The sequence below is a fragment of the Salvelinus alpinus genome, chromosome 31, assembly GCF_045679555.1.
Source record: "Salvelinus alpinus chromosome 31, SLU_Salpinus.1, whole genome shotgun sequence".
Classification (NCBI taxonomy): Eukaryota; Metazoa; Chordata; class Actinopteri; order Salmoniformes; family Salmonidae; genus Salvelinus; species Salvelinus alpinus.
The window spans coordinates 5989200-6119230 of record NC_092116.1 but is presented as its reverse complement, the minus strand read 5'-3'; the positions used below and the strand labels follow the sequence as shown (position 1 = coordinate 6119230).

Genomic DNA, 130031 nt, shown 5'->3' with positions numbered 1-130031 from the left:
CCAAATCATGTCCAATCAATTTAATTTACCACAGGTGGACTCCAATCAAGTTGTAGAAACATCTCAAGGATGATCAATGAAAGCAGGATGCACCTGAGCTAAATTTCGAGTCTCATTGCAAAGGGTCTGAATACTTATGTAAATAAGATATGTTTTTTTAGTTTTTTTCCCATAATTTAAAAAAAACCTGTTTTCACTTTGTCATTATGGGGTATTGTCTGTAGATTGCTGAGGATTTTTTTTTAAATTGAATCCATTTTAGAATAAGTCTGCAACATAACAAAATGTGGAAAAAGTCAAGGGGTCTGAATACTTTACAAAGGCACTGTACATTCGCACAGATAGATGCATCCATACGTATACACTCAAGTATGCACACAAGCATGTACGTTTGCACACACACACACACACACACACACACACACACACTAGGCTACCAGGCCCCCTTTCCTCCCCTTGACTGACCCCTCTTTCCACTGACTGACCCCCTAACTTCCTGTTGTTTTTGAGGAGAATCAGACAGAGCGTGAGAATGGTTCGGGCCAGGAGTTACACACACACACACACACACACACACACACACACACACACACACACACACACAAACACACACACTGTATCTCAATGTGCCATGACCATGTCAGAAGACCTCTGGATGGAATCAATTTGTAGAGTGCCATCATCACCTGTCCACTATCCTAATCTTTATTTAATTCGTAGGTCAAAGACATTGGGAATTCTTGGGACAATGGACCGCATATGTTATGAGAACGAGCATTGGTTGCATTCCTGTGATGGCGTCTTAATGACCGGAAAAAGAACAGCTCCTCTCGAGGGATTCAATTTGTTATCCACCCCACCAGAGAAACCTGCATGTTTAAAACAAATACGTGATGGAACATGTAATGCCTGTCCATGCAGACATAATGAGATTGGAATATAATAACAGTCAAGTTCGTTAAAAAGAAGAAGAAAGGAAATGTGTTGAGTGTTTTTCCCCGGTCTGTGATTTTGACAAGAGAAAAAAAGCTGATTTTGTTCTCACAAATGACTTAGCTACATGAGTTAGGCTAATGGCTTCCGTGTGTGCAGGGAGAGAGCCAGAGATGGTGACATGATGCCTTATGCACACAGACAGGCATGCAGGGAAGCTCACCATGAGACACAACCAAAATGGCCCCCGTCATTACATCCTGTCAAAGAGCCACAGCTGTCCATCATCATGCCTGAAGAAATATGCCTCTCACAAACAGATTAAAAGTGGGTTCAAGTAAGGAAAGACTCCAGATTGAATGAATTAAAGTGAGGTTTAATGACCTGTTGGTCTGAGAATAAGCACTGTCGAGCTCCCTTGGGGGGTTTGTTAGGTAAACATCCATCTCCCACTCTGGTCCCACAGCCTGGCTGGCTGAACTCCAGGACTCCCACACCATAGCCTTGAATCTTACCCCAGAACCATCTTCCTGAGCTGGGTACGGCCTGGCCGGTTAACCCTTAGAAGCTCTGGAAGTCTCATATGCTATATCCTGTGAGTTGTAAGGGTTTCGGGGTTTGAGGCTGAGATTCTTGGTGGTGATTAGTGGTTGTCAGTATGATGGCTTGGCTAATTAGTGGTTGTGTTCTGTGGATGGCTGGAAGTGGTTGGGCAGAGCGATATGTCTCTCCACTCTGTAATCTGAGTTGTTTGTGGTTGCGCCGCACCAGACACACTCATCGAGCAATCTCCCCACCGTTTTGCGTCTTTGTATCAGACGGGATAATTCAAAATTAATTGGGAACAGCTATAATCTCCGCTAGGACACTTTCTCAACAACACAGTCAAATTAAAATGTTATAATGACAGTCAATATTTTATTTTGTAAATGGAAAATAAGTTGGGCATCATCTTACTATACTGAACAAAAATATAAACGCAACACATAAATTGTTTATCCCAGAAATGTTCCATACGCACAAAACGCTTATTTCTCTCAAATGTTTTGCACAAATTTGATTACATCCCTGTTACTGAGCATTTCTCCTTTGCCAAGATGATCCATTCACCTGAAAGGTGTGGCATATCAATAAGCTGATTTAACAGCATTATCATTACACATGTGCACCTTGTGCTGTGGACAATAAAAGGCCACTCTAAAATGTGCAGTTTTGTCACACAAAACAAAGCCAAGAGATGTCTCAAGTTTTGAGGGAGTGTGCAATTGAATGCTGACTGCAGGAATGTCCACCAGAGCTGTTGCCAGAGAATTGAATATTAAATTCTCTACCACAAGCCTCCTCCAATGTCTCTTTAGAGAATTTGGCTCTATGTCCAACCGGTCTCACAAACGCGGACTACGTGTAGCCACGCCAGCCTCGGACCTCCACATTAGAGGTTGACCGATTAATCGGAATGGCCGATTAATTAGGGCCGATTTCATGTTTTCATAACAATCGGGAATCAGTATTTTTGGACATAGATTTTTTTTTACACCTTTATTTAACTAGGCAAGTCAGTTAAGAACATGTTCTTATTTTCAACGACGGACTACGAACGGTGGGTTAACTGCCTTGTTCAGGGGCAGAACGACAGATTTTTACCATGTCAGCTCGGGGATTCAATCTTGCAACCTTACAGTTAACTAGTCCAACGCTCTAACCACCTGCCTCTCATTGCTCTCCACGAGGAGCCTGCCTGTTACGCGAATGCAGTAAGAAGCCAAGGTAAGTTGCTAGCTAGCATTAAACTTATCTTATAAAAAACGATCAATCAATCAATCAATCATAATCACTAGTTAACTACACATGGTTGATGATATTACTAGTTTATCTAGCGTGTCCTGCGTTGCATATAATCGATGCGGTGCGCATTTGCGAAAAAGGACTGTCGTTGCTCCAACGTGTACCTAACCATAAACATCAATGCCTTTCCTTAAAATCAATACACAAGTATATATTTTTAAACCTGCATATTTAGTTAATATTGCCTGCTAACATGAATTTCTTTTAACTAGGTAAATTGTGTCACTTCTCTTGCAACAGAGTCAGGGTATATGCAGCAGTTTGGGGCGCCTGGCTCGTTGTGAACTGTGTGAAGACTATTTCTTCCTTACAAAGACAGCCAACTTCGCCAAACGGGGGATGATATAACAAAAGCGTATTTGCGAAAAAAGCACAATTGTTGCACGACTGTACCTAACCATAAACATCAATGCCTTTCTTAAAATCAATACACAGAGGTATATATTTTTAAACGTGCATATTTAGCTAAAAGAAATCCAGGTTAGCAGGCAATATTAACCAGGTGAAATTGTGTCACTTCTCTTGCGTTCATTGCACGCAGAGTCAGGGTATATGCAACAGTTTGGGCCGCCTGGCTCGTTGCGAACTAATTTGCCAGAATTTTACGTAATTATAACATAATATTGAAGGTTGTACAATGTAACAGCAATATTTAGACTTAGGGATGCCACCCGTTAGATAAAATACGGAACGGCTCCGTATTTCACTGAAATAATAAACGTTTTGTGTTCGAAATGATAGTTTCCGGATTCGACCAAATTAATGACCAAAGGCTCGTATTTCCGTGTGTTATTATGTTATAATGAAGTCTATGATTTGATATTTAATAGAGCAGTCTGACTGAGCGGTGGTAGGCAGCAGCAGGCTCGTAAGCATTCATTCAAACAGCACTTTGCTGTGCTTCAAGCATTGAGCTGTTTATTACTTCAAGCCTATCAACTGCCGTACATACCTACACGTACGTTACGGTCACAAGACGCAGGCCTCCTAATTGTCCCTAGAATTTCTAAGCAAACAGCTGAAGGCAGGGCTTCTCCTATAGAGCTCCATTGTTATGGAATGGTCTGCCTACCCATGTGAGAGACGCAGACTCGGTCTCAACCTTTAAGTCTTTACTGAAGACTCATCTCTTCAGTGGTCATATGATTGAGTGTAGTCTGGCCCAGGAGTGTGAAGGTGAACGGAAAGGCTCTGGAGCAACGAACCGCCCTTGCTGTCTCTGCCTGGCCGGTTCCCCTCTCTCCACTGGGATTCTCTGCCTGTAACCCTATTAAAAGGGGCTGAGTCACTTGCTTACTGGTGCTCTTTCATTCCGTCCCTAGGAGGGGTGCGTCACTTGAGTGGGTTGAGTCACTGACGTGATCTTCCTGTCTGGGTTGGCGCCCCCCCTTGGGTTGTGCCGTGGCGGAGATCTTTGTGGGCTATACTCGGCCTTGTCTCAGGATGGTAAGTTGGTGGTTGAAGATATCCCTCTAGTGTTGTGGGGGCTGTGCTTTGGCAAAGTGGGTGGGGTTATATCCTTCCTGTTTGGCCCTGTCCGGGGGTATCATCGGATGGGGCCACAGTGTCTCCTGACCCCTCCTGTCTCAGCCTCCAGTATTTATGCTGCAGTAGTTTATGTGTCGGGGTCTAGAGTCAGTTTGTTATATCTGGAGTACTTCTCCTGTCTTATCCGGTGTCCTGTGTGAATTTGAGTATGCTCTCTCTAATTCTCTCTTTCTTTCTCTCTCTCGGAGGACCTGAGCCCTAGGACCATGCCTCAGGACTACCTGGCATGATGACTCTTTGCTGTCCCCAGTCCACCTGGCCGTGCTGCTGCTCCATTTTCAACTGTTCTGCATGCGGCTATGGAACCCTGACCTGTTCACCGGACGTGCTACCTGTTCCAGACCTGCTGTTTTCAACTCTCTAGAGAGCAGGAGCGGTAGAGATACTCTAAATGATCGGCTATGAAAAGCCAACTGACATTTACTCCTGAGGTGCTGACTTGTTGCACCCTCGACAACTACTGTGATTATTATTATTTGACCATGCTGGTCATTTATGAACATTTGAAGATCTTGGCCATGTTCTGTTATAATCTCCACCCAGCACAGCCAGAAGAGGACTGGCCACCCCTCATAGCCTGGTTCCTCTCTAGGTTTCTTCCTAGGTTTTGGCCTTTCTAGGGAGTTTTTCCTAGCCACCGTGCTTCTACACCTGCATTGCTTGCTGTTTGGGGTTTTAGGCTGGGTTTCTGTACAGCACTTAGAGATATCAGCTGATGTAAGAAGGGCTATATAAATACATTTGATTTGATTTGAACTCCCGAGATTAGGCTGGTGTAACCGATGTGAAATGCCTAGCTAGTTAGCGGGGTGCGAGCTAATGGCGTTTCAAACGCCACTCGCTCTGAGACTTGGAGTAGTTGTTCCCCTTGCTCTGCAAGGGCCGCGGATTTTGTGGAGCGATGGGTAATGATGCTTCGAGGGTGGCTGTTGTCGATGTGTTCCTGGTTCGAGCCCAGGTAGGGGCGAGGAGAGGGACGGAAGCTATACTGTTAAACTGGCAATGCTAAAGTGCCTAGAAGAACATCCAATAGTCAAAGGTATATGAAATACAAATATAAATAGTCCTATAACTACTATATTAACTACAACCTAAGACGTCTTACCTTGGTATATTGAAGTCTCATGTTAAAAGGAACCACCAGCTTTCATATGTTCTCATGTTCTGAGCAAGGAACTTAAACGTTAGCTTTTTTTACATGGCAAATATTGCACTTTTACTTTCTTCTCCAACACTTTGTTTTTGCATTATTTAAACCAAATTGAACATGTTTCATTATTTATTTCAGGCTAAATTGATTTTTATTTATGTATTATATTAAGTTAAAATAAGTGTTCATTCAGTATTGTTGTAATTGTCATTATTACAAATAAATAATAAAAATCGGCCGATTAATCGGTATCGGCTTTTTTTGGTCCTCCAATAACCGGAATCGGTATCAGCGTTGAAAAATCATAATCAGTTGACCTCTACTCCACATCCTGTTTCTTCACCTGCGGGATCGTCTGAGACCAGCCACCCAGACCGCTGATGAAACTGTGGATTTGCACATACAAAGAATTTCTGCACAAACTGTCAGAAACCGTCTCAGAGAAGCTCATCTGCGTGCTCGTCGTCCTCACCACGGTCTTGACTTGACTGCAGTGGGAAAATTCTCATCTTCGATGGTCACTGGCATGCTGGAGAAGTGTGCACTTCACATATGTTTCAACTGTCCCGGATAGATGGCGTCGTGTGGGCGAGCGGTTTGCTGATGTCAATGTTGTGTACAGAGCGCTCCATGGTGGCGGTGGGGTTATGGTATGGGCAGGCATAAGCTACGGACAATGAACCCAATTGCATTTTATCAATGGCAAATTGAATGCTCAGAGATACCGTGACGAGATCCTGAGGCCCATTGTTGTGTCATTCATCCACAGCCCTCATCACATGTTTCAGCATGAAAATGCACAGCCCCATGTCGCAAGGATCTGCCCACAATTCCATAGAAACTGAAAATGTCCCTGGTCTTCCATGGCCTGCGTACTCACCAGACATGTCACCCATTGAGCACGTTTGGGATGCTCTGTATCGACGTGTACGACAGCATGTTCAATTTCCCGCCAATATCCAGCAACTTTGCACAGCCATTGAAGAGGAGTGGGACAACATTCCACAGGCCACAATCAACAGCCTGATCAACTATATGCGAAGGAAATGTGTCGTGCTGCATGAGACAAATGACGCCCCTACTTTTTTTAAGGTATCTTACCAACAGATGCATTTCTGTATTCCCAGTCATGTGAAATTTGATTAATTTATTTCAATTTGATTAATTTATTTAAATTGACTGATTTCCTTATATGAACTGTAACTCAGTAAAATCTTTGAAATTGTTGCGTGCTGCGTTTATATTTTTGTTCAATGTAGATTCGTGAGATGTTTAATTTCACAAAAACTGTTGCATACACTCCTGCAGTCTGATACATATTTGAAAGGAGAACGAATGTACACTTCCTGTCCTTGCTCAGTTCAACAAAAATCAGTCAGATTTGGGTATTCCTGCAGAGTACAACACCCATGAGGTATTCATACATTCTAAATGAATTAAACACCCTGAAACTAGGGACCCACTTATGAATATGGATTTTGAATTCCTGTAGTGTGACATGGTGGAAATCTACCTGATTGTGATTCAGAGTTAGTTCTGGCAGAATTTCAATACCAATTGATTTATCCAGAGGTGCATGTCAGACAGTGATGACGGGGAGGCTGCTCTAGGTTGTTTACCTACGTTTATTTGTTGAGCATGTGCCCAAGGAGCATCTTACTCTCTCTGTGCATGTGTGCTCGTCTGCCAGGCCGAGGCTGGCCGTGCTCCGTGCAGCCTCCATTTCAAGATGACCGTTATGATAGAAGAGGACCTGGAAGCATATTTAGTTTCTATGAAGCAGCAACAGTTGAATCAGTAGCTCGGGTGCAACAATAGGTGGTATGTATTTACAGTGCAGGTGATGTAGAAGACTGGATCCAGAGTTGTATTTTGAAAAATGTGAGAAACTATAAAAAATGACGTTGTTGACAAAAAAGGTTGAGCGAAACAATAAACTTAGTTGACCAAAATAGCGATCCTCTTCTCTAGCACAAAGCCAAAACACCCAATAACGGACTAAGCGTCAATATCCAAACTCACACATCTGAGTCTATAAACTTGTCTATAAACTTGACAAACAGCTCTCCTGTGGCCTCGAATTAGCAGAACGGACAAGAGCTGCATGAACCTGGCATAAACCCATTCATAACTTTAAACGGGTAAATTCTCACCAAACAGTGATAATTCACTTTAAAGGCATTGCTATTGCACACTTCACATTACACTGGTCAATACTTAACACGTTTATCAAAACAAAGACATCATTTACATAAACGTTTCCGTTTTTGATGGACATTAAAAACAGCCCCAAAACGGGAGAAACCAAATAACGAAAGGCGTTCAACTTTTGCCAAAGCCTGGATTTTTATGGGGGGGTGCTCATCTACAGCCAGTCCACAGCAGTGGTGACTGGTGAGTAGAGACAGGTTGGCGTTTACCGAGAGAAAATAACAAATCTAAACATTTCCAAATAAATTATAGGTCTATGATTACCAGACTCTGCTGTTTGTAATGAAACACATTACAATACACGATAGAGTACCAAAGTATGAGTCATCATGGCAATAAAACCTAGCGGTCAAAGAGGGAAATGGTTTCAATCGTTTTTCTACTATTTTTCCCATAGGGGATTTGAGAAAACAAAGGGTCCATATTCCAGTGAACATTATAACGATTTTACACTTTTTCTCCGTACCAGCCAATTAATATCGTTGACGTAGTTGCATGTGATCAAATGCTACATGCTAGATGTTCCCATTAGAAAACCTATTACATTTAGCCCTGTGCTAACCTGCAGAGCTGGCCATGATTATATCCAGTAACCTTGTCAGCTCAGGGATTCAATCCAGCAACCTTTCGGTTAATGGCCCAATGCTCTAACCACTAGGCTAAACTCAGTCCAATTCTACAATTTCGGTTCTTAACATTTTATTTCAAACTTAACCCTAACCTGAACCACTCTACTAGCCTTATGCCTAACCTTAAATTAAGGCCAAAAAGCACATTTTGTTGGTCAATTTTGGCTTTGTGGCTGTGGAATTTGACTTTGTGGCTGTGCTATCTAGTGGAAACCCTTAACATATGTCCAACGGCAGGGCCTGATAATCAAACCAACTAGATCAGTGGTTCTCGATTGGTTTTACATGAGCCAGGTTGTCTCAGTTACGATCCAATATTGACATTGCTCATTTTTTGTTGTTGCCAAAATGCAGTCTGGATAACTGCTATAGTGAAAGTAAATGTACCAATTATATGACAAGGGAACAACAGTCCCACCTTTTTCATCGTAAATAATTCAATTTTGTCCATATTCATGGATGTTTATATTTTTTTTACTCAGACACTTGTGACTCATTTAGGAGAATCACTGAACTAGATCACGTTTGATCGACTGACTGTTCAAATAGCTCACAGTGTAGATCACCCATCTCCTCGTTGTTGTTGAAGATTGTGGCAAGGGTTTGAATCCCACATTTGTTTATTTCCCCCTTTGGAATTTAGAATGATATTTATTGTGTTAGCATGTTGAGGAGGGAAGTGCACCTAACATATTGAAAATGAAGATTAAGAATACATTTAATGAGGAGCTGCATCTTCCTTATGAAGAACATCAGATGCGTCTGGGCACACACCTTCCACGTTGTGCATTATTTTCCATAGGCTCTTGTTGATTATCCCTTACATATGTTGCATAGATGTGAAGGCCTACACTTACCTGTACGTGTAACCTTTTATATGCTTTTTAATGAACTGGGTTGTTTGGATACTGGATGCTCATTGGCTAAAACAGCATTCAGCCGTGTGTATGTGAGACTGTATACCATTACTATGACGTTTAACCTTTTCACCTTGATAAAATGGCAACATCAACAGCTTGACATGCCCATGTAGAAAATCAGTGTTTTGGATGAAATCTGTGGTATATCACACAAAACTACTTATTTACTGTTCTAATTACCTTGTTAACCTGTTTATAATAGCAATAAGTCACCTTGGGGGTTTGTGGTATATGGCCAATATACCACGGCTAAGGGCTGTATCCAGGCACTCCACATTGTGTTGTGCTTAAGAACAGCCCTTAAACGTGGTAAATTGGCAATACACCCTACCCAGCTAGCAGAGTGGATCTGGGCCGATTCCGGCTGAGTGTCGGGGCACTCAGTCATGTGGCCCGTGTCTGGGCTGCCTTCGGCAGTAATACTTATGGCTGATTCCGGTATGAGTTATCTGGCCCAAATGTATTACTTGGGGCTTGGGCCGATTCCGGTGAGAGTTATCTGGCCCAAATGTATTACTTGGGGCTCGGGCCGATTGAGGCTACTCTCTAGCAGATGATTACCCGGACTGCTTTATATAATTAACATTTCGTTATTTATTTTTCCATATCTTCTCATTGTTTCTGTCATCAAAAAATACAATTAACATTTAAATGAAATTATTTAAGAGTCCTGTGTAGTATTTTAGTATTTTTATACTTTGTGCAAGACAATTGATAAGCATTAAAAACTTTGCGGCTGGAGCCTCCCGAGTGGCGCAGCGGTCTAAGACACTGCGTCACAGTGCAAACTGCGTTGTTACCTACAGATGCTGGTTCGAGACCCGTGCCGGCCGCGTTCAGGAGACCCATGAGGCGACACACAATTGGCCCAGGTTCAGACGAGTTAGGGGAGGGTTTGGCCAGCCGGGATGTCCTTGTCCCATCGTGCTTTAGCGACTCATGTGGTCGGCCAGGTGCATGCACGCTGACACGGTCACCAGGTTTATAGGGTTTCCTCCGAAACAAAATGTTATTTTTTGTGGATGGGTATAATTTGTATGTATAAAATAGTCATATTTCAAATTAATAAATCGGGTAATTTTGTATACATTTACTTACATTTGCATGGGCCGCTTCAGGGGAGATTCTGGTAAGATGCCGGTGTACTTGGGCCGATTCTGGGCAATCATTCATTTAGATTCCGAGCCGAGTCCAATACCTGATTCCAATACCCGATTCTGGGCCAATTCCTCATTGCTAACTGGGTACACCCTCGGGCCTTATTATTAAATTATAATCATCCACTTCGTCACATATTGAGTCGAGCATCAAGGACCAGCAGTGAACAGTGTCTTCATTAACAAAAAGGCTTGATGCAAGGGGGGCTCAACCCAAGGTTAATGTGCGCTGTCATTTTAGAGTTAGCCGTTTTAGCGGTGTGCACCACCAGGAAGCAATTATGATCACGGTACATGACAGCTATTTAACAAGCCCATAAGGCTGTTGAACTTTTTTTTGATGATGTTTGATAAACTTAAAATAGACCTTTTTCTTTTTTCTGTAAAAAAGCACATGGATGTGTTTGAAATGGATGAACAAGAAACGTGTGATTTTGTCATACAGTATATGCGAAAATTTAATTTTGTCTAAAGTTAGTAGCTAGTAGTCTAGTCAAGAATGCATCATGCAGTATTGGCACTCTACACTTGAGACAGATCAAGTGGAACAAAAGTAAACCTTGAATGTGGAGGTTTAAAATATCCCTCTGGTGGCCGAGTTGACCTATTGTAAGAAATCAGTTGGTTGGTGCATATAAAGTCTAAGATCTTTGATAGGTTGATGCAGAATTTGCTACAGGAAATAATCACTGCCACCTGCTCAGGTTAGCGTAGTGCTAAATGTGCCAGGTTATGTAATGGGTACAGCTAACATGTAGCATATTATCATGTGCAACTACGTTGACGATTTTAATTGGCTGATGCGCATTTTGAGACAGAGGAAAAGTTTCGCAAGTATGGCCCCGAAATGTTCACGTGAGCGCCTCAATGGCCAACACACAATTGACAAACAAGGAACTGTTGAGGATGAATTTGATGTACATCCATTCATGGCAAAAGTAAGAATGGTTTAGATGTAGGCCTAACAAAATAACACATTAAAATGTTTTAGGGAAGACATATTTCACATTTTGTTATGTTACGGTCTGAATTCAAAATGGATTAAATAGATTTTTTCCCCTCGCCCATCTACCCACAATACCCCATAATGACAGTGAAAACATGATTTTAAAATGTTTGCTAATCTACTGAAATTGAAATACAGAAATATCTCATGTATAGCTTTTATAGTAAATTCAACACGTTTGAGACAAAGCTGACACAGCATGTCTATGAGAGCTGTCCTTAGGGACTGTTTACCTACGGCGATTTGTTGAGCTTGTACCTGAGGAGTTTGTTTGTGTGTGTATGTGTGTGTGTGTGTGTGTGTGTGTGTGTGTGTGTGTGTGTGTCTGTCTGTCTGTCTGTCTGTCTGTGTGTGGTGTTTGTGTGTGTATGTTTGTGGTGCGTGTGTGTGTGTTTACACGTGTATATGTGTGTGTGTGAATTTATATGTGGGCGCGTGTGTGCGGGTGTGTTTGACAGAGACAGAAATAGATTCCTGGAAAAAGGCTGATTGTCACCCTACAGTCAAGACTCCCCATTGTGAAGGTACATTGGCTGTATGGTTTACAAGGTTAACCTGTTATCCTACACTTTGCTGTGGTAAAAGAGATATGATGTTACATATGTTACCTCATGTACCTTCAGTCGTCCGTTTCCTGAAGAGGCAAGGCAATAATAAAGTTAGTGCTCACATCAACTACTACAGTATAGGATTAAACTAGATGGATGTCATGTCCTGTGTATTTGACTAGTATTTCACTGTGGTTGCACTATAGGCGCTCTGATCCATTGGCTAATGGTAAAGCATTCAGATGCATATGACTGGGCCTTGAAACATTGGACATATAGAGTGGGGATGAGGAGCAGTCTACCGTGACAGTTATAGCTGATTTCGGGGTCGTCTATCGATTTGCTCTCCTTAAATGAATGTCATCTGATTTATCTGTTTCAGTCTCTTAATTGTTTAATCAAACGTATTGCCGCCAGCGCCTGATATCAGGGCATAAAACTACAATCGGTCTCTAAAACTAGACGCACATGCGCACTAGGCCCAAGCTCGTTTTCCCCAGTTTCCCCTGGCTAAACTAGCTGGCTCGTTGAACTATGCTAGTTTTCGTCCTCATTGCCAAACGTCTTAAATACTCCACCCTCAACTTCAAAACTCCTTGCTAGTTATACAGTCATGTAACTAAGAAATTTGCTCATACTTGAATTGTCATGACTGGTACGAGATATCTGTCGTAAGATGACGTGGTGAAGAACATCATTGCTACTTAACGTGGATCCAAGTTCAGTTTTGAGATCCACCGGCGTTATTGGTGTAGGGTTAGCTGGACGTTTCTGACTGGTCTTGGAACTGTGACAATGGGCAGCTTCTCCCTGCTTGACTCGATGGGATATGTAGTGATATGTGACACCCAGATATGTACACAGTCTTGTACCCTTAACCTCTTTTCAACCGACTATCGTTTTTGCTGATTAAATCGTACTTTATATAATGAGGGTAGTTATATAATATAATGAATAATCCAGAAATGTCACAAGTTAATTGACATGAGAACATTTGAGAAAATAGCAACTCTACAGATCGCAATGGCTACAACGAATGGCTAATTACTTCCGGACGCTAAGGGTCCGCAGAGCTCCTCCTCCTCACCACTCTATAACCCCATTGGTCGTATAACGCTGTCGGCGGCTTGCCAACTGGCTGCTTGAAACTACATAGCATGCAGCACTTGTGCCCTATGTTGCCAATATTTGTAAATAGCCCCTGATAGGCTGGGGATGCGCTAGGGAAGTGCATCGTAATTGCAGGTGAATAATCCACTACTTTGGAAGCATTAATCATGCTCTCTTTATTCCAGAGGACTATAATTGCATGCTTAAACTACTTGAGTTTTCCAGCTCATTTCAATGTCTCACACAGATGATTGCACAATTCGGGGTAGATATGCTTTCACAATAATGGAAATAGAACACCAAAGCTCGATATGTCCACTGAAATCTGTTGACCTCAAGTCAAATCTAATTGTATTTGTCACATGCAGCGAATACAACAGGTGTAGACCTTACCGTGAAATGCTTACATACAAGCCATTAGCCAACACTGCAGTTCAAGAAACAGAGTTAAGAAAATATTTACTAGATAAACTAAAGTAAAAAAAATCGAATCAAAAAGTAACACAAGAAAATTACAGAACAATAACGAGGCTATATACTATTCACTACCGTTCTTCTGTTTTGATGACAAAGTGATTATCACCTGCATGTAAATGCTTACTGATTTTAAGATGGCATTATCATTTAAACGTAAGCACATACTCGATTTAGACATATTTGTTCATTCCAACTTGCTTACTAGACTCAGATTTAATTGCGATTCAAAGGAAGATGCCCTGGGGATGTGAATGTACAGTGATTATACAGAGTGAGTGCGCAGAGACAGAGGGACCCACATGGCTGGGAGCTGCTGTATCTACAGGTCTGTAATATTGCAGGGGCATAATTACACGCCTGATGCACTTTAATGCGTTTCTGCCCGACATGAATCAGCTGCTCATTACACAGTCCAAATGGAACACCCACATTAATCCGTGCAGGTGCCTCTTGAGCAGAGCCATAATGTCCTCCATAACGCACGTAATGTCCTCTTTATAGCAGGCGACTGGAACACCTACATGGGCATGGCAGCCATTGATACATCCGATTCTGGCCAGCCAAATGTATAAAAAACAAAGCAAAACTTCGCCGTTGTTTATGATTTCAAAGGCAGCACATATACTAAACGTAGATGTTGATTGAAATGCAGCTATAGGACTGTGAACGGTCCTGGCGCACCAATGTGTATGTATATTACTGTAAATATTGATCACCTTCCTTGTGTATGATCATATATTTTGATACATTGAATGTTAATATTGTGAAACTATGTTATACATTTTTTACCTCTGGTTTCAGGAAGTGATGTCACTTAGTACTGCCCCTGTACATAGGACCTTCCACCCCCACCTACTTGCATGTACACACACACACACACACACACACACACACACACACACACACACACACACACACACACACACACACACACACACACACACACACACACACACACACACACACACACACACACACACACACACACACACACACACACACACACACACATTGGACTGAACTGTTTTTGGTACCCTTTAGTTGTCACTGTATTAGAATAAGCATAGGTGATTAAATGATGTTAAAATGTTGAAGTTGAAATGGTTCTGGAATAGTGGAGGAAACTCCTGTCTTGTTTGTGACTTGCGGTAACTCTGTGGTTCTAAATCAGTAGTTGTTTAGTCGTCCGGAAATGTCGGAAACATTAATTTGCTTGACCATGCTATAGGTCATGCTATAGGTCATGCATGTCTGCTACATGCAATATGCTTTGTGGACTTCACCCGACAGAGGTAGCCCTGATCACCGACAATGATGAGACACCTTATAGGGAGGAGGTCAGAGACCTGGCAATGTGGTGCCAGGACAACAACCTCTCCCTCAATGTGAGCAAGACAAAGGAGCTGATCGTGGACTAGGGCTGAAGTGGAGCGGGTCGAGAGTTTCCAGTTCCTTGGTGTCCACATCACCAAGTCTAGGCATATGTATGTCTATGGTGGCCTGAATTGGTTCCCAATCAGAGGCAGCTGTTTATCGTTGTCTCTGATTGGGGATCATATTTAGGTTGCCATTTTCCCTTTTGGTTTTGTGGGTTCTTATTCTAGGTTTAGTTGCCTGTCTGCACTACATTTACATTTACATTTAAGTCATTTAGCAGACGCTCTTATCCAGAGCGACTTACAAATTGGTGCATTCACTAGCCATATTAGCTTCACGGTTCGTTTTGTTATTTTGTTTGTTTTGTTCAGTGTTCGTTCTATAAATAAAGAAGAATGTACGCTTATCACGCTGCGCCTTGGTCTCCTCCCTACGACGGGCGTGACAGTGCCATTGGAACACAGGAGTGATGGTTGCTGATAATGGGCCTCTGTACCCCTATGTAGATATTACATAAAAAATCTGCCGTTTTCAGCTACCATAGTCATTTACAGCATTAGCAATGTCTACACTGTATTTCTGATCAATTTGATTTGATTTTAATGGACAAAAAAAGTTGATTTTCTTTCAAAATCAAGGACATTTCTAAGTGACCCTAAACTTTTGAACGGCAGTGTAAATATTGACACATAAAAGCGTTTCCACCGACATTCTCGCAAAACACATTTTACAGACACAAAAAGATCCTACCTTGTCTAGCATATTTTGTTTTGTCGACATTTAGAAAGTTTACCGAAAAATGTTCTGTTTCCATCAGGCCTGTCATGGCATTTGTTTCTAACATGTACTTACCTTGCATAAAAAGGTTGGATGGAAACCTGGCTATCTAGAGCATATGAAAGATCCCTGATCTCTGGCCCACAATGATGAATAGAGGCTGAGCTGGCATCTCATCATCCAGTTTAGAGAGCAGACTGATTTTGCAGACACTGTATGCATCTAAGCTGTTTTATGTCTAGTCTGGGGAAGAAATGATTGATATAAAGGGTGGAAATTGTGCTTATTGCTTGTGTTCTGGGTCTGTTCTATCCGTATGGTTGTGCAGCTACATTATTATATTATAGTATGTATTGGTTGAAGCTCAATGTTAAATTAAAATCTCCCTACCATCATATCTAAGCCAATATGGCACCAATGTCGACGTTTAAAATATGTTTCATTTTCGGTTCTGAACGAATGTTGGAAATAGTTTCATTTTTTTTTTACTGTACTGTAACTCACTCTGCTGTGCTCTACTTCAGTATCTGTCAAACCTCTCCTTGGGGACTCCAAGACATAATTTATTTTTGCTGTAGCTCTAAACTAGCTTTGCAAGAGTTGGGGATTAGTTGACAAGTTGAACCAAGTGATTCTAGCTCTGGAATAGATAAATTAAATGGAACGGCCTTGTGTCCCCATGGAGTGGTTTGAGAACCAGTACGCTGCTGTACTGTGATGTCCAAATTTGTGAAACATAGATGTCTATGATTGGTTCAGATTTGGGTCGGACAAAATCTCTACCAATCATAGCATTCTATGTTTGGGACAAATCAAGATCGGTCCGAACCGGACCAACTCAGAACCAATCATAGATGTCTATGTTTGCAAAATGCATCATGTATTTCTGTATTTTAAAAGTGATATATCTTGAAAACGTTTGCTGACAAGCAAAACATTTTTGGTACTATATCAACAATGGACTAATGAAACAAATACCAAAAGATAGTTTTTGGGTGGAATTCTCCTTCACACTTATGAGTGTTTTAACTATGCATCGTTTCTATAATGGTCGAAGAACTCACATGTGTTTCCTAAAACACCACGTACTGTAGGCAGGACTTTCAATAAGTGCGTCGTTAGAGTCGTTAATCAAACGAAAGGCAGCGGTGCTCTCGGATCAGCGTTCTCCATTCAAATCTTACCTTAACATTAGATACTAACAACGGATCAGCTCCTAGAAAGAAATGATCACCCATGGCTGAAAATATTGTGGCGGCTTATTCTAATGCTTAGGCAAATCAAATATTTGGCACATCATTGCGCACATGTTGTTAGATCTACACATCATACAATTCTGGCTAAAATTACAGACAGTAGCCTGCAATTAGCAAAATAGAACTCAATTAAATAGATTTCAATATGATTCAAATATATAGGCCTATGTAGCCCACTGTATTTATCTTTTAATGCAGTCATCTCGGTTTTCACTTGAAGCATCTTTTTACCCTTTGCTTTCTCATAACAATTTCAAAGACACTGGCAACGTTTTATTGTAGTGAACTTCGCTCTGAAGTCATCGGCGGTCACCGAGAGACAGATAAACGTCTTGATTCTAGGTTTAGTGGAGATCTTCTGTGTCTAAAGCAATGCTTCCCAAACCCCCAAGCGGTGCACGTTTTGGTTTGTGCCCTAGCACCACACAGCTGATTCAAATGATTAAAGCTTGATGATTAGTTGATTAATTTTATCAGCTGTGTAGTGCTAGGGCACAAACCAAAACGTGCACCCCTTGTGGTCCAGAGGACCGAGTTCGGCAAACACTGGTATAGAGTGACGCAGAAAAGCATCTAACCACACAGTTAGCTGTTCTACGAGTGGTCTGAGGCAGTCGGTAAATAAGAAGTGTTTTCAAGTGCAACTTTAGTAACAATGGTTTTGGGAAACAGCTCTGAAATTTAACAATTGACAAAGGTTCTAACGATGACGTGAGTCTTAAGATACTTTTGGGAAACCGGGCCCTGGACAATAAATAACGTGAGGCAGCATTTTTTTTTTTTTCTCACAGAATTTGAAGCGCAAATTACATTTTCGAAAGACACTTTTTGGATGTGGAGATGTTGTATAATTGTGACTGACCGCCTCGATTCGGTCTTATGTAGCAACATTTAAAATTGTATTTTTTACATTGGATAAAAGTAGAGAGGAACAATGGGAAAGTAATTCTGTGTTTCGTAATCTAATCCCAGAAGCGAAGGGAGAAATGTTTAGTCACTGAACAAATCGCTCTTTACCTGACCAAGCTAAGGCAATTATGACAAAATTTACTCAAAATGCTGGCCATACAAAATACAGGTTTAGATTTAGTCTCTGAATGAATAGGTGACATTTGGCAATGGTTGTGGTTGGGGGACTGAATGTTCTAGGCTAGCCATGGTGACTCACACAGTACACAAGGAGACAGTGACAAGGATATCAAATAAAAGTGTATTGGTCGTGTACAAAGTTTAGCAGATGTTATAGTGGGTACAGCGAAATGCTTATGCTAGTCAGTAGCTCTTAACAATGCAGTAAAATGTCAAACAAGTACAAAAATAATTCAAATGTAAAAAACAAGTACAACAACAACAAAAAAGAGATCAAGAACATCGGAATGGATCCGATTAACAACCCAAATAGCACTGTAACATGAATCAAAACGCCATCTATATGTATGTACACCAGAATAATTTACACAAGATATACAGCAAACTTGATGATTGAGTTGGAGTCATGTGTGGCCACGCAGTCATGGGTGAACAGGGAATACAGGAGGGGGATGAGCAAACACCCCTGGGAGGCCCCGCGTGGTTAAGATGTTGTTGCCTACCCTTTGATATCCTTGCCACCTGGGGGTCAGCCAATCGGGAAGTATAGGACCCAGTTGCACAGGGAGGAGTTCAGACCCAAAGCCCTGAGCTTAGTGATGAGGTTGGAGGGAACGCTGGTGTTGAAAGCTGAACTATAGTTGATGAGCAGCATTGTCACATACAGTTGAAGTCTACACCGTGCTTCTACACCTGCATTGCTTGCTGTTTGGGGTTTTAGGCTGGGTGTCTGTACAGCACTTCGAGATATTAGCTGATGTACGAAGGGCTATATAAAATAAACTTGATTTGATTTGAAGTCGGAAGTTTACATACACTTAGATTGGAGTCATTAAAACCTGTTTTTTCAACCACTCCACACATTTCTTGTTAACATACTATAGTTTTGGCAAGTCGGTCAGGACATCTACTTTGTGCATGTGTAACGGATGTGAAATGGCTAGCTAGTTAGCGGGTACGCGCTACTAGCGTTTCAATCAGTTACGTCACTTGCTCTGAAACCTAGAAGTAGTGTTGCCCCTTGCTCTACAAGGGCCGTGGCCTTTGTGGAGCGATGGGTAACGGTGCTTCGTGGGCGACCATTGTTGATGTGTGCAGAGGGTCCCTGGTTCGCGCCCGTGTCGGGGCGAGGAGACGGTTTAAAGTTATACTGTTACATTGATGCTGTTGACCCGGATCACTGGTTGCTGCGGAAAAGGAGGAGGTTGAAAGGGGGGTGAGTGTAACGGATGTGAAATGGCTAGCTAGTTAGCGGGTACGCGCTACTAGCGTTTCAATCAGTTACGTCACTTGCTCTGAAACCTAGAAGTAGTGTTGCCGCGGCTTTTGTGGAGCGATGGGTAACGACGCTTCGTGGGCGACCGTTGTTGAATTGTGCAGAGGGACCCTGGTTCGCGCCCGAGGTCGGGGCGAGGGGACGTACTAAAGTTATACTGTTACACATGACATAAGTAATTTTTCCAACAGTTGTTTACAGACAGATTATTTCACTTATAATTCACTGTATCACAATTCCAGTGTGTCAGAAGTTTACATACACTAAGTTGACTGTGCCTTTAAACAGCTTGGAAAATTCCAGAAAATGATGTCATGGCTTTAGAAGCTTCTGATAGGCTAATTGACATGATTTGAGTCAATTGGAGGTGTACCTGTGGATGTATTTCAAGGCTTACCTTCAAACTCAGTGCCTCTTTGCTTGACATCATGGGAAAATCAAATGAAATCAGCCAAGACCTCAGAAAAAAATTGTAGACCTCCACAAGTCTGGTTTATCCTTGGGAACAATTCCCAAACGCCTGAAGGTACCACGTTCATCTGTACAAACAAAAGTACGCAAGTATAAACATCATGGGACCACGCAGCCGTCATACCGCTCATGAAGGAGACATGTTCTGTCTCCTAGAGATGAACGTACTTTGGTGCGAAAAGTGCAAATCAATCCCCGAACAACAGCAAAGGACCCTGTGAAGATGCTGGAGGAAACAGGTACAAAAGTATCTATATCCACAGTAAAATGAGGCCTATATCGACATAACCTGAAAGGCTGCTCAGCAAGGAAGAAGCCACTGCTCCAAAACTGCCATAAAAAAGCCAGACTACGGTTTGCAACTGCACATGGGGACAAGATTGTACTTTTTGGAGAATTGTCCTCTGGTCTGATGAAACAAAAATAGAACTGTTTGGCCATAATGACCAAACATAATGAGGGGGACGCTTGCAAGCCGAAGAACACAATCACAACCGTGAAGCACGGGGGTGGCAGTATCATGTTGTGGGGGTGCTTTGCTGCAGGAGAGACTGGTGCACTTCACAAAATAGATGGCATCATGAGGCAGGAAAATTATGTGGATATATTGAAGCAGCATCTCAAGACATCAGTCAGGAAGTTGAAGCTTGGTCGCAAATGGGTCTCCCAAATGGACAATGACCCCAAGCATACTTCCAAAGTTGTGGCAAAATGGCTTAAGGACAACAAAGTGAAGATATTGGAGTGGCCATCACAAAGCCCTGACGTCAACCCTATAGACAATTTGTGGGCAGAACTGAAAAAGCGTGTGCGAGCAAGGAGGCCTACAAACCTGACTCAGTTACACCAGCTCTGCCAGGAGGAATAGACCAAAATTCACCCAACTTATTGTGGGAAGCTTGTGGACGGCTACCCAAAATGTTTTACCCATGTTAAACAATTTAAAGGCAACGCTAACAAATACTAATTGAGTGTATGTAAATTTCTGACCCACTGGAAATTTAATGAAAGAAATAAAAGCTGAAATAAATAATTCTCTCTACTATTATTCTGACATTTCACATTCTTAAAATAAAGTTGTGATCCTAACTGACCTAAAACAGGGGAAGTTTACTGGGATTAAATTTCAGTAATTGTGAAAAACTGAGTTGAAATGTATTCGGCTAAGGTGTATGTACATTTCCGACTTCAACTGTAGGTATTACTTTTGTCTAGGTGAGATCGGGTGGTGTGTAGTGCAACAGCAAATGTGTCATCCATGAATATGTTGGGGCGGTATAAAAATTGAAGTGTATCAAGGGTGTCGGGTATGGTGGAGGTGATATGCCTTTCAAAGCACTTCATGATGACAGAAGTGAGTGCTTCTGGGCGATAGTCATTTAGTTCAGTTACCGTAGCTTGCTTTGGAACAATAGTAGCCATTTTGAAGCATGTGGGCATGACAGACTGGGATAGTGAGAGGTTGAAAATGTTAATAAACACTCCAGCACGATTTCAATTCATAAGCTGTCATTGTCTGAAGCCCCTGCCAAATGCATCTCGTGTCTGAGATGTTTAATTGGTCATCGGTAGTCTGTTTGTACTCCGCCATGTTTCCAGTCACCTTGCAGTTGTCAAATGTGACCCACCGGCTCGATTTGGTCTTATGTAGCAACATTTGAAATAGTTTTATTTTTTATTTTTACATTGGATAAAAGTAGACTCAGAGCTACAAAATAGTATATCATACATTGACGTTGAGGAAAAATGGTAAAGTAGTTATGCTTTGAAAGTTTGAAAGGCTGTTTGAGAAGGTTTGAATCCGAAGCAACCTGCATACACATTGTTTGAAGTACAATAGACCAACATAGCTGCTGTAGTATGTCAAAATCTTGGTAGGGCATGGGTGGAGTAGGCATTGTGGTCCTCGTGAAATTCCCTTCCTTTAAGACCAATGCCTACTTCTCACTTAAAACACTCACATCCCGTATTATCTTTGTAATTACTATTTTTCATCTGTAACGCAGCAACAAAACGTGTAAGGAACTCTGTGTGCTTCCATAACATTCCCTGCTGGCAGGATTGCTGCTCTCAGGATTCTGCAAAACCTGCTCCTTTCAAAGTGTTCACTCACCTTTGGCTAAAACTCCATTTACACTCTCTCTACCTTCTCCCCAGTGGAGGAATGAACCCAAGGCCAATAGAGAAGTGTGACATTTCACGTAGCCTACCAATCACAATCTAGAACACCTCTCTGGGGTCTGACGTGTGCCTCTCTACTATGTCATGTTTGAAATGTATTATATAGACCGTTGCGACAATAGCTGTCTGTTTACCTTCGCTCATATGTTATGCTCACTGTCTTGACTGCTGTCACTCATCGGCACTTGCTATCCTTTGTCTAGTAATTGACTTGATGTTGGTCAGATTGGAGAATACACAGTAGCTAAGGAAAACAGGCGGTTTACAAGCGGAGCTGTTTGTTTCACTTGGCCTATCCGGTCACTCTATGGACCCGGGAGTATCAACTTCAGGGAGGTTGCAGCTTATCGATCTTTGAAGGAGTTCCAGCTTGTTTTTATAGATGTTCGTTTTAATTTCGCCTTTTCCCAACTCAGTATGCCAGGGACCAGTATTTCAGCTTGGGTTTGTGTGATCAATACGAACCCTACTTTAACTCAGATTCAACCCCCACCAGCTCAATGTCTCAGTCTGCTTGCCAGAGACCCCCAGACCTGCAGTCATCCCTGAGAAGTGGGGACCCCTGTGGGCCCTCTGGGTGTTTTGGGCTCCTGTGTTTGTTGTGAGTCAGCTACAGGCCCCTCTGGTTCCCTTGTCATTACGATATCATTAATCCCACTCGGACCCCCTCAGCCTCTAGCCTGTCAGACTGCAACTGCCCACCTCAGACACGGACAGAATACTCAATTCCACCGCTGACACCAATTACACAACCAGCAGCTCAGAAAGCGTAACCCACAGCCCACCTCTTGCTCTGTCTGTCTGTCTGTCTGTCTGTCTGTCTGTCTGTCTGTCTGTCTGTCTGTCTGTGTCTGTCTCTCTCTGTCTCTCTCTCTCTCTCTCTCTCTCTCTCTCTCCTCCTCTCTCTCTCTTGTTTAATCAATCTCAGATCCCTCTCATATCTCTGCCTCTCTATCATACTCTATCAGCGCTCCTCTGTTCAAAGACTCCAGTGTCACTCCTATCTTCTCTAGATATGTAAAGCCTGGCAGAGGCTGTGTCATGGTGAAACAGGTTCCCCACAGCTGATCTGTTCCCCCTGTCTGACAGTAATGAGCAACGTTAGTCAGTCAGCGTTGACAGTCAGTGCACTATGCCAGCAGTGGGCCCTGCCAAGCCATGGCTGCGGTACTGGTTCCTAGCGGCAAGATGTTTTGAGTTCTTGCTATTCCCCATTTCCCTTTTATTTCTCTCTCTCCCCCTACCCCTCTCGTTCTTGCTTCACAAGGCATTCATATTTCTTTCTGAAGTGGGTCCCTGGCAGCAGGTTGAGACTAGTCTGCGACTAGATGATATGTGAGTTGGCAGGACATAGCTCTGTCCCGTTGGCGTGACCGTTAGTCTACAACAGATGTGTATGGTAAACGTTTTAATGAGATAAAACTGTTTGTTCTGAAATGTGGCATTGTTAAACATCCGTAATAGGAATATTTAATCTATTTAATTCACTGTGTACACTGATTAGGTACCATCCATTCGTGTTGGTTAGTTTAATTAATTTGTTAGGTCACAGGGTAGTTTGTTTACTTGTGCACTGTTTGTGCATCTGTTAATTTAATTACCGTATGTCAACTATAATGAAGGTGTACATGGGGGTTATTATTGCCTGGGGTTATTATGTGAGAGCTAAATTGCTACGGACATTACCGTTACAGAGCACACAACCAGTCCTCCTTCACAATCGCAATAAAAGGCTTGCACTCTGGTTTCAAAAACAAACTAACACGTCAAACTGGGGTTTTTCCACATTAAAGTCCCTGTATCGCGGGTCCTAAGGTCTGTAAAGAACTCCCTCAGTGGGTTGTGTGTGTGTGTGCATGCGTGTCAATGTGGAGTGGACCTCCCATACTGCTGGACGTCTGGCAGTGCTCCAACTCAGTCTGCTGAACGTCCCCTCGTGCAAGGCAAGAGGCAGCCACCTGAAGAAACGATGGAAGCGGATGAGGGAGTAAGTCTGGTGGAGAGGGATGGCGTGCACGGAATAAGACCCTCTGCCACATAGGTTGGCGGTTAGACATGAGAAAGTGAGGAGAGACAGAGAGAGAGAGGGGGAGTGGGGTTAGGGGAGAAGAGAGAGAAAGGGAGATAAGGAAAAAGAGAGAGAGAGAGAGGAACAACCACACAGACGGAGAGAAAGCAAAAAATTGAAATCTCCAGGGCCCTATCACCCCTCCCTGTCACTCTGAAGGATATTGTCCCCAGAAAGATCAAGCTTTCTCTGTGTTTGATATTACACTGATGTATGATTTATTTATCTGTCGTTTGTGGCCCCTTTTTTTTCATTTCTACACCTTCCAGATGCTGACATGCATCCATCACTCTCTCACATCACATTTGGGCTTGACACAATCTTATATACTTATTATTTTGTTTGTGGGAAGGGGAGAGGGTTGTTTAACATATAAAGCCTTGGAGCTGAAAAGCTGTTTCCATTATTTTTTTGAGTGTTTTGACATGTGTTGCTCTGTTGCTTGGTAATGACTATGGGGGAGACTAAGAATATGATTGACAGCTGATAGCCAGGGGAGGGCACTACCCGGGCAGACATCTAAAGTTGGTAAGAGATTGGGAAACAACGTGGCAACAACTTTATCCTACTTGCTTCCCTCGTCCGTCTCTGACACATTCCATCTGAATTTAAATGGGAAATGTTATGACTTATGTGTCAAACAAATCATACCGTGGTGCATCATGCCAGTGGATTGCAATGACGGAGCTGCTGAGAAGAGGGTGCGTTCAAGAGCTTCCACAGTTTTACCCTATTTACAATAAAAACATTTGTTTGCTTATCATACTGCCTCTCCAATAACCACCTGTTGAGCCTGTAAAAGCAGTAAATCTCTCTCTTTCAGCTTATACACATACCTACAGAACACCCTAAGCACATCTCCAGAGCGCCATAAAGAGACGATTGAGAGCAGAGGGAGTGGGAGGTGCAGGAAACCGAAGAAAACAAAGATACTTTGGTATTTTGACGGATGTCTTTCTCCCTAATTTGTTTGAATGCATGCATGAGAAACACATTGCATAAGGGGTTGACAGAGGGAGGCGTGTATATAGAGAGAGACAGACAGACAGACGGAGAGAGAGTAAGAGAAGGACAGAGTAAGAGAGAATTGTTTATTTCAAGAGGGAAAGACAAAGAGGAAAGAGAGAGGGAGAGAGGAAAGAGTGAGTGACGGATAGAAGAATAGATTTCAATAGAGAGAGAATGATACAGACTACGAGAGAGAGAATGGAATGGTGGAATGAGTGAATGTTAGGCCTATGGAGTGCTAGTTTCCGGCGGTTAGGGTTACACCTCTCAGCTTTAACAATAGAGCCATTCAACCCTGCGATGTGAGGCTCAGTAAGCTCATTGACTGTCTAATCCTAGACAGGTTTGAGCAGGCCTCCCCACGGTTCAACATAGGGGGCTCCAACCCTCAACACACACAGGAAGTCATCTGACAGTGAGATCCCGAGTTCTGGTCATGTGACTAAAGGACACCTTGTCTCCTGTCACCCCTTTCTTTCTTTCTTTCTTTCTTTCTTTCTTTCTTTCTTTCTTTCTCTCTTTCTCTCTTTCTCTCTGTCTCTCTGTCTGTCTGTCTGTCTGTCTGTCTGTCTGTCTGTCTGTCTGTCTGTCTGTCTGTCTGTCTGTCTGTCTGTCTGTCTGTCTGTCTGTCTCTCTTTCGCTTTCTCTCTCTCTCTCCTTCTCCCTCTCTCGCAAGATTCAGAGGAAGGGTGGGAAAATTCTTGGTGGGGAGAAGAGAAACAGAGGATAAGATTTAGGGGCACTATGGTTCCCAGGGAGGAGAAACTCCAACAAGCCCACAAGTTAAGTAGGAAATATCAAGTATACATACAGTCTAGACGTGGAGGGGCCTTCTACTGTACTCTGGGGTTTGCCTCAGTTTTGACAGATCAAATTCATTGTGTGGTATTCTTTTGACAAAGAACAATAATCCCCGATTTGGCCTACACGTATCATACTGATATCTCTTATAGAAACCAAACTTTTCAAAGTAAAAACATGAAGGACAGCGGGTCACAAGCGTACAGCGTCCGTATTATGAAGTCGTCAGTTGTCAGACAAAACTCCAATAGTGGTAAGACAAAACTCCCTCTGCTGACAACTTCTTCATATGAATGACGTACATGGTCCTAAACCCCCATGGCCATGCCTGTCCACAATTACCTCCATTCATTAGCTCCCACCATGTAGCCTGGCAAAGCTAAGTGTCCTGTGAATTGATTACGAATCATGCTCTGGCTTTTAACTCCTGTGTATGTGTTTGTGTGTACAATGTTGGGCAGTAACAGATTACATGTAATAGGGATCACATAATCAGATTACAAAAAATGAAGTAACTGCAATCAAACTGGATTACTTTAAAAAATGGTGTAATCAGATAACAGTACCATTCTGAAAACAGCTGATACATGTTTTGGATTACTTTATTTAATATCAAGATATGGGCTGCAAGTATTAGCCTTAAACTCACTGAAATTGACCATTTTTTTTGCATCTTTAAAAGCTGTGCTGAGCCACACAGCTCGGAAGTCAATGGAAGCTTTTCCCTTCTGTTGTCTTCCTTGGTGGCTTTCCACAGATGTTTTTTAAAACCAAAACCGTCTGACCCCTAATTACTGGGAGCTATACCATCCCACATGTCATCATGGTCTTTGTGTCAAAATAAAATGTTCTATTAGTCACAGCTCCACCCTGTTCACTTCCCAAGCACTGGGATGACATACTGTATAATCCGATTTCTCTTAGATCCGCTACATCTGTCTATTTAAGTCTTTATCATACCAGGCTGTTATGATAAGGGCAGGTCATTCAAATGACCATTTCCTCTTTTACTAGCTACAATCCGCTTGGTGGCTGGATATAGTAGGCCTATAATTTCACAATCCAAAAATGAGAGTTGGGAAAGCTTTCCCTGGAGCTTGACAGTGAAGCTGACCTTTTAGCAGTGCTGGAAGTCTAGTCTGGTGCCACCCACTATGCCACAAAGCTACAACCCAACCCTCTGTCTTTGCACGTCCTTTCTTAAAGGCTTCAGCATGCTTCAGTTCAGTTCGGCTGGCACATTCACTTGAAAAATGAGAAAAAAACGGGAAAATGGTACTGTTTGTCCATTGTGACACGCCGTAGTCAGAATACACTTCCTCGAGATAGTCAGAATGAATCTACGATAACGCAAGAAATCTGACGTTAATTTTGACGGTTTTGCCAAGGAGATCTTAGTCGCGTAATTTTACATCTAACTAAGATGTTTGGTGCAGTATTTCTAAGTAAAAAAATGTGCATGAAAACAAGGCGTCTATCTTTGAATGACAACAAAGACTTTACTGAAGAATCCCTACTGTTGACCAATCACCAACGAAGGGGCGTAGATTTCGGCTACCTACTTTGGCTTGCCTCAAGAAAAAAAATGGTGTCCCCGAACAACAACAAAAAAAACCCCACAGAAATCCAAAACTTACAAAAACATCACAAAATATCGTCATAATATATGCACAAACTCTTCCGAACTGTTTCGGCTGGGAAGCATGCGGACGCCTTTACTCACCACAACTCTCTCTCTCTCACACAGTTTACACTAGCCTCAGTGTAAGAAGGAGATAAGATGTGGTGCGGTATCTGGTGTGTACGGGTGAGAACTTCCAGACCAGAGGGTGTTATACTGCCGAGCCTAAGAGTGACAACAGACCAAGAGAATACGTAACCTCTCGGCAGGTTCTAGATTGAGCTGGGAGGAGTTTTAGGGTCTACTTGCCGTAGTTACAGCACTGTCAAAGAACAGCTAGCTTTTCCATGTTTTAATACGCTGTGAAAATACTAAATATGTTACAAACCCGGAAAATGTAAACATATGCAGTTGGAGCTACCTCATAATTTTCTAAGGCTTGAAGCAGCATTAGCAAGAGAGGAGCTGAAGCTTGCTTCGTGTAAACAAGGTCATTGTTTTGCCCAACAGAGTTGCTAAAGTTATGTATACTTAACTTCAGCTAGCAAGCTAGACACTGCTCCTTCTCCCTCTTGCTAACTACCGTAATGCTGCTTCACCCCTCTTAGAAATGACACAATGGCTCATTTTGTTCCTGTTTGTGACCTTACACATTCATAGGACATTGTGTTTGTCAATGGGACCCATAAGGTCAAGCTATATAGTGAATATAGACTGTTATTCAAAGTCAAGAACATTACCTGGATTCAGTGTTCCAAAGACAAGAACACACACAGTGGTGTCTGGTGATGTGGTTATACTCTAATTTTGCCAAACATTTTCCAAACGGGCGGCCAAGTGAAGGAAAGTTTATGTTTCCCTATAGTATTCAATGTTTTATATAGATTTTTCATGGTTTAATAGAAAAACAAAAACATGTAATGCTCTAAGTCCACAACAGCACTTTAGGAGAACATTTTTGAGGTGGGTGTAGTTGCCCTTTAAAACATTTGACTGTACATTATTTATAATGAGGGATACCTGGAGAAATTAGAATCTCTCTGAAAGGAAAATGGAGGCCGTCCCTTCAGTAAAATGTGTTTTGACCCGACCGTCCCTGAACGCTTGAAAGAAAACAAGTGACCCTGCCCTATACCCCAAATAATAATGAAAACATAAAGTGGATAGCAGAAAACATGACTACCATGTTTTCTGGGGGGGGGGGGGGTGAAAAGATATCCATTATATAAAGTTGTCTATCAACTCTAAAAATGTTGTGCAACATAACCAGTTACAACTGAAGTACCTGATCATCAATACATTTGAGAAAAATACGTTAATTGTTAAATACAGTAGCCACATATCATCAGATAGGCCTATATGCACTTAAACAAATATGTACAATTGGGAATATCTCATTTTCTAATTTATTCTGATTTATTCCATGATATTGATGTTACAAAATCAAATTCAAAACCAATCAAATTGTATTAGTCACATGCGCCGAATACAACCTTACAGTGAAATGCTTACTTAGAAGCCTCTAACCAACAATGCAGTTTACAAAATGTGAATAAGACTAACAAAAAATAACAAAAAATAAAGAGCTGCAGTAAAAAAACAATAGCGAGACTATATACAGGGGGTACCGGTACAGAGTCAATGCACCATTCAGTCAAGGTAATTGAGGTAATATGTACATGTAGGTAGAGATATTAAAGTGACTATGCATAGATAACAACAGAGAGTAGCAGCCATGTAAAAGGGGGGGCAATGCAAATAGTCTGGGTAGCCATTTGATTAGATGTTCAGAAGTCTTATGGCTTGGGGGTAGAAGCTGTTTAGAAGCCTCTTGGACCTAGACCTGGCGCTCTGGTACTGCTTGCCGTGCGGTAGCAGAGAGAATAGTCTATGACTAGGGTGGCTGGAGACTTTGACAATTTTTAGGGCCCTCCTCTGACACCACCTGGTATAGAGGTCCTGGATGGCAGGAAGCTTGGCCCCAGTGATGTACTGGGCTGTACACACTACCCTCTGTAGTGCCTTGCGGTCAGAGGCCCAACAGTTGCCATATCAGGCAGTGATGCAACCAGTCAGGATGCTCTCGATGGTGCAGCTGTAGAACCTTTTGAGGATCTGAGGACACATGCCAAATCTTTTCAGTCTCCTGAGGGGGAATAGGTTTTGTCGTGCCCTCTTCACAACTGTCTTGGTGTGCTTGGACCATATTAGTTTGTTGGTGATGTCGACACCACGAAACTTGAAGCTCTCAACCTGCTCCACTACAGCACAGTCGGGAATGTGGGTGTGCTCGGTCCTCCTTCTCCCGTAGTCCACAATCATCTCCTTTGTATTGGTCACGTTGAGGGAGAGGTTGTTGTCCTGGCACCACACGGCCAGGTCTCTGACCTCCTCCCTATAGGCTGTCTCGTCGTTGTCGGTGATCAGGCCTACCACTGCTTGTCATCGGCAAACTTAATGATGGTGTTGGAGTCGTGCCTGGCCATGCAGTCATGAGTGAACAGGGAGTACATGAGGGGACTGAGCACGCACCCCTGAGGGGCCCCCGTGTTGAAGATCAGCATGGCGGATGTGTTGTTACCTACCCTTATCACCTGGGGCGGCCCATCAGGAAGTCCAGGATCCAATAGCAGAGGGGGGTGCTTAGTCCCAGGGTCCTTGGCTTATTGATGAGCTTTGAGGGCACTATTAGGTCATGGGAATATAAGAGCATCTGCTAGGCTAAATTAACAAACTAGGCATGCATTGCTCACCACACAATCCTCAAACTAGCCAAACTCGTGTTTCTAAAAGTGAATTCGAAGGAATTGTAGAATGAATGTATAGCCTAATAAGGCATTTTTCATTTCATTATTATTTTTTTTCTTTCTATTGTACATAGCAGATCCAAATACAATAGCATAAGCTTACTGTAGCATAGCAGGCCTATAATATGTTACATCAAAAACACCTCCTCAGTCATTTCTTATCTGAAGCTGAATAGGCAAATATTTTCCTAATACGGCCAAAACTCAACAGTGCGCGTGCCGCAGGCGATGCTTTGATTTAAACAAAATAGGCCTATGAGAAATGCTAATAGTTTGTTAACATCATCTGCTTTAATTCACTCGCAAAACAATGATTTAAGAAGATCTAAATCCGTATTCCCATGAAACTGATTGATATATTTTTTTACCTTTATTTATCTAGGCAAGTCAGTTAAGAACAAATTCTTATTTTACAATGACGGCCTACCCCGGCAAAACCCTCCCTTAACCCAGAAGACACTGGTCCAATTGTCCACTGACCTATGGGACTCCCGATCACGGCCGGTTGTGATAGAGCCCGGGATCGAACCAGGGTCTGTAGTGACGGCTCTAGCACTGAGATGCAGTGCCTTAGATCACTGCGCCACTCGGGAGCCCAACTGCATGATTGGCATGTGGGGTCACGTCTTCCCCGGCATTTTACAGCTTGTTTCTAGGATAATGCATTGCTGACTAAAGCGTCATTATACTGTAGATGGTTGTATATCATCAGGTCCATTTTATTTGTATTAAAATCTATAATAGCAGTAGCAAGCTTTGGACCCCAGGAAGAGTAGCTGTTGCCTTGGCAGCAGCTAATGGGGATCTGGAATAAAATAAATAAATAAATAAATACCTCCGGTCCTCGTTCTCATCTTCATGCTCTCCCACCAGTAAAACATGAAGAATTATCATTCATGATTGACAGTGATAATGGCCTACTTTGAAATTAGGTATGCCTAACTTAGTGTTCGAGTGTATTAGAAATTGAGGACGGAGGATACATTTGAGGATGCATTTTATACACCTATCCTATAATGATATTCAATCTGTCGGTATTCGGGCACAAACTTTGATTAAGAAATGATGATGTCATTTAATCAAAAATGGTGCGCTCCCTCTCCTAAAATAGCACTACACCACTGTGCCTCCGCTATAGAATGTTCTATCGCAGCCTCTGAATGTCATAGAGACATAACAAAGATATCCCACATGCATCGGAGTCACGTCTTCCCCGGCATTTTACAGCTTGTTTCTAGCATAAAGCATTGCGGACTAAAGCGTCATTACACTGTAGATGGTTGTATATCATCAGGTCCATTTTATTTGTATTAAAATCTATATTAGCAGTAGCAAGCTTTGGACCCCAGGAAGAGTAGCTGTTGCCTTGGCAGCAGCTAATGGGGATCTGGAATAAAAGAAACAAATAAATACCTCCGGTCCTCCTTCTCACCCTCATCCTCACCCTCTCAAATGGAACAGGACATCACTAGGCATAGTCCACACACAGATATATGGCATTTTTTGAGGCCAAATTGACATTTTCCTCAGGGTAACTATTGTGTACATTTCGATCTCTCCTTAGCAACAGACCGTTTGGCTAGCAGTGTTTCTGTACTGTACAATGTCCTGCATATGATGGCAGAGTTTGCAAAACAAATTCTCTCCCGATTGATACAAATCATCATGATATCATTCTGCCAGGTAGGCCTACTTTGCAGTCAACATTTAATTGGGAAGGTTTTTGGGGAAAGACTTTAGACATTTTCATTCAAATAGGACATGGTGACTGAATTACGCATCGCAAAGTTTCAACTGGACCAAACCTTTTCAATACCTGGTTTGCATACCCACTGTTGCCTTACTGTTAGCATTTACTACCGGCTACCGATGTCATTCCTCTGTGAGCTGCTCCATGCATGAGACAACCAGTTGAGACCTGAGTGCTATTGCTGCCTGACAGATGATATTCCGCTGAAACCACAGTAGGCTTTGTGTGCTGCAAGCATGCGAATACATCTCACGCGCTTTGCTTGTGTACGCTATTTCCTGCATGATTCCTCTATTTTACTGTACCTGCACTACACTACTAAGCATCAGGGGGGATTAAGAAGTCAGTATATGCAATGTCCACTGGGGGAAAAAAGTGGGTGTAACAGTTGCCCAACAGCCTTTGTGTGTGGGAGGTTGACAACAAGTGTTTTGTCAACTAACAGCCATCCATATTGAAAGCTTAGATGCTTATGCTGTCCAATTAAATGATTTTGTACCGCCCACACAGAGGTGTTCTCAGGAGGAGAAACACATCATTATCAAGGCTGCTTTTAAACACACAAGCGGACAGAGTCTGAATCAAAGGTTAAGCTCCTATTAATTACAACTATTTTTACTCATGTAATCCTCAATTACCTGTCTCAGCTCAGCGGGAAATTAGGCGACAGTAGCAAATCGAAACGGAGAGACTGCCTGCCTGCCTTCCTATGTACTGTACATTAATGTGAAGTGTAGCCTGGAATTGTCAAGGTCTAGCGACAAATGGCCTCATCAGAGAATAGGCTAACCCAGCTTTCCTCCTTTCCCCCCCTCCATTTATCAGCTAATGAGGAATCTAGCAGTTGCATAGCTCCAGCACTCTTTTTGAAATAGGGCCCCTTATTGCCAAACAAGGCCTCGTCTCCAGGGCTGTGCCCCAACCCTCAACCCCCCTGTCCTTCACCCCTTGTCCCCCTCCAGTCCATGAGTCCCATTGCACCCAGAATCTCTTCTCCATCTTCAGAACTGCAGCTACTTCCTTCATGCATTCCACACTCGCAGTCCCAATGTAGGGTGGGCATCAAAGGGGAAAGTCGTCACTCGGCCCCTCAAACACCCTCCCCTCCAACTCCCTGCACCCCTCCCTGGTTTCAACCCTCTCTATCCCCTCCTTCCCCCTCCCTCCACCCTTTCTGCCCCTCCTTATTTCTCCATTCAGTTCAGGGTAATGCGGGGAGCATGAATTGTGCTGGAAGGCTATAGAAGGCTAGTCTAAACAGAACATACCCTACTAGTCTTCAGCCTGCCGGTGACTCGTGATAGATCGTCTAGCCGGCCCAACACACACTGCCTAGTTCCTGGTTCCCACGAGGAACAGGCACAGCCATGGTAGCTTTCAGAACAACATAATCACACTCAGGCATTCCCTTGCCGTTCAACTGTGAAAAGAAGCAATACACATTAATGGAGTCGGCTAGTTCTGCTCACTGTTTCAATGACTTGTATATACAGCTAGTGTCAGACATTTCTCACAGTCCATCTATGGTGTGTGTGGTCTGGTTTGCAGTGCTTTTGGGGTATTTTCCCTCCTCCGCTCCCTTTCTTAGCTGTAACGATAAATGAATGTAAATGACTCCAGCAGGACAGGGGTTACTGATAAAGGGGAAGGGGCGATAAAGAGGTTGGGGGATCAGCATGGATAACGTCCGTTGGTCTGTGGGAAACTGGAGGTGGCAGTTGATATCACGTATCTCCATTTCTTTATTATGACGGAGCATGACTCAGTCTGGACTGAACCGGCCAGGGCCGTAATTTATCACTGACTCTACATAAGCAAAATCCACAAAGCATATCTGGCCCCTTTTCACTATCCATACTCTGCTCTGTTAAGCCAGGAGAAGCCAAGAGTGCTATTCCAGGATTCATAGACAGTGACGCATCTTCCTCGAGTCCAGCAGAAGTCACAGGGATCAGTTGCCATCCCTCCTGAAGTGAAGAGACTGTTAATTGAAAAAGACCTATGACATATACAGTTCCAGTCAAAAGTTTGGACACACCTACTTATTCAAGGGTTTTTATTTTTATTTTGACTATTTTCTACATTGTAGAATAATAGTGAAGACATCAAAACTATGAAATAACACATGGAATCATGTAGTAACCAAAAAAAGTGTTTAACAAATCAGATATATTTTATATTTGAGATTCATCAAAGCAGCCACCCTTTGCCTTGATGACAGCTTTGGACACTCTTGGCATTCTCTCAACCAGATTCACGAGGTAGTCACCTGGATTGCATTTCAATTAACAGGTGTGCCTTGTTAAAAGTTAAATTGTGGAATTTCTTTCCTTCTTAATGCGTTTGAGACAATCATTTGTGTTGTGACAAGGTAGGGGTGGGTATGCAGAACATAGCCCTATTTGGTAAACCTTCTTAGGGCTAGGCCCCTTTTTTCTCCACTTCCTGCCTGAATGACATGCCCAAAGTCAACTGCCTGTAGCTCAGGTCCTGAAGCCATATGGATATGCATATAATTGGTACCATTGGAAAGAAAACACTTTGAAGTTTGTAGAAATGTTAAAATAATGTAGGAGAATATAACACAATATATATGGTAGGAGAAAATCCAAAGATTTTTGAGAGACCATCCTCTTAGTAAGGCAAGAGAAAGGTCATATTGAAAATTAGCTCCCTGGATGCAATTCCTATGGCTTCCATGGGGTGTCAGCAGTTTATGTTCAAGGTTTCAGGCTTGTAACTGCAGAAACTAATAAGAAATAACAGTTTTAGTAGAGGGACACAGTCTTGGAAATTCGCGTTTGCATGCGCCATGAAGACATTAGGCACCTGCTAAAATCGGTTTCCTATTGAACATACTTCTTTCCGAAAGAAATACTATAGTTTGATTACATTTTAGGGTATCTGAGGAGTAAATAGAAACGTATTTTGTCTTGTTGAAACAAAGTTTAGGGGTAGATTTTCGGATTCCTTTCTCTGCAAGTTGAATGAGTGGATTAGTCAAATCGATGGCGCCAACTCAACAGACTTTTTGGGATATAAAGAAGGATTTTATCTAACAAAATGACACTAAATGTTATAGCTGGAACCCTTTGATGACAAATCAGAGGAAGTTAAAAAAAAAAAGTAAGTGAATATTTTGTCGTTATATGTGAATGTTTCAAACCTATGCCAGTGCAAAAAAAATATTTTGAAATGGGGCGCCGTCCTCAAACAATCGCATGGCATGTTTTCGCTGTAATAGCTACTGTAAATCAGACAGTGCAGTTATATTAACAAGAATTTAACATTTCAGTCAATATGAGACACTTATGTGTACATAAATGTTTAAAATCCATAATAGTTCTGATTATTTATTTGAATTACGCGCCCTCCAGTTTCACCGGAAGTTGTCCCACTAGCGGGACACCAATCCTTAAGAAGTTGGTAAAAGACCAAGTCCATATTATGGCAAGAACAGCTCAAATAAGCAAAGAGAAACGAAAGCCCATCATTGCTTTAAGACATGAAGGTCAGTCAATATGGAAAACTTCAAGAACTTTGAAAGTTTCTTCAAGTGTAGTCGCAAAAACCATCAAGCGCTATGATGAAACTGGCTCTCATGAGGACCGCCACAGGAACGGAAGACCCAGAGTTACCTCTGCTGCAGAGGATAAGTTCATTAGAGTTACCAGCCTCAGAAATTGCAGCCCAAATAAATGCTTCACAGAGTTCAAGTAACAGACACATCTCAACATCAACTGTTCAGAGGAGACTGTGTGAATCAAGCCCTCATGGTCTAATTGCTACAAAGGAACCACTACTAAAGGACACCAATAATAAGAAGAGACTTGCTTGGGCCAAGAAGCACGAGCAATTGACATTAGATCGGTGGAAATCTGTCCTTTGGTCTGATGAGTACAAATTTTAGATTTTTGGTTACAACCGCTCTGTCTGTGAGACGCAGAGTTGGTGAACAGATGATCTCCGCTTATATGGTTCCCACCATGAAGCATGGAGGAGGAGGTGTGACAGTGTGGGGGTGCTTTGCTGGTGACACTGTCTGTGATTTATTTAGAATTCAAGGGACACTTAACCAGCATGGCTTCCATAGCATTCAGTAGCGGCACGCCATCCCATCTGATTTGCGACAAAAACACACCTCCAGGCTGTATTTGACCAAGGAGAGTGCTATTTGACCAAGGGCTATTTGACCAAGGAGAGTGATGGAGTGCTGCATCAGATGACCTGGCCTCCACAATCACCTGACCTCAACCCAATTGAGATGGTTTGGGATGAGTTGGACCGCAGAGTGAAGAAAAAACAGCCAACAAGTGCTCAGCATATGTGGAAACTCCTTCAAGACTGTTGGAAAAGTATTCCACAAGAAGCTGGTTGAGAGAATGCCAAGATTGTGCAAAGCTGTCATCAAGGCAAAGGGTGGCTAAAATATAAAATATAATTGTATTTGTTTAACGCATTTTTGGTTGCTACATGATTCCATATGTGTTAGTTCAGAATTATTTCTTGAATGAGTAGGTGTCTCCAAACTTTTGAATGGTACTGTAGTTTAGTATACCTTGAAACAAATTGAATTCAGATTGTGAGGAAGTCACTCCGATGCCACCAAATGAGAGCAAGACAAGCAGTGCCGTATCTCAATTCATAAAATAACATTTTTTTTTAACCTTAGATATGTTGCAGCAATGACCCGCGGTCTGCTTTTTGTTGTAATCGTATACTATAGCTTCCAAAGGGAGATACTCTAGCTTTTCTGTTTGAAGTGGAGGTTTTTAAACAGTCCTGTCCAATATGGTCATCCACTCAGTTGGAAACTGTACTCTTCCATTTCAGAAGATGTCAATATTGCCCACCCCCCCTTCCCTCCTCATCAGTGCTCCCACCACTCTCTTTGAGAAAGAGTAAAACTAAACCTGTGGTATGTGTGGTTAAGGGAACAGGGCCAGGTCTTTCTTTAAGCAATTGTTCTCCAGTGTGGAGATGTGGAGAAGTAATCTGTCGGTGTTGGGGAGGGGGGGGGGGGGGGGTCTGTAGGGAGAGAGCTGGAACACATGCTATCTCCATCAGTGTAGCAGATAGAAGAAGAAAAGACAGGGGGAATAGAGGTAAAGGCCACGGCCCTCCTCTTCTTCTCCTGTCCTGATGTCCTGGTTACCTCAGAGAAGGAGAGAAATAGGTTGACTGGTTCAGACCAGAGACCAGACCAGCAACCAGTAGACAGAGGAGGCAGCAGGCAGGTCCAGCTGATTGCAAAACCAGACACACTGCTATTGAGAGCTAGAGAGGGGGGGGGGGGGAGAAAGAGACGGAGAGACTGTCATCTGAGACACCGTACCTCCTCGCTCCTCCTGTCTGAAAGCTTATAGCTTGGGGAATCTGGATCTGGATCGTTGTGTGTGTATGCTAGCACGTGTGTGCGTTATCGTGTGCATTTATTTGTGCGTTAGTGTGTGCGTTTGGGCTTGTGCTAGCTGGTGCGTTTGTCAGTTTCTATGTGTGTGTACATTTCTTAGTAGTTGTCCCCTTTGTCGTCCATTGAGTGCCGGATAAAGGGAATGGATAGAGAAGTCCTCTGTGACCCAAACCTGTGTACACGTTCTCCAGTGTAACCAAAGCTTCGCACACAGACCATTCTAGTGAAGGAAAAGTAGCCAACAAGTGCTCAACATATGTGGGAACTCCTCTAAGATTGTTGGAAAAGCATTCCAGGTGAAGCTGGTTGAGAGAATGCCAAGAGTGTGCAAAGCTGTCTTCAAGGCAAAGGGTAGCTACTTTGAAGAATCTCAAATCTCAAATATATTTTGATTTGTTTAACACTTTTTTGGTAACTACATTATTCCATATGTGTTATTTAATCATTTAGATGTTTTCACTATTATTCTACAATGTAGAAAATAGTAAAATAAAGAAAAACCCTTGAATGAGTAGGTATGTCCAAACTTTTGATTGGTTTGGTAGATATTGCCAGTCATATATATAATGAAAAGTAAAAGGAACTGCTTATGAAGGTTGTGTCAGCCAAGCGACATGGGTGAGAAAGGCTATTGTTGTCTCCTAAATGGCATTCACTTTTTGATTGATCCACAAATGGATTCACAGAGGAGCAATGTCGGAATGCCAATGAGCAGCTATCACTGTCTAACTGATGAGGTTTTGGAGTTGTTTTGGCATCAAGGTGATCTATACAATTACAAGCCTTGCAGAGAGTACTTCGCTCCATCACCATAGATATCCCTCTTGACTGACTCAAATGAATTCATACATCAATTCAATTACAACCTGGTTTCCCGCCCCAGCCAGCAAAAATGTACTCTTGGCGCAGACATTGGTCGCAAATGAACTTCTCACAGAGATCAAGGGTATCGATGCAGCCTCATAGTTTGGCTGCATCTACGTACTTGAATAGAATTGGGCTCCTTTGGCCCACTATGGTTGTGTTTGTTCCCTTGTACCCAGCTCAGAGAAGCACATTTCTAATACACTTCAGTGTTATTACACAGAGAAGAAACACAGCACTCTTTCTTTCAAAATCAATTCCAAAATGTAATGGAATAGACAGACGCCTAAAAAAAAAAAGGAATTTTGGATGTTATTTTTCCCTGCTTCGATTTGCTAGAGTTACAATTTAATGTTATGTTGACATTCTGTATGATTAAAAAGTTATCTTCAAAGTTCCGTGCTGTTTGTTTTAAGGTTGGGAGACACATTTGAAAACGTTAAAGACATTTCTTTGTACGTGCCCTGTTGAACCATATTTGGTCTCTGTTCTTTCTCTCTGTCGCACTTTTTGTAGGATCTTAATTTGAGCCAGTTTGCTGTAGCAGGAAAAGAATCCCACAGCATCAGGAAATGTGAATTATTATGTTGATTATAATTGGTGGACATTTTATGTAGGGCAAATCAAGTCAAATTACGAACTTTAGAAGCCTTTTTAAACAACAAATACACTACAAAACTGCATTCCCTGCTGTGCAGGAAATTAAGATTCTACATCTGCACTACTTCTCTCCTCTTTGTCTGACTTTTTTAAACATTTTTTCCCCCCTCTTCCTTGCATTGAGAAAAGAGGTCGAAATGAACTGCAGCAAAGAAGTGTAAACTCTTCAGGGGAAATTCTAAATCCCACTTTTCTGTAGTGAGACTGATTCCTAAACTCTATAGGCTCACCATCCTAAGCTGCTATTAATCTATTCAGCTTCTTCCTCGTCTCAATGTCCACTTGTATTAAACAGTGCAGACTCTAGAGCTAGTTGGTGAGGCCTGGCCTTGGTAGCATATGTTGTGGAGCAACTCAGATGCAGTTGTCTGAGCAGACATGAACTCTGGGAACATGTTGGTTTGGAAAGCAGGTGGTTGGTCGGGTGAACTGAGAAATGTTCAACTTATTTTCTGTCTTTGACAGGTAATGTTCAACCATAAGAGAGGAAGTTGATCAACTCTCAAAAACCACTGACACTGCAAAAACTGGTAATGTTGTATATGATATGGTAAACATTGATTATGAGCATAGGCTAGAAGATAGTATGGTTCCTCACTGCACTCTCCTTATCTCATCTGTCCATATGGAATCTTAATAAATGATGTTTTTACTGTGAAATTGATACCACCATTGATAATTGAGCTGATGATTTTGAGTCTGTCGATATGGGCTTCTAGACAGTTTTTGGACATGGTTAATTGAATGTCCGGATATCCTAACAGACGTTATTATTCGATAACTTGAGTGAGTATTCATAAAAAAAAAAAAAGTAGGCCTATTTTAAATTATTAAATTATCCTTTTGACATTTTTACCTACAATGATATACCATAACATTTGAAATGCTTAATTTAATAAAACAACAACCTTTTGAATGTAGTTTTTATATAAAGGTGTGTTGAGCTACTGCTGTGTATTAAGCCCTTCAGGCTCCCCTGACATCGGTGTGCTGTTTTCCTCACTTCAAATAGCAATTGCAGGCACTCACCTAACAGAGTTTCCACAATAACTGACACAGATCAATGCAAAACACTTTTTTTGTAACAGAATCAGTTCTATCATGGCAAAAATCAGACTTCTCTTTCGCTGTTGCTGTTAGCCAAACTACCATACCTGAGAAAAGCAGCATATAACTGTTTACCTCTGCTGTGGGCATTTGCGTCATTCTGATTGGTCGAGAGTCAGGAGCATTTTTTATTATTATTTATTTATTTATTTTTTGAATTTCGACTATCTGGATATTAGAAAACAATGTAATGATATTATTCTAATAGTAAAATAATTTCAAATGCCCATCCTTAGTGGGTGAAGGCTCTAAAGAACACCTATGCCAGTCATTGCAGGGGAACTATGTAGCGTTGCAGGCACTTTTCTGCACTTGGTGTTCAAAGTAGAACAGAGAAGGGGTGAGGAGGCGGTGCTGGAGTGGTTAAAAGGGACTTAATGTCTCAACACAGAACATATATACGAACGTCCAGGAGCTGTCCTTGATCCTCATCTCTGATGTGAAGTGTGCAATATTTCTGTAAAAGGGAGAGACAGAAAGAAAAATACATGGAGTAAGATGGATGTATCGGCAAGGGAGGATTTTATGGGTCTTGGCACACCTCCAAAGTGGAGTAAATGAATGCTGCTTCCTCTCTTATAATGGTCAGGGCTGATGGAGATTAGACTACCATACTGGGAACCCTCCTACTTTATTAGTAATAACAATCTTTTCTCAGCACAATTTGTGACGGAGAGATTGGTAATTCGTGTCTTTAGGCATTCAGCGCGACATAAATCATGTTTATGTGTCTCGTTAAGGATTGTCATAAATTGGTTATAAATTGGCAGTTGCGGAGCAGGAAATTAATAAGGAGAAAGGAATGTCCCTTTAAACTGTCAATTTCATTTCAAAGAAAATAAATGACTTAAATCATTCAACTTATTTTTAATAATACAAATTTGGCACCAACCTCCACTCCTAAAAGCATTTTGGTAACATAGCTAATGCCCTCATTGAAAACCTGAAAGGACAGAGGACAATACCCTGTGGTGCCCCTAAAATTGGCCTCACTGCAGCTGGTCTGCCTTATCCTGTGATGCTCCCTACTTACTGTACAACACTGAGGAAGCAAGGGAAAACATAAACATTCCTCATTGACAAATGTCCAGGCCCAGGGCTAGTGCATGTGACCCTTCTTAACTGATACTGAGGTCACATCCCCCTCAGAAAACAGAGACCTAATGAGAGCCAAGTGGGTGTCTGCCTGATTCAGTGGGTGTCTGCCTGCTTACCACTTCTTTAACTAAGATATATGTCTACCATCGCCGGTACTGTCTGTGCATCCAAATCATCTGTCATCTGTTTTTATTGAAACGTTTCATTTTGCAACAAGTATAACATTAGACAAGATACATCATTCCAGGTTACTAAATAAATCCCATATAGTCTTGAGTTGCTTTTCGTGGATTGCATGACTTCACTGTTTAGTCCTGGCTTGTCTCCATTGCGGAGAAATCTGATTCCTACCGTTGAATGTCGTCTCCTATTTACAGTTTCATGATGTGTTTCATGATGTGATTGGTCTCATAGAATCTGTGTTAGCATCATGTCCTCCTAGATCAGCCTTTTGGCTACGTTCTTTTATAGCATGGTCATATATTGTGTATTTCAGGGCAGTAAAATAAGCTTTGAACGAGATTTGTGGAGCAGTGTCCAAGCAGCAGGCATAACTCTATAGACACACACACACACACACACACACACACACACACACACACACACACACACACACACACACACACACACACACACACACACACACACACACACACACACACACACACACACACACACACACACACCAAAAACCCACACACTGTCCTAAGCCTCACACCAAAGCCCTCCACACACTGTCCAAAGCCTTCCATCATACTCCAGACGTTGATCTGATGGTCTCATCCTGAGCAGGGGCAGACGTGACTCATTGTGTCTAAAGTTATGTATGAAATAGCAGACCTTAGCGTGGGACCCTGTAAATTCCCCAAAGGGTCCAGGAGGGGATCGGAAAGCCTCCTGCTGCTGGGAATGTCACAACTTCCGCCGAAGTCGGTCCCTCTCCTTGTTCGGGCGGCGTTCGGCGGTCGACGTCACCGGCCTTCGATCCACTTTTAATTTTCCATTTGTTTTGTCTTTGTTTTCCACACACCTGGTTTTTATTCCCCCCATTACATGTTCATTATTTAACCCTCTGGTTTCCCCCATGTTTGTGTGCATGTTTGTTTTATTGTAAGGCTGTATCTGACGGCTGGTATTATTGTTGCCGGGTTTTGTTGTTACGCCCGTTTATTCCGTGGTACCGGTATTTTTCCCAGCACCATAGTATTGTGTTTGCACTGGTGTTTTCTTGAATTAAATACCTTGTCCACGCATCTCAGCTCTCCTGCGCCTGACTCCTTTCACCAGTTACCCACAGCCTTGACAGGGAATGACTATTTCATCCCTCTGGGACTGGAAACGAATGTATTAAGGGACAAGTGTTTGTGATCCAGCTGTCTCAGCTAGCCTGTGTTTGAGTCATCCGTCATCGACAGTGTCGAGTAATCACGCACTTGTTATGTGGAGAACGGGAGGGCGAGAATTGCAATCTTTGAATGGCAGATCTTGAAAGTACCTTTGCAGATTGCAGGTTGACGGGAGGTTGATCTGGAAGGAGGATTTACTCCTTTCAGCAGCAGGAGTACTTTGGAGTGTTTCGTACCGGCAGCTATCTTCTTTCTCTACAGCTATCACCATCTATAATCATCCACTTGTTATAGAGAGTGGAGACTTCCTTGTTAAAGGTACACTGGCCGATCTCATTGGAGATCAATGTTCTGATACACTGATTCACTCCTTATAGGAGTGCTTAGTCTCATACAGCTATTACACGACTATATTATACAGTCCAAAATTATTGGCACCCTTGATAAAGATGAGCAAAATAGACTATGAAATATAGGTGTCAAGATTATTGGCGCCCCTGTTTTTAAATTGGCACAGGTGTTGTTAGGCCCAAGACCGTGCCAATATATCTTCCAAACACCGGCTTCGAGGGCATTGTCACTTAAGTGTTCTCCAATCTCATATTAAATTGTAGAAAAAGTCTTAGTGCTGGTTTCCTCGCAAGGGGATGGTGAACAAAGTATTAAAAACAGTGGTGCCAATAATCTTGACATCAATATTTTGTACTCTTTTTGCTCATCTTTATCAAGGGTGCTAATCATTTTTATACAATAGGCTACCAGCATATTCAAATCATTAGTGACATACTGTATTTTCATTAAAAACGTTATTTTTATGAATTTATTTATACTATTTCATCCTTCCACAACACATTTTTTTTTAAATTATTTAACCTTTATTTAACTATTTAATATAGTCCCGACAGAAATCTAGGGTTGCCGGCAGGTTGTTCGTAGCCACATTTGTTTAAGTTGTTTTCTAGTGACATTTATAATAACAATGAGCTAATGCGGTGCCTGGCATAGAAAATGTACTCACTCGTTTGGACACTGTTGTTCAGAGGAGCTAGCAAAGAACACAGCTAACACAATCACCTCAAATGGTAGCTGGAAAGACTGAAAATTAGCTGCACTTAATTTCATTTGACCTTTTTTCAATTGAAATTTATTTTAATATATCATAACAATTATGCCAGCTGATTCATGATTTCGACTGAGAAACGCTGCCTGCCTGCCTGTCTCGTTGCGACTCCCGACACATTCATTACTATGGGACATTTGAATATTGAAACAATGTTGCAATTGTCGGCTAGACAGACCGCAATGTCTGTTAGTCTAAAAGAAATGTGAGATAATGTCTATATGCTTTTTATAGGAGATCAAGTTTCTAAATTGCTCAGGGCTGATGAGACAGTGGGTTGCTCAGTGAAATGTATTTATTTTTAACTTTATTTAACCAGGTAAGCCAGTTGAGAACAAGTTCTCATTTACAACTGCGACCTGGCCAAGATAAAGAAAAGCAGTGCAACACAAACAACACAGAGTTACACATGGGATAAACAAACGTACAGTCAATAACACAATAGAAAAGGTCTATGTACAGTGTATGCAAATGTAGTAAGATTAGGGAGGTAAGGCAATAAAAAGGCCATAGAGGCAAAATCATTACAATTTAGCATTAACACTGAAGTGATAGATGTGCAGATGATGATGTGCAAGTAGAGATACTGGGGTGCAAAGGAGCAAAAATAAATAACAATATGGGGATGAGGTAGTTGGGTGTGCTATTTAAAATGGGCTGTGTACAGGTACAATGATCGGTAAGCTGCTCTGACAGCTGATGCTTAAAGTTAGAGAGGGAGATATAAGTCTCCAGCTTCAGTGATTTTTGCAATTTGTTCCAGTCATTGGCAGCAGAGAACTGGAAGGAAAGGCGGCGTTGGCATTGGCAAAGTAGGTGTTGGCATTGGGGATGACCAGTGAAATATACCTGCTGGAGCGCGTGCTACGGGTGGGCGTTGCTATGGTGACCAGTGAGCTGAAATAAGGCAGGTCTTTACCTAGCAAAGACTTATAGATGACCTGGAGCCAGTGGGTCTGGCAACGAATATGTAGCGAGGGCCAGCCAACGAGAGCATACAGGTCGCAGTGGTGGGTAGTATATGGGGCTTTGGTGATAAAACGGATGGCACTGTGATAGACTGCATCCAATTTGATGAGTAGAGTGTTGGAAGCTATTTTGTAAATGACATCGCTGAAGTCAAGGATCGGTAGGATAGTCAGTTTTATGACGGTATGTTTGGCAGCATGAGTGAAGGAGGCTTTCTTGCGAAATAAGACGCCGATTCTAGATTTAACTTTGGATTGGATGCTGAATGCTTAATGTGAGTCTGGAAGGAGAGTTTACAGTCTAACCAGACACCTAGGTATTTGTAGTTGTCCACATATTCTAAGTCAGAAGCGTCCAGAGTAGTGATGCTCGTCGGGCGGGCGGGTGCGGGCAGCAATTGGTTGAAGAGAATGCATTTAGTTTTACTTGCATTTAATAGCAGTTGGAGGCCACGGAAGGAGTGTTGTATGGCATTGAGGCTCGTTTGGAGGTTTGTTAACACAGTGTCCAAAGAAGGGTCAGATGTATACAGAATGGTGACGTCTGCCTAGAGTTGGATCAGAGAATTACCAACAGCAAGAGCAACATCATTGATATGTACAGAGAAAAGAGTCGGCCCGAGAATTGAACCCTGTGGCACCCCCATAGAGACTGCCAGAGCTCCAGACAACAGGCCCTCCGATTTGACACACTGAATTCTGTCTGAGAAGTAGTTGGTGAACCAGGCGAGGCAGTCATTTGAGAAACCAAGGCTATTGAGTCTGCCAATAAGAATGCGGTGATTGACAGAGTCGAAAGCCTTGGCCAGGTCGATGAAGATGGCTGCGCAGTACTGTCTTTTATTGATGCTGGTTATGATATCATTTAGGACCTTGAGCGTGGCTGAGGTGCACCCAAGACCAGCTCTAACCAAATTGCATAGTGGAGAAGGTACGGTGGGATTTGAAATGGTCGGTGATCTGTTTGTTAACTTGGCTTTCGAAGATTTTAGAAAGGCAGGGCAGGATGGATATAGGTCTATAACAGTTTGGGTCTAGAGTGTCTCCCCCTTTGAAATGGGGGATGACCGCGGCAGCGTTCCAATCTTTGGGGATCTCAGACGATACGAAAGAGAGGTTGAACAGGCTAGTAATAGGGGTTGCAACAATTTCGGCAGATCATTTTAGAAAGAGGGGGTCCCGATTGTCTAGCCCAGCTGATTTGTAGGGATCCAGACTTTTCAGCTTTTTCAGAAAATCAGCTGTCTGGATTTGGGTGAAGGAGAAGTGGGGGGGGACTAAGTTTTTGCAGGGGGTGCAGAGCTGTTGGCCGGGGTAGGGATAGCCAGGTGGAAAGCATGGCCAGCCGTAGAGAAATGCTTATTGAAATGATCAATTATCGTAGCTTTATCGGTGGTGACAGTGTTTCCTAGCCTCAGTGCAGTGGGCAGCTGGGAGGAGGTGCTCTTATTCTCCATGGACTTTACAGTGTCATAAAACCTTTTGGAATTAGTGCTACAGGATGCAAATTTCTGTTTGATTAAGCTAGCCTTAGCTTTTCTAACTGACTGTGTATATTGGTTCCTGACTTGTTGCATATCGCAGGGGCTATTCGATGCCAATGCAGTACGCCACAGGACGTTTTTTGTGCTGGTCAAGGACAGTCAAGTCTGTAGTGACCCAAGGGCTATATCTGTTCTTAGTTCTTCATTTTTGAATGGGGCATGCTTATTTAGGATGGTGAGGAAAGCACTTTTAAGAGCAACCAGGCATCCTCTACTGACGGGATTAGGTCAATATCCTTCCAGGATACCCGGGCCAGGTCGATTAGAAAGGCCTGCTCGCTGAAGTGTTTTAGGGAGCGTTTGACAGTGATGAGGGGTGGTCGTTTGACCGCGGACCAATTACGGACGCAGGCAATGAGGCAGTGATTGCTGAGATCCTGGTTGAAGACAGCAGAGGTGTATTTAGAGAGCAATTTGGTCAGGTTGATATCTATGAGGGTGCCCATGGTTACGGATTTAGGGTTGTACCTGGTAGGTTCCTTGATAATTTGTGTGAGATTGAGGGCATCTAGCTTAGATTGTAGGATGGCCGGGGTGTTAAGCATATCCCAGTTTAGGTCACCTAACAGTACAAACTCTGAAGATAGATGGGGGCAATCAATTCCCATATGTTGTCCAGGGCACAGCTGGGGGCTGAGGGGGGTCTATATAACAAGCGGCAACAGTGAGAGACTTGTTTCTGGAAAGGTGGATTTTTTAAAGTAGAAACTCAAATTGTTTGGGCACAGACCTGGATAGTATGACAGAACTCTGCAGGCTATCTCTGCAGTAGATTGCAACTCCGCCCCCTTCGGCAGTTCTATCTTGTCGGAAAATGTTATAGTTAGGGATGGACATTTCTGGATTTTTGGTGACCTTCCTAAGCCAGGATTCAGACACGGCTAGTACATCAGGGTTGGCGGTCGTGTCACTGTATGGCTCATACGTGCATAATTAACAATCTAAAGTCCTCTCCCAATGGAAAAAGGCATTCAATTCAAACTTGCCATCAGTTATTGCATGAGATCTATATGCTTGTTTCTGTCATGTAGTGAACGCGCTATCTGAAGCAACAGGGATTGCCTGGTTGCATGGGCTTACCATTAGTTATTTTAATAACAGTGAAATACATTCAAAACATTGATCAAATCCATGGATCATAAGTTAGAAAACAGAAGTTAGATCTGGATGGTAAGTTGGTGGTTGAAGATATCCCTCTAGTGGTGTGGGGGCTGTGCTTTGGCAAAGTGGGTGGGGTTATATCCTTCCTGTTTGGCCCTGTCCGGGGGTATCATCGGATGGAGCCACAGTGTCTCCTGACCCCTCCTGTCTCAGCCTCCAGTATTTATGCTGCAGTAGTTTATGTGTCGGGGGGCTAGGGTCAGTTTGTTATATCTGGAGTACTTCTCCTGTCTTATCCGGTGTCCTGTGTGAATTTAAGTATGCTCTCTCTAATTCTCTCTTTCTCTCTTTCTTTCTCTCTCTCGGAGGACCTGAGCCCTAGGACCATGCCTCAGGACTACCTGGCATGATGACTCCTTGCTGTCCCCAGTCCACCTGGCCGTGCTGCTGCTCCATTTTCGACTGTTCTGCCTGCGGCTGTGGAACCCTGACCTGTTCAGCGGACGTGCTACCTGTCCCAGGCCTGCTGTTTTCAACTCTCTAGAGAGCAGGAGCAGTAGAGATACTCTAAATGATCGGCTATGAAAAGCCAACTGACATTTACTCCTGAGGTGCTGACTTGCTGCACCCTCAACAACTACTGTGATTATTATTATTTGACCATGCTGGTCATTTATGAACATTTGAACATCCTGGCCATGTTCTGTTATAATCTCCACCCGGCACAGCCAGAAGGACTGGCCACCCCTCATAGCCCGGTTCCTCTCTAGGTTTCTTCCTAGGTTTTGGCCTTCCTAGTGAGTTTTTCCTAGCCACCTTGCTTCTACACCTGCATTGCTTGCTGTTTGGGGTTTTAGGCTGGATTTCTGTACAGCACTTTGAGATATCAGCTGATGTAAGAAGGGCTATATAAATAAATTTGATTTGGAGTAGTTTCAGTTGTCTCTTTCAATACATTTCTCTGGAAACCAAGAAGAAAATTGTGTGCCAAAGATTGGCATTGTATTCAGAAAAATACATTTAGAAGATAATTGTCAACTCGATCAGAAACACTACACTCACAATCTGTATCTCCTAAATGGTGTTGCTGGTGTATTTTGTTTAAATTTTTCAATATATTGCACGCTATGCTATAAGGTTTTTACCAGGCATGCGTCCATCCATTTATCCCTTTACGCGAATCACAACAACACACATGGAACTTTAATGCGCTTGAGAAATGTACATTATGCTACAAACTTTCACCCACTTTTAGATAAGAAAATATTGGCCTACCTTTCTTTTTTTGCCAACAATCAATCTAAATCAAATAATTCCATGAGTCAACTTTTTGTCCTTATAAACATTCACACAGGTATTCATGATAATCCAACATTGCAGTTGATTGCCAGCAATCATTCATCACATAGACAAATGCTATATATAATCAATACACGACTTTCAATGAGTAGAATATTTTTATGCAAACGTATAATTTTTCCATTGTATAATTTTTTTTTGCTTGGCATACTACTCTGAAGCAACAACCGGAACTAGCCACAACCGAACATGAGGAACAATGTTGATTGGCAGGTGGGTTGATGTCCAATGAGGTTACAAGGTTAAAGTGGGAGGTGGGATCGGATCGGCACAGCTTTGTCCATTAAGGTTGCGGAGTGAGCCCAACATGCACACCCAACAAGGACCCCACATGAACACCACAGATTAGATTTTTTACTGTCTTTGTGCACACGCTGAATGGGCACGAGCAATTACGTGATGACGTTATACACAATTGTGCACATTTTCGGGGACCCTTTTCAGCCAGAACTACTGGCTAAAAAGTATACACAACTTCTGGAAAACCTCTTTAAAAGGGTCCCAGGACCAGTGGACGCAAAACAGACCCATAACATCAAAGATCCACCAACATATTTGACAGTAGGTATGAGGTTATTTTCTGCATATGCATCCTCTTTTGAGTTCAAACCCACCAAAGAGCTCTATTTTTGTCTCATCTGACCATAGCACCCGGTTATAATCCAAGTGACAATGTTGTTTAGCAAACTCCAGGCATTTACATTTGTTAGTTGCTCTCAATAAAGTTATTTTTTTTTATGGCAACCCTACCAAATAGACTATTGACATGGAGGTGGTGTCTAATTGGAGAGTTGGAGACTTGGTGACCCCAAGAAGTTCTGTAATTCTCCAACTTTTACATTTTTTTGCCTTCCGAACCATCTTCCTCACTCAAGAAACAAACGTGTCCTCTACCAGGCAAGTTCACCACTGTTCCAGTGGTTTTAAAGGGGAAGTTCACCACTGTTCCAGTGGTTTTAAAGGGGAAGTTCACCACTGTTCCAGTGGTTTTAAAGGGGAAGTTCACTCAAAAACAGTTCTGGGCCCTTTATAACACTTGCCTGGATGTTTGTCAGTAGCCCAGACAATTTTTAGGTCCATTGCTTGAGTATTTAGATTTCTGTATTTTTATGTCAAAATTAAACATGACTAAAATCCATTAAAAACTATATGTATGTATCGTTACATAAACAACAATTGGTGTCTCTGCATTGACCTGCCAAATAAATGTGTTTTTCAAATCAAATCAAATGTTATGTGTCACATGCTTCGTAAAAAAGCAGGTGTAAACTAACAGTGAAATGCTTACTTGGGGTCCTTTTCCAACAATGCTGAGTTCAAGATGAAGATGAGAAATAAAATACAAAATAGTGACACTAGGAATATATACACAGTGAATAACTCATTTACAATAAATACGCTTCTTAGCTACATCTAAATACTCAAGCAACGCACCAAAATCTGTTTTAGGGAAAAAGTGTACATTTGACCTCCATCATCTAGGACGTGACAATGGTTAATAAAATCTCTCAATTTCTCCCCATTTTCTTGCACGGTCTTTTTGCAGGCCTTCTCATACAGCTGCAACTGTAAGTGCATTTGTAAATCAAGACCTTTTTTGAGTTGGGCTCTGGGATGGTGCAACTGTTGAGAATGTGAGCCCATGGTTGTGTGGGGGAAAGGGTTGAGTGTGTGTGAGTGTGTGGGTGTATGTGTGTATCCCACAACTGTTGCAAAGGGGTAAAAGATGTTAGTGACAATAGAGGATGATTCACAACAATTGTTTGCTAATATAATAATTGCTTGTAATAATGTAATTTTGATAATGGCGAGACTGGTGAGAGGTAAAATCCTTTTCATAAATTGCCTACATTACTACAAATATTAATAGCTAATTATGAAAAATAAGAAACAGGATTCTTAAAATATATATTTTTTGATGGCTATACATGAAACAAATCGAGGTGAGGGCGATGGAAATGCATTTGGCGGTTGATCTACTTCGGTTCTGTAAATGGCACTGTGTGCTCTTTTCGAAGGATGGATCCCAGTCTTTTCAGAGCTATGGGATACGGGGGGTCGGGGGTGGTCTGCTGGGCATTGGGATGACAACCCAACTCGGGATGAGGAGGGCTTTTAGAGGGTGGAATAGTGGGGACCAATTGGAGGTTTACTTAGTAGCAATGAAAATGTCATGGTACAGCTATATAGACACTTAATCATCATGTTACTTTTTAATGGTACGTTTACAAACATATATTTTGATAAATAGAATTGAAAGTTGTGTCTCATTATGGTAAGTGGTGAAATAAGTATAGCCAGTTACAATTGTAATGGCCTAGCAGATAATAAGAAAAGCTTATTTACCTGGCTAAAAGATAATTAATATAATATCTATTGTTTACAGGAAACCCATTCAACAATTTTAGATGAAGTTTTGTGGAAAAAGAACTGGAGGGGGTGAAATATATTTCTCCCATGGGCAAAGAAATTCAAAAGAGGTGATGGTTTTAATTAACAGTAATTTTGATCCAAATGTGCAAATTGTCCAAACAGATCATCAAGGTAGATGGATTATTTTAAATATGTTATTGGACAATAAACAGATATGGCTTATTAACCTATACGGTCCAAATAATGATGATCCAAGCTTCTTTGAAAATATATATAAGAATTGATCAACTCTACAAGCAACACTAGACTCTATTATGATGGTGGGAGATTTTAATACGGTCTTAAATACTTCTATGGACCAGAAAGGAAATCACACTACAAACTATCCCCCTCAGGCACTTAAGGAAATCATGAATGTCATGGATATATTGGAATTAGTGGATATATGGAGACTTAAATACCCTGACCTAGTGAGGTATTCATGGCGGAGGCTTAATCAAGCTAGTCGTCTTGACTACTTTCTTATGACATTCTCTCTGGCACCAAAAGTTTAAAAAGTGTTGATAGGGGACAGAATGCGGTCGGATCATCACATAATTGGCATATATATTACTCTTACAGAATTTCCACGTGGGCGAGGATATTGCAAATTCAATCAAAGCCTACTAGATGATAAATTGTTTAGAACTAGGACAGAATAATTTATAACTGACTTTTTCAGACATAACATAGGTACAGCAGATCCCCTTATTGTATGGGACACTTTTAAGAGTGCCTTTAGAGGCCATGCAATTCAGTACTCATCTATAAAACAAAAGCAATTTAGATCAAAAGAGTCCATATTAACAAAGGAAATTGAAGGACTAACAGTACAGTTAGATAGCAATAAAAACTGTACCATAGAGGCACAGAATAAGTTAGAGGAAAAACAAAAAGAAATGGAGGAACTTATTCAAGAAAGATCCAGTGTAATATATTATAAAAATATAGAGAACTGGATGGAATATGGGGAAAAATGCACCAAATTCTTTTTCAATCTTCAATATAGAAATGCTACCAATTTTTTTTTATTAAAACTTGTTACAAATGATGGAGTCACGCATGATTCACCAAATTATATTTTGAAAGAGGAAGTAAAGTACTTCAAGAATATGTTTTCGTTTCAGTCTCCTCCATCTCCACTAACTGAAACTAATTGTATGGATTTTTTTCCTAATAATAATGTAAAATTAACATCTGTACAGAAAGACTCATGTGAAGGCCAAATTACAGAGGAGGAATTTCTTGATGCAATTGGGGCATTTAAGGATGGGAAAACTCCAGGGATACCAGTGGAAGTATACAAAACTTTTTTTGATATACTCAGAGGACCATTATTAGCATGTTTTAACCGCTCCTAAATAAATGGTAGATTATCAGACACGCAAAAAGGTCTGATATCATTATTACTGAAACAGGAACCAAATGGTATATATAAAGATTCAGTCCATTTTAAAAATGTAACGCTCGTCGTTAGGTGGAAGAGAGGAGGACCAAAGCGTAGTGTGGTATGTTTCCATATTTATTGGAAACACTTAACAACACGAACAAAAACAATGAACAGAAAATGAAACTAACGACGCTACAGACCTGAACATGTGAACATACAGACAACGAAAAACGCAATGAACAGGAACAATCACCCACAAACAAACAGTGAGAACAGCCTACCTAAATATGGTTCCCAATCAGAGGAAACGTAAAACACCTGCCCCTGATTTAGAACCATATCAGGCTAGTTGACAACCCTAAACCAAACATACAAACACATAACATAGAATGCCCACCCAGCTCACGTCCTGACCAACTAAACAAGACTGAACAAAGGAAATAAGGTCAGGAACGTGACAAAAAATTGGAGACCTCTTACACTTCAGTGTTGTGATGCAAAAATCTTAGCAAAATGCTTGGCGCATAGAATTTAAAAAGTATTGTCAGATATTATTCATCCTAATCAGACAGGTTTTTTACATGGACGATACATTGGAGATAATATAAGACAAGTACTGGAAACAATAGAATACTATGAAATATCGGGGACACCAGGCCTGGTTTTCATAGCTGATTTTTAAAAGGCCTTTGATAAAGTACGACTGGAGTTTAGTTTATATATAAATGTCTAGGATATTTTAATTTTGGGGAATCTCTTATAAAATGAGTTAAAATGATGTATAGTAACCCTAGGTGTAAAATAGTAAATAATGGCTACATCTCAGAAAGTTTTAAAGTATCTAGAGGAGTAAAATAAGGTTGTCCACTATCGGCATATCTATTTATTATTGCCATCGAAATGTTAGCTGTTAAAATTAGATCCAATAATATTAAGGGATTAGAAATCCGTGGCTTAAAAACGAAGGTGTCATTGTACGCTGATGATTCATGTTTTCTTTTAAAATCACAATTAGAATCTTTCCACGGCCTCATAGAGGATCTAGATACTTTTGCTATCCTCTCTGGATTAAAACCAAATTATGATATTACGTATTGGATCACAAAAAAATGCTAATTTTACATTACCATGGAGTTTACCAATTAAATGGTCTGACGGAGATGTGGACATACTCAGTATACAAATCCCAAAAGAAATAAATTATCTGACTCCAATAAATGTTTATAGAAAGTTAGCAAAAATAGATAAGATCTTGCTACCATGGAAAGGAAAATACATGTCTATTTGTGGAAAAATCACCCTGATTAACTCTTTAGTCATATCACAGTTTACCTATTTGCTTATGGTTTTGCCTACACCTAATGACCTGCTTTTAAAATTATATGAACAAAAAATATTCAATTTTATTTGGAACGGCAAGCCAGACAAAATTAAAAAGGCCTATTTATATAACGAATGTGAATTCGGAGGGCAGCAATGATTAAATATTAAAGCATTAGACCTCTCACTAAAGGCATCAGTCATACAAAAGTTATACATAAATCCAAACTGGTTCTCTAGTAAATTGGTAAGAATGTCTCGTCCTATGTTCAAGAAGGACCTTTTTCCCTTTATTCAGATTACACCTGCTCCCTTTCGGTTGTTTGAAAAGGAAATAATCTCCAAAATATAATTTTATCCATTCACTCTCGACATGCTTCCTTGAAAGTTGGTATCTAGGTCAAGGACATTGAGAAAGTTCTGAAAGGGACCATTTTAATGGCAGTAGCTGTTCAAAGAAGCAGGGGTCTATAGAAGTCATAGAAGTCAGGAAGAGAACACTAGTTACCTCTGTGAGTGTGGCTGTGAACATGTGTCCTTGAGGGAAGAGAGATAGAGGGGATTTACAGACTGCCTGTGGATGGGGAATAGGAGATAACAATAGGAGATAGCAATACGTTCCAGTAGTTAAATAAATGATTGTAAGCAGCAGAGTAAGTGTCTTTCAAGCATATTTGCTAGACAACTTCATTACATTTTGGCTGACTCAACTCTCATATTGTTTGTATCAGACTCGGTTTAAGGCTTATAATTTTTGGATCTTGTGATACATTCCTTAACATTGTGAAAGGATAACAAGGCAACAGTGTGAATGATGCAGCGCAGATCGATCATTCGATGCCACAGGAGTAGCCTTTTTAAGTGTTTTTCACAACATTTAAAATGGTGGAAAATCCATCATGCAGACCTTATGAGTCCCCGAGGCAAATGTGTTCCTTGTGAGGAGAGGGACCTATGTACCAAATTTAATTACTTTAGGTCCAACAGGGTGTGGGGTGTGACCTTTAACAGTTTGCATTTTCAATCGCTTGTTATAGCGCCACCACTCAGTGTCATTTTGTAAATGCCGGATCTCTATGTCAAGGCGCATCATTCACTCAAGTTTCGTCAAAATCGGGCCAGTACTGTCTGAGGTATCGCGTGTGACGAACGTACTAACAGACAGAGACAGATCCACATCGTTGGGGGACAATTAGTCTGTATTCAAGCCCAGCAAGGGACTAGTTCTTAGATGCCTTTTTGCAGACACTCTATTTGGGAGTAGAGAAGAGCTAGCAAGGGGAGTAGTGATCATTAAACACCATTTAACTTCCAAACACTTTGCTGCCATAAATTAAGCTGTGCCTAGGTCCTCCGGCTTAACGGCTGTCACAAATGGACTTGGGTCACTTCTTGGCTAGAGTTTCACTGCACCGCAGCTCAATCTATTGGCACGTGTTGGAGGGGGGTTCGACACCCCTCTACCCCCTCCTATACCTCACTCCCAAAACCTTGTCCTTTGGCTCAGAGGAACCCAGACGTGTGTGTGTGTGTTCTTCTTCTGTTCCATCAGAGAAGTGTGCCTTTGAGCCTTTGAGTGCCCTTTCCCTGTAGAGAATCATTGTACCATATAAACTGCTGTGCAATATAATTTCCATAACCAAAATATTGTGTTTTCAGCTGTTTGAAGCTGGTGTACAAAACCGAAAGTGAAAGACGCAGAAACTTACTAACGGTTAGAACAGAAATAGCACACATAAAACATATCTACCGCTTCTTAGACTTGCTTTCAATGAGAGTGACAGATCTATAACACACATTTCTATGTGAATTTGGTCAGGTCGCCCAAAAAGTTACATATTGCAGCTTTAATTGGATTCCGTGAGTTGCGTTGGTAAAGGAGAATAATCGAGGGATAAGCGAGTAGGGCATGCATTATTTCTAAAATGTATTACAAGTTGTTGTGTGCACACACACAAACAGAAGAATGGACGCACATACAGGTATTTCTTAGATAAACAGACAGACCTGTTTATCTGACAGATAAACAGACAGATAACCATTCAAGCCTTTTGTGAACTTTCACTTAATAGACAATAGACATTAAAGATGGAACTGCGCTGCGCCACCGCTGTTATTGCTTTTGTTGACGAGCTGAGGAGCATGGCTCAGCATGGCAAAAAAAATGGCAGTACATATTCTCTTTTATCACACGTGCAATGATGTCTGAGGCAAAAAATCGGTGTTTGCTGTTTGCAGTAACGTCTTCGTTGTTGTAATATCGCAAATGGACATGGCTGTTTCACAATTAAAGGTCCAATACAGACATTTTTATCTCATTATCAAATCATTTCTGGGTAACAATTAAGTACCTTACTGTGATTGTTTTAAATTAAATTTGTCAAAAAGGAACAAAAATAGCTTCTGAGCAAAGAGCTATTTCTCAAGAAAGCATTTTGCTAGGAGTGTCTGGGAGTGGTCTGAGTGGGGAGGAGAAAACTGAAAACTAGCTGTTATTGTCAAAGATGTTTGAAACTATCTTTTTTATTAGTCTATTACCAAATTTAACCAGGCAGGCCAAAACTCCATCCCACCAAAACAGGCTGACATTTCAGGCGGTCTTTTCAAACATTTCTTACACTAAAATGGCATTATTATCATTTTCACAATTTCACAGTATTATTCCAACTTCATAGTGTGGAAATATATATATAAAACACAGGTAAATCAAGTTTTTGACTGCACTGGGGCCTTTAAGGATTCCAGCTTTAACCAAACAGTGTTCATGTTCTCTCGACAAACTCTCTCCATGTCAACAACTTAAGATGCCAATAACTTGAGGAAGTATTGAATCCATCTGTCAGGTTAAGCACACAAGAAAATAACAAATGTATAGAGAGAGGGAAGAAAGGTGGAACAAAGAAAAGATAGAAGAAAAAAAACTTTAGCGGTGGACTGAAAGGAGACCAAGGCCAGGGGAAGAGACAGATGGGTTCTTGGAACACAGAAAGGGCTTTGTCAGATAATCTCTTTCCTCCTGCTCACTGAATTATTGAAGAAACAAAACCATGTTTAATTGTCATAACTGGATTTGCCTTGAAGGCCTGGTGGGGATGGTGTGAGTGTTTGTGTGTGTATGTGCTTGTGCTTGTGTGTGTGCCTGTGTGTGTGGGGGGGAGGGATGGGGGGTAAATGGCTGGGTCCCAAGCCATTTCCATAAACGGACTTATGAAAACCATACGAGACACTCTGAGAAAAAAAAACACACACTGCACTTCCCCAAACCCCCCCCCCCCCAAGACTCTCAAAGGCATCACACACACACACGCACACACACACACACACACACACACACACACACACACACACACACACACACACACACACACACACACACACACACACACACACACACACACACACACACACACACACACACACACACACACCCTCTAGCAAAAACGTACAATTATTTTTTCAATTCCCTCCCTCACTCCTTCCCCTTTTGCCCACCCTCCCTCCCTCTCTCTCTCTCTCTTTCTGAAATCTGGGGACAATCTGCAAGCACTCAACTCCAGCATAGAAGAGTGAGAAGTCGGAGAGAGAAAGAAAGAGAGAGAGAGAGAAGTTTTGAGAGGTAAAGTGCAGATGAGGAGAGAAAAGTTGGTATATTAAGGAAAAAACAAGACGAAACCAATACAAAAAAAAATTAAGAGGAGAGAAAACAATCAGGCAAAGTATAGAGTGGGCAAAAAAGAGAGCAAGAGAGAGAGTTGGAGAAGTGAGCCGTGGAGAGTGAACAAACGATGGGTTCCCCAGTGCGGTGTGCTGCTGTTCTAGTCCTCTCACTACTGGGTCTGTTCTGTTATACTCCCCCTGTATGGGGCCAGGATCTACAAGAGAGGGACGCTCTGTGCAACAAGGATGGCTGCTTCGTGGTCTACTTCCAGCGCAAGACCTTCCTGGACTCCTGGAGGAGCTGCAAGGAGAAGGGAGGCAACCTGGTCACAGTCAAACTCCAGGAGGAAGCTGACACTATCGCTGCTCTCTTCTCTGGCGTGGAGCTACGTGGCCAGAGGACCAAGGTCCAGGTGTGGATTGGTCTCCAGAGACAGCCTCGCCAGTGTACCGCCTCTCGCCCTCTCCGTGGGTTCTCCTGGACTACAGGTGACCAAGATACCCGCTACACCAACTGGCTGCGGGACGACTCGCCCAGTACCTGTTCAGCCCCACGCTGTGTGGTTATGACCTATGGCACAGCAGCCCACGAGCAGCATGATAATTTTAAATGGCTGGACGGCTCGTGTTCGGTGCCAGTGGATGGCTACCTGTGCCGCTACACGTACAAGGGCATGTGCCCGGCGGTTTGGAGCGAGGGGGGCGGCAATGCCCTCTATAGTACCCCCTTCAGCCTCCTCAGTAGCCTCCTTACCCACGTCCCCTTTGGATCTGTAGCCACGGTGCCCTGCCCGGGGGGCTCCAAGGAGGAGCAGTCTGTTCTATGTGTGCTAAGGGAGGATGGCACTGTGGGGTGGTCCAGGGAGACACCCCTCTGTTCCGACACCGGAGAGAAGAGCTGGTGCGATCGGAACAACGGAGGGTGCGAGCATTTCTGCCAGGAGGCCGGGGAGCACTACTACTGTGAGTGCTCGGACGGCTTCCAGCTCGGCGATGACGGGCAAACATGCGTCGCTGCCGACCCATGCCACAGTGCCCCCTGTGAGTTTGAGTGCCTGCCCCTGTCGGACGGCTACCGCTGTGCCTGCCCCGAGGGCTACATGCTTTCCCCGGATGAGCGCGGCTGCCTGGACGTGGACGAGTGCCTGCAGAGCCCCTGCGAGCAGCTGTGCGTCAACGCCCCAGGGACCTTCGAGTGCCGCTGCCGCGAGGGCTACCGACCGGTTGAGGAGGGCGAATGTGAGGACGTGGACGAGTGTATGGAGGACCCGTGTGAACACGCCTGCGAGAATACACCCGGCTCTCACGTTTGCCACTGTCACCTAGGCTTTTCCCCTCCTACCGAGGAACCCTCCCAGTGCCAGGATACTGACGAATGTCAGATCCCTGGGACATGTCAGCAGATGTGCGTGAACTACGAGGGGGGCTTCGAGTGTTACTGCGAGGTGGGCTACGAGCTACTCTCTGACCACTTCTCCTGCAGGAAGATAGGGGAGGGAGAGGACTCATTCCCAGCAGCCACTCCCTCCTACCCTTGGGTCACCCACCACCCCGGCTCCATGTGGGACCCCCACGAACCCCTGTACCCCTGGACCCCTGCGCAGACCAACACTGACTGGCCTCTGGAGACGGAAGAGTCCCTGGACTGGCTCACAGACCCCCCCAGGGTGGAGAATGATGTCATCTGGGTCACCAGCGCACCCCAGGAGGAGCCAGTCCCAAACCACAACCCATTCAGGGTCCCCCCCATGGAAGAGCCCGAGGAGGAGGAAGAAGAAGAGGAGGAGTATACACCGGACTGGAGCACCATGATTTTGAATTCTCCAGCCCAGGTCCAGCCCGAGCTAGAGTCTACGCCCAGTCCCTCTCCCAGCCCCGAACCCACCTCTACCCCCACCCCAACTCCCACGTCCGACTGGTATGAGGAGGAGGATGACGAAACCACTACCAGTTCCCCAGTCCTCCCTACTTCCACTATCTCGGGAGGGGCGTGGAACTGGCTCTGGTTCAGCCCCGCCAGCCAGGATCAAGTACTCACCACGTCGCAGGAGCCAATCACTGACCAGCACGTCCCCGCGTCCAACTATGATGATACTGATGATAATGAGGAAGAGGGGGACATTGACAATGGGAAGGTGACTTCCCTTCCAGAGCAGGATCAGGGTCAAGGTGAGAACCAGGACCAGCACACCCCCTCCCTGCCTCCTTCTGTGGCTCCCAAAACCCCAATCACCCCCAACCTGGGCGTGGTGGAGGTGGTTGGAGTGAATGAGAGGGAGCCGGCCCAGGAGGACGAGAGCAGCCAGAAGCAAGGTGGTGGCAACTGGCTGCTGGTGGGCCTCCTGGTGCCCCTCTGCATCTTCATCCTTATTATGGTGGCACTGGGTATCGTCTACTGCACCCTCTGCGCCGTCACGCCGCGCAACAAGACCGCCACCAACTGCTACCATTGGATCTCCGGAGCGCACGACAAGCAGGGCGCGCCCAATCCCAGCAAGGGGATGCAGTCACATGTTTAAACAGATGAATGAGGAAAGACTTGTACATAAATAAACTGTTAAATAAATAAGAGATAGGAAGAAGGTAAGAGAGTGGTGGTTGTTGTACTGTATCTGCCTCCTCCCGTCCCATTGCCACTCTGTTGCCGTACTGGGACTCTTTGAACACTTGAATGTTTCTGTGGAATATCGGTTGAAAGAGAAGAACAGGGAAGCAATACAAAAAAAATCACTAATCCCTTTCATGGGCTCCTTTTACATGTGGTAGAAAAAAACGGCATAATTGTTGCTTACACTGATCTCAAAGCACAATATAAAGGCCTATGATTGCACTATAGGTACAATAGAAACCGTCCATTGGGATTGTTGTTGAATACATCTGGTTATATTTATGGAGGCTGTGGGAATGTACTTTCAATATATCACCAGTGCCATCTGAAAGCAAAGCCAAAGAACTGTACTGTAGCTTTTAGCATTTTGTTGTCGTCCATGAAATCTGGGTGTGGGTCTTTCAAAAAATGCTGAGGTTTTTAATCCTCAATTGAGCTCATTTCCAAGTATGGTGTCGCAAATGACTATTGATGTCAACTTTGTTAAAGAAGCATCACATGCAGCTTCGTATTTAGCTGTGCAAACTATGCAAGCATGACTGTCGTGACGCTGTTGAGGAAAAGCAATCACTCGGATATTACTTTTATGGCGTGTGCTTTTTAAAGTATCGCAACAAATCAACTCACAACACAGACCAAACAATGGTATATGCCTGTATATGTGTTTGTGTTACTATAATTGTGTACTGTATAATTTGTAGCAATGAAATTTTTTGAAAATGTGTTATGATTCCTGATTTAATGAAGTGTCTTTTGTTTTATTTAGACCACACAAAACTCTTGGTAATTCCATGGAATGTCTGTCTGAGGGGATGTTTCCTTTCATTCAACTCCAATTAAACACTCCTAGTCCTCTCACCCACATTCCTCATATGGGTTAGAGTGCAGATGTTAGATGTGTTCGTATTACACACTATAGGGACTGCAATGGGGGTCACAGGCTCCCGATTGACTTTAGCATTGACCTTGTTCACGGAGTAGTGATCTTTCAATCGTTCCCTAAACCCATGTCACTTAACTCTTTAGCACGCCTCCCTCCCCATTGTCACAGGCTTGCCCATAACATGACATGGACTTTAGCCACGGTGTAGCAGTACCAACCTTTAGGTGTTTGAAATCAATGCTCTCTTTAGCAACTCGGGAAGTAAGTGCAGTCCCCATTCAAGGGATGACGTGTACAATGTCAATGACAGACAATCAAATCAACTGAAGATCTGCCTTCTGATCAAAGGACTGTTAAATTATGCCTGAAGCCTTTTCATTTTTGTTACGTTTGAAGTAATTGCTAATTAAATGTTACGAGAAGGGTGCCGTCAATATTCATGTCTTGTGTTTTAAAGGTTCATGGTGCAGTCACTTCACGGTATAGGCCCTAGTGCAGTGTCTGCTTTATGTTTTGAAATCACAGTTTCAATGTGATTCCTTGTGCAGAGAGAGAAAATGGGAGTCTCAGTAAGTCTATGGGGTGTTAAATGGCAGTCCCAGTAAGTCCAAGAGGCCCTATGGGGTGTTAAATAAATTAACTTAATGTCATTGCGGGTGTAGCGAAATGCTTGTGTTCCTAGCTCCAGCAGTGCAGTTGTATCTAACAATGCACAACAATACGCACACATTTAGAAGTAAAATAATAGAATTTAGAAATATATAAATATTAGGACGAGTAATGTCGGCGTGGCATTGACTAAAATACAGTAGAATAGAATAAAGTATATACATATGAAATGAGTAAAGCAGTATGTAAACATTATTAAAGTGACAAGTGTTCCATTATTAAAGTGGCCAGTGATTACATGTCTATGTATATAGGGCAGCAGCCTCTAAGGTGCAGGGTTGAGTAACCGTGTTTTAGCCTGCTAGTGATTGCTATTTAACAGTCTGATGGCCTTGAGATAGAAGCTGTTTTTCAGTCTCTCGGTTCCAGCTTTGATGCTACTGTACTGACCTCGCCTTCTGGATGATAGCGGGATGAACAGGCCGTGGCTCGGGTGGTTGATGTCCTTGATGATCTTTTTGGCCTTCCTGTGACATCGGGTGCTGTAGGTGTCCTGGAGGCCAGACAGTGTGCCCCCGGTGATGCGTTGGGAAGACCTTACCACCCTCTGGAGAGCACTGCAGTTGTGGCTGGTGCAGTTGCCGTACCAGACGGCGATACAGCCCGACAGGATGCTCTCAATTGTGCATTTGTAAAAGTTCTTAAGGGCCAAACCAAATTTCTTCAGCCTCCTGAGGTTGAAGAGGCAGCGTTGCGCCTTCTTCTTCTTCAACTATCTGAAGTGGTCCACCCAGACAGACACTGTGGTGAAGAAGGCGCAACGCTGCCTCTTCACCACAGTGTCTGTCTGGGTGGACCACTTCAGATAGTTGGTGATGTTTACGCCAAGGAACTTGAAGCTTTCCACCTTCTCCACTGTGGTCCCGTTGATGTGGATAGGGGCGTGCTCCCCCTGCTGTTTTCTGAAGTCCACGATCAGCTCCTTAATTTTGTTGATGTTGAGGGAGAGGTTATTTTCCTGGCACCACTCCACCAGGGCCCAAACATCCTCCCCGTAGGCTGTCTCGTCACTGTTGGTAATCAGGCCTACTACTGTTGTGTCGTCTGCAAACTTGATGATTGAGTTGGAGGCGTGCGTGGCCACGCAGTCTTGGGTGAACAGGGAGTACAGGAGGGGGCTGAGCACGCACCCCTGTGTTGAGGATCAGCGAAGTGGAGGTGTTTTTTTCTACCTTCACATGAGGGCGGACTGTCAGGAAGTCCAGGACCCAGTTGCACAGGGCGGGGTTCAGACCCAGGGCCCCGAGCTTAATGATGAGCTTGGAGGGTACTATGGTGTTGAAGGCTGAGCTATAGTCAATGAACAGCATTCTTACGTAAGTAATCCTCTTGTCCAGATGGGATAGGGCAGTGCGATGGCGATTGCATCGTCTGTGGGTCTATTGGGGCGGTAAGCAAATTGAAGTGGGTCTAGGGTGTCAGGTAAGGTAGAGGTGATATGCTTCTTCCGCACTGGGAGGAGAGGCGGGAGGCCGTGTGAACGCAGGAATACCACAACTCTGCAACCAACACAACATTTGAAATCCGTCCATCAAAGGGTTGGGAAATTATTCATAAAAAGTCTCCCACAACAATCTTATTAGGCAACACCAGTCCATATCCAGGCATTGGGGGATCGAAGGACGCCAGATTAGCGCACATTCAACAAATCTGATCTAACAAAGTGGATATTTGTCAAATTCATCATCATTTATGTATCGTAACGGCCCACAATGTGGTTACTAAAGTCCAATTTGTATATATTTGTCTGTTTTCACTGTATTTAGAAGTAGTCCATTTTAGGTTTTAATGAATTGACTGCTAATTCTAGGAACATACAGAGTATGTATCTCTGTATGTTCCTAGTGATAAATGCTAACTCCTGTTCGTATAAGCTGGTAGCATAGCTAGCATAGATACATTGGTGGTGGTAGTCCAAGTCGTTTTTTAACTGTAATGCATTTGATTGGTGACGATGACATAAACATGTATTGGGGTTGACATAGAATCCAGCATTTTTTCTCCGATTTCTACCTCAACATAGTATGAAATACACATGTAAACAATAGTCTAAATGTTAGCAACCAGGAGATTTGGAATCTTTCCACCATGGCATCTTTCCCCCACACGTTTCCATGGCATTTCCATTGTTTTGGTCAAGTTCCATTGACCTCTTTACCGCATCTATAGGAGAACCCATTTTGATTCCAGGTAGAACTCTTTTGGGTTCCATGTAGAACCCTCTGTGGAAAGGGTTCTTCCTGGAACCAAAAAAGTGCAGCCAGCCAGAATGCAGCCAGCCAATGGCCTCCCTGTGAAGCTGTGAGGTGATCGCTTACAGCTGATAGATGAGTTGGTTTAGAGCCTCCTGTGTCCCTAACTACAGAGATATATTTTTGTTAGTGTCTTTATTCTGTTCTGTGCCACAGACAGACTGCAGCCAAAGGCCTCCCTATAAGGTGATCGCTCACGGGCCCTTCTGTGTGTTCAGGTTTATCCACTTAGACACAGTAGGGTTGTGTTGTGATATACTGCATTTTGCTATATGTCGTTAAGCGGCTCTTCCTTGATGAAGTCAGCCCAGTAGGGACGGTCTGGTCAGCCACTCTGCCTGCCTCCCGCCATGCTCTGGCGCGTCTGTCACGCTAACCAGCTGATTACGCAATAGAAGTGCCGCCTGATCACTTCATGGATTGACGCACAGGAATCATATACCGCCAAACAGTAATGTCAGCAACAGCTGGCTTCGCCATACGTACGCTCCTACTTAGCTGGGCAAGTCAGGTATCTCCGAAACACATGAGGGTATCAGTGGAATAACGTTGTGCTGGAGCTCTGTCAAGAAAGTTAAATATATAATAAATCACAGAAAGGGTTCTCATTCCTTGGAGTATAACAGTGAAGGGATGAGGAAAGTTTAGGCTGACAACTCCCATTCGATAGTCTGTAATGCTGATGGGTTTTGGGGCAAGCTCCTCAATCAGAATTATAATTGGTGTTAAAACTATGTGAATTATCACAATTATAGAATTCATCCCTCATTTGGAATCATCCAGAATTTGTTGTTGTTGTTGACAACAGCTTTAAAATCTGCCTCTAACTTGTCGTTGTGCCTGTCAAAATCTCTTAATGGCGTGGTCCGCTTCCAAAATGAAGTGAAATCCAGACACACGTGCAATCAATCAGCTTCAAAAAGTTTGTTTTTCATAGCCCTGACTTTTTGCAGGCGCAAAAAGAATAAGAGCTCTCATTCATGCTTTGACTGTTAATGCGCTGGCCTTGTGAAGCTCTTTTCTGAGATGAGAATCTGTACCATCCGTTTTACTCATTATACATTCCGAGGTGAAGTCAGAAAGGCACTGAACAGAGCACAAATAAGGATAGGTGCCAAATAGGTATGTGAGAGAGACCACGAGTCTGCGTCTGCGTCTGTTTTTTTCATACGCACAGTAATGTTACAAGTGAAAGCCATCAATTTGCAACCATCACCACCAGCAAATAATGCCAGACTCCTCCTGGAAAGGCCAACTCCTCATTTTCTTAAATGATATCAATAAACATAGGAAGTCGATTCAGAACTAATACGTGGCGTTTATATTAGAGTTAGAGAACAGACATTCTCCAGGTCAGGAACCAGATCCATTCTTTAACCCTTCACGGTCCTCCCCCGGTCGGTCCTCCCTCAGCCCCTGTGCTGAAGCCTGATCTTAGTCATTAAAGCAGGGTCCTTTCCATTTCCTCTCCGGCCGCGAGGATTACACCGCTGGCTGGCTCAGAGCAAAGAGTCCCTGATGGGCTGAACCCCCCCCTGCCCTCCTTCTCATCTATCCTGCGCCTCCCCCTCTCCTCCCCTCCAGACATCTGACAGAGGATCTCCCTGACTCACTCAGTACTTTTCAGAGCTGCCGTGGTGCTTCGTTTTCCATCATGGAAAGCACATTCGTTGCTGTTGTATTGAGCGAAGTAATTTGAACGTTTTTTGAATATCGATGGGACTGTCACTCTCAGTCTCACCCTGCTCAGATCAATGGTTTGTAATTACAAAATGTGCTCCTTTGCAGGGGACTGTGTTGAATCAAATGGATAGCGGACAGTGACGCAATTGACTCCAAGTGTACAGATGTAGGATCTTAATTTGATCACTCTGTTGAAGGATAACTTTCCTGCCATGCAGGAAATTTAAAACTTGTATTGTTTTTGAGGTTTAAAAAGGCTTCTGAAGTTTGTGATTTCCAGTTAGAAATTTCCATTTCCTGTTGCTGTAGGGTTATTTTCCTGCTGTAGCAAACTGGCTCAAATTAAGATCCACATCTGTAGTTGACTGACTGGATTTGTCTGCCTCTTTGCTTTGAGCAACCATTGGGTTTCTGGTCGAGTGCCAGATAGACCCTGAGGCATTTGGGCTGGGGCTGGACCACATGCGTTCCTCTATATAGACCTGCCAGTTCTCTCTGATCAACGCTCGCCTGTGGCCTCGGGGGCTAAGCAGGGTTTCTTTCTACCCCTGGTTTTTTTTACCCCTGGTTTTCTAATTAGAACCTTGTGGAATGGGTACTGATTCTAGGTTGGAAATGTTTTGCTGCAGAACACTGGTGATGGGAATATGTATCCCCTTCTCACTGCAAGGGATCTGTCTCTATCCACATCTGTTTGTTTTATATACAGAGCTATGTTTGTGTGTGTGTGTGTGTGTGTGTGTGTGTATGTGCGTGCCTGTGTGTACGTGCATTCCTGTGTGTGTCTGTGTTTGTATACATGTGTGAATATGCATGGGAATGGATTCAGAGCATATGCATTTTTGTGTGAACATTTATTTTCACTGTTTCTATGGCATGTTAGTAGTGCAAATGCACACAGAGATTTTTCTCAGGCTTGTCAATCAGCGCTGACTTTATAGTGCTGAGATTACAATACCCTTTAGCCGTTCAACAACATAATGCCCATTTGTTCTCTGTCTATAAATCTCCATATTGACTGAGCCTAGTATCATGATGGATTGTGTCAGGGATCACTGAATGTCTCTCAGTGAAAGCGTTGAATACAGGTCAGATTCGACCATAGATGTAATACAGGTCAGTGGCGTGTATTCATGGATGCCAAGGAGAGCCAGGCCTCCCCCCCAAAATACATACAGAATAATACATTTTTCATCGCTCTGTGTTTCATTCATGTCCTTCAACTCACAAGAGGCAGAATGTATCTAACCGGAGAACGCATTCAAGTGAACTAAACAGCGCCACCCCCCTGTCTCCGTATGTGTAGCCCATGTATGCTGTCTGGTCAAAAAGAGTATAATATTGTTGCCGCCAGTAGTATTGAATGCAAGGGAAGCCAGCATTTGGCCTCCCTGGATGAAAGAAAAATGTAATAATAGCCAATCAGGGTTGAGCTAAACTGGGTGAGCTCAGCTGTGACTGGTCCTGAAGCACCAAAATAAAGTGTCAAGGGAAGCCAGATGACCTAAAACTTGAAATGTTGCATCTCGTTGTGTTGTTGTCCTCTGGTGGCCCTTTCCTAAATTAGCCATGGATGGAGATAGGGATTTGGACTTGTGGTTTTACTTAATTCTCCATACTGGCCAATGATCATATTATTATATTATATTATGATCCAACCATAAATTCATACATTGTGCCCCTGGCCTGAGAGAATGGAAGTTCAACAGATGTAGTAACGTTAGGCTAATGTTAAATAGCTGTCCTGGTGCTTTGTTGCCCATAAAAGGAAGTTAGGCTAGCAAGCAAGCATTTTAGCCAGTTAACCTAAGACAACATGAACTAAAAGCGTGTTTGACAGAGTAATCGACCATTTAGGCAACATGAAAGACAAAGATGGCGTTGGCGTTTTTATACTTGGGCACAGGGACTATGGTGGTCTGCTTAAAACATGTTGGTATTACAGACTCGAACAGGGAGAGGTTGAAAATGTCAGTGAAGACACTTGCCAGTTGGTCAGCGCATGCTCGAAGTACACGTCCTGGTAATCCGTCTGGCCCTGCGGCCTTGTGAATGTTGACCTGTTTAAGATCCATGGAGCAATCAGCCAGAGAGGTGGTTAAGGCACTGGATTCAGAATCTGGACAGCCTATACACAGTAGCCATGCTGCACCCTCGACAACTACTGTGATTATTATTATTTGACCATGCTGGTCATTTATGAACATTTGAACATCTTGGCCGTGTTCTGTTATAATCTCCACCCGGCACAGCCAGAAGAGGACTGGCCACCCCTCATGGCCTGGTTCCTCTCTAGGTTTCTTCCTAGGTTTTGGCCTTTCTAGGGAGTTTTTCCTAGCCACCGTGCTTCTTCACCTGCATTGCTTGCTGTTTGGGGTTTTAGGCTGGGTTTCTGTACAGCACTTTGAGATATCAGCTGATGTACGAAGGGCTATATAAATACATTTGATTTGATTTAAAGGTCTTACTCACGTCAGCTCCTGAGAGCGTGATCACACAGTCAACCGGAACAGCTGGTGCTCTCAACCATGTTTTAGTGTTATTTGCCTCGAAGCGAGCAGAGAAGTAGTTTTGCTCGTCTGGTAGGCTCGTGTCACTGGGCAGCTGATGACTGTGCTTCCCTTTGTAGTCTGTAATGGTCTGCAAGCCCTGCCACATCCGATGAGTGTCGGAGCCGGTGTAGTACGATTCGATCTTAGTCCTGTATTGACACTTTGCCTGTTTGTCGGGGGGCATAGCGGGATTTCTTATAAGCTTCCGGCAGCTCTAGCCTTTAGCTCAGTGCGGATGTTGCCTGTAATCCATGGCTTCCGGTTGGGGTATGTACGTACGGTCACTGTGGGCGTCATCGATGACAACGTCATCGATGCACTTACTGATGAAGTCCATGACTGATATGGTGTACACCTTAATGCCATAGGAAGAATCCCAGAACATATTCCAGCCTGTGCCTGCAAAACAGTCCTGTAGCTTAGCATCTGCTTCATCGGACCACTTTTTTATTGACAGAGTCACTGGTGCTTCCTGCTTTAATTTTTGATTGTAAGCAGGAATCAGGAGGATAGAATTATGGTCAGATTTGCCAAATGGACGGCTTTGTAAGCGTCTCTGTGTATGGACTAAAGGTGGTCTAGAATGTTTTCCCCCTCTGGTTGCACATTTAACATGCTGATAGAAATTTGGTAAAACCGATTTAAGTTTCACAGCATTAAAGTCCCCGGCCACTAGGAGTGCCGCCTCTGGATGAGCGTTTTCCTGTTTGCTTATGGTGGTATACAGCTCATTAAGTGTGATCTTAGTGCCAGCATCGGTCTGTGGTGGAATGTAGACAGCTACGAAAAATACAGATGAAAACTCTCTAGGTAGATAGTGTGGTCTACAGCTTATCATGAGATACTCCACCTCAGGCAAGCAAAACCTCGAAACTTCCTTAGATATCGTGCATCAGCTGTTGTTTACATATATGCATAGTCGACCACCCCTTGTCTTACCAGATGCCGCTGTTCTATCCTGCCGATACAGCGTCTAACCAGCCAGCTGTAAGTTGATAATGTCGTCGTTCAGCCACGACTCCGTGAACCATAAGATATTACAGTTTTTAATGTCCTGTTGGTAGTTTAATCTTCCCCGTAGGTCGTCGGTTTTATTTTCCAATGGTCGCACGTTAGCTAGAAGAACGGAAGGCAGAGGGGGCTTATTTGATCGCCTACGAATTCTCAGAAGGCAGCCCGACTTCCGTCCTCTTTTTCTCCGTTGTCTCTTCACGCAAATGACAGGGATTTGGGCCTGTTCCCGTGCTCGTTAAAGGAAAAAAAGTTTGTGTTGAGTAATCGCTGTTCTGATGTCCAGAAGTTATTTTTGGTCATCAGAGACGGTAGCAGCAACATTATGTACAAAATATTTTCTTCTTGTTCCCGCGCTCAGATTGCTTCTTGAGCCTCTAACAAGAAGCACCGATGCAAATATGTCTTTATATTGGCTCTTTGTACCTCTTACGTCTCGCTTCACACTAATATGAATGCTTTCTGGAGGTGCTTTGATGCCAACTTCTTAGTTCTCTCAGAGCACGAAGAGCACCATACAAACCAGAGAAAGAAGAGATTGAGGTGACTGCAATTGTACTGCACCCAATGGCCTTCTACATCAGGAAGAAGTATATATCCTGCCTCTTAAAGCTGCTGCAGTACACCTCCTTGAGTTCAGTTTAAGACTTTCTTGCCATGATAGAAGGGTCATTTTTCTCTGACAAGCTGTCCTTGTATGGGGTTGGCGTTTCCTTATGCAAGCATGGAAAAATATCCACTAGCCACTTGTTATTCGTTGCTCGTTCCTAAGGCTTCGGGTGTCAGTTATCCAGGCCAGGGGCTTAATTAAAGACTGCATGCGAGTGTCCATAATTCTACATTTGTTGACACTGCAGCTGGGTCCCTTTTCAGTACTATCTCATCTTCGATAAAGCAAACAACTCTTAAACGTTACTATAAGAACCACTTTTATTTTCATAAGCTTCATTGTATTTTCATAAATGTATTCGATTCGGTAATACTTATTTGTTCTTATTATGGTGTATTCACAGTGTAATAAGTATTATATTGACTATTGTAGTCAGCTGCATTGCACTTTGTACAATACTTCGTTACCTTTGATTCAACTGAAGTGGTTCAACAGGAACAAGACTATTGTGGTATAACCAAACCATTTCCTTTGAGTGTAATCCATTGCATGACTGTAGTGAAGGATGGAGCCAAGCTGAATGGGTCACCCAAGGCTACTGTGTATAGGCTGTCCAGGTTCTGAATCCAGTGCCGTGACCACCTCTCTAGCTGATTGCTTCATGGATCTATGGATCCAACTCAATAAGCTAAGGGGTCAGAGAGCATAGAGTTTAGCTGTGATTCAGCCAACAGTTTTAACAAAAAGACATCCTCCTCGGCTTATCTAGATAATGCCTGTGTGTTTTCGTTCACCGCAAACTCATCCCTAATCCCAACAATCTCTGCTTCTACGTACGACACACACTACAAGAGGCTAGGATAAATGTTTTCCTAGAGAACCTCATCGCTGTGTCTAACACAATGCGTAGTCGACAGTGAGTCATATTATTTGTCATTTAAATGTCAGGAGACATTTAGGTGCAGCACGTATTGTATTATCGTCACGATGAATCCACACAAGAACATTGTTGTCTTTCTAAAGAAAAAAACTTGACATTTAGAAATTAGCCCCAATGAATTAGCCCCATGAATGATAATTATTTCTCGATCCAGTGTCTGATGATGATCAAGGTGATCCGATTGCGCTTCAGTCTACCATGAAAGAATGCCAAAGAAACTCTCTGGCTGTATACATTTGATATAAATCAGGAGACTTTCACAAGACTTTGTGAAGAAAAAAGCAGCAGCGTCTGACAGTGAGATAGAAAACCGGTGAAGGTCAGAGCTGAATCTCAGTCAGGTGTGGTCTGGCTGGCGTGCTTGGCAGACATACTCAGCTGGCTGGGATACTGAGAGGCCAGAGTGGAGCAGCAGTCGACCCACGGAGCACTGACAACAATGGCAAGGCTGACTGGGGGGATGGACCGGGGGGAGAAGGGAAAAGTGCACGAGGAGATATTAGAACCAGATGTCTGAAGAAACTCTGGGCCATGCAGCCAGGCAGACTGTCTCCCTCTGCCTCCCTCCCTCCACACACACACCAGCCCAATATCGCTTTGTTCCCCAAACAGGGAGGACAGGGGTAAGATAAAGTATCTTGGGAAAAAAGAGACCGAGCTCCTCAGCCATGTGCAGAGAGATACTGAAGCCCCCATCACTCCTTCTCTACATCTGTCTATTCGCTCCCATTCACCCTCTCTCTCACACTCTCTCTCTCTCTCCCTCTCTCCAGTCTAGTCCAGACTACTGTCCTGGGAGCTACCCGGGGGTAATGGGGAAATAAATAACTCTGAAATAATACGTATTCTCTTGCTTTGCATTTCGCCCCTCGATGCTCAAGTGATTCAAATTAGAACCATTTGTGCCTGGGCTCCTGTACTCCCCAAACTCTAGGAGGTGCTGACCTGAATGAGCATTGCCTCCACTTTACTATCTGTGAGACATTGCCTAGAGGAACCCCCATAGCGTGTTGTCTTTTCAGCTTCGACACTGAAAACTACAGAGCCTGCTGAATGCCAATTAACTGCTCTCCATTTCCTTTCCTTTCCACCCTAGAGTGTGATTTAACCTGCGAATTGAGCTGTAGTATGCAGATTGGAAATTAAGCAGCCATACATGCAAATGGAAAAGGGTCTTGAAACGGAATCAGAACTTCTGTGTTCTGTATATGTACAAGTACAAGGCTGTTCAGTGTCAGGCAGATGAGTGATGGCTCATTATGTGAGGTTCAGATCCACAGCAGACGGGTTGCATTCATCATTTTGCTAACTTAGCTAGCCAACATACATTTCGAGAAAACAAGTTATATTAAGTGGCTAGCTAGCTAGTGTTAGTCACTTTTGGTGGTCAATGAGACTGAGCACTAGCTAACCAGCTGAGCTAGCAAACAATTCAACAAAAGTATAATTTCGGATTTGAAAAATACTCCAACAACAGGCGTTGCATTTCAGGAATCAATGTAGCAAGTACTCCTCGTGCACTGTTCCGTTATTTAGCATTTTTGTTTTATAAATAAGAAAAGGCTCAGTTTATGCCATAGCCCTCATTGGCTTTCATCTGAATTTATCGAGGTGTCGGACTTGACGACAGTTGCTATCCATTGGAGAGCTGTGATTGGTTGAACTAAATTCTGAGTCAATTTCTTTATAGTATCGAGTACATGCCTAGAGGAGCTATATGGACAACATCATTGACTTTCTAACACTTTAGGCACACCTCAAGATATTATAAACAACAGGTCTATATGAGCCAGGCAAGAAATCAAATCAAATGTTATTGGTCACATACACATATTTAGCAGATGTTATTGGTCATATACACGTTTAGCAGATGTTATTGGTCACATACTTGGTCACATACACATATTTAGCAGATGTTATTGGTCATATACATGTTTAGCAGATGTTATTGGTCACATACTTGGTCACATATAAATATTTAGCAGATGTTATTGCGGGTGTAGCGAAATGCTTGTGTTCCTAGCTCCAACAGTGCAGTAATATCTAACAATTCACAACAATACACACAAATCTCAAAGTAAAATAATTAAGTTAAGAAATATATAAATATTAGGATGAGCAATGTCGGAGTGGCATTGAATAGAATACAGTAGAATAGAATACAGTATACACATATGCAATGAGTAAAACAGTATGTAAACATTATTAAAGTGACCAGTGTTACATTATTAAAGTGACCTGTGATTCCATGTCTATGTACATAGGGCAGCATCCTCTAAGGTGCACGGTTGAGTAACCGTGTGGTAGTCGGCTAGTGACAGTGACTAAGTTCAGGGCAGGTTACTGGGTGGAGACCAGCTTGTGATGGCTATTTAACAGTCTGATGGCCTTGAGATAGAAGCTGTTTTTCAGTCTCTCGGGCCCAACTTTGATGCACCTGTACTGACCTCGCCTTCTGGATGATAGTGAGGTGAACAGGCCGTGGCTCAGGTGGTTGATGTCCTTGATGATCTTTTTGGACTTCCTGTGACATCGGGTGCTGTAGGTGTCCTCAGTAATGATGGACGTATATGCACGCTCAATATTGATACAACACAGACTTATTGAAAGATAGGTATTGGATTTGCATACTACAGTAATTACATTGACTCATTGGGGCTATGATCATCCATTATTTTTTTCTCCACCTTACCAACTGTTTTTCAGTTCCTAGCCGGTTGCTGATTCATTCAATGAAATATTTTCTCTGGGTCTTTAGGGTCAAACATGTGCTCCTAAAACCTTATCTCTCAGTTTATTGTATTGAAACACAAAGAGCCAGTAAGAACGAGTAGGACGAGTCCCTGGATTATTAGAAAATGTAGACCAATCTCTCTCTCTCCTCCCTATTCATTTCAGTTCAGGCAGTTATTTGGACGGGCCGTGTATATAAGGCGGGGATCCGCGGTTTGTGTTGCTAAATCCTGCTAAATTACTTCCTGGATAAAAGACTGGAGAACAATGGCTGGTAGAACCAGATGTGGGGGCTAGCTGGCTAATAAATCCTCTTGGAAGAGAATTTCTGTAACTGGGCTCTGTTACCTCAAGCTCTGACACTATGTATCACTGCTACGACCGGACCTCGTTTCCCACGTAGGTGTGGCTACTGCCAGGCACTCTACTGGAGCGGTGGTCCGTTCTGTCTGCTTTTAGGGTGGTTCATACAAAATGCCTGTCTGACTTGATGGGGGTGTTTTTTCCCCCCCTTCTATACATTGGGATATTTGGCATCAGCCTTATACTTTTTTAGGGGCCAACCCAATGGGCACACACTGGTTGAATCAATGTTGTTTCCATGTCATTTCAATGAAATGATGTTGAACCAACATAGAATAGACTTTGAATTGTTGTCTGTATCCAGTGGGAAGGTCACCTCAAGTCAGAATGCTTGTCTTAGTCATGCACACCATAAAAAACAACAAGGCAACAGTAAACATGTCATCCCCCACAAATTATGCAGCCCCCCCCCCCAATTGAGATATCACGTGTGACTAACAAATTTGTGACCACAGATTATCCATTATATTGACCAGATACTTAAGTGGCCGCTGTAACAATGAAATAAATGTCTTCAAAAATGTCAGGCTGTTAGCCTGGGTACCAGTCTCTTTAGCTAATCCACTCCCTGTACTCCATGTCATGTGCCAAATACTCTTTGGCAATGACAAGGAGTGGCAAAGAGTGGAATGTTAGCTGGTACTGTTACTCAGGCTAGATTCTAGAAGGTATTCGGGAGGAGGCAAGATCAGGTGGGACCATTCTAGCCAATGAGAGGGCAGATACGCATGTGATCAACAGGCACAATAAAGTGTTTTTTCTCAAAGTCACGTGTCCAACTTATCAGTACACTCGTAACAACCTAAGTACTACGAAACTTCTATTTGATCAAATAAGCCACACGTAGCAGATAAGACATTTTTGTTGTCAACCAAATTCGACACTCTCTCATTGACCTCCATACAAAAACTCCTAGCTTAGAGAGCGAAAAAAATACTAACAAAATGGCACCTGCTGAAGTATACAGATTTTGGGTTATCCGGTTATCCTTCTCGCTTCGTCTCTTCCTCTCTGGTGTGACTCACAAATCATTCTTTTAGCTCCCGCCTTGCGCCGGGCAATCAGTGTAATTTTGTAAATGCCGGATCTCTATGGCAACACACATCATCCACTCACGTTTCGTCAAAATCGTGCCAGTGCTGTCTGAGAAAATGTACGAACGAAAGGACAGAGGAACAGACGGACGGAGACCGATCCAAAGTACCCTCCCCGATTTCATTGTGGGGGACAATTAAGTTGTCTTAACTATTATTAAGTAACTGGTTTCACAGCCTTTTTAAGTCAGTGTTACCCGAACTTAACATTTTTAGTTGGCCCAAACTTAGCTCCAACTTGAGAAAACTTCCCGTCAATTTAAAATGATGTGTTTGCTCAACTTGTTTCATGTTCATTCAACTATGAATAAAGTAATTCATATTCGACATGTCCTCACCTGGGTTTTCAACTCACAATCTCTTGGTTAACGGCATACCGATCTTCCTGCTACACCACGTCTGTGTCAACGAGTGATTTCACCTGTATTGCTTCACTTTGCACTTCAAAGTAAATCTAAGCTCTGTTAAAAGTACACTCAAGAAAAACTACTGAACGTATAATAGTGATAAGGAGTAACATTAAAAAAAATAGTATTATGCCCCACCAACATTAGACAACTAACTATACAGAAAACCCTAAAATTACTGAAATAAGTCAATCAAATCAATGATGGGAGAATAGCAGGAAGGTCAGAATGCAGTGAATCAAGAGGTTGTGAGTTCAAATCCCAGGTGAGGACATGTGCAGTCGTAATTACAGTATAAATGAACATACACAATGTAATCATGCATGTCAATGTGTTTCAAATATGTTGAAGACATTGAATGTTAAAAGTCATTGTTGTGTGTGTAACCAGTTGCACAGCCTTTCTTAGTTAAGATGGCCAAATAATAATGTATAGTTGAATGAACAGGTTGAGCAAACACATCAAGTTTTCTAATGTTTTGGGCAAACAACATTTTTTAAGGTCAGGTCACACTTGGAGCAAAAAGCTGAGTAAACAAAAAAAAAGCTGTGGAACCAGTAACTTAATAGCAATTAGTTGAAACAACTATATATTGTTTTAAAGTGCACATCAAAAAAATGATATTGTTGACTCTTTTACTCTACAGGGAAATCAAAAACAGTACCCCTACTTCAACTGTGTAGTAATAACAAGCAATTTTTTCCAGCAGTCTACCCCACAGTTACCTTAGGGGTTTGTTGTCCTATATTACACCAGAATATACAGGCGTAGCTGCTTGGGACTAACTTACCTTAACCTTTCAATAACCTAGAACCAATTTAGGATAGTGCTGGGTATAGACAGTACTTTCGGAATGTATTCAGACCCCTTGACTTTTCCACATTTTGTTAGGTTACTGCCTTATTCTAAAATTATTTAGAGTGTTTTTTCCCCTTCATCAATCTAAACACAACACCCCATAATGACAAAGCAAAAACAGGTTTTTAGATTATTTTGCAAATGTATTAAAAATAAAAAACTGAAATATAACATTTACATAAAAATTCAGACCCTTTACTTAGTACTTTGTTGAAACAACTTTGGCAGCGATTACAGCCTCGAGTCTTCTTGGGTATGACGCTACAAGCTTGGCACACCTGTATTTGGGGAATTTCTCCCATTCTTCTCTGCAGATCCTCTCAAGCTCTGTCAGATTGGATGGGGAGCGTCGCTGCACAGCTATTTTCAGATCTCTCCAAAGATGTTCGATCGAATTCAAGTCCGGGCTCTGGCTGGGCCACTCAAGGACATTCAGAGTCTTGTCCCGAAGCCACTCCTGCGTTGTCTTGGCTGTGTGCTTAGGGTTGTTGTCCTGTTGGAAGGTGAACCTTCGCCCCTGTCTGAGGTCCTGAGCGCTCTGGAGCATGTTTTCATCAAGGACCTGTCTGTACTTTGCTCTGTTCATCTGTCCCTCGATCCTGACTAGTCTCCCAGTCCTGCCGCTGAAAAACATCCCCACAGCATGATGCTGCCACCACCATGCTTCAGCGTAGGGATGGTGCTATGATTCCTCCAGATGTGACGCTTGGCATTCAGGACAAAGAGTTCAATCTTGGTTTCATCAGGACAGAGTATCTTGTTTCTCATAGTCAGAGTCCTTTAGGTGTCTTTTTGGTAAACTCTAAGTGGGCTGTCATGTACCTTTTACTGAGGAGTGGCTTCCGTCCGGCCACTCTACCATAAAGGCCTTATTGGTGGAGTTCTGCAGAGATGGTTGTCCTTCTGGAAGGTTCTCCCATCTCCGCAGAGGATCTCTGTCTGAGTGACCATTGGGTTCTTGGTCACCTCCCTGACCAAGGCCCTTCTCCCCCGATTGCTCAATTTGGCCAGGCGGCTAGCTGTAAGAAGAGTCTTGGTGGTTCCAAACTTCTTTCATTTAAGAATGATGGAGGCCACTGTGTGCTTGGGGACCTTCAATGATGCAGACATTGTTTAGTACCCTTCCCCAGATCTGTGCCTCGACACAATCCTGTCTTGGAGCTCTACCGACAATTCTTTCGACATCATGGCTTGGTTTTTGCTCTGACATGCACTGTCAACTGTGGGACCTTATATAGACAGGTGTGTGCCTTCCCAAATTATGTCCAATCAATTGAATTTACCACAGGTGGACTCCAATCAAGTCGTAGAAAACATCTCAAGGATAATCAAAGAAAACAGGATACACCTGAGCTCAATTTCGTGTCTCATAGCAGGGTCTGAAAGGGTCTGAATACTTATGTAAATAAAATAAGGTATCTGTATTTATTTTTAATAACTGTGGCAATTTTTAAAATTTAAATTCATTTAATCAATTTCCGAATAAGGCTGTAACATAACAAATTGTGGGAATAGGGAATGGGTCTGAATACTTTCCAAATGCACTGTAGTTGGCCATAACCCAGCACGGAAATGTTCTAAGATGGTTTGAGGTTATTGGGGGTAAGGAAGAAGTTTGTCACAAGCAGCCTCAAATTTGAAGGACTGTTAAGGTCTGCAAAGATCTCACATCTCTGGATGTAATCACTTTCTGGTCCAGGGGTCATTGTATGTCTGCCTTTCTAAAGGGCTGCTCTCTCTCTCTTGCTCACTCTCTCTCTCCTTCCACTGGGCATACACTGGTGAATCAACATTGTTTCAATGTCATTTTCCAAACTATTGTGATGTGGAACACATTTGGATTTGCTTAAAGTCATCAACCAGTACTGTTTTCATCTAATTTCAACCAGATTTGTAAACATTTAAATTAGGCTAAAACCTCAATTTAAAGGGGAATTTCGCCCTGGGGGAATCTGGGCTTGCTTTCATCATGTCTGAGACATTTCTAGGACAGTGAGATGTGTTTCACACATAATTGCCTAGGAGGAAGGCAGGTCTGGGCTTCGTGTGCTGAATGAAACACCCTATGACAGTTTGTTAGCAAATGTAAAACATCAGCAACTGTAAATAATTGTACTAGCTAGCTATGTAACATCATTGATGAGGGTTGACATTGGTTATGATCGTGACCTTGGATGCATTTAAAATCTCACAATATTATAGGCATAACGCAGGATTGGAATCCTAACAGATGTAAATAATAAGTATTGCATATCCAGCAAGCTAGCTAGCTAAGTTTACTAGCAAACAGTGATGAAAAACAATAATACAAATATTTACTATTGTAAATCTCTAAAACTGCAGCTGGTTCAACCATAAAAAAATATTTGCCTAAGCATACTTTCTGCCTACATGCCTACATACCTAAGTATATTTGTATGGTCTGGTCACTTTGCAAAGGTTGAGGGTGAGGGTGATGCCATATTTCATTCTATTAGTAGGCTAGATGTTGTTGTAAATGTAATGTATGTGCCTGTGCACATGTATGCATGTTCAACTAGTCTACCCTAATGTTGATGTTATGCTGGCACGGTTCATTCTTGAGTGGATTCTAGATACAGAAACAGAATTCATTTTTTTGTGTGTCATTGTAGCAGAGCTGTTTCCTGTGAACTGTATCCCTTTCAAGGGATTAGACATTATGCTGGATTTCAAGCAGATGACTCATGAGGAGCTGAATGGCAGTTTGATCATGACAACACTCCTCCCACAGCTTTACAGGTATTGCCTGAACATTACTGCACTGCTCATACTGTATTTTCTTACTGTATGTTTCTTTGTGAATGGCAATTTCATCATGACCACCAGTTCTCTTAGCTACAGATTGTTACACCAGATAATGAGATTTAACCAAATGTTTTTGGTATCCATTCCTGGGAGTTACAGGATAGGTTTGTTGTAGCACAGAGAATTTCCGCCTTGATTTGATATCTTTCAGTGTGCCTCGATAGTTTCTGTCCGACAATCTTGTTGTGCTCCATAACCGCAAGGTGTGTCCGCTCCCTCGTGCTCATGTAACAAAAACGCCGCCACTCTGGGGTATTTTTCAGTAGAGCACTGTGGAATGACTCCAGATAACATGAGTTTTAAAAAGAGACACAGGTAAAAAGAGAAGATGGGTAGACTAAATTGATTACATGGTCTGGAAGGTACTCTGTGGTCCTCAGGATACCTCTAACCACCAGTAACCCCATAACACAAACCATACAAACGCTACCCAATTCATGTTCATTCCATGCTTACTGTTAATTGGGCTATCTTAGTCGTCAGCTTGTGAATATTTCTGCCAACTTACTGTCACCTTGGGCAGAGCTAGAGGTTGGAAGCACATGCTGGTACCATCTACAACAAAACACACAACAATGCACAATTGAACCACCCCACTAATTGTATTGATCACTTTTAGACTGGCTAGCTTATCACACATAACATGGACATTTCAATATTGTCAGCTTGCTGTTATCTAACTAGCACAAGATTGCTAGCCACCGGAGACTGGCTGAGAACCAACTAACCAACTATAGACGATTTATACACATTCATTGCTACCAACACGCAGAGAGTGAGTTAGCTATATCGACAAGTCTATTTTTTAGTAACGGAGTGTTTTCCAAACAATAGATGGAATAGATGGCTACCAGATTGAGTTCCTCTTATTTGCTAACGTTTGCTAGCTTACGTTAGCTAGCGTCAGTCAAAGGTAGAACGAACAAACATGTTCACTCTGCTGCTGAAGGTAACTACCAGTCTAGCAATGACTACCATGGCATAGGCGAAATTGATTGACAGTGTGTATGCAAAAAATATACACTATATATACACAAAAGTATGTGGACACCCCTTCAAATTTGTGGATATGGCTATTTCACCCACACCCATGGCTGACAGGTGTATAAAATAGAGCACAAAAACATGCAATCTTCATAGACAAATATTGGCAGTAGAAGGCCCATACTGAAAAGCTCAGTGACTTTCAACATGGCACCTTCATAGGATGCCACCTTTCCAACAAGTCAGTCAGTCAAATTTCTGTCCTGCTAGAACTGCCCCAGTCAATTGTAAGTGCTGTTATTGTGAAGTGGAAACTTGTAGGAGCAACAAAGGCTCAGCCGCGAAGTGGTGGGCCACACAAGCTCACAGAACGGGAACGCAGACTGCTGAAGCGAGTAGCGCGTAAAAATCATCTGTCCTCAGTTGCAACACTCACTACCGAGTTCCAAACTGACTCTGGAAGCAACGTCAGCACAATAACTATTTGTCGGGAGCTTCATGAAATGGGTTTCCATGGCCGAGCAGCCGCACACAAGCCTAAGATCGCCATGTGCAATGCCAAGCATCGGCTGGAGTGGTGTAAAGCTCGGCGACCATCTATGGAGTGATGAATCACGCTTCACCATCTGGTAGTCCTATGTACAAATCTGGGTTTGGCAAATACCAGGAGAACACTACCTGCCCAAATGAAGTGCCAACTGTAAAGTTTGGTGGAGGAGGAATAACGGTCTGGAGCTGTTTTTCATGATTCGGGCAAGGGCCCTTCGTTCCAGTGAAGTGAAATCTTAACGCTACAGTATACAGTGACATTCTAGACGATTCTGTGCTTCCAACTTTGTGGCAACAGTTTGCGGAAGGCCCTTTCCTGTTTCAGCATGACAATGCACCCGTGTACAAAGCGAGGTCCATACAGAAATAGTTTGTCAAGTTTATCGGTGTGGAAGAACTTAACTGGCCTGCACAGAGCCCTGACTTCAACCCCATCAGACACCTTTGGGATAAATTGTTATGCTGACTGTGAGTCTGGCCTCATTGCCCAACATCAGTGCCCGATCTTACTAATTATCTTGTGGCTAAATGGAAGCAAGTCCTCGTAGCAATGTTCCAACATCTAGTAGAAAGCCTTCCCAGAAGAGTGGAGGCTGTTATAGCAGCAAAGAGGGACCAACTCCATATGCAAAAAATTGTCTGGGTAGCCATTTGATTAGCTGTTCAGGAGACTTATAACATGGGTGTAGAAGCTGTTTAGAAGCCTCTTGGACCTAGACTTGGCGCTCCGGTACCGCTTGTCGTGCAAATCTTTTCAGTCTCCTGAAGGGGAATAGGTTTTGTCGTGCCCTCTTGACGACTGTCTTGGTTTGCTTGGACCATGTTAGTTTGTTGGTGATGTGAACGCCAAGGAACTTGAAGCTCTCAACCTGCTCTACTACAGCCCCGTCGATGAGAATGGGGGCGTGCTTGGTCCTCCTTTTCCTGTAGTCCACAATCATCTCCTTTGTCTTGATCACATTGAGGGAGAGGTTGTTGTCCTTGCACCACATGGTCAGGTCTCTGACCGCCTCCCTATAGGCTCTCATCGTTGTCGGTGATCAGGCCTACCACTGTAGTGTCATCAGCAAACTTAATGATGGTGTTGGAGTCGTGCCTGGCCTTGCAGTCATGAGTGAACAGGGAGTACAGGAGGGGACTGAGCACGCACCACTGAGGGGCCCCTGTGGTGAGGATCAGCATGGCGTATGTGTTGTTACCTACCCTTACCACCTGGGGGCCGGCACATCAGGAAGTCCAGGATCCAGTTGCAGAGGGAGGTGTTAGGTTCCAGGAACCTTAGCTTAGTGATGAGCTTTGAGGGCACTATGGTGTTGAACGCTGAGCTGTAGTCAATGAATAGAATTTTCACATAGGTGTTCATTTTGTCCAGGTGTGAAAGGGCAGTGTGGAGTGCAATAGAGATTGCATCATCTGTGGATCTGTTTGGGCATTATGCAAATTAGGTGGGTCTAGGGTTTCTGGGATAACGGTGTTGATGTGAGCCATGGCCAGCCTTTCAAAGCACTTCATGGCTACAGACGTGAGTGCTACGGGTCGGTAGTCATTTAGGCAGGTTACCTTAGTGTTCTTAGGCACAGGGACAATGGTGGTCTGGTTGAAACATGTTGGTATTACAGACTCAGACAGGGAGAGGTTGAAAATGTCAGTGAAGACACTTGCCAGTTGGTCAGCGCATGCTTGGAATACATGTCCTGGTAATCCGTCTGAATGTTGACCTGCTTAAAGGTCTTACTCACATTGGCTGCGGAGAGCATGATCAAACAGTCGTCCGGAACAGCTGATGCTCTCATGCATGTTTCAGTGTTACTTGCCTCGAAGCGAGCATAGAAGTTATTTAGCTCGTCTGGTAGGCTCGTGTCACTGGGCAGCTCTGGGCTGTGCATCCCTTTGTAGTCTGTAATAGTTTGCAAACCTTGCCACATCTGACGAGCATCGGAGCTGGTGTAGTACGATTCGATCTTAGTCCTGTATTGACACTTTGCCTGTTTGATGGTTCGTCGGAGGACATAGTGGGATTTCTTATAAGCTTCCGGGTTAGAGTCCCGCTCCTTGAAAGCGGCAGCTCTACCCTTTAGCTTAGTGCAAATGTTGCCTGTAATCCATGGCTTCTGGTAGGGGTATGTACGTACAGTCACTGTGGGGACGACATCCTCGATGCACTTATTGATAAAGCCAGTGACTGATATGTACTCCTCAATGCCATCGGAGGAATCACAAAACATATTCCAGTCTGTGCTAGCAAAACAGTCCTGTAGCTTAGCATCTGCTTCATCTGACCACTTTTTTATTGATCTAGTCACTGGTGCTTCCTGCTTACATTTTTGCTTGGAGGATAGAATTATGGTCAGATTTGCCAACTGGAGGGCGAGGGAGAGCTTTGTACGCGTCTGTGTGAGTGGAGTAAAGGTGGTCTAGAATTGTTTTCCCTCTGGTTGCACATTTAACATGCTGATAGAAATGAGGTAAAACTGATTAAAGTTTCCCTGCATTAAAGTCCCCGGCCACTAGGAGCGCCACCTCTAGATGAGCGTTTTCCTGTTTGCTTATGGAGGTATAAAGCTCATTGAGTGCGGTCTTAGGGCCAGCATCGGTTTGTGGTGGTAAATAGACAGCTATGAAAAATACAGATGAAAACTCTCTAGGTGGATAGTGTGGTCTACAGCTTATCATGAGATACTCTACCTAAGGCGAGCAAAACCTTGAGACTTCCTTAGATATCGTGCACCAGCTGTTGTTTGTATATATATGCATAGGCCCCCGCCCTGTGTCTTACCAGAGGCTGCTGTTCTGTCCTGCCGATAGAGTGTATAACCCGCCAGCTGTATGTTCTTAATGTCGTCGTTCAGCCACGACTCGGTGAAACATAAGATATTACAGTTTTTAATGTCCCGTTAGTAGGATATACGTGCTTTCAGTTCTTCCCATTTATTTTCCAGCAATTGAACGTTAGCTAACAGGACGGAAGGCAAAGGCAGATTAGCCACTCGTCGCCTGATCCTCACAAGGCACCTTGATCTTTTTCTGAGAACTCTCAGTTTCTTTCTCCAGCGAATGCCGGGGATCTGGATCTGGTCGGGTGTCTGTGGTATCTCCCTCCCGTCCGACTCATTGAAGAAAAACTTGTTTAATCTGAGGTGCGTAATCGCAGTTCTGATGTCCAGAAGCTCTTTTCGGTCATAAGAGACGGTAGCAGCCACATTATGTACAAAACAAGTTATGAACAATGCGAAAAAACAAACCAAATAGCATGGTTGGTATATGACGGGTAATGCACCTCAGTGAGCGAGTCTACCATCTAGTTGGCCACCTCTACATACCCTGCTTAGCTTTGTAAGTGGTGTTCTTTTCACCTGAGCTATCATGTCAACACATTTAGACAGCTTCCATACTAATTTATGTGCCTACCTAAATAACATTGAATAGTTTAAAGTAGCCCCTTTAACTTTTCTTACACAAGCTGTATGTGAAAGTCCATTCAGAGTGAGGTTGCGTTTATGTCGGCCACATTGATGATTTGCCCAAAGGACACCATCATTACAATGTGTAGCTAGATATACTATCATTCATCTATGGTTGATTGGATCTTTGGAAGTTTGGAAGTACTTATCACTAGCCCTATAAATACGAGAGAAAAAATTGTATTTATTTTTTATGCTTCTATGTGGAATTGTCAATGCAATTTCCACGTATACAGAGTTCTGATAATTATGTTGAAATCAGACTGATGTAACAACCTGTTAGTCAGGTTAAGTAAATGTGTTTAAGATTAAGTTTTACCCTAATTTCAATGTTTACGACGCTGGTTGAAATTAGATTAAAATAGTACTGGTTGATGACTTTTTATAAATCCAAAAGGTGTTTCCCATGTGGATTCCATGTCACAATAGGTTGACAAATGAAAGCGTGCCCAGTGGACTTCCGTCTCTCTCTCCCTCCCTCCAATGGGCAGCAGCAAGGCTTAGTTGCAGTCGTGCAGCAGAATTTTTAATAAACAAGTTCCCAGCCACCAAAACAACATTATCATAAGACAAAAGGTGATTTAAAATGTTGTAATTAAAAAATGGGTGTTACAGCTGCTGCTCAGGAAGTTAAAAACAATTGTCTGGATCGTAATGGCTGCAGTCTTGGTTTAATTCCAACTCTGACACCTCAAGCGGTCAGGCCAGCGCTGATTATTTTTTGTCATCCGGAAGGCTCAGCTCTTTTTGAAGGTGGTATTTTGTAATTTCTATTGTGAAGAAGTTTAATTTGGATAGAAGGACATGCAAGCAAGAACGCACTTCCACACTATAAATCTCGATAAGTTCTGTGAACATTTTTTGTTAAGGAAATCAGTTACCTCAAAGATTTTACGTTAACAAACTTAAAAGTAAGGAACACCTAATCTTTTTGAATTACTTGTAGTTAACCTAATGGTTTTATGCAAACTCCATTTTTTCAACCTTCATTTCATCCATTTTTTATTGCTGCATATTGAATTGCTATGCTTTAACTGTACTCAACTTCATTGAGTAGTGCAATAGTCATAACTCAAAATATTTACTTCAATGAAACTTGTTGTGACGGCCGGCCGCCCAACAACCTGCCCGCTTGACCCTATCCCCTCCTCTCTTCTCCAGACCATTTCCGGAGACCTTCTCCCTTACCTCACCTCGCTCATCAACTCATCCTTGACCGCTGGCTACGTCCCTTCCGTCTTCAAGAGAGCGAGAGTTGCACCCCTTCTGAAAAAACCTACACTCGATCCCTCCGATGTCAACAACTACAGACCAGTATCCCTTCTTTCTTTTCTCTCCAAAACTCTTGAACGTGCCGTCCTTGGCCAGCTCTCCTGCTATCTCTCTCAGAATGACCTTCTTGATCCAAATCAGTCAGGTTTCAAGACTAGTCATTCAACTGAGACTGCTCTTCTCTGTGTCACGGAGGCGCTCCGCACTGCTAAAGCTAACTCTCTCTCCTCTGCTCTCATCCTTCTAGACCTATCGGCTGCCTTTGATACTGTGAACCATCAGATCCTCCTCTCCACCCTCTCCGAGCTGGGCATCTCCGGCGCGGCCCACGCTTGGATTGCGTCCTACCTGACAGGTCGCTCCTACCAGGTGGCGTGGCGAGAATCTGTCTCCGCACCACGTGCTCTCACCACTGGTGTCCCCCAGGGCTCTGTTCTAGGCCCTCTCCTATTCTCGCTATACACCAAGTCACTTGGCTCTGTCATATCCTCACATGGTCTCTCCTATCATTGCTATGCAGACGACACACAATTAATCTTCTCCTTTCCCCCCTCTGATAACCAGGTGGTGAATCGCATCTCTGCATGTCTGGCAGACATATCAGTGTGGATGACGGATCACCACCTCAAGCTGAACCTCGGCAAGACGGAGCTGCTCTTCCTCCCGGGGAAGGACTGCCCGTTCCATGATCTCGCCATCACGGTTGACAACTCCATTGTGTCCTCCTCCCAGAGTGCTAAGAACCTTGGCGTGATCCTGGACAACACCCTGTCGTTCTCAACTAACATCAAGGCGGTGACCCGTTCCTGTAGGTTCATGCTCTACAACATTCTCAGAGTACGACCCTGCCTCACGCAGGAAGCGGCGCAGGTCCTAATCCAGGCACTTGTCATCTCCCGTCTGGATTACTGCAACTCGCTGTTGGCTGGGCTCCCTGCCTGTGCCATTAAACCCCTACAACTCATCCAGAACGCCGCAGCCCGTCTGGTGTTCAACTTTCCCAAGTTCTCTCACGTCACCCCGCTCCTCCGCTCTCTCCACTGGCTTCCAGTTGAAGCTCGCATCCGCTACAAGACCATGGTGCTTGCCTACGGAGCTGTGAGGGGAACGGCACCTCCGTACCTTCAGGCTCTGATCAGGCCCTACACCCAAACAAGGGCACTGCGTTCATCCACCTCTGGCCTGCTCGCCTCCCTACCTCTGAGGAAGTACAGTTCCCGCTCAGCCCAGTCAAAACTGTTCGCTGCTCTGTCACCCCAATGGTGGAACAAACTCCCTCACGACGCCAGGTCAGCGGAGTCAATCACCACCTTCCGGAGACACCTGAAACCCCACCTCTTTAAGGAATACCTAGGATAGGATAAAGTAATCCTTCTAACCCCCCCCCCCTTAAAAGAGTTAGATGCACTATTGTAAAGTGGTTGTTCCACTGGATATCATAAGGTGAATGCACCAATTTGTAAGTCGCTCTGGATAAGAGCGTCTGCTAAATGACTTAAATGTAATGTAAATGAAACTCAAAAACGGATTACCTCGATTTAGTTAGGTACTATTGACTCAAAACGTACCAAACCATACTATATTCTTAGTACACACAACTCAGTCAGTCCATTTTCCGACATTCAAGGAATCTTTACTAAGGCTTGAATAATATAAAAACAATAATATAGATTACTATAAATCAAATATAGTGTACAGAATAAAAAAGTAAGTAAACAATTTAAAATGGTCTTGACAACTCAAACCCGACTTCAATATTCCTATGTTGTCACAATCGTCTTCGGGTGAAAGAGAGGACCAAGGCGCAGCGTGATATAAATACATGATGTATTTATTTAAGGAAGACGAAGAACACTAAAACAAAAGTAAAGCTATAATACGACAATAAGTACATACACTGGCAACTTACACATAGACAATCACCCACAACCTACCTAATGACTATGGCTGCCTAAATATGGCTCCCAATCAGAGACAACGATAGACAGCTGTCTCTAATTGAGAACCAATCTAGGCAACCATAGACTTACATAAACACCTACAATGAACACAACCCCATGAACTCTACAAACACCCCCTAGACAATACAAACACCCTAGACGAGACAAAAACACACAAACATCCCCCATGTCAAACCCTGACCTAACTAAAATAATAAAGAAAACAAAGATAACTAAGGCCAGGGCCTGACATATGTATTAAACTTTACAAAATGCCTGCCTCCATCACAATAAACGAATGTGACACTAACCAGGTGTGACACTAACCACCTTTTTATGCAGTAATGTTGACAAAACGAAATACACTAGATGACAAGGTGGGATCTTTTTGTGTCGGTAAAAAAAATGATGCAAGAATTGTCAGTGGAAACGCTTTTATGTGCAAATATTCATATAATAATCAACATCTACGTTAACCTGGAGTCACGCTGCAACGTATACGCAGGGAGTCAGGTGCCGAAGGTGTCATCATCATCAAAAACAGAAGCAGCATCCAGAACATAACCAAAAATCATACTGCCTGATGACTGGGGCTTACTGAGGGCTATATGATGGGAGAGTAATTAGGGTGATGATGAAGTCCCAGGTGTGCTTAACGATGGGGAGCACATGTGCGCAATATGGGTTGCCAGGACCCGTGGGCCGATCGAGCTCGAGTAGACGTGACAAATGCGATGATGTGTCGTGTGATCCTCCCAATACGACTCGTCGGGAAAACATGCAGTTTATTAGGCTACAGATTAAATAAATATTGACGAAATTCACAGGGTGGTGAAAGTGCAAGGTGATGAGCTTGATGATCCTTTCCAGTAAATACAGAGGGTCTTATTCTGGTGACGTGATCATCGATGCCTGGTTACCGTTTGACAAATAAAAATAATCTTGCTCTTTTGTGCATAATAATCTCATTATGTAGGCTATACGTGCAAGCACGTGCCAATACCGGCGTGGGCACTGTCTCTATACAACACATTTTTTTTGAAAACCATCAGTAAAGATGAAAATGCGTTGGAAACCCATTTAATATATATATATATATTTTTTTAAGGTATATTGGAATTGAACTGCAAAATGTATTTTTATGTGCACTACTTCATCACGCACAGCCTTTAATCTGAAACAGGTCAAGTTGATGGAAATCTCTGGTGTGTTTCCATCAAATGGTTTTCATGCAGATTTTATAATACTCACATGAAAATCTGTCCAGTTGGATGGAAACCTAGCTAGTGTCAATTATGGACAGCCGTGATAGGAAGAAAACAACTGTTATATTACATTCATGTCAGAACATACGTTCCAGCTTTATTTCAAGTGCATACCAAATCTCAACTCTCGCTTAACTCCACTAAGCATTCCACATCGTTTGCAGCTGACTGACAGCGGCAGTACAGAAAGAGCCATCTCTGTTTCTATTGAGTTCTACTGAAGAGCAGAACAGCTCTAAAAATGTGTGTGGTCAAAAATAACACCCACTGGACGTGGTTTAGGTCAGACATCAATAAAATGAAAGGAAAACATTTATAACTTCGAAAGAATGTAGGGTTTTCTATTGGAAACATTGTCTGTTTGAGGCTATACAGCGATTAACAAGACAATGATGGGACAATGTGGAGCCACACATTAACTCTTGTGTGGTGTTCGGGTCTGTGGGACCCATTTTCAATGTTTACTTAAATAAAAATGATACAAATAATTTTTTTCAACCTGAGACTCATTGGCCTTGGCTCATTTTCTGTGAAGAACATATAAAATAACACATTGAGTGCACACCGTGCATGCCCTACGCATTTATATTAAATATGTGGTGTTCGGGTCCAGTGGACCCGAAGGTAATAAGTGTGTATGTAAGTGAAAGCAAGTAAAAATGAAACAAAAAGGTTTGCTGTGTGCCTTCACTCGGTCTTCCTCCTCCCTGGGCCTGCTGTTTAAACATAGCACCAAGAACCTGTCTGTCTCCTGGTTTTCTCGCAGTCTTTACCCTTTGTAGTGTGTGAAACTACACAATGTCATGCGGGAACCTGCACAATGTTATTACAACACATTATTTCGATACATTATTGATAAAGGAATTTATATGTTTAAAGTAATGACTAAAGGATTCCACCCTGAAATCATTAAATTGTATGAAATGTGTTCGAGTCATAATTCCATAATGTGTGTGTGACTAGACCATTGTGTTACTATGTAGCAATGTGAGAGTTGAGACAAAGGTCAACTGAACTACAGATGACCTTGTTGTAACTCTGAAAACTGACAACAGGAAAGAGGGCCCTTCCAAGAGGAATGGCGAGAAACTGCCAAGGCTGGTAGAAAAGTGATAAAACTGTGTGTGTGTGTAAGTAGGTGGGGGTGGGAGTTATAAAATGACTGTTTTTGCATTTTTGACTTCAGAACGTTCTCTGAATAAAGAACTAACCTATTGCAGACTGGGGGCTTTGTCTAATTCTTCATTAACCAGGGTCTTACAAAACGTCTGGGAATTGGTCAAAGCTATGGTGATAGTTCAACCATTGGGTTCAACCATTGGGATCAAAATTCTTGTGACAATTTTTTTTTTTAAACAGCCAGGTGCAAATTGGGGGAGGGACACAACAAATAAACGAAGTGTTTTCATCCTTCTAGATTGCAGCCAGTAGCAACAAGAAGAAGCACTGCGATGTGTGTGGACCCAAGAAGGACAGGAAGACACAGTACACATGCATCATGTGCAAGAAATACATTTGCAGCACACACACACAGTAAAACTCTGTCCCTCATGTGGTGTGTAGACCAGCCTTAATTTGTGTTCAATGGGGCTCATTTATCATTTCCATAAAATACTGTATGTAAAATTTGTCCTTCCAATGTGTTCAGTTCAAATCAATAAACATCCAAGTGATGACAACCTTGTTTCATTTATATTCATTCAAGATAAAAACATGATTTATTTACACCCATGTCTTGATTACATAGATTTTTGTTTAAAGATAAATGTGATCTAGCAGAAGTAGATGGCAAATATTAACCATGTATGCTGTCTATATTGCTTGTAATTGATAAAAGTCAACATCTAAGCATTAAGTATTTTTACGTAAATTGTTCTGGCTGTTTTGTTTCAAAAACCCAATAATGTCGCGGGTCCATCAGACCCGCAAACATTGGGCGAATAGCAAAAACATGAACAGCCATCTAAGGACATGAGTTGGAGATAACGTCTACAACAGACCCATGCATCATGCTCTTGTTCCATTGGCATACAGGTGAACAAACTTGAGATGTTAACAGTTAAGAGTGTATGCAGGAAATACTTAACATTCCAGGTCTTGAGAAATCCTCACGAAGGTAGATGGGGAGACCACGAAGGGAAGCAGTACACCTGGTGTTCACATCAAGTTGCTCCTTTTAAGAGTCACACACACACACGGTTCAGAGCAATTTTAAAAAATATATAGCTTGTCTATAGTCATGCATTCTTATGGTGAATATGATCAAATTAATGTTTGAATGCTCAAATTGGTATTCCTTGTTAATAAGCTACATGGAGATCATAGATCCTTAAGATGCTCACCATAGCCTCTGTTTCATGGCCTAATCAGCTCTTCAGATTAAAAAGAAATATATATATTTCACCTTTATTTAACCAGGTAGGCCAGTTGAGAACAAGTTCTCATTTACAACTGCGACCTGGCCAAGATAAAGCAAACAGTGCGACACAAACAACAACACAAACAACAATAACACATGGAATAAACAAACATACAGTCAATAATACAATAGAAAAAGTCTATAGACAGTTTGTGCAAATGAGGTAGGATAAGGGAGGTAAGGCATAAATAGGCCGTAGTGGCGAAATAATTACAATATAGCAATTAAACACTCGAGTGATAGATGTGCAGAAGATGAGTGCAAGTAGAGATACTGGGGTGCAAAGGAGCAAAATAAAAAAAATAAAAAAAATGGATGTTTGTTATGCGGTGGGACTCTGCACACACCTGCACAAAAACACAACAAACCACAAATAAAAGCCACATTTAACACAATGTTGATTGAAACAAAGATCTTACAAAGGGAAAGAGGATTAAAGGGAGACAAAGAGACAAAGACAGAATAAGATAAAAATACATTGAAGGGCAAAAGTCATTTGCATCAGTTTGTCTGTTAATGACAGGTTTCTCTCCGTCTTTGAAACTTTGTTGATGATTTACTGCGTCAGCAAGCTTGAGACTCTGGGTCTTCCCCTCTCAGGAAACTCGGCAGGAAGTTTACCTATGCTCGTCTGGGTCTCTTGCCATTTGAGTGGGGTGAATCTCTCTGGGTTGTTTCTGCCCCTCTTCCCTGCATTCACAGAGACCTCAGGAACTCCAACTCTGCTCAACTTGGTCCGATAGTTGCCCATCTTGAACTTCAGACTAGTCATCCGTGCATACCATCCAGACTGACTCCCGGCTTTTTTGAGACATGGGTGCTTGGTAACAAGCGCTTCGGCAGTCTTGCCAATTTCTCCCCCACTTGGATGGACCTTGAAGCAGTAATTGCTTTGGCCATGTTCTCAAAAACATCCTTCCGGGCTCTTGTTAATTCATGAATCCTTCCAGTTCTCGCATAGCAAGTATTTCCCTCTCTAAGCAGGTGCTCAAGAAAAAAATGGCACAGGTAAAACATCAGGTCACTTCTCTAGGTGCTCTGGAGACTATGTGGGGCAGTATCTCTGTGTCTCCAGTTCAGGTTAAGCTGGCATCACTTTCGGATATGATTATAAGAAATGTCCAATCAATGTCCAATAGACGTCACAATTTCCCATTCAATTCAGGGTCTTCGTACTGAAGGGTGAAGTCATAGTCCAAATTGAATTTTTTTTGCGTCACGGTTTTCAGGTCAACCACCGATTTGGGACTGGAGGGGAGGTTTATCTTCCACACCATATCCGTTGCTATATGGACACGAAATAGGAAGGTCTGAATTGTAGGTTCTGTCATCTGATGGAGGATCCACATGTGTGCCACAGAATTTTTGTCATCAATTTTTCATAGCATCACATTCCTTTACGTATCAATTCCCTTTTCACGAGTAAGAAGGGAAAAGATCACTCACCTTTTCAGTGCAGTAGTATGAATCTCGAGTGTTAGTAGCAACCTGCCTCCTGTGTTGAATGCTGAGAGGGTGGATATATCGTTCAACTCGGATAGAGTGAACCAACAGGTTGCCTGAAGACAATTCATAGGACCGTAGATGTTCCACGTGGCAGGACTTGTACTTCCTAGAGAGAAAGGAAACATTATTCACAAAAGATCTGTTCAATTCTGCAGAGCTGAGAGAGTCCTCCATCCATAGACTCCAGTTTAGGCTACTTCTTTATACGTTATGGCACAACAGGAGATCTCCGTGGACATTCAAATGATACAGCCTTCCATTGAGACATATCTTTAAGTATTGCATTAATTAAGGACTGCCACTCACCGTTCTCAGTTGAAGCCTAAGGGAGCAAGAGTTCGGCTTTTGAAACTTCAACTAAGATATAACCAAGCGTCAGATACAGTTGTCAGGCCAGACATTTCAGATTGCGATCAAAATCCCTCACTGGAACTTAGCCCTATAACTACATTACAATTCAACCAAAATCTATTAACTGATTAACAACAACAACATTAGATGAAGCCACAGGTTGATTCAACAAATACATCCAAATCTGAAAACAGAGTACTCAATTGTAACTCAATCAACAGTAGTTTGCTTGTTGGATAATGTTAGCTAGCCCACATGCTATCATTGCTTTGCATGGTTCTATATAGCAAGCACGATGTACGATGGCGTAAAAAACTAGCTAGTGGGGTTACCTAGTCAAATATCGCGCAGATTTGTTAGAATACTTTTTACACAGCAATGAATTCAAATGTGCTGGTAATTTATAACTCAACAAATCAGCACGCTCAATACGCATATGACCACCGTGTTGTAGCAGAAGATGAGTGTTCTGTGACCAACAATGGCACCAACTAGTTGTTGCTCCGTATCTTCAACGCCTGCACCCTTGGCATAACGTTAATAAATCCATGCTGTCGCCATACTATGTCAAAACATGCACTTGTCAAGCAGCGCGCTAACATACCAAGACTAACGTTAGCTAAGGTGAATTTCACGATACTGTATGTCCGTAGAACTCACTAATAACAACAACTCAAATAAAACTCAATCAACATGTTAGTTGTCCAATGCTAATATGCTCACCTGTTTGCTAATCTTCCCTTCTGTTTAGCGTTGCCAATACTGGAGCTAACTGGTCTATTTAGTTCCAGTCACACGCTAAAACCTGTTTGAATATACAGTCGTTCACAAAACAGTTAATTAGCCCCTTACTTCAAAACTTTCCGCCAGAGATTTTTGTTCTTTTTTTTTGTTCTTCTTACTACGAAAATTCTTAAAGGGATATGAAATTCCCTCGCTTGAAGCGAACAGCCATCTTTGTCAAGACATTTTGAGATGCAGAACGTTGTTGACGCACAGTTAAAAATGTATGAGTACAATTGCACTAGAATTGTCATATGTATATATGTATTTTTTGTATGTATTTAGTATTTTCTTGTTTATACCTGTGTTTTTTTTAGACATGTTTGATGTAGGGATGTAAGTTGTTGAAAATGTTGTATCATGAAAAATAAATGCAAAATACAAATAAAAAATGAAACAAAAACAGTCCAGATAAGAAAAAAAAGAAGATAACAAAGTATGAATACAGTTACAGTATTCAGATAAAACAGTTGAGATTAGGAAAAGTAAATGCTACATAAGAGTTACGGTTTCCCAATACTTGAGAGTCAAGACAACGATTTTCTTACTTTATCGACTTTATTGTCCCACCAGGGGGAAATTCATTTGGTCATGTGCTTAAAAAGACGGTACATAAAATATGAAAACACAGAAACGACACAATAGAGTTCAGTCAAAGTGCTATAGCTACACATTTAAAGTGAAAGTACAAAATGCTATATACTCGAGGGACCAACAGACTATCTATTAAACATCCTAATGGCTGTTGGAATAAAAGAGTCCCCATATCTATCTGTTTAATTTTCTTTTGAAGAAGTCTCTTTCCCCTTGTCTGGCTGCTGCTGTGACTGAATTTTGAGGGGATGAGTACAGTCCTGTAAAATGCTTTTAGGAGGATACGTTTTGTGTACAGGTAGGTGGCTGATTCTTGTTCTTAATCTATACCAATTATTTTCCACATAATGTGTTTACATCACTCTTTTTTTTAAAACTGTATGACACTGTTAGGGTTTACAGTGCAGACACACAAACACCCACCCACCCACCCACCCACACACACACACACACACACACACACACACACACACACACACACACACACACACACACACACACACACACACACACACACACACACACACACACACACACACACACACAGATGTCTCTCCTTTTCTCTCTGTCTGAAATGATTCAGTCCGTGGAGATCACACATCCATGCTGCCATTCTATATGAGCTCTTAGCCGTGTGTATCCTTCCTTCAGAATACACGGTATCAGATAGAAATACAATATTTTGAATCGACCTGTCTTATTACAACCTTTCCCTATACAGAGCCTAGCTATATCCCTGTCCTTAGATAACCTTGGACCTGGGTATGTACATGTGAAAGAAATGGCACAAAGGTGAAAATGTGAAATATTCCTCTTTCAGCCTCTCTACCCTGGCCTTGTCATATTGTCATTCAGCATTCTATAAAGAGCACAATGGAACATAGAATGGGAATGAAGAAATGAATGACTAGAGAGAGAACATCTGCGTTACTGCGAACAGTGGCTTTCATCGCTGGATAATGTGCTCTGTCATGGGATGTCTTAGTTCTATTGATGCTGCATGTCAAATCAAATCAAAATCAAATTGTATTTGTCACACGCGCCAAGTACAACAAGTTTAGACTTTACCATGAAATGCTTACTCACGAGCCCTTTCCCAACAATGCAGTTAAAAAGTAAGAACATTTAATAATAGATCAAAATAAAATAGTAACACAATAAAATAACAATAACGAGGCTATGTACAGTGCCTTTGGAAAGTATTCATTCCCCTTGACTTTTTACAAATGTTGTTAGGTTGCAGCCTTATTCTAGAATTGATTAAATTGTTTTTTTTCCCCCTCATCAATCTTTTATTTTTATTTTACAAGGCAAGTCAGTTGAGAACAAATTCATATTTTCAATGACGGCCTAGGAACAGTGGGTTAACTGCCTTGTTCAGGGGCAGAACGACAGATTTTCACCTCGTCATCTCCGGGGACTCGATCTTGCAACTTTTCGGTTACTAGTCCAACGCTCTAACCACTAGGCTACCTGCCGCCCCAATCTACACACCATACCCCATAATAACAGAGCAAAAATAGTTTTTAAGACATGTTTGCAAATTTCTTTAAAAAAATATATATATATTACATTTACATAAGTATTCAGACCTTTACTCAGTACTTTCTTGAAACAACTTTGGCAGCGATTACAGCCTCGAGTCTTCTTGGGTATGACCCTGCAGGCTTGGCACACCTGTATTTGGGGAGTTTCTCCCATTTTTCTCTGCAAATCCTCTCAAGCTCTGTCAGGTTGGATAGTGAGCGTTGCTGCACAGCTATTTTCAGGTCTCTCCAAAGATGTTCGATCGGGTTCAAGTTCGGGCTCTGGCTGGGCCACTCAAGGATATTCAGAGACTTGTCCCGAAGTCACTCCTGCGTTGTCTTGGCTGTGTGCTTAGAGTCATTGTTGGAGGGTGAACCTTTGCCCCAGTCTGTGGCCCTGAGTGCTCTGGAGCAGGTTTTCACCAAGGATCTCTCTGTACTTTGCTCCGTTCATCTTTGCCTCGATCCTGACTAGTCTCCCAGTCCCTGCCACTGAAAAACAGCATGATGCTGCCACCACCATGCTTCACTGTAGGGATGGTGCCAAGATCTAGTCAGGTCATTACAATATTATACCAATAATAGTTTCACCAACAGTGGAAATGGCTTTTCTATTCACTGTACCTCAGTAAATTCATATTTTTTTATTTTATTTTATGTAACCTTTATTTAACCAGGAAAATACATTTTTTTGGAGGGGGACCTAGCAAGAGGTCAGCAGGAAGTAGTCAACATGAACACATAACACAATATTAATACAATATTAAAATCAATTACAATGGTAAATTAAATGTTCTTCTATCAGTGCTTTAAACTCAGGCAGCGACACACTCTCTTCCAGTTTTAAAGTATTTTGTCGTTTGCTTTCAAGACCAAAAAAGCATTATAGGAGAAGGATTGTTTCCCCATTGTAGTCCTTGCCCTAGGAACTGAGAATGAGAGCCCTGACTGAGAGTGGAAGCTGTAGGATTGTGATGTTGTTGTTAGTGAGCAGGAAAGATATGTAGGGAGTAGGCCAAGCACTGCCTTGTACACAAATACAGTATGTACCAGTGCTTACGCCTTCTGGTATGGAGGGAGGACCACTTCACCATGTTCTAATGTTCACAGCAGGTATTTCCCCCAGGGGTACGCTCAATGCCGTCAGGGGTACGCCAAATAAAAATGTGATTCACATTTTTTTTTAAATAAAAACGACCTATTATTATTATATCTTTTTTTTCTCACATTTTCAAACAGTCCATTTATATTTTCCAACGGGGCTATACATTTGGGTGAGGTTTTTTTCTCGCCTGAGTAGCCTCGTTTCACTGCCAAAAATAAATAGAAATAACAACGCAATGTCAAATACAGGAAGCCTAGTCAAATAATTAACATCCAATCACATTAACCGTTACTCTCTCGCGGGAATTCAACTGACGGTCCATATGTAGCCAAACGTTGCTGCTGCTCATTCCGTTTGCTCGGAAATGGATAAATCGTTAAAAAAAGTAAGGCCCGCGTCCATAGAGACACATACAAGCTCTACTGGTAGTACTACCAGCAGTATTACACCTGCACCTGTCGACGACAGAAGTTGTTCTGCTTCCACAAGCACATCCAATGCTAGCATCAGTAATTCTGCATTTGTTGTTAGCCCAGCTAGCATGGACACTGACAGTTGTGAATCTGATGCAGCCAAAGAGCTACTGCCCCGTTACCCGGTAAAGCACCGAACAACAGACAGGGACGTTGGACCATCGAAGAGGCGCAAATATGATGAGAATTACATCGATTTGGGACAACACACAGGTCTTTCCACCATTGTATGATTTTTTGTGTGCAAATGAGTTCAAGCTTACGGACAATGTCAAATGTGATATAGCGAAGCACCTGAGTGAGTTGGGTGCGCAATTAAGCAGGTACTTTCCTGAAACGGATGACACAAACAACTGGATTCGTTATCCCTTCCATGCCCTGTCTCCAGTCCACTTACCGATATCTGAACAAGAGAGCCTCGTCGAAATTGCAACAAGCGGTTCTGTGAAAAGTGAATTTAATCAGAAGCTACTGACAGATTTCTGGATTGGGCTGCGCTCAGAGTATCTGCCTTGGCAAATCGCGCTGTTAAAACACTGATGCCCTTTGCAACCACGTACCTATGTGAGAGTGGATTCTCGGCCCTCACCAGCATAAAAACTAAATACAGGCACAGACTATGAGTGGAAAAAGACTGAGACTCTCTCCAATACAACCCAACATTGCAGAGTTATGTGCATCCTTTCAAGAACACCCTTCTCATTAACCTGTGGTGATTTATTCAAAATTTTTGATGAAAAAATAAGGTTTCATATATAAGATGGCTAAATAAAGAGCAAAATTATTGATTACTATTATATTAATATTTGTGCCCTGGTCCTATAAGAGCTATTTGTCACTTCCCACGAACCGGGTTGTGACAAAAACTCACACTCATTCTTATGTTTACTAAATGTATCGTATAGTGTGTGGCAGGCTTACAATGATGGCAAAAAACAACATTCGAGAGTGCGCTGACCCTGGTGCTAGAGGGGATACGGAGCTGGAGGTTGAATGTCTGAAGGGGTACGGGACTCTAAAAAGTTTGGGAACCACTGGTTCACAGTGATGGGTGAGTGGTCTTGCATTAGTTACGAACCTAAGCATTCCATGATACACCACACCCAGCACCTTAAGGGCACTGGCATAGGCTCACATGTAAATAATGTCACCATAATCCAACGCAGATAAAAATGTCCCTTGCACAAGATCCTTCCTGACTGACCTAAAAAAAAATATATATATAAAAAAAATCAACTTCAGTTTCTTTGTCAAGTTTTCATCTCACCAGATGCTAAGGTACTTATCCTGAAAAGCCTTCTCAATTTTAGAGGCACAGACGTAGACAGTTGTGTCATCAGCATTTAGGTGGAGTTTTGCAGAGTTCATACTTTCATCAACATCATTAATATACAGTGTAAAAAGGACTGTCCCTAAAATGGGACTCCTTTCATGAGCTGTCGAAAGTGATTTCATGCCCTCCTGTACCACACACTGGGTTCTGTCAGAGAGGTAGTTTTGGAACCAATCCAACGCTCCAGCACCAAAACCATTTTTTTCTAATCTATGCAGTAACAGGGCACGGTCAACAGTGCTGAAAGCTTTCAATAAATCAGTCAAATTGGCCCTGGTGTGTTAGCCTGCAGCACTTAAAGTCAGTACAGGGAAGATTCTCACTGCCTCGCTTGCATTTAGGCCTTTTCTGCTGACTGTGTTTGTTGGACTAATTCTCACCACTAAAATGGCTGCCTTACAAACCACCAAAGAACATCACTGTTTCAGACTAAAGGCCGTGGTTAAAGTGGATGATGGTAAGACGGTTAGTCCATTGCGGTAGAACATGGCCCCCATACTGACTTTGCACCCCCTAACCTGTCTCTGTCTAACCCCCGCTCTGTCTGTGTGTACGTAATGGAGGCTTTATTCATCAGTAGCACCATGGTAAAGACAGGGACTTGTTTAAGTGCATCATACCGGCTGTATTTCTATATTTTGAAAGTTATATATCTTGAAAACTTGATTGCTGACATGCAATACATTTTGGGACTATATCAACAATGGACGGAATAAACAAATACAAAAAGAGTTGGGTGGAGTTTTCCTTTAATTCCCTCATAATTACACCACCTTCATGTGTGAGGAAACCATAAATAAGGTCTAGCGAACCTGACGTTTACAAGTGGAAAAAGCATCTACTTTCTTTTTTTCGAGAGAAATAACAGCATTCTCCATGCAATGTAATTTATAAATTGATGAGAGCTATTTTATTAAGCGCTAGGTAAATCAGTAATCCGTTGAGAAGCCTCTTGGACCTAGACTTGGTGCTCCGGTACCGCTTGCCGTGCGGTAGCAGAGAGAACAGTCTATGACTAGGGTGGCTGGAGTCTTTGACAATTTTTAGGGCCTTCCTCTGACACTGCCTGGTATAGAGGTCCTGGGTGGCAGGAAGTTTGGCCCCAGTGATTGTACTGGGCCGTACGCACTACCCTCTGTAGTGCCTTGCGGTCGGAGGCCGAGCAGTTGCCATACCAGGCAGTGATGCAACCAGTCAGGATGCTCTCGATGGTGCAGCTGTAGAACCTTTTGAGGATCTGAGGCCCTCTTCACGACTGTCTTGGTGTGCTTGGACCATGATAGTTTGTTGGTGATGTGGACACCAAGGAACTTATCGGGAGCCACCGTCAGTAATACCCATATCCATTTGTAAAACCGTCACTTTATTTTTGTATTTTTTATTTTTTATTTCACCTATATTTAACCAGGTAGGCCAGTTGAGAACAAGTTCTCATTTACAACTGCGACCTGGCCAAGATAAAGCAAAGCAGTGCGACACAAACAACAACACAGAGTTACACATGTAATAAACAAACGTACAGTCAATAACACAATAGAAAAAATCTATATACAGTGTGTGCGAATGAGGTAAGATTAGGGAGGTAAGGGAATAAATAGGCCGTAGTGGCGAAGTAATTACAATTTAGCAATTAAACACAGGAGTGATAGATGTGCAGAAGATGAATGTGCAAGTATAGATACTTGGGTGCAAAGGAGCAACAAACAAAAAATAACAATATTGGGATGAGGAAGTTGGATGGGCTATTTACAGATGGGCTATGTACAGATGGTGCAATGATCTGTGAGCTTCTCTGGTAGCTGATGATTAAAGTTAGTGAGGGAGATATGTGTCTCCAGCTTCAGTGATTTTTGCAGTTCATTCCAGTCATTGGCAGCAGAGAACTGGAAGGAAAGGTGGCCAAAAGAGGAATTGGCTTTGGGGGTGACCAGTGAAATATACCTGCTGGAACGTGTGCTATGGGTGGGTGCTGCTATGGTGACCAGTGAGCTGAGATAAGGTGGGGCTTTACCTAGCAACGACTTATAGATGACCTGGAGCCAGTGGGTTTGGCGACGAATATGAAGCGAGGGCCAGCCAACGAGAGCATACAGGCCGCAGTGGTGGGTAGTATATGGGGCTTTGGTGACAAAACGGATGGCACTGTGATAGACTGCATCAAATTTGCTGAGTATAGTGTTGGAGGCTATTTTGTAAATTACATCGCCGAAGTCAAGGATTGGTAGGATAGTCAGTTTTACGAGGGTATGTTTGGCAGCATGAGTGAAGGATGCTTTGTTGTGAAATAGGAAGCCGATTCTAGATCTAATTTTGGATTGGAGATTTTTTTTAAATGTTTTTATTTCACCTTTATTTAACCAGGTAGGCTAGTTGAGAACAAGTTCTCATTTGCAACTGTGACCTGGCCAAGATAAAGCATAGCAGTTCGACACATACAATAACACAGAGTTACACATGGAATAAACAAAACATACAGTCAATAATACAGTAGAAAAAATAAAACAAAAAGTCTATATACAGTGAGTGCAAATGAGGTAAGATAAGGGAGTTAAGGCAGTAAATCGGCCATGGTGGCGAAGTAATTACAATATAGCAATTAAACACTGGAATGGTAGATATGCAGAAGATGAATGTGCAAGTAGAGATACTGGGGTGCAAAGGAGCAAGATAAATAAATAAATACAGCATGGGGAAGAGGTAGATAGATGGGCTGTTTACAGATGGGCTATGTACAGGTGCAGTGATCTGCGAGATGCTCTGACAGCTGGTGCTTAAAGCTAGTGAGGGAGATATGAGTCTCATAGATGCCTAATGTGAGTCTGGAAGGAGAGTTTACAGTCTAACCAGACACCTAGGTATTTGTAGTTGTCCACATATTCTAAGTCAGAACCGTCCAGAGTAGTGATGTTGGACGGGCGGGCAGGTGCGGGCAGCGATCGGTTGAAGAGCATGCATTTAGTTTTACTTGCATTTAAGAGCAGTTGGAGGCCACGGAAGGAGAGTTGTATGGCATTGAAGCTCGTCTGGAGGTTAGTTAACACAGTGTCCAAAGAAGGGCCAGAAGTATACAGAATGGCGTCGTCTGCGTAGAGGTGGATCAGAGAATCACCAGCAGCAAGAGCGACATCATTGATGTATACAGAGAAAAGAGTCGGCCCGAGAATAGAGACTGCCAGAGCTCCAGACAACAGGCCCTCCGATTTGACACACTGAACTCTATCTGAGAAGTAGTTGGCAAACCAGGTAAGGCAGTCATTTGAGAAACCAAGGCTGTTGAGTCTGCCGATAAGAATGTGGTGACAGAGTCGAAAGCCTTGGCCAGGTCGATGAAGACGTATTCATATACGGCTGCACAGTATTGTCCTTGAGCGTGGCTGAGGTGCCCCCATGACCAGCTCGGAAACCAGATTGCATAGGGGAGAAGGTACGGTGGGATTCGAAATGGTCGGTGATCTGTTTGTTAACTTTGCTTTTGAAGACCTTAGAAAGGCAGGGTAGGATAGATATAGGTCTGTAACAGTTTGGGTCTAGGGTGTCTCCCTCTTTGAAGAGGGGGATGATCGCGGCAGCTTTCCAATCTTTGGGGATCTCAGACGATACGAAAGAGAGGTTGAACAGGCTAGTGATAGGGGTTGCAACAATTGCAGCAGATCATTTTAGAAAGAGAGGGTCCAGATTGTCTAGCCCAGCTGATTTGTAAATGTCCAGATTTTGCAACTCTTTCAGAACATCAGCTATCTAGATTTGGGTGAAATAGGTTTTGTAGCCCAAGGAGTGGCTGATGGACCTCTTCAGCTAGCCGGGAGATGGGCCTAGCACAAGGCTAGTGCCAGGCTAACTGGTGCTTGCTTTGGCACAGAGACGTTAGCCAGGAGTAGCCACTCGGATAGCAGCTAGCTAGCTGCGATGTTCCAGGTGAAAGGTTCAGAGCTTGCGGTAGGAATCAGGAGATGGAGATTTGGTGGAGATAAAGCAGTCCGATATGCTCTGGGTTGAATCACGCTGTGCAGACTGGCAGGAGTTAACCGCGCTAAGGTTAGCTGATGACCGCTAGCAGTGGCTAACTGAGTACTAGCTTGTAGCTAGTTAGCTGGCTAGCTTCTGTTGGGAGTTCCGGTTCGTGTTAATGGACAGTCCAGCAGGCATCGGCTGTGTAGCCAAGTGATCATAGGGTCCAATGAGCAGCACTAGATGAAACAGGGAACAGTTAGTCATTTACTACGTAGTCATTTACTACGTTGAGCGAGTGGGAGACACGGTGTTCAGGGAGATAGCAGGCCGGGCCTAGCAAATGGATCATCACCAAACATCCACGACGCGTAGGCCGGTTGAGAGCACATTGGCCGAGTTACGTCAGAAGACCAGCAGACCAGTGTTAGTTTCCTTCAATTTGCAGCCTACATTTTGCATCATTCCATTCAGTTTACCTTTCTTTCCTCTGTCACGTCCCTTTGTAGTTTTTCCTGACGGTCGCTAGAAGTAGTGGATCAACGTTGTGCAATAATTTGAGACATATAGCCTATTTGAATCATTATGGAACTCAGCCAACATGTAGCAGTTTAAACCTGTAGCCTAGCGCATGGTCATACAACTTGTCATACAGCCCCATGATTAGTGAGGATTAAGGTAGAGTTATAGAACTATTGTTCAACGCTATTGTACACTTTTTCCCACATTCCAATATTTAAAGGATTGAACTTAATTATGGTAACTTTCAGGATGAATCAAACCCCTTTATTTTCGATTCATCGATTTGTTTCGTGTATAAAAGGCTCTTATGATCCATACAAACTTTCCTGACACTAAAATGTACCTAAATAATATACAAGTGTATTTTTAACTCTGAAACGGAGACGAATATGCATATATTTAGATGGGTTTCTTTCATCGAGGCCTATATTCTGAATCGTTCTCTCCATACATTCCAGTCTTGAATCGGGGCCTTACTGTAGTTCAATAACCAAAATAGATTTTTTAAATTGTCTATGTGCCATTTCATAGCTGACACCCCATTCTTTCTGCAGACACCTTTGAATCTTAATTCAGAGCAGATATTTACAGTTCTTGGAAAACGTGGTCACATAAAACATTTAGGGAGATTTTACCGTAATTCCATTACCAAAGTTTACATCAGCACAGTTCTTCCACTGAATTCATTTTTGTAAATTATTCAGTGGAAATTGTAAAAAAACAAACAAGTTTTTTTTGTTTAACTTTGAAATCAATATTTTTTGTTTGAAGTGAAAAAAAACGGACTCAAAACGTATTTCCGTTTCCTTCCGTTACCGTTGAATTGCCCATATTTATTTTAAACCCATAGAGTTTTCTGAAAGACTCAAAATGACTCAAATTTGAAAAGAATTCACAAACAAAATCAAGGATGCTGATAATCCTAAAGTTGTTTTGATAAAAAGTATCTTCATTAAAAACAACCCTTTTCAATTGAATTGAGACACGCGGTTCTTATGTGGTCTACTTCACATTCTATTACACAGTGTGTCTCTCTTTCCATTGTCTACAACATGGAAACTGTAAGAGCAGCCAGAGAGCACTCCGAACATGACATGTGCATTTGATTCGTTTTTTTCCTGCAAGCGGCAATTTGTTACTCTGCTCGTTGTTATTCACTTTTATTGTAGACCAGTGTCTAACATATGGTACGCTGCCATAAAACTAGCACGTGGACCCTGCTTGGTCTCCCTCTCATACATGGCGACCTTCAGTAGACCTGAAGTAGTCGTTAACGATCATTACATGTAATAGCTCTAGGTCAAGTTATGACTTAACGACCAGAAGTTTTTCCTAGTCAGGTCACATGGCTTGGAAAAACTCCAAGCCCTAGTCATAATTCATCATGTGGATCCGTTTTTCCTGATCATTTGACCAGGAAAAACTCCTGGCCCTAGTCAAAACCCCTGTGTAATATTGTCAAAAACGTGACGCAGAGCATTTTGTAGGGTCTTATTATGACCGAACACACAGATGAAGAGTCGCTGCGGTGCTTGTCCAAAACACTGAGGCACTTTATTTACAGTCGTTCCAAATAAAGCTGCTCTCATTGAATCAAAGCTGCTCTCATTGAATTGAAAGTGTGTGTGTGTGCTCATTTTTATTTAACCTTTATTTAACTAGGCAAGTCAACATAAGAACTAAATCTTATTTAGAATGACGGCCTACCAAAATGCGTGAGGACGTGAGGACGAGGCTCTGCTCTGCTGTTATGGCTAAACTAGATTAGTTACAGTGATGTTACCTGTTGGAGCGAGGAGATAGCGTTAACGTGGAGTTTCTGATTGGTTTCTGACTGCTTCCTGATTGGCCAGGTCCACCTGTGGTCCGTACCTCGCAGGGTTAATAGCCAGACACAATCTCATTAATTCATTGTGCCATCTCCACGGCGATATCGTTCCATAAGCGATGTGAGGCCAATCGATTGGACAGATAATATGGAATCGTTTAAGCCACAAGCCTGTTATCCATTATAATCATAGAACGGTCTGTGACGACAGGCGTTGCATGCCTTCATTTGCCCCTGTAGCCAATTCAGTATTCACAATCACTGTATAATGTGGAACAGGTGTTTTTCACTTCTTTCTACCCCATACCTGTGTTGTGTCAGCAGGCATGTTATCTTGCTGCTGAGTTGTGGGCGACACCATCTGTGAGTGTCTGTCAGAGGCAGTGTGTGTGTGTGTGTGTGTGTGTGTGTGTGTGTGTGTGTGTGTGTGTGTGTGTGTGTGTGTGTGTGTGTGTGTGTGTCAGAGGAGCGTTCTGCCTCACGAAGCCCATGTGAAAAATGATCACAACTGCTTTCTAAGCTGACTGACTGCAGTTCCTTTCGAAAAAATGTGGAGAGTATTTTTTTTCTGTGCTACTGACAGAGTTTGAATGTCAAAACCATCAGTGGACCGTTCTTTTCCAAACATAATCACCACACTTCCAAATGAAACATTTATTTCAGCTCGGCTATTTACAGTTGTCCCTTTGGGCTGCTTGTATGAATGTGTTTGAGCAAGTGAAAGCAACAGAGAGAACACAGCAGGACTCAACAGAGACATTGGGCATTAATGCTTTACAACCCCTATGATTCAGACAATTATCCATTATTGCCCATGTACTTAAGCATAGGCAGTTTCGGCTGATCATCCAACCCCAAATAAATAAATACATAATTACATATATAGCATATACAGTACAATAAATAGGTTTACAGACAGAAGGACAAAGGTCAAACAAACACATGTGCTCTAAACTCCAGGTAAAAGACCAAGTCAAAATGATAAACTTGTCATAGCTGCACCACCTCAGTATGAGAAACATCACTTGACTTGGCTTGCAGTCAGTCATCCATCACACTGACATCTAACATCTCTATTTTGTGCATACATTCTCCTGTGCTACAGTTAAATAATGCTCTTCATCCAGTGGGAAAAACAAAGCCCATATAATTGTCACATTTCAGAGCAGCAGACAGTATGTGAACATCTACTTTATTTTCAAAAGACATGTGTCGTCCTAATCAACCACTGGCCTCACTCATTGTTCATGGGTGGTGTTATTCGTTGCCATACGTTGCTATCCTATCATTCACCGTGTGGCATTGTATTTTATCATCTACAACTATTGGTTCCAGTCACAGTGTAGTAGTGCGTGACGTGCATGTCCCATTCCGGAACACCATATCAGATGCCAGACATTCCTTAGGGAAGTCTTTTTGTCCATTGGTGGCCTGTCTCTTCAGAGCTACGGCACGGTAGTCCACCTGTTCTCCGTCCAGCCCAGACTCCAACCAACGGAAACACACAATCCTCTGGAACGACCGCCGGAAATTATCGGACACGAAGCCGTAGAGGATGGGGTTGGCGCCGCTGTTGGCGTAACTCAGGATGACAAAGAGCTGGGTGACCATGGCGTCCGGGGGGCGGTGGAACACGCTGACCAGCTGGACGATGTAGAAGGGCATCCAGCAGAGCACGAAGACCGCCACAATGCACAACACCATCCGCGTGATCTTTTTCTCTGAGCGCCTTCGCTGCAGCCAACCGGCTTTGAGCCCGACTGCACGCATGCGCGCCACCATCAGGCAGTAGCAGAGGCAGATAGCACCTACAGGAAGCAGGAAGCCGAGCAGGAAGGTGTACACCACGAACGCCACTGACCATGCAGCCTCAGGCCACAGGAAGTTGCAGTCCACGCCGCCGTCCTGCGCCGGGACAGTGTCAGCAAAGATGATGATGGGGAGGATGACGAGGAGCGAGAGGCCCCACACGCAGACGTTGACCACCTTTGCCACGGTGGGACGGCGATAGCGGGCAGCCTTGATAGGGTGAACCACGGCCACATATCGATCCACGCTCAACACCGTCAGACAGAAGATAGATGTAAACATGTTGATGCCGTCCACGCTCAACACCAGACGGCACATGAGCGAGCCAAACGGCCAATGACGTACAGCCGCTGATGTCGCCAAGAACGGAACACTCAACATAAACAGTTCATCTGCAATTGCCAGATTTAATATGTAAATATTGGTGGCGGTTTTCATCTTGGCGTATTTGAGGATGACATAGATGACCATGGCATTGCCTGTAAGACCCACACAGCAGACCAGTGCGTAGATGGAGGGGATGATGATCTTACTGGCATCAAGTTCCTGGTCGTAGTCCTCATAGTCTAGACTGGAGTTGTAGGGTAGGCCGGTGGGGTATTCTGGGTAGTCACCGGTCCGGTTGGTGGCCATGTTTTCCATTTTACCTCAGTTTTTGCCTCTCCTAGGCCCCTTGGAACTAAGTTTTTCCTATTCAGTCCAGTCTGCCATACCTACTGATGCGAGTCTCTCAGTCCCATTATAGAGTATAGTACTCTTCTCAATGCTCTTAGCTGGCTCTCTGTTAACACCAACGTTTAGTGTAATGTATCATGGATCTCTGTTAAACTCCTTTCATAATTGGTTCAAAAATAATGGATAGAGCAGAATTCTTCTCATGATGGAACCCTAAAGTTCACTTCTGCTTTTTGCTGATTTTCTGGTGTTAATCGCTAAAGTGTCGTTGACTTCCGTTACACTACTTTGACAAACGGGTCAAAAAAGGAGTGATGAAGGAGCAGTGGGAGCATCAGAGATCCTCCTTTTTGTAGAGGTGCAGCTCTGAAGAGACAGGAGAGAACGTAATGTCTGTAAAGTGTTGTTCTCCGAGCTCACGGTCCACATGCAACATAGAGGGGGTTAACCTAAACAAAACCAGAGTCCTTGAGTCTCTCAGTTCTCATGTTGCTCTGTTTCTCATGGATTTCTCATTATAAAGCCCAGCCTTGGTAGTTTTTACTCTCCACTGACTGAAGATATTGAAGCAATTTGTGTCCTCAGGCTGAAACGCCCTCATCCACGGATGAAGTCTTGGCAGCCAAATGTGTAACATTCCATATTCATTCACAAATAAACTCACATCTTATTACCCATCTGTTTGCAGGTGGTTCTTTTTATTCAATTTAAATCAGGGTGAGGTTTCTGGGTCTCATTCAAACACAAGGAACCTCGCCAAGGGAGAACATTCCTTTTTCTTGATTAGAACGTCCTATTGGAAGGAATTGGACCTGGAGTGGTTGGGAGTTGCCCTGTTCTGTCTGGCTTATCCCAGCTGGTCGAATGGCATACTCATCAGGAGTGGTCTTTGGTAAGAAGTGGTGTGGGGAATTCGACACTTTCACCATTCCATGTTTCTGTTTCCGTGGCGATAGAGGGGAGCGGGTTCTCACGGGCGGTCATTCAGTCGCTATACCCCGGCTGAACAAGTACATGACAATTCCTGGCTTTGATATGAGCTCTTCCCCGGGATACGTTACACTCCCATTTTCTTTGAGTTGGCTCCAGGATGCCTGTAAGAAAACACAAAAGAGCAATCACTTGTTTATTCTCTGAAGGAACTCCAAACAAAACATCAGAAGAGCTCTGGCTCTAAGAACTCTTTCCATAAGAGGCAGCTATCACATGTCAATAGCAATTAATGGCATTGTTTGTTCTTTTCATTCATGTTTCGCTTGCAGTTTGTGATTATTTTAAAGACAAGTCTATTCCTTCGATAGCGTATGATTAAATACGGAGGCGTTGCGGTCTCTCTGAACCTGAACGGAACTTAAATTAGGATTCCATTTCGCCTCCGTATTCCCCAGATGTCACGCCGACATGACATTCAAAAAATTCCCTGTTGTGTTTGTACAAAATGAAAAGTGAGGGGAAAATACATCTGTCACATGTATCGCCTGGCTTGTTAGTATGTGAGTGCGTGAGTGAGGTCACTGCTCTCCTCGTCCAATTACAGGCGAATGCGAGAGAACAGAGAGACACCTTTGACACTTGTTTACTTTCTTACAATGAGCAAACATCTAAGGAAAAAAGAAAGGAAAAAATAAAACAGTTGAGATGTTCACGGCTGTCTAAACAAGAAAAGAAGAAAAATATAGGAATATGGACTGAACAAACACCCTCTCCGCCTCCTTCCCTCTCCGTCCGCCTTTCCATCCCTCTCCTCCACTCTCCAACCAACAGAACATCAAAAACGGGCCCAGTCTATAGGAAGCAGGAAGCTAATTGCGTTCGTGGCTGGAATATGAAACGCTGTTTGAATGCCAGTTTTCCTCTATTACGGTAGTAAGGGGAGGGGGCAATCATGGTTCATCTAAAAGTCAACTTATTCTACTCACTGTGAGTAGAATAAATAATATAGTAGTAGAATAATAATAATAATAATATATAATAGTAGAATAAATAAATATAGATAAATATGCCATTTAGTAGACACAGAATACCACAGAATACCGAAAGTAAAGCGGTGAGATTGCACAACACTACGAAATGTGTAAACAATGTGTCTGATATGTCAAGGAGCGTGAACCGCATGGATATTGTGATTGTGTCACCTGTTGCGGCTTTAAAGCCGAAGCTAAACATCAAATCAAATCAAATCAAATTTTATTAGTCACATACACATGGTTAGCAGATGTTAATGCGAGTGTAGCGAAATGCTTGTGCTTCTAGTTCCGACAATGCAGTAATAACCAACAAGTAATCTAACCTAACAATTCCACAACTACTACCTTATACACACACAAGTGTAAAGGGATAAAGAATATGTACATAAAGATATATGAATGAGTGGTGGTACAGAACGGCATAGGCAAGATGCAGTAGATGGTATAGAGTACGGTATATACATATGAGATGAGTACTGTAGGGTATGTAAACATAAAGTGGCATAGTTTAAAGTGGCTAGTGGTACATGTATTACATAAAGATGGCAAGATGCAGTAGATGATATAGAGTACAGTATATACATATGAGATGGGTAATGTAGGGTATGTAAACATTATATTAAGTGGCATTGTTTAAAGTGGCTAGTGGTACATTTTTACATAATTTCCATCAATTCCCATTTTTAAAGTGGCTGGAGTTGAGTCAGTATGTTGGCAGCGGCCGCTAAATGTTAGTGGAGGCTGTTTAACAGTCTGATGGCCTTGAGATAGAAGCTGTTTTTCAGTCTCTCGGTCCCTGCTTTGATGCACCTGTACTGACCTCGCCTTCTGGATGATAGCGGGGTGAACAGGCAGTGGCTTGGGTGGTTGTTGTCCTTGATGATCTTTATGGCCTTCCTGTGACATCGGGTGGTGTAGGTGTCCTGGAGGGCAGGTAGTTTGCCCCCGGTGATGCGTTCTGCAGACCTCACTACCCTCTGGAGAGCCTTACGGTTGTGGGCGGAGCAGTTGCCGTACCAGGCGGTGATACAGCCCGACAGGATGCTCTCGATTGTGCATCTGTAGAAGTTTGTGAGTGCTTTTGGTGACAAGCCGAATTTCTTCAGCCTCCTGAGGTTGAAGAGGCGCTGCTGCGCCTTCTTCACGACGCTGTCTGTGTGGGTGGACCAATTCAGTTTGTCCGTGATGTGTACACCGAGGAACTTAAAACTTTCCACCTTCTCCACTACTGACCCGTCGATGTGGATAGGGGGGTGCTCCCTCTGCTGTTTCCTGAAGTCCACAATCATCTCCTTTGTTTTGTTGACGTTGAGTGTGAGGTTATTTTCCTGACACCACACTCCGAGGGCCCTCACCTCCTCCCTGTAGGCCGTCTCGTCGTTGTTGGTAATCAAGCCTACCACTGTAGTGTCATCCGCAAACTTGATGATTGAGTTGGAGGCGTGCATGGCCACGCAGTCGTGGGTGAACAGGGAGTACAGGAGAGGGCTCAGAACGCACCCTTGTGGGGCCCCAGTGTTGAGGATCAGCGGGGTGGAGATGTTGTTACCTACCCTCACCACCTGGGGGCGGCCCGTCAGGAAGTCCAGGACCCAGTTGCACAGGGCGGGGTCGAGACCCAGGGTCTCGAGCTTGATGACGAGTTTGGAGGGTACTATGGTGTTAAATGCTGAGCTGTAATCGATGAACAGCATTCTCACATGGGTATTCCTCTTGTCCAGATGGGTTAGGGCAGTGTGCAGTGTGGTTGCGATTGCGTCGTCTGTGGACCTATTGGGTCGGTAAGCAAATTGGAGTGGGTCTAGGGTGTCCGGTAGGGTGGAGGTGATATGGTCCTTGACTAGTCTCTCAAAGCACTTCATGATGACGGAAGTGAGTGCTACGGGGCGGTAGTCGTTTAGCTCAGTTACCTTAGCTTTCTTGGGAACAGGAACAATGGTGGCCCTCTTGAAGCATGTGGGAACAGCAGACTGGGATAAGGATTGATTGAATATGTCCGTAAACACACCAGCCAGCTGGTCTGCGCATGCTCTGAGGACGCGGCTGGGAATGCCGTCTGGGCCTGCAGCCTTGCGAGGGTTAACACGTTTAAATGTTTTACTCACCTCGGCTGCAGTGAAGGAGAGCCCGCAGGTTTTGGTAGGGGGCCGTGTCAGTGGCACTGTATTGTCCTCAAAGCGGGCAAAAAAGTTGTTTAGCCTGTCTGGGAGCAAGACATCCTGGTCCGCGACGGGGCTGGTTTTCTTTTTGTAATCCGTGATTGACTGTAGACCCTGCCACATACCTCTTGTGTCTGAGCTGTTGAATTGCGACTCGATTTTGTCTCTGTACTGGGACTTAGCCTGTTTGATTGCCTTGCGGAGAGAATAGCTACACTGTTTGTATTCGGTCATGCTTCCGGTCACCTTGCCCTGGTTAAAAGCAGTGGTTCGCTTTCAGTTTCACGCGAATGCTGCCATCAATCCACGGTTTCTGGTTTGGGAATGTTTTAATCGTTGCTGTGGGTACGACATCGTCAATGCACTTCCTAATGAACTCGCTCACCGAATCAGCATATTCGTCCATATTGTTGTTGGACGCAATGCGGAACATATTCCAATCCGCGTGATCGAAGCAGTCTTGAAGAGTGGAATCAGATTGGTCGGACCAGCGTTGAACAGACCTGAGCGCGGGAGCTTGTTGTTTTAGTTTCTGTTTGTAGGCTGGAATCAACAAAATGGAGTCGTGGTCAGCTTTTCCGAAAGGGGGGCGGGGGAGGGCCTTATATGCGTCGCGGAAATTAGTATAACAATGATCTAGGGTTTTTCCAGCCCTGGTAGCACAATCGATATGCTGATAGAATTTAGGGAGTTTTGTTTTTAGATTAGCCTTGTTAAAATCCCCAGCTACGATGAATGCAGCCTCAGGGTGTGTGGTTTCCAGTTTACAAAGAGTCAGATAAAGTTCGTTCAGGGCCATCGATGTGTCTGCTTGGGGGGGAATATATACGGCTGTGATTATGATTGAAGAGAATTCCCTTGGTAGATAATGCGGTCGACATTTTATTGTGAGGAGTTCTAGATCAGGTGAACAGTGTAACGGTCCTGACCTGTTTTATGTTGTTTTTGTATGTGTAATTGGTCAGGGCGTTAGTTTTGGGTGGGCAGTCTATGTTATCTGTTTCTATGTTGGTTTTGGTTGCCTGGTATGGCTCTTAATTAGAGGCAGGTGTTTTGCGTTCTCCTCTAATTAAGAGTCATATTTAGGTAGGGTGTTCTCACTGTTTGTTTGTGGGTGATTGTCTTCCGTGTCTGTGTCTGTACACCACGCGGGACTGTTTACGGTTTGTTTCGGTTTGTGTAGTCTATGTTTCCTATTCGTGCGTTCTTCTTGTTTTATGTAAGTTCGTCGTCTAGGTCTGTCTACACAGTTTGTTGTTTTTGTTAGTTTAGTCAAGTTCGTGTTTTCGTTAATAAAATATGTCATTTCACTACGCTGCGCCTTGGTTCGATCACTACTCCTCCTCTTCTTATGAAGAGAGAGAGGAACGCCGTTACAGAATCACCCACCAAGAATCCAGAACCAAGCAGCGTAATTTGGAGCAACGGGGAAGTATACAGGACTTGTGGAGTTGGGAGCAAATATTTAACGGAGAAGGACCATGGGCTAAAGTGAATCACCGTCCATGGGAACAGCTGGAGGCAGCTCGGAGAGTGGAGGAAAAGAGAGCAGAGGCTACCGGGAGTTATGAGGGAACGCGTCTTGCACGGAAGCCCGAAAAGCCCGTGAGTAACTCCCAAAAATTTCTTGGGGGGGGGCTAAGGGGTTGTGGGCCAAGGGCAGGTAGGAGACCTGCGCCCACTTCCCAGGCTTACCGTGGAGAGCGGGAGTACGGGCAGGCGCCGTGTTACGCAGTAGAGCGCACGGTGTCTCCTGTACGAGTGCATAGCCCAGTGCGGGTTATTCCACCTCCCCGCACTGGTAGGGCTAGATTGGGTATTGAGCCAGGTGTCATGAGGCCGGCTCAACGCGTCTGGTCTCCAGTGCGTCTCCTCGGGCCGGCATACATGGCACCTGCCTTACGCATGGTTTCCCCGGTTCGCCTACATAGCCCGGTGCGGGTTATTCCACCTCCCCGCACTGGTCGGGCAACCGGGAGCATTCAACCAGGTAAGGTTGGGCAGGCTCAATGCTCAAGAGAGCCAGTACGCCTGCACGGTCCGGTATTTCCGGCGCCACCTCCCCGCCCCAGCCTAGTACCTACAGTGCCTACATTACGCACTAGGCTACCAGTGCGTCTCCTGAGCCCTGTTCCTCCTCCACGCACTCTCCCTATAGTGCGTGTATCCAGTTCGGTGCCTCCAGTTCCGGCCCCACGCACTAAGCCACCTGTGCGTCTCCTAAGTCCTGTACACACTGTCACTTCTCCCCGTACTAGTCCTGAGGTGCGTGCCCTCAGCCCGGTGCCACCAGTGCCGGTACCACGCACCAGATATAGAGTACGCTTTGAGAGTTCAGTGTGCCCTGTCCCTGCTCCCCGCACTAGTAGGAAGGTGCTTATCCTTAGCCCGGTGCCTCCAGTTCCGGCACCACGCACCAGGTCTACAGTGCGCAGTATCCGGCCAGAGCCATCCGTCTCACCAGCGCCATCTGAGCCATCCCATCCGTCTCCCCAGCGCCATCTGAGCCATCCGTCTCCCCAGCGCCATCTGAGCCATCCGTCTCCCCAGCGCCGTCTGAGCCATCCGTCTGCAATGAGCCTGCAAAGCCGCCCGTCTGCCATGAGCCTGCAAAGCCGCCCGTCTGCCATGAGCCTACAGAGCCGTCCGCCAGACAGGAGCCGCTAGAGCCGCCTGCCAGACAGGAGCCGCTAGAGCCGCCTGCCAGACAGGAGCCGCTAGAGCCGTCAACCAGACAGGATCTGCCAGAGCCGCCAACCAGACAGGATCTGCCAGAGCCGCCAACCAGACAGGATCTGCCAGAGCCGCCAACCAGACAGGATCTGCCAGAGCCGCCAACCAGACAGGATCTGCCAGAGCCGCCAGCGAGCCATGAGCAGCCAGAGCCGTCAGAGAGCCATGAGCAGCCAGAGCCGTCAGAGAGCCATGAGCAGCCAGAGCCGTCAGAGAGCCATGAGCAGCCAGAGCCGTCAGCCTGCCATGAGCGTCGAGAGCCGTCAGCCTGCCATGAGCGTCGAGAGCCGTCAGCCTGCCATGAGCGTCGTGAGCCGTCAGCCTGCCATGAGCGTCGAGAGCCGTCAGCCAGCCATGAGCGTCGAGAGCCGTTCAGTCAGGATCTGCCTGAGCATATCAGCCGGGACCTGCCCCTTGTCCCGGTGCTGCCCCTTGTCCCGGTGCTGCCCCTTGTCCCGGTGCTGCCCCTTGTCCCGGTGCTGGACCTTATCCCGGTGCTGGTCCTTATCCCGGTGCTGCCCCTTATCCCGGTGCTGCCCCTTGTCCCGGTGCTGCCCCTTGTCCCGGTGCTGCCCCTTGTCCCGGTGCTGCCCCTTTTCCCGGTGCTGCCCCTTTTCCCGGTGCTGGCCGTTTATTTAGGGGATGTTAGTTTTAGGGTGGTCATTGGGAGGGGAAGACAGAAGCGGGGAGTGACTATGGTGGTGTGGGGACAGCGTCCAGAGCCGGAGCCACCACCGTGGTCAACTGCCCACCCAGACCCTCCCCTGGACTTTGTGCTGGTGCGCCCGGCGTTCGCACCTTGAGGGGGGGGTTCTGTAACGGTCCTGACCTGTTTTATGTTGTTTTTGTATGTGTAATTGGTCAGGGCGTTAGTTTTGGGTGGGCAGTCTATGTTATCTGTTTCTATGTTGGTTTTGGTTGCCTGGTATGGCTCTTAATTAGAGGCAGGTGTTTTGCGTTCTCCTCTAATTAAGAGTCATATTTAGGTAGGGTGTTCTCACTGTTTGTTTGTGGGTGATTGTCTTCCGTGTCTGTGTCTGTACACCACGCGGGACTGTTTACGGTTTGTTTCGGTTTGTGTAGTCTATGTTTCCTATTCGTGCGTTCTTCTTGTTTTATGTAAGTTCGTCGTCTAGGTCTGTCTACACAGTTTGTTGTTTTTGTTAGTTTAGTCAAGTTCGTGTTTTCGTTAATAAAATATGTCATTTCACTACGCTGCGCCTTGGTTCCCTCAATACTCCTCCTCTTCAGATGAAGAGGAGGAGGACTGCCGTTACAAACAGAATGACTTGAGTTCCTGTGTGTTGTTATGATGATCACACCACGTCTCGTTAATCATAAGGCATACCCCCCCGCCCCTCTTCTTACCAGAAAGATGTTTGTTTCTGTCGGCGCGATGCATGAAGAAACCAGCTGGCTGCACCGACTCCGTTAGCGTCTCTTGAGTTAGCCATGTTTCCGTGAAGCAGAGCACGTTGCAATCCCTGATGTCTCTCTGGAATGCTACCCGTGCTCGGATTTCATCAACCTTATTGTCAAGAGACTGGACATTGGCGAGTAGTATGCTAGGGAGTGGAGCGCGATGTGCCCGTCTCCGAAGCCTGGCCAGGAGACCGCCTCGTTTGCCCCTTTTACGGCGTCGCACAGGGTCGCCGGCTGGGATCAGATCCATTGTATTGGGTGGAAGGCAAAACACTGGATCCGTTTCGGGAAAGTCATATTCCTGGTAGGAACGATGATGAGTTGACGTTAATCGTATATTCAGTAGTTCCTCCCGACTGTATGTAATGAAACCTAAGATTACCTGGGGTACCGATGTAAGAAATAACACATAAAAAAACAAAATACTGCATATTTTCCAAGGAACGCGAAGCGAGGCGGCCATCTCGTTTCGGCGCGAGAAATGAAACATACACTGAGTATACAAAACATTAGGAACACCATGACAGACTGACCAGGTGAATCCAGGTGAAAGCTATGATCCCTTATTGATGTCAATCGGTGTAGATGAAGGGGAGGAGACAGGTTAATAAAGAAGGATTTTTAAGCCTTGATACAATTGAGACATGGATTGTGTAAGATTTAAGTGCTTTTGAACGGGGTATGGTAGTAGGTGCCAGGCGCATCGGTTTGTGTCAAGAACTGCAACGCTGCTGGGTTTTTCGCGCTCAAAAGTGTATCAAGAATGGTCCACCAAACGACATCCAAAGTAAGGGGTGCAAGGGGTGCAAGTAAGGGGTGCAAGGAAGGTGTGCCTAATATTTGGTATACTCACTGTACATCTGCTGTGTGTGTGTGTGAGAGACTGCGCGTGACACTGCGTTTTCTATATGGGAGTGTCTGATGTGTGCGTGTGCGTGTGCGTGTGCGTGTGCGTGTGTGTGTGTGTGTGTGTGTGTGTGTGTGTGTGTGTGTGTGTGTATAGGTGTCTACCCATTTATGACTGTCTGTGTGAGTGGCAGGGAGAGAAGGAACAGTACAGATAAGAAGAGAGCATAAACACTGGGGCTTGTTATATTGCTGATCTCTATCACCAACTGTCTCAAATAATTTATTGTTTCTTTTAGTGTCACCTTCTTCCCTTCCATGTTGCCTGAGTCATGGTGCCAATTTGTCACCGGTGATGATATCTACTCAATGTGGTGCTAGACTGTCGAGCACGCTTAACAGGGTTGAGCTGAAGGTATAGGGGGAAGTTGCCCCTAGACTGATTTCAAATTAGTCAAATTAGTCATTTTTTATCTAATAGTTAAGGTTAGGATTTGGGGAGGGCAATCTGATCTTGTACCCACAGCGGAGAGGTAGAACATGATGCACTGTCTGGGAGGAAGCGTAGATATAGGTTAACTAGAACAGGACGTGAAATAATTCAGATCTTGGATTAGCAATAGAGGCTCTACTCTCTTAGAAAAAAGGGTTACGAAAGGGTTCTGCGGCTGTCCTCATAGGAGAACCCATTTTCGGTTCCAGATAGAACCCTTTTTTGGTTTCAGGTAGAACTATTTTGGGTTCCATGTAGAACCCTCTGTGTAAAAGGATTCTACCTGGAACCAAAATAGTTTTACCTGGATCCAAAAGGGGTTCTTCAAAGGGTTCTCCTATGGGGATGGCTGATGAACCCGTTTTGGTTCCAGATAGCACCAGAGTGTATGTAGCACCAGAGTGTATTTTTTCTAAGGGTGTATGTAGGGCTTTGAAGGGGAAGACTGACGTCAAGCGCTCAAAATCTAAGAGAGTTTTTATGCCAAGCTTGTTCTCTGAACACTCAGCAAGACAGATGTTGATGAACGTAGGAGAGGAGAGAGTGAGGGGAGACAGACAGCTGGAGAAGAGAGGATAAGAAGCCTACGTTCGAGCAATGATAGAAGACAGAGAGAGAGAGAGAGAGAGAAAAAGAAAGCAAGCGAGTGAAACACAGAGAAAATAGAGAGAGGGTGAGAGCGTGAGATAAAAACAGCAGGAGAATGACACACGCAAATGGTGTAAATGCATGAGGGAGAGGGCAGAGAGAGAAAGGCTGAGCGAGAGAAAGCAAGAGAGAGACAAACAGCAGGACAGAATGATACGCAAAGGATGTTTTTTCATGAGGGAAAGAGAAAGGCTGAGAAAGAGAATGAGAGAAAGAGAGCAAGAAAGTAACAGCATCAGATCCCAGCTGGACAATATCTCACATGCTGTAGAACCCAAAGGGAATTAAACCCAGCTCTGAGACACGATAGTAGAGGGCCACAGTTAGACAAGGGCTTCAACACTGTTACTGATGACAAATAGAGCTCAGAGGCTCTCACACTACACTGGGGTCGACACAAAGGCATACATCTACTACCTTATCACTGCTACCCTCATACAGGATACATTACAACCATTGCATATATGAATTTCTCTCCTGCTGTTTCTCTCACTCTCTCTCTCTCTCTCTCTCTCTCTCTCTCTTTGCCTTGCTCACCCCTTACTATTTATTTCTCCATCACTCCTCTCTCACCTCATCTCTCTTCCCCTGCTATTCCATCTGTCTCCCTGTTCCTCTATTTCTCCAACACTCAATTTCTCTCCCTGTTTCCTTCGTCTCGTTCTCTCTCTCTCTCTCTCTCTCTCTCTCTCTCTCTCTCTCTCTCTCTCTCTCTCTCTCTCTCTCTCTCTCTCTCTCTCTCTCTCTCTCTCTCTCTCTCTCTCTCTCTCTCTCTCTCTCTCTCTCTCTCTCTCTCTCAAATTCAAGCTGCTTTATTGGCATGAAAAACATTGTGTCAATATTGCCAAAGCAACAATGTATACAATATACATTGTAATACAATTAAAACAATGACAAATAATAATATAGAATGGCAGTAAATAATAATACAAAATTAAATATAAAAATAGTAACAATAAAATGGTAACAGTCAATAGTCGAATGTTATGTATGGTGTAATGCACCACTACCACCACCACCATCATTAAACTGCTATCATTACCATTACCACCCATACCATTACTATTTGGAATGATAAACAACAATAATAATACTAATAACAATAACAGTAAAAACAATAACAGTCATAATAAGTAAGTTACTGCTTACTATGCAGATGTTATTATTCAGTGTCCCTCAGGCTATGGCAGGCAAATACATATTTGGCTGCAAGAGGAGCCATTGCTCCTTCGCCCATGAGTATTTTTAGTTTTTCCTCTGGGTTTAATAAGTTAAAATTTGGAATAAATGTAGTCATTTCTGTGAATAATGAATCTCTTGGTGAGGAATATTTATCACAGTAAAGGAGAAAGTGCATCTCTGTTTCTACCTCCCCTGTCGTGCAGTGACCACATACACGCTCCTCTTTGGGTAGCCATGTCTTTTTATGTCTGCCGGTTTCTATTGCCAATCGGTGGTCACTCAGCCTGTACTTGGTAAGGATCTGTCTCTGCTTCGAATCTCTGACAGAGTAGAGATATTCAGCCAATTCATATTCTCTGTTTAGGGTCAGATAGCAATTTAGTCGGCTTTGGGATTTTGTTTCGTTTTTCCAATGTTGTAAATATGAGTCCTTTGATTGGTTCATGATTTTGTTTATTGGAATTCTTTGTTTTGAAGCAGTGCTGGTGTCAGCTTGGTTGGTTAGGTCCAACACCAGCTGACTGAGAGGGCTCGTTTCTGGGCTCAGCTCTTGGGTTTGAAGTGCTTTAAATTGCAGACTCGAATTTGGACTTGAATTTAGATGTAGCCAAAATTTTAATGATCTTTTCTGTATTTTCATTATTACTGGAAAGCGGCCCAATTCTGCCCTACATGCATTAGTTGGTGTATTTCTCTGGACTTGTAGGATTTTCCGACAGAATTCTGCATGTAGGGTTTCAATTGGATGTTTGTCCCACATTTTAAAGTCCAGTTTATTGAGTGGCCCCCAAACCTCACTTCCGTAAAGAGCTATTGGTAGGATTACACTGTCAAATATTTTGGTCCAAATTCTAATTGGGATGTTGATTTTGAATAATTTCATTTTTATTGCATACAATGCTCTGCGGGCTTTTTCTTTGAGTGCATTCACTGCCATATTAAAGTTTCCCGATGCAGATATGGTCAGACCAAGGTACGTGTAATTTTTTGTGTGTTCAATTATGGTGTTGTTCAGGGTGAATTTATATTTGTGTTTCTGACATCTGTTTTGTTTTTGGAAAATCATGATTTTAGTTTTTGGGAAATTTACTGCCAGGGCCCAATTATGGCAATATTGCTCTAGAATATTAATGTTCTGTTGAAGACCTTCTTTGGTTGGTGATAGAAGTACCAAGTCATCAGCATATAGCAGGTATTTCACCTCTGTGTCAAATAGTGTGAGTCCTGGGGCTGGAGAATGGTCCAACATGTCTGCTAATTCATTGATATAAATGTTGAAAAGATTTGGACTCAAACTACAGCCTTGTCTCACACCTCGACATTGTGAAAAGAATTCTGTTCTTTGGTTTTTGATTTTTATTGCACACTTGTTTTCTGTGTACATACATTTTATTAAGTCATACACCTTACCACCAAGCCCACTTTGTAGAATTTTGTAGAATAGCCCTTCGTGCCAAATAGAATCAAATGCTTTTTTAAAGTCAATAAAGCAAGCAAAGATTTTGCCCTCTTTTTTTTGGTGGACGTGTTTATTAATTAGTGTGTGTAAGGTGTATATATGGTCAGTAGTGCGATGGTTAGGGAGAAAGCCAATTTGACATTTAGTTATTACATTTTTTTCTTGAAGAAAGGTTTGGATTCTTGAATTCAAAATGCTACAGAAAACCTTTCCCAAGTTACTGTTTACACAAATTCCCCTGTAATTATTGGGGTCTGATTTGTCTCCACTTTTGTGGATAGGGGAGATGAGCCCCTGGTTCCAGACATCAGGGAAGCAGCCAGAAGTTAAAACCATGTTGAACAATTTAAGCACAGCATTTTGCAACTCAGTTGTGCTGTTTTTCAGCATTTCATTTCTGATGTTGTCTAGACCACAAGCCTTCTTTGATTTAATAGATTTGAGCTTTTCATTTAGTTCTTGTTGGGTTATTGGGTAATCTAATGGATTTTGGTTATTTTTAATGACTGATTCAAGGATGTTCAATTTTTCTTTAATTTCTAATTGGTTCTGTTTTAAGTCTTTTTGTGGGATGTTTTTGTATAGATTATCAAAATAAGTTTTCCAAATTCCTACATCTTGTATGGCTAATTCTTGTGGCTTTGTTGTGCTTAAATTGTTCCACATGTCCCAGAACTGATTTTGGTCAATTGCGTTTTCAATTTCATCAAGTGTCTTGTTGGTATAATTCAGTTTCTTGCATTTCAGTGTATGTTTATACTGTTTCAGAGTTTCAAAGTATTCATATCGTAGCTCTGGGTTGTTTTGCTGCTTATGTTTTTTGTTTGACATTTGTCTTAGGTGTTTTCTAATTGTTTTACATTCATTATCAAACCATTTGTCAGAAACATTTTGTTTTTTGTTTCTGATGTTGCATTTCTTTGGTTTTCTCAAATTTGCTTTCGATGCTGCTTTTTGGAATATGCAGTTGATGTTTAGAGTAGCCGAATTGACACCATCTTTATTGTTTTGGTATTGTGAGTTATTGAAAAACTGTATAGAGTTCATCATTTCTTTTGAGTTCAATGTTTCAATGAATCTCTCTGCACTGTTTGGAGCCCATCTGTATGATTGGTTTATGTTGAATAGTTTATTGGGCAGTTTTTTTGAATGAATATTGCCGGTTAATTTCTTCAAGAACACGTTGATCTGACTGTGATCTGACAATGGTGTCTGTGGTCTGACAGTGAATGCACTAATGGAGGAGGGGTCAATGTCCGTGATGGCATAATCGACTACACTTGTCCCAAGAGCTGAGCAGTAAGTAAACTGACCTAAAGAGTCCCCTCTGATTCTACCATTAAGCATGTACAGGCCTAAGGCTCGACAGAGATGCACTAACTCCTTCCCATTTTTGTTCAGTATTTGGTCAGGACTGTTTCTATTATTTATAATAGGGCTGCTGTACAAGGAGGGGTGACCAAATATGTGGTGGTTACCTCCCGCATCAGTGTAGTCAGGCTCAGAACCTGTTCTTGCATTGAAATCTCCACAAAGAAGCACTTTACCCTCTGCCTGAAATGTATGAAATCTCTCTCTCTCTCTCTCTCTCTCTCTCTCTCTCTCTCTCTCTCTCTCTCTCTCTCTCTCTCTCTCTCTCTCTCTCTCTCTCTCTCTCTCTCTCTCTCTCTCTCTCTCTCTCTCTCTCTCTCTCTCTCTGTGTCTCTGTGTCTCTGTGTCTCTGTGTCTCTCTCTCTCTGTCTCTCTGTGTCTCTCTGTGTGTGTGTGTCAAAGCGACGCTGCTCCTGAAATTGGAAGTTCAATCCACCTTGACTCACAGGAGACAGGCAGTAGAACCACTCAGTAGCACTGATCTCTGATTGTGTGTCCACCGGAGTGTGCTAAAATGACGTCACCTTTGAAGTTGACAGCAATGTAATGGTGTTTTATGTTCCCGAATGGACATTGTATAATCATAAACTATCCGATAGGCGGTGCAGGATTTGGTAATGGCTAGCTGGTCAAGGCTCAGCACAGATTATACAAACATACCAATACCGTCAAACGTCCATGTTGATCTTTCACTGAGCAGTACATCGTTAGTCATGTCTATAGTGCTTCTGAAATGCTAAATGAGTTGTGCAACCATCATGTAACACAAACACACACGCACACCGCTTCATTACCATACCTCTATGGCAGCTCTAAAGGCTTATTTCCTTTCGCGTCCTGCATAATTCTATTTGCTTTGGAAAATGAATGCTACAGAAGGTCATATCTCCTGCTTTAATGATTTTCTCCCGCCTCATTTTTTTTCTCGTACTACTCAATTTAGGACCAAATTGGCTTCTAGCCACATCATGGTAATACGTCCGAAATTGCTCCTTCATAAATGTTCCCCCGTATTTTGTTATAATCAGGTGGGCAGATTACAAAGTAGTGGGAAAACGAACTGTGGGGAGAAAATAACTATATAAAAGGGACCTTCATTTGTACACGCTGCATGGTTCCACTGGCTTAAGGTACTCTGTGAGCCTAGGGCCTTTTCTCATCTCATATACAATATCTGCATTTCACAACACAAAAAAAGTGCTGTGATTCAACGTAGAAAAAAAGCTCAGTCTCCCGAGTGGTGAAGTGGTCTAAGGCTAGCTGTGCCACTAGAGATTCTGGGTTTCGAGTCGGGTCGGGCGCAGTGCACGCTGACACGGTCGCCAGGTGTATGGTGTTTCCCCCCGAGTCCGTACGGGAGTTGCAGCGATGAGACAAGACTGTAACTACCAATTGGATACCACGAAATTGGGGAGGAAAAAAAGGGTACTTTTTTTTTAAAATATAATAATAATATTTATATTATATACAAAATAAAAGCTTAGTCAAGCCACTGGCGTAACGCTGTCATGTTTTGTCATTGATTATCATGTCTTGTCTCTGTGCTTCCCTTCTATTCGTTTCCTTCTGCTGGTCTTATTAGGTTCTTTCCCTCTTTCTATCCCTCTCTCTCCCTCCCTCTCTCCCTCTCTCGCTCTCTCTCTCTATCGTTCCGTTCCTGCTCCCAGCTGTTCCTCATTCTCCTAACTACCTCATTTACTCTTTCACACCTGTCCCCTATTTTGCCCTCTGATTAGAGTCCCTATTTCTCCCTCTGTTTTCCGCTTCTGTCCTTGTCGGATCCTTGTTTGATGTTTGCTGTTCTGTGTCCTTGTTCCGCCCTGTCGTGTTTTTGCCTTCTTCAGATGCTGCGTGTGAGCAGGTGTCTATGTCAGCTACGGCCTGTGCCTTCCCGAAGCGACCTGCAGTCTGTGGCCGCGTCTCCAGTCGTTCCTCTCTACTGACGAGAGGATTTCAGTTTTCCTGTTTTGGATTTACCTAAGATAATATCCAGGAGTATCGGTTTTTGTTTAAGACTGGAATAAAGACTCTGTTTCTATTAAGTCGCTTTTGGGTCCTCATTCACCAGCATAACAAACGCAGTTTCTCTGGACCCCCGCAAGGTCATAGTTAATCTCCCCCCCGCTAAAGATGATCATCTGTTTGCATCTGCCATTTTATTGTCTGTCCAGTATCCAGACGACCTGTCCCCAGAGCCTCCTATACAGTTCATCTCTTTCTGTAATATGTTGATGCCGCCAATTAAGGAGAATGTTAAGAAGATGTTGCAGAACTGTTGTATTTGAATCTCTTCTGTCCAGCTTCCCTGATGTTGCTGCGGCAATCAAGCTGTTCTTACCATCAATGTAACTGCCGCTTCTGAGGAGAGATTTTTTTCTGAACTAAAACTCGTAAAGAACTACCTATTTAAGCATTAGGTTCTCGGTCCGATGTGCACTTCTGAACACTTGAGTAAACTCCACTCACTGCACTGGCGCCGGCGTAGCCTTGACCACAACATTTGTTCACCGATATCCCCTTATATATATATTCAATCAGTTTTTTTTTTAAATCATCATTTCAAGGCCTGAGGCACTTTTTCAGTCACATTCCCGAAGTCCACCAAAAAAAACGCTTACTTGTACATAAGGTTTATGAATGACTTTTTAGAGGGTTACTGTGTCCGGTACTCTCTCTACAGTGTTTGAAGGAAGTGGAATCGATGAAAACACTATCCTCTGATGTCTTTACAGAGCAATCAGAAAGAGAGAAATATGTGGCGTGTGAAAGCCTCTCTGACACTGTATTATTTCATAAAAGTCTGTTTGCGTGTGTGTGTGTGTGTGTGTGTGTGTGTGTGTGTGTGTGTGTTTAGAAGTGCATGTCTGTGCACGTGCATGCATCCTTTGTGCTGCTGGTTGGCTATCAGGGTCTTGACAAGGAAATTGCATTCTCTCCTTCATCCCGCCGTCGAATGACAAGCGCTAAGAAGACAATGAAAGAGAGCCGGAGAGCACACGTTGTCCTCCTTCCTGTTACACATGCTTTTATTCTAATAGGCTGGTGACAGTCGAAGTCTTGAATGGAGACAGACAAACAACATGAGACATAGTCTTTGAAGTGGAACCGGTCTCTCTCACAGTGAAGTATTGGCTTAATCCTATTATCTTAACTATCATTATTCTTATTGGTCTGAAGCACATCCCCATCCACGGGGAAGAGTTGTCACATGACATGCAGGTAGGTGGTTCATTTGCAAGACTCAACGTGTATAAACGCAAAGTATCTTTTTCAATACGTTATTTTGTGGTATTAATCATTGCTATAGTGTAATTGAAATATAACTGAATTCTTGATTGATTTGTGAGAAATGTGGTGGACAATTTTGGCAAAATCTTGGACCACCAAGATCAATTCCAATTCCTCGCTGTCTTCAATTGCATTACATACTGAAATGACTTTGAAATCCTTTTGGGCTGTACATTTTCCAGTACAGGATTTTCTGATTCCATAATCATATTAGTCAGAAGATAAGCAACCTAGATGTTGTCCCGACTTCCGCCGAAGTCGGCTCCTCGCCTTGTTCGGGCGGCGTCCGGCGGTCGACGTCACCGGCTTTCTAGCCATCGCCGCTCCATTTTTCATGTATCCATTTGTTTTGTCTTGTTCCCTGCACACCTGGTTTTCATTCCCCAATCAATTCATATGTATTTATTCCTCTGTTCCCCATCATGTCTTTGTGTAGGATTGTTTGTGTTATGTGTATTTTGATATTGTGGATATTGTTACGCGCATTACTTTTTGTCTATGTTCCGTGTTTTGGGCACATTTTATTGTCATTTTGATCGGAATAAAAAGTGCGCCTGTTCACTACACTCTGCTCTCCTGCACCTGACTTTGCCTCCGATACACACTCCTAACAGATGTGCTGTAGAATGAATGAAATGCCCCTTAATTCATTTCATATTTTGGTGCAGCGGCAACTTCATTTGATGTCAAACATGACATTTAACCTTTGCTAACCAACCACATATTATGTACTGTAGTTAGGCAAATAGAGAAGCTATATACCGTCAAGTTGAAGGTCTGAGAAAGGTACCTTCAAGATAGATGTAGCTATACAGGTCTCTGATCAGAGCATTTCATAACTGCGAAAATAAAGTAAAAAAATATTTCAAAAAATATTTCAAAAAACAAACACTATATGCAGGTCTCACTCACTCTTTTAAAGTAATATCTATATGCACGACACCATGGATTTTTCTAGGACACTGTCAGAAGTAAGATACTGTAGCTTGAGTCTGTCTTGCTGTTTGAGCTGCTGTCTATCTACAATGTCCTGTACACCGTTATCCAGTCATGCTCTTCACTCCACAGCATGGATGTCTTTCACAGACCCTTTCACAGACCCTTTCACAGACCCTTTCACAGACCCACACATTACTGTCACTGATTCAGCTCCTCACTGACGACACTCGCACCATATCAAACTACCCACACAGTATCAAATACCACAGACTTCCGTAGACTCACTCTAATGTCACAGAGCTCAAACTCAGTATCGTACACTATAGAGTCACTGTCATGTCACAGAAACCCAACTCAATACGTTACAAACTACAGTTCTGTCATAAACCAATTCCAATTTCCATGGACACTGAATCAGACATAATAATATAGAGATTATTATTATAGACATAGACGCTAACAGTAAATCATCAGTAGCCATATTGTTTCATGTTTACAGACCACAAACTCACTATCACTTACCACAGGTATACGTGGTGTACATCATCAGTCTCATAATCATATTACACAGTCCATGGACCATAACTTCCCCATTTCCAGGCTCACTATCAGACCCCATGCAGGTTCAGTCTTAGCCTCGGGAACTGCGTCCGCAATCATTAGTGTAATCAACCACCCACAGAGCTACTATAGGCTACCTAATGTCTGCGTGATCATACGCTATGACGTGGACAGTCCCTTTTGGATTGTGCCTGCTAGTGTCCATCAAATCAAGGATGTGCCTACGGAAATAAGTAACCGCCACCGTGTGATACAATGGGGACCGCTCCTCTGTTGTTGAGTGAGCTAGTATTGCACCATCTAATCAATCAATAACTGTGAGGCATCAATTGACCAATTATCTTAAAATAGTAAGATACATTTTTTTTCAACGAAAGAGACGAGTAATTGAGTATTTTTAATCTCTCTCTCTCTCTCTCTCTCTCTCTCTCTCTCTCTCTCTCTCTCTCTCTCTCTCTCTCTCTCTCTCTCTCTCTCTCTCTCTCTCTCTCTCTCTCTCTCTCTCTCTCTCTCTCTCTCTCCTCCCTTTTTGAAAGCATCCCTCTGACGTTATGTAGATTGTCCAGAATCACTTGAAGTCACAGGATTTCGAGTAATTCATTATTCAAATAAATAAACAATTTGCTCTTTGGCCCAACTAGCATCAAAGCAGGGACACGATAACATGAAGGGACCACTCCATATGTGAAATAGACATGACCACTTCTCTGTCAACAGTCTTCTGATTGGTTGAGCGACTGATTCGGTTCCCGTGTCTGGGTAATGCAGCAGCACTAGCCCTGACCAGTCACATGTGATGGGTATTGGTACATCCATTTATCATGATGTCATGTGCATCGGAGAGGCTGACGACATGTCATCATTTATGGATTTATTTGATTGATCGATCATGGATTTTTTTTCCAGATGAGAATAGCATAAGCTATGAATTTTCAGTTTTTCTGAGAATGTTTGTCTGTGTTATGAAATGTTTATTGTAGGGACAAGAACATGGGGGGATTGTTCTCATTACCTAATTATTTCAGTCCTAATGAACAAACCCAATGACCATCATTTGCATTTAGTTTGTCTGTGCAGGTGTTACTGTCAGCATCGTCAACAACATTGTCGTCAACTGGAATAATCATATCTTAAACTGTATTGACAGCTACAGGAAAGCGAATGAACTGTTTCCTTTTGTCTGGTGTAACTAGATCAGAGTGGGAAATTAACTTTTTGTTCCACCAGCCGCAGGGGCTCGTGAATGCCCAAATTTGACCAGTCACTACAAAGTTTAACCAGACACATTTTTCCCCTTAAAAAAAAATCTATCATTAAGATAAATCACAGAAAACGCATGCTCATGCTTTGTAATATTAAAACAACGTTAATTGAGTGGTTTGGAAATTGAATGAAAGTGATTTCAAAGAACAACACAGAATATGACAGACAGACAGTGGAAATCATAGTGTGTTCTATACCTTTTCCAGCGGGCAAGGTCATGATATGACATAGTATGACATGACAGCTTGGTGTTCGCATCGCTTGCGGGTTTGTGTTTGCACAGGGACATGTTAATGCATGCATCTGCCTCTTATATGCCGACTATCATTGCATCATATTGACAGTTCTCTGTCTAATTCTGCTATAACCGTACAGAAAACATCTTACAATTGTTGACTGTTCAAGCATCATAGTAATAAAAGTATTAAACCGCATTTAAATCCTTTATACCTGCCGATTTATACCATTTATACCTGCCGATTACATGCCTCCTTCATCCTTATCTTGTCCTGATCTTGTCCTGATCGTTCCAGTTTTCACTTGTAAGATCTGACACAAAATAGTTCACAGTGCGTGTTTTAATAATCTACACCTGTCAAAAAATGTCGGCACAATCAGAATGAGGACAAGATCAGGACAAAGGGTGCATGTCAGAACCAGGTATAAACGTGGCTATAGTCTATATACATAATGTAACTGCAATATACTGTACTTCTAGTATTTGCCTGGAAGCATAAGAGAAGAGAGACTCACCGTATCCAGGTAGCTGAGCACTGTCAGAGTCCCATCCCAGTCATCCTGTTCAAGACACTGATGGAGATTGAGAGGGAAAACAGAAAGAGAAAAAAAAACCTCTGCTCCGTTATCTTGTTCTCACTCTCCAGTGATGGATAAGAAGATGGAAGACCTGTGGAGAACTGTGTCTTCACTCTCACTCAGTCCATTATCCGCTATCCTCAGTCGCTGTTTCTGTCTCCAGCGCTCTCCCCTCTCTCTCGTTTTCTCTCTGTGGATCTCGTAGCTTACGCACTAACACGCTCTACTCTCTGTCTCTGTCTCTCTCTCTCTCTCTGTCTCTTACCATCCCCCAAGTCTCTACACCCTTATCTCTGTCGCTCTTTCCCACACACAATCGTTTATGTGTCGGGGGGCTAGGGTCAGTCTGTTATGGTGTAATTCTCCTGTCTTATACGGTGTCCTGTGTGAATTTAAGTATGCTCTCTCTAATTCTTTTTCTCTCCCTCTCCCTCCCGGAGGACCTGAGCCCTGGGACCATGCCTCAGGACTACCTGGCCTGAAGACTCATTGCTGTCCCCCCACCTGGTTGTGCTGCTGCTCCTGTTTCAACTGTTCTGCCTGCGGCTATGAAACCCTGACCTGTTCACCGGACGTGCTACCTTGTCCCGGACCTGCTGTTTTCGACTCTCTCTCTCTATCGCACCTGCTGTCTCGAACTCTGAATGCTCGGCTATGAAAAGCCAACTGACATTTACTCCTGAGGTGCTGACCTGTTGCACCCTCTACAACCACTGTGATTATTAATATTTGACCCTGCTGGTCATCTATGAACTTTTGAACATCTTGGCCATGTATTGTTATAATCTCCACCCGGCACAGCCAGAAGAGGACTGGCCACCCCTCATAGCCTGGTTCCTCTCTAGGTTTCTTCCTAGGTTCCTGCCTTTCTAGGGAGTTTTTCTGCATTGCTTGCTGTTTGGGGTTTTAGGCTGGGTTTCTGTATAGCACTTTGTGACATCTGCTGGGCTTTATAAATTAATTTGATTTACTTTGAGTGGCTTTCAACCCCTCAGTGGGTATTTTTGCCACTGGCAGCTCACATCTGTTGGAGTGAGCCCACTCTCTCTCGCTCTGCTTTCTCTAACCCCGTGTGTCTGTATTTTTTTCTGAGAGGTTGCTTACTTCTCATGCATTCAGGTGAACTAGCAGGAGATGTGGGAAACCACAGGTAGGCATAGGATGAGGGAGCCTACCATTGTACTGTGACACTCAGACTCAGACCCCGCCTCTCTCTCTGAGGCCTCATTTATTGTAGCTGAGGACTTTAATAAAGGAAATCTAAGGAAAACGCTCCCAAAATTCTACCAACCACCCACCAATCACGAGGACCGTTGTGCTCCCGATCTCCGAGGTCGACGTGAGTAACATGCTGACCACACTGCACGCGTCGCGTGAGCGTTGCAAAAACAAATTACACATACAGGTTATTCAATCATTGCACCCACACTGCTCTCCCATCTCCTAATTGGTTTTTAGGAGCATATACCCAGGTGCCATCTCCTCATTTGTTTTTAGCATATACCCACGTGGGTGATTGAAAGATGAACTGAGGTCCACACTTAGTTCATCTTTGTAGTAGTGCACCGTAAAGTTGGTTGCCAACCACCATATAAAGTCCAAAGAAGAAAAAGAAGCCTGAAGGAAGGAGGAGAGATGATGAGAAATGTATTGTATTTACCTTTTTATCTGTGGATT

General features: G+C 43.0%; 2 protein-coding genes and 1 long non-coding RNA gene across 3 annotated transcripts; 1 reads left to right on the top strand and 2 right to left on the bottom strand.

Moving 5' to 3' along the window:
• Positions 1–57254: 57254 nt before the first annotated feature.
• LOC139561306 (endosialin-like) lies at positions 57255–60705 on the top strand. The gene has a single exon (XM_071378317.1). It carries the CDS (start codon positions 57504–57506, stop codon positions 59892–59894), a length of 2391 nt encoding a protein of 796 aa, XP_071234418.1. The 5' UTR covers positions 57255–57503; the 3' UTR covers positions 59895–60705.
• A 29668-nt stretch (positions 60706–90373) lies between these two features.
• On the bottom strand, positions 90374–93588 carry LOC139561722 (uncharacterized). Its single transcript, XR_011672202.1, has 3 exons — positions 93335–93588; positions 92201–92366; positions 90374–90508 (listed from the first exon to the last, which is right to left on the bottom strand). It is a non-coding gene; the product is annotated as an uncharacterized lncRNA (long non-coding RNA).
• Positions 93589–105362: 11774 nt separating this feature from the next.
• LOC139561412 (somatostatin receptor type 1-like) lies at positions 105363–128839 on the bottom strand. Its single transcript, XM_071378477.1, has 2 exons — positions 128292–128839; positions 105363–108301 (listed from the first exon to the last, which is right to left on the bottom strand). Exon 2 carries the CDS (start codon positions 107172–107174, stop codon positions 106059–106061), a length of 1116 nt encoding a protein of 371 aa, XP_071234578.1. The 5' UTR covers positions 107175–108301; positions 128292–128839; the 3' UTR covers positions 105363–106058.
• Positions 128840–130031: the final 1192 nt, after the last annotated feature.

Excerpts from the sequence above, each read along its gene's own strand:
- LOC139561412 (XM_071378477.1), bottom strand. The coding sequence starts at position 107,174 with ATGGAAAACATGGCCACCAACCGGACCGGTGACTACCCAGAATACCCC.
- LOC139561306 (XM_071378317.1), top strand. The coding sequence starts at position 57,504 with ATGGGTTCCCCAGTGCGGTGTGCTGCTGTTCTAGTCCTCTCACTACTG.